The following is a 144,179-nucleotide window of genomic DNA, read 5'->3' as shown; positions in this document are numbered from 1 at the left end:
TTCAGAATGGAATCCTATATTCTCTTTCTTTGAAGCATGCCATCATTAACCTACATTCATCTTGCACAGTTTGTTCCAAGCTGCAATTCCTGTGGGCTCACATATACTCCCCATAGGGAATACTACTGATTACAATTTTCTGGTGACTTATTTCAGCATGTAGTTGGGTGTTACCTGCTGTTTGATATAGTATGGATGTGAGTTTGTTATTGACCACAGATATTTGGGTATCCTAAAATTCTACCTTGGTATCACTGATATGACCTTAACATTTCATATTGCATGTGTTGTAGTTTTGATCAGAAATGAATTTAACTGCTTGGTTGTGGTTACCTTTCCAGATAGTTAATGAATCATCAATGTAGCAAGACCACAGTACCACATGTGCATTGTAGTCTTTACAGCTCCAGGACACTAGTTGCTCCCACCACCCTATCATGAGATGGCATTACTGGGAGCAAAACAGGTGCCCATCGTGGTGCCCTGTGTCTGTCTGTAGGAGCAGTCATTGAACAGGAAGAAGTTATTGTGCAGGCAAAATCTGATCATAGAGATCAGCATCTCGGTGTGACATAGATATATCATTGGACGCAACTTCAAAAAGTGTCTACAAGCCTATACTTCATCATCATGCCTAATGTTGGTGTACAGGCTGCTAACATCCAGTGTGATTAAGACGAAATATGGCTACCAACTGCTATTTTGCATTTTAAGTTAGAAATCCGCGCTGTCATATATATATATGACGGGGAGGGCCAACACTGATGGACATAAAAAGAAATCAATATTTCTAGATAAATGCTCTAATAAGTAGGCCTGAGTGGTAAATTCCGTTCCGCTCGCGGAATTTGCAGAATATGGGTAATTTCACGTTCCGCGGAGACCGCGAAATTGCCCAAAGTTCTGTGTTCCACGACTTCGTGAAATATTTTGCTTGTTCGCGTTCTCAAATGCGTGTTCGCAAGATATTTCCCCCCGAGCACGCAAACAGCGATTGCCAACAGTAAAAATGCATCGCGAACAAGCAATTCCGCGTGTTCGTGGAATTTCTGCATTTTCGCAGAGATTTTTTACCGTTTCGCGGAGATTTGCGTAACGCGATTACCCAAATTCCGCCCACCTTTACTAATAAGGAACCAATAGAAGAAACAATGGTTCTACCAGGTTTTTTGTCTTGACTCCTATTTAATTTTGGTAGTGAATAGAGGATTGCCAGCTTAGGGAATCGGTTGAGTAGGAAGGTGTATTCCTCCCACTCAATAAGTCCCTGATTTTGTCATGTATTCAACACTTTATAATATGTTATGTTATGTTATGTTAAGGGGAGCTTTTAAAGCGCTCTGTCACCGTGGGTTTCCTGGCGCTGGTCTGACACTGAGAGAAGGAGAGGGAGTTAAGCGGAATGTGGAAAAAGCCACGTTTTTAAAGATTTACGGAATTGGATGAGTGAGTTAGAAAACTTGAGTGAGGAAGGAAGAGAATTCCAGAATGTGGGGGCAAGGAGAGCAAATCTCCGGCCACCCATTCTGCAGAGTTTAAAAGAAGGAACGACCAGAAGACGAAGGGTAGAGGATCTGAGATTACGTGAGGGGTAATAGGGACTGATGAGGGATTTTAGAAAGGCAGGACAAGCACCGGTAAGAGATTTGAAGGTGAGGCAGCCGATCTTGAAGGCTGCCCTCGAAGAGATAGGCAGCCAGTGAAGTTTGATGAGGAGAGGTTTGGCAGATTGCCATTTCGGAATCCCGCAGGCCAGTCTCGCCGCTTGGTTCTGGACGATCTGAAGTCTAGAAAGAAGGGCCTTAGGCAGGCCATGGTAGAGTGAATTCGAGAAATCCAATAATAACAATCATTAGACTTTTCAATTGTTTTTCTGGACACCATTTCATAGCATTCTTTGCAATTCTATTGTCTCATGCCTTCATTAAGGTAATCTTGCACATCCTGGATTACTACATTCCCACCTTTGTCAGACTGTCTGATGACAATGTTATGGTCATCCAGAAGTTTTTTTAGGACAGGTCTCTCATTTTTTGACAGATTATCCTGTCTCCATTTGGTTTCCTTAGCCAGATGTTTCAAATCCTGAGTGCCTAGAGTTTCCAAAATGGCAATGGCACAAGGGGGAAGGGTAGGGTTACATGTAGATTTGGGTTTAAAACCATTAGCAGAGCTACCCCCTAAATCAAAACCTAATGATTCCAAATCCACTGTATCCTCAGTGAACTCATCTATTTCCATATTGAGTTCAGTGAGAGTGATCAATGTCTCAATATCACCCACTGTTGGTGCTGGGTTTGTTTTTGACAGAAGGCGGGCAGCACTTTTAATTTACAACTTGTGCCATTTGTGTAGTTTTAATTTTTTGATAAACTGAAAAAGATCTATCCTACTCTGTACATAGTTGAAAGGATTGACCGGGCAGACAGACAACCCAAATTGCAGGACTTTAGTTTCATCGGAAGTGAGAGAGTTGGTAGAGAGATTTGCCACATTATTTGAAATATCCATTGTTTCTTCTTTTGTCCCATTGTTTCAATTCCCATGGGGGTTCCTTTTGCTCTTGCTCCATCCTGGTTTCCTTGTTGATGTTGTTGTTCTTTCTTCATTTGCTATCCCTTTGCCCTTGCCTCTTTCTCCTCGGCCTCTTCCTCTTTCCCGGCCTCGATCCTCCTGCCAATTTTGTTGATATGTTCATTGATTGAGTAATCAAAGATCCTCCCCAAAACTTCCCATTCCTGTTATGTCTTTATCAGGTTAACCTCCTCTGCCATCTTCAAGTATATTGCTTTCACTTATATCATTTCTGGAGTCCCCTCCTTCACTGGGTTGCAAGGATACTAAGCTCTGGTGTGTTTTCATCTTCCTTTTAAGATTATCAGCCGGTGAGCCGCAGAACATGGTGCTCCAAAGATGCAGCGGTCCTGTTGGGAAACTATTCGGAGGAAGAATGGCAGCATGATATATATATAGGTAAAATTCCAAAATATATTTAAAGCTGATTTTTGAAAGATAAATCAATCATGTAGGGAGACTTATTAACTTATTACAAAAATTATTACTTTTCTGCTGGGTCACTTCAGCTGTAGATTGCATATATTACCCATGCAGAGGCATTCGAAATTGACAAAGTATTTTTTTACTTTACTGCTAGCAACACTGTCTGATGCACTGAGGTGATCACTGCAGGTAATCTTAGGTATAGTGGCCACTACACTAATGTAATCCTGTCTGATGTGGTCAATATTACAACCACAAGTAGCTCGCCATGATTATAGTTGAACATAAGTAGCTATTATTCCACAAAGGCTTGGTGATTCCAGGTTGATTATTTTCTTTTCTTTCCATTACAGCAATTTAGTGTTCATGGTATTTTGAGCCTGCAGTCAAATACATACACTGCCCACGACTGATAGGAGTAAAGTCAAAAAAGTATGTGAAACCTTTTTGTATGACACATTTTTTTGGGACAGAATGTCGGGAATCGAAATAGCACAAAAGACTGTAAAGCAGCTAAAATCAAAACATGTCTTGAGGCAATGCATTTCTTTTTCATCTATTCATGTATCCTCTAAGTGCCCAACCTTAGTCAGTTATGGCATTTTATTAAACGGAGTTTTGATGCTTTGGGAATGGGTACTTCTTCATTTTCTATTTTAGCAATACGCTTAAATCCACAGCTTGCAAAATGTTGCTGGCCAAATTGTCCTGCAATTGAAAAATGTATTACACATGCCATGGAGCACAACGATGCATCCTATCTCTTTTAAACCACTATGGGCCTCATTTTGAGTTTCCCGTTTTTTTTAGGTTTTTTTTAGAGTTTTATATAAGTGCGAACTAGACCCGAACCAAATCGGGTATCAGAGCTCTTTACATAGCACCAGTTACGGTACATGATGACACACATTCATTTTAGGCATGGGGAGATTAAGTGATTAGGAAAGGGGGGGCGCTCGGCCCCCACGCACACATGGCTGGGTACGCCCCCCCCCCCTCCACCAGTCCTGGTTGGACCGCGCGTCCCGCCAGTTGACCCGGAGGCAGTTTTGCGCTTCCGGGTCAAGGGGGCGGGATCGTGGCGTTAGGGGGGGTTTAAGAGCCTGGGGAGCGCGGGAAGCGGCCTCTTTGTGCCCGCGCTCCCCAGGCTCGCTCCTCGCCCCGCTGTGGGGCCTTTAATTTTCTTTTGTTTTTTCTCTTACTTCAGGTGTCTCCTTTTCCTGGCAGGATCAGCTCCGGAAGGAGAATCGTCTTCTAGGGGCCGACGCCGTCAACAGGAGTAGTTGAAGAGGATTTCCCGTGGAGAATCTGTTGTCTCTCCTCTACAGGGCATTTGGCAGCGGGAGCCGTCTTTCAACAGGAGGACCGGAGGAGTCTTTGCGCGCCGGGCGGCGGATTCCGGGTCGCTGGCAGAAACGGTGGTTCATTGGCTCGGATGTAGAAGGGCATACGCGGGGAGTTAAGGTGAGCCATGGGCTGCGGTTACCGTGTTATCTCCAGCGCGGGTGTCTGCGCATGCTGGGCAGCTTGTTGTGGGCTCATTTGAATCTGAAGCGGAATGGCGCAACTCGCAGTGATGCACATTAATATTAGTACGTTCTTCCAACAGACTACGTTGTTTTAAAAAATTTACAGAAAAGGTTGCACCGTCATGTATTGTTAAGCTAAAACGCGTGTGGTTTGTGAAACTGCCTTTTTACGAACGAGGTCAAGGCATCATTAGGCAACTTTTACTTTTACGTGGTCAGCAAGGTGCACACGTGACATCAAGAGAGAGGAAGGGACACCATACGCCTCGAGGGACTTGGGTATTTCACGGCAGGAGAGCAGGTTTTGCTCAAAACACGAACGCTGTCCTGTGCAAATTGCTATTCAGAGGAGACCTAGATGGGGTCACGAGCCCCGCGGGTGTAGACCCCAGCACATATCAGAAGGGGAATTGCTTATGTAAAGTTTGTTTTTCTTTTACCAGATGCATTGCACTCTAGGGGACTGCAACGCACACAGAGCTGTTGGCAGTGGGAAATAATTTATATAAAGGGGGCCCAAGACATAGGCAAAGGTTTACACCTAACTATCGCTTATCAGACAATTTAGAATAACATGCACATTCTGGTGCTTACTGCTAAATGCTGGCCATTTTTCACCTGTAAGATTCTGGCAGTTTGCACGTGACAACAATTAAGAGAGGGTGTGAACTCTCCCGCACCCAGTAATGGAAAAATGTGATCAACTATACACCACTTTTGTAAAGTTCGTTTTTTCTTTTACCAGATGCATTGCACGCTAGGGGACTGCAACGCACACAGAGCTGTTGTCAATGTGAAATAATTTATATATAAAGGGGGCCCAAGACATAGGCAAAGGTTTACACCTAATTATCGCGTATCAGATAATTTGTGGAATAACAGGCACATTTTGATGCTTACTGCTAAATGCTGGCCTTTTTCACCTGTAAGATGCTGGCAGATTTCACCTGACAACAAATAAGAGAGGGTGTGAACTCTCACGCACACGGTAATTGACAAATGTGATAAACTATGTGTGGTGTCTACCACATGAAATGAAGAAACAGGAGACATCAACTGTAGGTAGGTGGGTTTTAATAACCTCATCCACGAAGCACCAACGATCAACTGACCTCAAGAGAAGTCTACATTCTATCAGAGAACCTCAGGTAGGATTCTACAACTTAAAGGTACAGAGAACAAATGGTAGAATAAAAAGGGCACATTATCACACATCTCCCTTTCTAACAAAATAAAAGAGAGAAAGAGAGAGAAAAAAAGAAAAACTATACATAATCTTTTAAGTAGGAAGGTGGCCTACGCATTCTAAGGCCTTTTCTTGAAGAAAATAACAAACTGGGAGACACAGAAGAAAAATAACGTAAATTACCAGAACCACCACCAGCACAGGGAAAATCATTGCCCCCATCAACAACAGGCATCCTTCCATCAACCATAACAACCCGACTGTTATTCCATATTCTTCCATCATCTGTCTTGATGGCATTTTTGAAAGCTTTTACTACCGAACGAACTTCAGAGAACTTAGACCAAGGCCTACACCCCACAGGGGCCCTGATGCGTACAACATCACCAAGTTTGAACTTATGAAAAAACACACTCTTCCTACTATCAAAATACTCCTTCCTGGCAACCTGTTTATCCAATTCCTTACACCTACATTCTCCAATACCATTATCGACCAAACCTTTGTTCAACTTCATCCAACCTGGACACCACAAAGTATTGGGAACCCTGCCCTTGAACAATTCAAAAGGAGATCTACCCGTAGTAGAATGAGGAGCCATACAATAACTATTAATTCTATCCTTAAGAGACTCCTTCCAGTCTAAACCAGAAGACCTTGCCAACTGAATAGCCTCTTTGAGAATCTTGTTGACTCTCTCGACAGCACCATTAGACTCGGGATGATACAAAGAACACTTCTTATGAACGACCCCACACTTCTTTAGGTAATCTTCAAACAGTTTCGAACAAAATTGTGGCCCATTATCTGAAAGTAAACTATTAGGAAAGCTTTCTTTTGAAAAGACTCCATCCAAAAATCTAATGATAGCATCTGAGGTTATATCTCTTACAGCACTAACCTCTATCCATCTCGAATATAAGTCTATTAAGACAATCATGTATGGAGTATCAGAAACCCCAGACAAAGGACCAACAATGTCCATTGCAACCTCATCCCAGGGATGATTGGGTAAATGTAATGTAATGTAATGTAAAGGGCATTTCTATAGCGCTACTTTCACTCCAAGGAGTATCTTGGCGCTCTATCCAGCCTAGATGAAGGGGCTGGAGGAAAAGAAATGACCTAGATACTGTACTACACACCACTTTACACTAGTTCCCCACACGTCGCATCAGACAGGGTGAAAATCCACGTCTTCAGTGCTTTCCTAAAGTGTGACTCTTGAGAGAGTGAACGTAGATAAGGTGGAAGTTTATTCCAGGCCTTGGAGCCCAAAACAAAGAGTGATTTACCACCTTTTGTGGCCAGCCTAAATCGAGGGATTGTAAGCAGATTTTGGCTGGCAGATCTTAAACAGCGGGTGGGGTGGTACCTCTTAAAGCCATTACATAGGTATTTTGGGCCCTGTTGATGAAAGGCTCTGAACGTAATTATTAAGATTTTAAACAGAATTCTTTTCCCTATGGGCAGCCAATGAAGCAGCTTAAGCGCTGCTGAGGCTGAGGATCTGCGAGGCCAACGCAACACAAGCCGAGCGGCTGCATGTTGGACCATTTGCAATTTATGGAGGACAGTTTTGTTAACTCCAGCATATAACCCGTTGCAGTAGTCCAACCTGGAGTTTATTAACGCCACTGCTACTGTCTTCCTGGCCGACAGTGGGAGGAAATCAAAAAATTTCCTCAAAGCTTTTATTATCTGGAAACAAGTTCCGGCCACTGTCACTGCTTGGTTTTTGAAAGACAGTTGGTCATCAAATTTAATGCCCAAATTACGGGCAGATGTAATGGTCTTGGGAGGTGTTTCCGCATCCACTGGCCAGCATACTCCAGGGGAGAATAGGTTGTTTTTTCCGAACGGTAGGATTTCAGTCTTACCAGCATTACATTTCAAATGATTTTCAGTCATCCATTTGAATGTTGCTGCCAGACAATCCTTGAGATTTTCTTCAGCATTTGGTCGCTCCCCATCCAACACCAAAATGAGCTGGGTGTCGTCAGCGTATGAAATTGAACTGATCTGGAATGACGCAATCAGTTCTACTAGGGGCGCCATGTACAGATTGAACAGTACTGGGCTTAAGCTCGAGCCCTGAGGGACCCCTGAGCTGACGACCTTTGCTTTAGATTGGTGTTGGCCTAATACTGTGATTTGACGTCTATTACTCAAAAAGTTCGTCAACCACGCTAGGACTTTCCCTCCTACGCCTGCGGCAGCCAGACGATCTCCTAGGATGTTATGTGAGACCGTATCGAAGGCTGCCGACAGGTCGAGTAGAATTAAAACAGCTTTCATTCCTGGTCCATAGCTGCACGAAGGGTCTCTGCTGTATAAAGCAGGGCTGTTTCTGTAGAGTGTTGTGAACGAAACCCTGACTGGTTGGGATGGAAGATATTATTCGTCTCCAAAAAGTTTGTCAATTGTATATTGACAAACTTTTCAGTCAGTTTAAACAGCATAGGCAACAGGGAAATGGGCCGTAGATTGGAAAGGGTGGTGGGGTCGGCCAATGCTTTTTTTTGGAGGGGCTTAACAGCCGCACACTTCCACTCGTTCGGAATATCAGCCGTGATTAGAGACGAGTTTATGATCCCATTTATGATGGGATTAACCGTCTCTACTAGGGTATGTAAGACCAGGGGAGGACAGGGGTCCAGAGGTGATCCGGATTTAATGGCTAAAATAGCCTTAAAGGTCTCCTCCAAAGAGACCAGTTTGAAATCTTCCAGATATGCGGTAGGCCTTGTCGCCTCTCTCTGTGAAGGGACAGTTGACGTGGTTGGAACCAAGGGAAAGGTTTTTACAATGGCCAGAATCTTATCTTCGAAGTAGTCAGATATCGCATCACAGAGATCCTGGGATGGCGGAATCTCCTGCGATAGAGCTGCTGGACTCATAAACTCCTTTACAATTTTAAAGATATCTTTTTGTTCCTGACCTGCCTCAGTAATAGCCTGTAAATAGTGGGCCTTTTTAGCAGATTTTAAATCAGCATGATATCTTCGTCTGGCTGATTTATAGATGTTAAGGGTAGTGTCGTCATATTTTCTGCGCCACCTTCTTTCCAGGGTTTTTACCTCTCCCAATTCTAGTTTCAAGGCCGGTGTAAACCAGGGGGCACTCTTTTTGGTTTTAGTAGGTCTTAAAATAATCTTATTAGTTGGTTTTAGCATTGCCCCTGCACTGGCAATCCAGTTACAAAAGATTTGGTTGTCTGTAGAAGTTTAACCGGATAAATTCGGTATACACATTTCCAATTTGGCTACAACATCCGGTCTATTTGCCAATTCTTTCCAATTGGGAGTGTGTCTGGCTTGGGGTTTTATTTTATTAGTTTCAAGAGGAGCAGTAGATGGGGAGTTTAGAAAAATGTGGAACGGAATAAAAAAATGATCAGTCCAGATCTGGGGAATGGGTTCTCCCACCCTCAATCTAGTAAAATTGGAGCAGACGCAATCCAATAAATGGCCTGCCTGATGTGTGGGTTCCCTATTGAGAAGCGTGAGTCCTAAAACTTCAATAGTATCCATGAAGCTACTTACTCCAGATTCTTTGGGGGAGTCTAGGTGCAAATTTAGGTCACCCAATATTGTAAATTGGGAGAATCTAAGAGTTAAGTCACTCAAGACTTCACCCAACGTATCCAAAAATGTTAAGGAAGAGCCCGGAGGGCGATATATAAGAGCCCCCGAGAATGTAAGTGAGTCATGGATCCCTAAGGTGAAGGCGAGTGCTTCGGCTCCTTTTAAGTCCACAAGTTCTTGAGTGGAGCATTTAAGAGACTTATGATATATTATAGCGATGCCTCCTCCTTTTACTTGTGGCCTGTCCAGCCATTGTATGAGGAAGTCCTGTGGGATGGCTAGGGCTAAGTCAGGGTTGCACCAGGATTTTAGCCATGTTTCAGTGACCAAAAGTAAGTCAAGATTGTTCTCTACTATAAGGTCGTTGATATTTTGAGAATTTTTGACTAGGGATCGTGCATTAATTAAGCCACCCCGTAATACGGGTGCCTCTGACGGTTTATCCGAGAAAAATTCCTTTTTACCATGGGCATCTGTCTAGTCTTTAAGATTTTGTCACTCGCACAACACTCAGGACAATCTCTCACCATTCTCTCAATTTCTAGATCCATGCCAGGCCACCAAAACAGTAAGCGGAGAATTTCCTTTGTCTTGACAATCCCTAGATGACCACAATGAGCATGTGTCAACAATTTTTTTCTAATGCCAGTGGGTGGAATTAACTTCGTCCCACGAGTAAGAAGACCATCTTCAGTAACCGAAAGTTCCTCAGAAACCAATAACCAAGGTTTTTCTAAGCGGCAGTGATTATCCAAGGAAGAAATAACCCTAGAAATCTCTTCATCTTTCGCCAATTCACTCCTCCATTCACATTCATCAACAGCTCCTTCAGTAACTTCACATACACTGATATTTCCATCTGTTTCATAAGAATCTTCTTCTAGAATATTTTCAACACCAACCAGCCTTGACAAACAATCTGCTGACTTGTTAACCACACCAGGTATGTAATCTACTTCAAAATCAAACTCTTGCAACGAGATCACCCATCTTCTGATTCTTGAAGAAATAGCATCCAATCCCTTCTTTGAAAAGACCTCCCTTAAGGGTTTGTGATCTGATAAAACACTCACTTTTGAACCCCAGATTAAATTTCTGAATTTTCTCAACGCCCAGAAAATTGCAAGGGACTCCTTCTCTATCACAGAGTAATTCAATTCCGCCCCTCTAAGGCATCTCGAAGAACAACAAATCAATAAATCTTTCCCATCACTCCTTTGCAACAAAACAGCACCGAGACCTTTATCACTGGCATCAGTGAACATAAAAGTCGGAAGCCCAGGAACAAACGCATGTAAAGAGGGAGCTTTGTTCAACTCCATTTTTATACCTTCAAATTCCCTTCTACAGTCATCTGACCAATCAAAAACAACATTCTTTGCAGTCAATCTCCTCAAACTATGAGTCTTTTCCGCAAAGTTAGTGATAAACTTCCCATAGAATTCAACCATGCCCAAAAAAGAGAGTAACTCATCTTTATTAACAGGTTCCTTCAACTTTGAAATTGTCTCTATCAGTTCCTTCTTAGGAAAAACACCCTCACCAGTAATCCTATGACCAAGATAATTTACTTCTTGCACACCAAACTTGCATTTACTCTTATTTAGTGACATACCGGCCTCACCTAAACGTCTAAGAACAACACACACACACGTTCATTATGTTCACGCAGATTATTCCCAAATATCAACAAATCATCCTGATAACACTTCATCCCACTCAAACCTTTCAAAATTCTAGACATAATTCTTTGAAATACAGAAGCTGCCGAGACAAGACCAAAAGGCATCCTCTTGTATTTAAAGGTTCCCATAGGTGTGATAAAATCCGTCAGATCCTGAGAGGACTCATCCAGTTCCACCTGGTGGTAAGCAGATGCCAAATCAAGAGTGGTGAAATATTTTGCCCCACCCAATGTGCCAACCAACTCATCAATGTTTGGTAAAGGAAACTTATCCACGACCACCTCCTTATTTAGCGACCTCAAATCTACGCAAAGTCGAATTTCACCTGTCGGTTTCTTTGCGACAACTATGGGAGCCAACCACTCAGTGGCCTCCACAGGCTCAATTATCCCATTACTAATTAACTTTTCAATTTCTTCCTGAACTTTAGTTCGTTCCATTAATGGAATCCTCCTCACTTTAGCCAGTATAGGAATAGCATTCTCTTTCAGCTTAATATGATGTTTATAGCCGCGTAAGCATCCCAAGTTTGGAAATTTTTCCGAACATTTTTTTAACAAATCATCACTCACACAACTATGGTCAAACTCATGTACCTCCTGGATTTGAACTTGAGGAGAGGCATTGGGATCTAGTTTCACACCAAGTTCCCTTTGATGTAACCATCCCAACAAAGCATCACCTTTCTTTGCTACATATATTTTACCAACAATAATTCTTTTCCCCAATTCTATTTCACCCCAAAAGAAACCCAACATTTTAATAGGATTATCACTATAACCTAAAGGTGCTATATCAGATTTCAACAACTTAACATTCCTTGAAAAAATTTCTATATACAATTTTTCATCAATTATAGTAATGCGAGAACATGAATCAAATTTAAAATTTATCATCTTATTCTCCACTTTGACCAAATGTGAGGGATGATCATTGTTAGCAGATGTTATCTCAAAGGTCACAGTCCTGACCTGAGGTTGTGACCACCTTTTTTTAGACACATCACCCTTAGACATCTTCGTTCTACAGAATTTTGCATAATTCCCTCTCTTACCACACAGGTTACACAATATTTTCAATGCAGGGCAGGTGGAGGAATTTGCCAAATGTGAAAACTGACCACATCTAAAACAAGAAAACTTGTTAGTTTGACCGGCATACGAAGAACTAGGCATATAAGGATTGACAACATTAGCCATGGCACCTTGTTTTTCTTGCCCAAGACCACCCTCCTGTTTTTTTACTTGACATACAACATCTTCCAGCTTTGCTTCTTCTTTTGTTTCAGGCTTATCTTTTTCTTTCTTTAATTCACCTACACATTTAGTCATGTGCTCTACTTGTTTTGCAATAACCAAAACTTCCTCTAAAGGAGGTTCATCTTTCAACCATAACTCTTTTCTGATATCATCATGTGCACAACAAATTGGTCACGTATTCTTTCGTCAAGAGTTTGTCCAAAGTTGCATGAAGAAGCTAATTTTCTAAGTGATGATACATACTCTTCAACAGTCTCATCTTTTTTCTGTTCTCTCAAACCAAAATGATACCTCTCCATTATTGTGCTTAACCTTGGGAGGTAATGACGGTCCAATTGAACTATGGCAATCTCATATTCATTTAAATTTCTCTGCTCTGCCGCAGTTAAATCTGGCAGGTGTTTTAAAACGTCCTGTCCTTCACCACCGAGACAATGCAGCAGAAGGGCAAGTTTTCTTTCCACACTCAAGTTTGTGCCACAAACCCTGGCATAATTCGCAAAAATGTTCTTCCATTGTTTCCACTTTACATTTGGTTCTCCAGGGCTAACTAGGAAAAAAGCTGGTTGTGTGACGTTCTGCATTTTTCTTTTTTTTTTTTTTTACTTATGCCTTCTTTTTATTTCAACGTCTTTTTTTATCTTTTTTTTTTGTGAATGCTCCTATTATTGCTTCTTTTTCAGTGTTTCTTTTTCTTTCCTTTGCAGTAAAATATTCAGAATATCCCAAAAACAAAATAACTTCCGTATTTGAGAACACAACCACTTGTTCTTTCAACAAATAAAATAATTTCCTGTTCAAAACAATGCGCTATCCTACGCGCAGTCAGGCCGAGCAATAGTCTTTTATGTTGCTAAGAGATTTCCAGCAACAATGCGCTGCCGTTTTCAGAGTTAGAACGCGCTGCTTGGAATACACATGTACTGTGACATCAAGACGTAGCTCTACAACAAACTGGAACGCACACGTGAAACGCAAATGAGGATGTGCATAGTGACGTTACTGTTCCGTTTCCGTATCAAGCTGGAACGCACAAGTGAAACACAAGTGACGTTGCGTAAAGCGCCACGCGCAGCTAATATCATACAGTTGAGCTTGGGCTGACTCCGAACCGCGCTCGTTTAATTAATCCTTACTTGCGAAAGTTAAATATAAATTTATAACAAAGTCAAGTTCAGACTTTCCCACCACACTCCTCACCACTTTGAAGACACGCATAAGCAGATGTGTTTTCTGTCTTTTCAGCCGCAGGGAAGTCACCGCTTCGCTTCTTCAAATTCTGCCGCTGGAGGAGGGGTGTCCTTTTACTTCTTCTTCGTGTTGAGGTGTTCCCGATCGTCGCCAAATTAATGTGGTGTCTACCACATGAAATGAAGAAACAGGAGACATCAACTGTAGGTAGGTGGGTTTTAATAACCTCATCCACGAAGCACCAACGATCAACTGACCTCAAGAGAAGAGAAGAGAAGAGAAGCGCACACTGTACAGACAGGTGTTATGCAAGGACTGCAATAGAATTTGGCAACTGCAAGCAGTCCCAGAATGAAGCCACTATAGCGGGCGAATTGCGGACCTGGTCAGTTACCTTGCAGTCAATAGGGTCATTATTTGAATGGTGAAGCAAGCGCAATGGCGCCGGGTCCAAAAGTTGTCAGAATGCCTCTGAACACTAGGTATTGCTATATTTAACGACTAAATAGGCAATCTAAAATGCAGTTTCTTTCCAGCATTAGGGCCATGTTTTCAATGGTGCAACAGGTGCAGTGACTCAGCGGCCCAACGTTCTAGGAACCCCTCTAAACACCTAATATTGCTATACTTGGCTACTGAACAGGCAGTTACAAGTGCTGGTATCTTGCAGACTACAGGGGCATGATTTGAATGGTGCAGTAGGTGCAGTGGCGCCAAGTCAAAAAGTTGTCAGAATCCCTCTAAATATATAATGTTGCCTATGCGTCCGTATAAGTTAAAAGCAGTATTCTGTACTAACTACGCAATTTAGAATAATCCGACAAGGGGGTTCATTCTGCTCTTTTAAAGACCCAAGCGTAGCTATTCCTTTTGGATCAATTCCACTGAACGGGCTGCACAAAGTTTCAGGATGAGGCGCGTATTACGAAATAATGTATCCAACGAACATATAATGTAGTCTGCTGCTGGGTTATATAAAGTAAAACAATGATGTTAGGTGTAGCCTTTAGAGTGAGTCATCCTGTAGGCCGATGATAAACATCTTGCATCCACGTAATGTTCAAAGAGTGTGAGGCAAGAGCACTGCCCATAGCCCTGATGAGAGATGCCCACTGTAACCATCCAGGCAGTACAATATCTGATTGCTTAATGGGAGTCCAGTTGTATGATTTGCCAAGAAACGCTGTATGGCGTTCATCCTTTACATCACTAATGTTTTAAGACGTCAGGGCTTGGCGTATGTGACTATTTGGAACTTGCATGGTGGACTAGGTTAGTCTTCTTCTGTGACCAGCTGGTGCCAGCTCTCTAGTCATAGAAAACCTGCTTAAATGCTATGGAGTTATTAATTGTATCAGTATCCTTACATTGCCAGGATTCTTTCCTCTTAACAATTGAGATCCGGTAGCAAGTTATGTGATATCACCGAGGTTATAATAGATTGAGATTAGGAGGACCATTGAAATGTTAAGTTCCTCGCCTTCCTCATGCGGTTGAAAGAAGGAGGTAGCTCAGATATATACTGTGATGTTGATCTATGGGTAAGGACTGTCATTTAGGCCCCCCTTATCAGCAGTTTGGAATAGTATTCTTCTGTGGAGTATTAGTTTAATCAATTTTAGAGACAACAAGAGCAGCAAGTCCCTGGGTTTGTTTTCATTGCTTCGTATACTAGCTGGGTCAGGCCCAGAGTGCAGAAGACTCTTATATGGATATTTCAATTTTTGCGTCCCGCCCAACTTTTCTCTTCTCTTCTGAATTTTATGCATTACTAAACGCAACGAATCTTGGGTGGCAGGGACTTCCAGGGCTTGGCCACTTGGACCAAAAAAGCGAGTCCGCTAGTGGATTTCTTATTGTAACCTGAATTGAGGGTCTGAGGTGCTACCTCTGAGCGAGGAGCCCTGTTTTTATCTGCATTGCTTACATTTCGTTCGTAGTGGTACACCTTTTCCTTGCGATGCTCTGTAGATGGTGCAGAATGTATAAACATTTACCTAGCCAGATCAGGTAGCCATTGAGGTGCTTGTGGAAGTGGTGTCATTTGTTCTTGGGGGAAATTATGTGAGCATATTGAGAAGGGTTGCCTACCATATGCTGTCCGCTATTCTAGTGGGCACATCGCACAAGTTCAAGCGACCCTCATTGATGGTAGGTTGAAGACAGCCTTATAAGAGAGCTATCCTAGTGGTAGCTGTGGAGAGCAGCCTTCAGGCTAAGTCTTGGAGAAATGTAAAGCAGCTTGTTTTACCAGTCTATAATCTCATGAAGGAGTAAATGAAAGGGGAACCACACCAGGTGTATATAAAATGTATGTATTTGTTCTAACACATCCCTCTAGTCCCTTTACGAGGCTAGAGGCAAGGAAAAATTACAGTCAGTAAACTTAGTTAATACACAGTAAATTATCACAATATACGTTGAGCCCTTAAGGGCTTACCGAACCATATATCAAGAAAGTGGCATACAGAGGAGGCCTAGAGCACAAACTGAGGCTATGCTGACCATTAAGGCGCTGCGTTCAGGTCGCAGTCTCCTCTTGAGGCGTGGGTTGGATCCCACTTCTGACAGAACTTTAAAAAAAAAAAAAAAAAAGGGGGTGAAACACATGTCAGGGGATGCTTGTGATCATGTCAGGTTGGCTGGGGTGGTATTTACCAGAAGCCAAAGTGGGGATCTAAAAAAGGCTTGGATGCCATTTTACAGCCTGGCATGGTTGGGGCTGTGCTAATCCTTTGCGTAAACACTTTGATGCTGCACTGGCAAACAGACCGTCCCTTGCAAACTTTTATCCTATGCATGAAGACGTGGGTGGAAAGCCAGGAATAGGAGATGATGTCCTGATCTGCAGCAGAATTTTAATAACAACGAATGTGCTGTGGCACTGCACTTCACACCGTGTATCGTCCTTAAGGAGTCATGAAGCCGCTAGTGTATTCACTGTGGACCCCATGCACTGTGTCACTGCACTTCACACTGGGTATTATTCTTTAATGAAGGTCATTCTACAGGGCACCCTCTCCGTAACACTAATGCAAACACGGGACACAAACTGAGGTTATGCTAAACACTTACAGTTGGAAGTTTTACTGAGAATGCATCTGGCGGTAATCTTATCTAGAACTTAGCATGTGAGGGCAATGTAAGACAAACACGTGTACTGCAGTTATCGCCGGGAAGCCAGACACACTAACCGTTTGTGTTTGTCTTTTCCATTTATGTATGGCCGGGTCCATGGTGGATATCTGTGAAGCGCTCCACACCGCAACAACTGCAACAGGTGGACAGCCAAAGGGATGCGTACGTCAGGGAGAGTATGGCAAGCAACGACATCAGATCTGATGGGCGATCGATCAAGGACGCCGGAGGTGCCAACACTGGGTTGACGGTTTTTGGTGCGTTACCCTAGATTGGGCTGGCCGCAGTAATGTAGCGGGATGTTGCTTCACATAAAATGGCAGTAGTTATCAGGAAATTGTATTTCTACAGTAACGGCGCCTGTGCTCGCAGGACCACCAGGGTCATCATGGCTTATTCATAGGCTACCAATTGGTAGGGCCAAGGATAGGGATGTGGCAGTGCACAAGGGTGCGCATTGCTAGCCTGGGCAAACCCAGGAGTAATAGGCCAATGCAACACCTCAGCACCACTTGTCGGGAAGTGGGGACTTCCATAGTAAAGAAGTAGACATACACTTAACATTTCCGAGAGTGGAGTGGGCAGGTGTGGGGGGTTAGCAGACTTCACGATACGCCAGTGGGAGCCTTTTGGGGGCCTGTGGTTACCCGGGTAGCATTTTCAGTTGCTCTGACAATGGGTGTCAGCGTCAAGAGCACCGCATCTTATCGAGCGCAGCAGCGTAGGCGCGTGGGTCGGGTGATAATGTCTAGTGCCAGGATACCCCCGGTCACAGCAATTACAGGGACCCCAAAGATGGGGTCTGTCCGTCCAGAGTGGGGAAGGAGAGGTACTCGATAGGCACGCCCCACCACCCTCAGTCATTATCTGACTTGCGGGTAGTAACGATGGTGTTTAATTGGGCAAAGGGGGCCCTGGTGAAAGGGATAATCGCAGTAGCAAGCAGGCTAGCAAAATATAAAACCCAGACTGCACCATAGGGGTCTCAGTTGTTTCCCAGGCGGCAGGAAAAAGGGGGGGTGGACTCTGTTAGTGCGCAGAATCACTCGGTGAAGAATCACTCGGTAAAGAGGATCAACACTTGGATTGAGAAATTATTTCAGATACCTCATTGCAGTATATTCCACAGGGGTGCATCCGAGAGGGACAATTTAGATTAGCAGGGGGGGTTCACTTGGAGGGGACAATAACTGGTTGGAGGGGTTGTCTCTACTTGCAGGTTAGGGGTCCATTTGACAGAGTCAGGGAATGCCCTATTGATAGGGAACAAACTAGCAGGGGTAGAGGGTTTTGATTAGGAAGATATGACCTTTCAGTGTAGGCGGTTGGGGGGGGGCAGATAGTCGGTCAACTATGCTGGCCTGTGGCGGTAAGGTCATATTCGGTGAGCAGCAATTTAAGGTCCTTAGGTGGGGGCGGCCCCATTCACGAAAGGGATCGCCCAGGGGGAGGGGCCATTGGTCTCTCCCAGAACTTCAGGAGCAGGATATCCGCTTGCTTGGGTGCGGGGGAGGGGAGTCACGCTTTCTTCAGGCTGGTACCCACCCCGCACATACACTATGATGTCATCAACGGGCGCGAGTGTAAGGGCCCTCCTGTTATGGTTAAATGGAGTTCACGGAGCGCACAAGGGTAAACGGGCCCTTGTTGCGCATGCGCATCTCGGACGTGAGAGCGTAGCTCGGTAAAAGGTTCCGACACCGGTTAGCGACCTTGCCGTAGGACCAGAAATTATTAAAATGCAAATTCATATCAGGATGTTAGATTCGGTTAGGAACCACGCTGTATTAGACATTTGTTAAGGTTAGCCCACCATACCTGTCTAAACTTGATGTAAATCTAATGTCTGAATTTTGCATTTAATAATTATGTAAATAATGTTATTTTATTAAAATTAAAATTTTGTTTCATATTTTAATAAATACAGCCGGGGGGGTCTCAAGCTTGAGACCCCCTGCCTTCCAAAGAATTCTGTTGTTGGCCTGATAAGTGTGTAACTGTAGTATGCATGTTAAGGAGGGGGGTGGCCGGCAGTCACAGACCATGAGGAAAGGGGGGCCCCCCCCTCCACCAGTCCTGGTTGGACCGCGCGTCCCGCCAGTTGACCCGGAGGCAGTTTTGCGCTTCTGGGTCGAGGGGGCGGGATCGCGGCGTTAGGGGGGGTTTAAGAGCCTGGGGAGCGCGGGAAGCAGCCTCTTTGTTCCCGCGCTCCCCAGGCTCGCTCCTCGCCCCGCTGTGGGGCCTTTAATTTTCCCCACCCTCCATCCCCTTGTAGCAGAATTCTGGTGAGGACACTGGTAGGTATACAGTGTAACGCTATGCAATGTCGTAAGAATAAATGTTTTTCTTCCTTAGGCCTTTTTTCCCCGTTTACAGGCAATATTAATATGTATATATCTTCTGGGTGTATTTTGCTGTTGCATTAACTCTTTTTCCTTAGGCCTTTTTTCCCTCTTAGAATAGTAATGGTGTATTTATTATGTGGGTCTGGCGGTAAGGTCATAATCGGTGAGCAGCAATTTAAGGTCCTTAGGTGGGGGCGGCCCCATTCACGAAAGGGGTCGCCCAGGGGGAGGGGCCATTGGTCTCTCCCAGAACTTCAGGGGCAGGATATCCGCTTGCTTGGGTGCGGGGGAGGGGAGTCACGCTTTCTTCAGGCTGGTAGCCACCCAGCACATACACTATGACGTCATCAAAGGGCGCGAGTGTAAGGGCCCTCCTGTTATGGTTAAATGGAGTTCACGGAGCGCACAAGGGTAAACGGGCCCTTGTTGCGCATGCGCATCTCGGACGTGAGAGCGTAGCTCGGTAAAAGGTTCCGACACCGGTTAGCGACCTTGCCGTAGGACCAGAAATTATTACAATGCAAATTCATATCAGGATGTTAGATTCGGTTAGGAACCACGCTGTATTAGACATTTGTTAAGGTTAGCCCACCATACCTGTCTAAACTTGATGTAAATCTAATGTCTGAATTTTGCATTTAATAATTATGTAAATAATGTTATTTTATTAAAATTTTAATTTTGTTTCATATTTTAATAAATACGGCCGGGGGGTCTCAAGCTCGAGACCCCCTGCCTTCCAAAGAATTCTGTTGTTGGCCTGATAAGTGTGTAACTGTAGTATGCATGTCAAGGGGGGGGGTGGCCGGCAGTCACAGACCATGTGCCCAGAATCACAGGAGGTTTTTGGCGTCGTTACCGAGACTCGAGCCCAGATCCCCAGGTCCGAGGTCGAGCGCCCTAGGTGCTGGCATATCAGGGGGAATCTCCAGTTCCAGACAGTGTCCTAGCATCAAATAACGAGCAACATAAGTTATTCCACCCAGAGTGGGGAATAAAATGAGGCCCAGGAATACAATAGCTGCAGCCCAGGTGGGGGGATTTCGATAGAACGAGCGAAAATTAATAATTTATTTAACTTTCCCTCGTGCTCGTCTGTTGAATCCCCCCTCCAACCTGGCCCCACCTCTCTTACCTGCACGGGTTGTGCTGGAATACGAGGGCAAGAGGGTGGCTGCTGGAGCCAGGCTATGCCTCTGTCCACTGCTCCTCCCCACAATTTCACCAGGTGTGGATCTACAGCAACTGAAATTGGGCTGGGTGTTTGTGGATCCAGGATTTACAGGAACACCAAATCACTTTTAATCATCATGAGTAGTAACTCCTAGGCATACTGTTCTGACCAATTTGGAACCTCAATCTTGCATAGCTCTGTTCCTTATGGTGCAATCTGTGTTGTGTCGAGGAACAGTACATAACCAAGGACTTGGCAGACCAACAATACCTAGGTTTCTCTTTATTGCCAAATCAAGGGCTTCCCAAATGGTTAGAACCCAGTACCACTGTGATGGCACAACACCAAGTGCTCTGTCAGAGATAAATCAGAAGTGATTCACAGGTGGACAATACACTCTGATTCCCTCATGCTCACTATGTTGTGACATCCTAATCCTCATTATCACGTGCCCCATAGTTGCACATGACCATGTGCTCTGTTGATGCACATCACCTTATGCTACCTGTTAGGCAGTATTATGTATAACAGTTGATCTGTGGCTAAAATTGACCTTTGATAGCGGTGGGACCTAACAGCCCGCCTGAATTGTAAGTTGTGAGCACGCTCAACTTCCTTAAGGAGTTTCGTGGGGGTTTGAGGGTTCTCCACAGACAGAGACAATTTTGGAAAATAGGATCAAGTAGAGCATTTTTCTGTACGTTTCATATAAATTTGCTATAAAGCATAGTTCTGAAAGGCCACTTAATAAATGTTCGAGTACTTTCATTGTGTGTCAACTAAACCTGAATCTCCACAGAAGTGTTGTGGGTTCACATAGCCTCATATCATTCAAGAAAATGGTAGCACGATTTCTTTACAAGTTGTCTAAATGAAACAGGTATGAGTTACATGGCCTATCAAGTTAGAGTTCATTGATGTGAATGTTAACTCAGAGTACTCTGACTACTGCAACATTTTCAGTATCTCCAAACTAAACACTTTCAGCCCCAAAAAAATATGATTGCAGCAACTAAGTATTTTGATTTTTTTAGACAAAATATTCTAAAATGTGAGGTACTTACACTCACTGACTCCAAGATGGTCGCCATCATTTCAAGTCTTCATAGAGCTGTGTGGTGCCCTGAGACTTGTAGTCTGTACATGACATCAACCGAGTTCTTCACATAGTGTACATTGCAAATTCAAAACCTCATTCCAGGGGCGTGGCTAGCTACGAGCCAAGATGGCAGCAGCATAGCGGAGCTCTGTGACTGACGAGCCCTCTCCACTAAAATCCGCTCACTAATCCGTCTCATCGCAGCAGCCAAATCACGCCATCGGACACTCCTAAACCTCCGATACGCAAGGAGCTCTCCAGTTTTTCTGTGCGACTGACCTACACCGAGAAACACCGTGTTGAAAGCCGGGGCCTGCTTTGGCGCCACAGACCGGGGACTCAAGTAGGAGGTTGCACCGCCGAGACCAGCGGAGGCCGGGGCGGGTGCCAGACTACGGGAAGGTACGTCGGATGGCTTCGGGTCTTAAGCCGCAGCCGGAGCAGTACGAGCACAACACACCCGCATCGGCACACAGCTGTGTAGCAGACTCCGGAGTGATTATATCGCGGAACGGACTTGGGAAATGGGAGGCACCCGGCGACTCCAAACTCAGGGCGGGGAGACACACGGCCGGCCGCCGGCCTCACTGCAAGCTGTGGGGGGCGGACGGCGGACAACCCTACATCCTGGGGCATGAAACGTGCTGCTCACCGGCGCAATCGGCAATAACTGCACCGCAGCGGACCAGACGACATCACCAGTTCTGGGGCTAAAAGAATACTACACCACTGTGGAGACCACAGCGGCATAGGGCCAAGGGCAGCTCTGATCTCCACAACCGCTGTCAGCCGCCATTACAGACAGGGAGCGCAGAGCACTGGCAGACAGGCAGCACATACCTGGCACCGCACCCACTTCGGAGCCCATAGACTCGGCAAGGACACAGCATAGTCACTGCACGTCCCTACCTCCTGCTCAGCTAACTATACCCAGCGCTATCCGCAATGAGTGGCAGAGGAACCAGAGGCCAGCAGGCCCCCAAACTGGACAAATTTGCGTATCACAAGGACCCGCCGGACAACGCAAGAGGAGACCCACAGCGCACACCGCCCCAGAACATGGGAACGCAAAATGACACTGAAAAGGTCACCCTGCAGGATGTAATGGCGACGCTAAAGGTGATGCAATCATCGATGGGCACTATATCAACAGATGTCTCCTTAATACGGGCGGACTTCGCGAAAATGTCGGAACGGCTAGTAACAGTGGAAAAGACAACCTCCGGGCTAGTGAAAGACACGTCGGAGCTTCAACGGAAAGTTCAGCGCCTGGAAGAAGACAACGCCGCACTGAAATCCAAACTGGACGACCAGGAAGGCCGCTCCAGGCGCAACAACGTGCGTCTGGTTGGTTTACCAGAGACGGAAGGCGGCCCTGCCCTGGACCTCTACATTGAGGATCTAATCCAAAATCAGCTCCAACCCAAAGGTTTGTCGAACTTTTTCTCGGTCGAACGAGCCCACCGTGTGCCCGGAGGGAAGGCCAAACCAGGGGCACCACCCCGTCCCGTCCTGATAAGGATCCTCAACTTCAGAGACCGGGACGCCATTTTACAAGCCGCACGCACACGCCCGCCGATAAGAATCGACAACTCGGAAATCAACTTCTACCCGGACTACACGGCAGCGGTGGCTCAACAACGAAGGGGCTTCACAGACGTAAAAAAGTAATTGAGAGCTCGTGAACTCAAATATTCTATGCTTTTCCCGGCAAAACTGCGCGTCGAATCAGAGGGAAAGACGTGGTTCTTCGAGTCGCCACAGGATGCCCAAGACTGGTTGGAGGGATGGAGGCCCGCCAAAGGACCCAGAAATCGAGGCCCACAACGCGGAAACGACAATGGAAGCCCACGGATATCCGAAGAGGCGGAATAGCCAGGAAGCAGCGCAGGACAGATTTGTCGGACTCCTCCCGACACTGGCCAGGCGGCACCTAACCCTTTTGACCTGGAACTCCTGAGTTCACTCCCAGCCCGGGTGAAAGGGAGGCTAACAGGGCGACTAGTGGAGTGAACATTTATCCACAGCAGCAGGTTGCCAGCCATGGTAAGAGACTGATCGCGAGAACGTGGGCCCATGCAGGTAAGACATTCTAAAATGGACAGACACTGCATGGTATCATTGGAGAAGGGGCTCGGCGACGGACACAGAAGTCTCACCCCCACGAACATTCCTATAAGTTGGGACTTTAAGCACTCTGCTCAGTTGGGGAGGTGGAGGGTTCTTTATCCACCGGGCAGGGAGGCAGGGAGGGGGGAAGAGGGTTTACGCATTTCAAAGTTAACTAGTTTTTTGTTCTTAGTTACTGGCTTTGACACTCACTCATGTACACATACAACATGCATTCAGGCTCTTCTTTATACACCTCGACACGTCGCCTCGACCGTGACACGCTCTAGGGAACCGCAAGCTGCTTCAACATTATACCGCACCCACCTCATGGAACGACCTTTAAAGGGCCAACAGTCCGCAACGGATAGGGCCAGGCTTACAGCCCCACCACGACCACAGCAGTCAGCCCCACAATTACACTTGTACGGAACACACCATGACGGAACGAACAACACTGGGACTTGATCCCCCAAGGAGTAAACTGGTATCCTCACCACTGACAATACTTTCCTGGAATGTGAATGGGCTAGGTCATAAAATTAAAAGAGGACTAGTTCTACAGTACTTGAAATGTAAGGCACCGACAATAGCCCTACTACAGGAAACACACCTGACAGGCATGGCGACTAAGGCACTAAACCGATGGGGGTTTAAAATGATCACACATTCAGATTTCTCCTCCGGCTCCCGAGGGGTTGGCATTCTAGTCAACAAGAGTGCCCCGCTGGTAATTAAAAAGACATGGGCGGATGACCATGGGCGCTTTACAGCAGTCACATGTCAGTGGGAGGGACAAAACTTTAATATAATATCAGTATATATTCCCCCAACACTTCACCAGGGTGCTTTCCACGACTTGGGGAAATTCCTGCTCGAGCTCCCGGAAGGGGACCTAATCATGGGAGGGGACTTTAATGCAGTGCTCAACACGTCGATAGACCGTCAACCACCACGACCCCCGGCGAGACCCAATCAACTTTTCAGAGACTTTCAGGATGCGATGGGGCTGGTGGCCATGTGGAGACTGAAACACCCCAATGACCGCCACTACACATTTCACTCGGAAGCCCATAATAGCCTCTCCCGAATAGACTGCATACTAACACTAGCGACACCGCCAGAACGGGTGACGGCGATAGAACATTTACCGAGAGGTATATCTGACCACTCGCCAGTGCTGCTCACCTACACTACACACCCTAGGAGGTGGCAGAGAATATACCCAATTTACCCAGGTTACTTAAAAAAACCCAACATTTTCAAGACTTTAGACACTGCAACCACACACTACTTTGAGGAAAACCTGTCGTCAGTTGACTCTCCCTCGATCCTCTGGGAGGCCTTCAAGACGGTCATTAGGGGGCAGGCCATCTCCACCATCACTAGACACAAGAAAGACCAAAGGGAGACAATAGAAGCACTAGAATCGGCAGTCTTGACAGCAGAAATAACCCATGCAGCGAACCCCACAGACGATACGGCGCACACGGTCACTATGGCATCGAGCGAATACAGAACCTATGCAGAAGAAATGGCCAAAATTAGACACACAGACACGTTACACAGGATCTATGAACTGGGTGACAAAACAGGGAAAATGCTGGCGTGGCTGGAAAGGAAGGAAAGGGCGGACAGGTGGATAGCCCAACTAGCCCTACCAGATGGCACACATACTTCCTCCCCCCGACATATAGTGGAGGAACTGGCCTCTTACTACGAAAACATATACACTGCACGGGGTATTGTGACAGAAGAAGATTGCACTGACTTCCTACACAACATACCACTCACCACTATTTTACAGGAGGATGCACAGGAGTTAGAACGGGACCTAACAGCGGATGAATTGGGAAAGGCACTGGCAGCATTACACACAGGCAGATCAATGGGGCCGAACGGTCTCCCGGTGGAGTTATATAAAGCACTGGCACGACAGCTCCTCCCTAATATGCTTGCCATGTACACTGACTGCCTATCACAGGATACATTAGCGGTTGATCAAAGGTTGGCCACCATTGTCGCAATTCGTAAACCTGGCAAACCGCCCGACCAGACGTCCTCATATCGTCCGATCTCACTAATAAATGCGGACGCGAAAGTATTGGCGAAACTGCTGGCACTACGACTGCAACCATACCTCACAACATTAATCCACCCGGACCAGTCGGGCTTTATGCCCGGGCGAAACACTTCGCTTAATCTGATACGTCTGAATGGGGTACTTCACCGCATTCCCGGCCTCCGAGAGGAGGCAGCCATTCTTTCTCTAGATGCCACCATGGCGTTCGACCTCGTGGAATGGCCATTCCTTTTTGCAGTACTCAGGAAGATGGGCTTTGGCCCCAAATTCTGTGGCTGGATCAAACTGCTTTACGCGGCACCCCTTGCACAAGTGGTGGCCAATGGCCATACGTCCCATACGATTTCCTTAGGCCGCGGTACAAGACAGGGGTGCCCCCTGTCCCCTCTTTTGTTCGCCCTTATTTTGGAGCCGCTAGCGGTGATAATAAGAACAGACCCTGTGGTCCGCGGGATCGCCTGGGAAACGGGAGGGGAAGATCGTATATCCCTTTACGCCGATGACGTATTAATATACCTTACGTCCCCGGCAACATCAATAGCAGCCCTATTAGACATCCTCGAGAAATATGGAGCAGTTTCGGGATATACAATAAACTGGACGAAATCTCTCTTATATATACTACACGGTCCACTGCCCATGCTCCCCCCAGACTGTCCACTACAAATAGTACCCAGAGGTTTCAAATATCTTGGAATTTATGTAACTCCGCAAGCTTCCGTCTTCATGGAAGAGAACCTGCAGAAACCCTTGCAGAGGCTCAGATCAGATGTAGCTCACTGGCGCTCCCTCCCGTTGACACTGTTAAGGAGAGCAGCACTCTTCAAGATGCTCTCGCTTCCACGCTTCCTCTACGCACTACAAAACACCTCATTCCAGGTCCCAATTACTTACTTCAAGGCAATAGATGCAGAAATATCGGCCTTGCTGTGGGATGGAAAACCGGCTCGAATAGCAAACTCTAAATTAATCCGCAGCTGGTATGATGGGGGGATTGGGCTACCGAGCGTCAAATTTTACTACTGGGCTTCACAGCTAACGGTAGTCAACCAATGGCTCCACGCCCCACACAATGACCCAGCTTACAGTTTAGACAGGACGCTACTCCCCACAGACCGACTGATGAAGGCCCTGTGCACTAATAAACGGCGTCATACGCTTACAGGCCCTACTGCTCACACAGTGAAAATTTGGCACACAGCTCAGAGAGCCTTAGGCTGGGAGGGAGTGCTCACACTGGCCACCCCACTGTGGGACACGCGCCGCCTTGGTACCCTAGCTAACACTAAAGGATTCAGGCAGTGGGACCTCATAGGTATTTCAAAGATAGGAGACTTGTGGAATAGGGGCGACATCATCACTTTCGAAGCCCTGCAAGAAAAATACGGAATGGCAAACACCGAGCGATACAGATACACACAAATCAGGCACGCCTTGAAAGGAGCCATCCCACCGGGAACGACCCTGGTTGACTCCTCCCCACTAGAGGATAGACTCCTCACAGACCATCTTGAGAAAAAAGCAATCTCACTAACATATCGCAAGTTGGTAAACAATCTGCCAGACCCCACAGTGGTCCTCCGTAGTAAGTGGGAAGTGGAATTAGGAGACATAGGAGACGAAGATTGGCTATACGCACTTGCTTCGGCAAGAGATGCTTCCATTCCGTCTCGACTAAAACTCATACAATTGAAGATATTGCACCAAATCTATTACTCTCGCACCCTACTACATAAACTAGGTCACATCCCGGAGCCTGGGTGCCTGAGGGGCTGTGGACTCCCATGAACGTACTTCCATATACTCTGGGACTGCCCCAGGATACAAACATACTGGACTGGGGTGCTGTCGGAACTATCAAACGCAAGCGGGGTGGAATTACAACTTGATCCACGATGCTGTATATTAAACATATGGCCACCCACAGACCTAAACCAGGGGCAACAGACTTGTGCAACACTGGGCATGACACTAGCAAAGCGAAACATTGCTAGAAAATGGGGGTCCGGGACTGTTCCCTCAAAGACACACTGGGGAGATGACATGGATACGGCGATGGTGGCAGAAAAGGCAGTATTTATACACAGGGGATGCCCCAAAAAATGGTCCACTATATGGGGCAATTGGAATGAATACAGAGGAGACATATGTGAAGCACCACAGGAGGTACCTGAACCGACAATAAGTCCATAAGAAGGGAGCGAGGATATAACACACGGGTAACAGACACAGGTGCCCTGCTGGGGTGGGCAAGGCCACCAGACTGCTCACCACCATACATCGTTTTGGAAGTAAGGGCGGGTCTTACGAGGTCTTCCACACACGCAACACATGAGCTCTACCCAGGGGGGGACGTATCAAGAGGCCACGTCTATACTATGGACATATAAACGATGTTATCATTGCCAACGTTCACTGATTACCAAATGTAATACAATTTGTAAACACTGAAGATGCCAAAGTATGTTGTCAGTATGTAAGAAAGCGAATTTTACGTGTACTGTTACACTAAAAAGCCAATAAAACTGTTTAAAAAAAAAAAAAAAAAAAGAACCTCATTCCAAGAGGCTTCCATACTCTGCATGTAATTATTAACTTATATGCCATGAAAGAACAGTGCACCCATGTAGGTTGGAGAGGCAACTCTCCTTCCCTGCCTTCCATTTACAGAGTGTGGTCTGTGAAACATGACACAGTGCTTTTAGTGCTTGGTGATTCCAGTCCTAAATAAATAACACCAACATTTCTGGGTACCAAAACGTTGATGTTAAATTGTTTATTATCTGTCAGGGCTGGCAAATGTGAAGCTCCAAGCCCGTTTCTTGGTTAAGGACATTTTGATTCTAGGGTAAGGCTGATCTCATGTATTTGCCACAACTCCAAGTCATAATGTAAACCTGACCTGAAAGTGTGTCCACAGAAAGAAATCGCTATCTTAGGAGGAAAAAGCAATAGGCTTGAAAAGCCTGCAGGCTGAAGAAGAATTTTGAAACTGAGGTATGATTGATCCCTTTCATTTACCACAACTAATAATATAAAGACCCTCTGAAAGCTTGTCCCCAAAAATGAATTGCTGTCTTGGGAGGAACAAGCACTAGACACGAAAACCTGCTGGCTGAAGAAGAATGATGAAACTTCAGGCTTGAGAACATGGCAGAAGTTGTCCAAGAGGACACTCATGGCTAGTGGTACAGCCCTTGGGGCAATATAAGAACCTCAGAAAGAAGAAAACAGTGTCCACCCAACTAAGAATAACAAGCAACTTAGGAGCGAAGAACCCACAGGGGAGGAAAACACACCAAGTGTTTTTTCAACTCACCTTGGCTGGATTCTGAATGACTTTAATACTGTTCCTAAAAAAGGAAGTTGGTCAGTGAACTCGAGAGAAATCTGCCATCTTGGGTGCAGAAATTTAATAAAAGAACCTAATGCCAATGCCTGTTTTCATCGATGCCACTTTGGGAAAAAAGAATAGGTAATGAAATAACTCTGTCCCCCTTTTCATCTCCTAACAGAGTTGACTCCAAGGGCAAAGCTCACCTCCATGCTGTGCGATGCTCCTCGACCGCAATTTCCAGGTTTACCGAATAGCATGCCAACCTCATGTGGGGAAGAATTCCGGGCAGCAAGAGAGCGATTCTATAGACCAACCACTATGCAGTTATGAGACTGTACTGCCGTGAGAAAGAGGCCCTGCCTACTCCACCGAGGTGCCTATGAAGTGGTGATAAAATTATAACTTACCTCAAACCCCTCCAAGTGGGTTGGTAAACCTAGCCCACAGATTTTGTGCACGGACCTTGGAATCCATAATTTGTATTTGTATTTGTAAGCATACTTATAGAGCGCGGCTGTCACCCAAAGGGTATCCTGGCGCTTTGACCACAAACATTCCTACAGATGTCCACTACACTGCCCTCGGGAAAAGATAGGTTTTGAGATCCTTTTTAAAAGACGGGAGATCCTGCTTGCACCTTAGGGGCAGAGGTAGGGAGTTCCAAAGCTTGGCGGCCGTAAAGCTGAATGAGCGGCCGCCCATCCTCTCCCTTTTTATCTTGGGAACTGTCACCAAGAAAGCCGAAGAGGATCTCAAAAGTCTGGCAGCAGAGTACCAGGAAAAAAGATCTTTCAGCATCACTGGGCCCAGCCCATGCAAGGCTCTAAAAACCAAGCAAGCAGATTTGAAACAAATCCGTTTATGAACCGGTAGATAGTGTAAATCCGAAAGTGCAAGAGAAGATGAAGCAGACCATGGCCGCGAGAAAGACAATTTAGCTGCCATGTTCTGCACCCGCTGTAACTTCATGACCAAGGTTTTAGGGGCCCCCAGAAGCAGTGCGTTACAGTAGTCTAATCTACTGAGGATGATACTACGCACTGCTTCCGTCCTCGCTGAGTGGGGAAGTAGCGGAAGGATCTTCCGCAACATACGTAACAGCAGCATGCAGGTCGCCGTGGTTTTATTAACGAAGGCATCCAGCTGGAGACTAGGCCCGAGCAGGACACCTAGGTTGCGGACAGAATCTGCCGCTGCTACAGTGCCTGAGGTAGAAGAAGGCCAAAGCCCCTCTGGCAGAGGACGGGGCATTCGGTCTACCGAACAATAGAGAACTTCAGTTTTTGCTCCATTGAACTGTAGCGAGTTCTGACGCAGCCAATCCGCTGCTGCAGTCATGCATTGGTGAAAAGATTCCATGGAGACCCCATCCCTGCCCTCGATGGAGAAAATAAGTTGAGTGTCATCGGCATAATTGATGACAGACATGCCGAATAACTTAATCAAACTTATTAGAGGGCGAAGATATAAATTATAGAGGATCGGGCTAATTGCAGAGCCCTGCGGAGCCCTGCGGCACTCCCTGTTTTACATCTCTTACCGCTGATCGAAAAGGCAGCATGGCCACAGATTGCTGCCTGTTACAAAGGTACGATGCCAACCAGTCCAAGGCTAAGCCGGTCACCCCGGACTCCCGGAGCCTGCCGAGTAGAACCGCATGGTCAACCGTGTCGAACGCGGCCGACATGTCGAGCAGCACCAAAAACGCTGCTCCCCCCATGTCGACACGCGAACGCAGGTCGTCCAAAACGGTCACCAAGGCAGACTCCGTGCCGTGGGCCGGCCTAAAGCCAAATTGGGCCACGTCCAAAAGGTCGCTAGATTCAAGGAAGCTGTACAGGACCCTAGTGACCAATTTCTCTAAGATTTTTACTGAGAAAGGCAGAAGTGAAATAGGCATATAGTTGGTCGGACATAAAGGGTCCAAGGTGGCCTTTTTTAGCAGTGGGGTGATCACTGCCAGTTTCCAGCTATCCGGGACCATGGCCGTGGACAATGACTGGCAGCAGATGGAATGGAGCGGTGGAAAGAGCTCTCCCTGGAACAACTTCCAGAACTTATGTGGCAAGGGGTCTAACGGGGAGCCAGATGACACACCATTTGCCAACAGACAAAATTCCTCCATGGAAGGAGTGGGAAAGCAGGTCAGCCGAGGTTGTACTGCTTCCTCCACATGCACCTCCCGAATTGCTCCATTGGCCAGTTCTGAGGAGCAAGAAGCAGGGCGGCTAATTAGATTGGGGGCAGAGAGTCCATTCAAGATGGTATTGGTTTTTTCCTCAAAAGCCGAGGCTAATGAGTCGCATAGTTCCTGAGAGGCCGGAATGGTAGATGTAGCGCAGGCTGGGTTTGAGAGATTTGCGACTTGTTACCTGCTTTAGCCAATGTGGCCTCAAGAAACTTAGCTTTGGCCAACCTAATCTGAATTTTATACTCCTGGAGGTTTTTTTTATAAAGCAGTTTATCTGTTTCTGAATAGTGCCTTCTCCAGACCCTCTCCGCCTGTTTACAACGAAGTCTCTGCTGGAGGAGGTCACTAGAGAACCAGGGAGTGACTTTTTGCGGCTTATCTTTCACCTTACGCATTGGAATCACCTTGTCAAGTGACTCAAGGAGCTGATGACAGAGAGTTGAATAGCTCTCCTCCACATTCTGACCCAAGGCAAAAGCCCTAGGCAGAAGTGTGGGTACGCTGGAGCCCGTAAGTAGCCGAGCCCATTGCCTCCTAAGTTTAGGCCTTACCGGAACGTTATTACTCAACGAGCCAGCTGGTAAAAGAATAGAAAAATGGATCAGTGCATGATCTGTCCAGCATTGGGCCGCAACCTCCTTAATCGAGACTAGTGGCTCAGCTGCGAAGATCATATCCAAGACATGGCCTTTAACATGGGTCGGGGCGGACACAAGCTGTGTAAGGTGCAGATTATTGCAAGCTTGGTACAGATCTCGATATGCGAGATCATGAGGGCCACTAGGCCAGAGATTAAAATCGCCCAGGATTAAGAGTCTGGCAAGGGTATTAGATAGATCATAAATTAGATCTATCAGGTCTTGTAAAGACGATGTCGCACTGGTGGGAGGGCGATAGCAAAGTAGCCCCGCAACCAGTGTTCCACTCTGATCTTTTAGAGAGAAGCCCATGAGCTCGAAGCCCTTGACTGATTTGACTTCGAGGTGAGAAAACGAGAGAGAGTTCTTAAAAATAAAGCCAACTCCGCTGCCTCTCCCATTAGTTCGCGGGATGTGCCTGATAGAATACCCTGGCGGGCATGCCCATCCAAGCTCTACACTACTCTCCGTCCTGGTCCAAGTTTCAGTAAAAACATAATATCAAGCTGCAATGAGTCGATAAGAAGAGCCGTCTCTGCATGATGTTTGCAGAGGGAGCGGACGTTCAATAGTCCGCAATTTATACTCACCAAAGGGGCCAGCAGAGGGGCCGAATGTTCACCCGTACTGGGGAATTGGTTCACCAGGCAAAGTTCTTCCCTGGAGTATGTCAGGCGAGTTGGGGCAGCGTGTCTAGCGCTAAGCGCGTCCGAAGCACGAACGGGCGCAAGCGGGCTTACCTCTGGCGCACCTCCGGCGCCCCGCCGGCGAGCCCGCTGCGCGCCCACGCTGCGCGCTTGCCTAAACATCTCCTCTTATAGTGCCCCGCGCGGGAGTCCTGAGAGTAAAGCCACTGGACCCACTGAAAGATGGCGCCTAAAGTCGGCCCGAAACGAAAACACCCCCACCGAAGATGGCGGCCAAACACCACAAGCAGCGCCCAAAGGAAGCCCTAAGCACTGACTAAACCCCGCAAATGCGGGTGAAACAACAATTATAGTGCAAGTAAGTACCTAATTAGAAACCCCCAGGATACCCCCTAAATTCAGCCACAAGCGTCCCCAAGTAAATAGCGCTGAACGCAAATGACGAATAAAAAATGGATTAAAATAGGCAGTTACAGCGCTGAGGAGCGCGCGCGTAGTAAATGCAGGCAGGTCATTTCAAAAATATCAAGTTTCTGAATTTAATAACAAAATGACCAAAGTATCTACTACCAAAATATGCCAGGTAAAAAATTATAGGAAGTAAAGTGGATCACTGACATGATATTGATGCACACAATATTGAAATAAAAAAATATCGGAAAATAAATACCGTTAACAAAAATATCACCTTCCTATATGTAAGTAATAAAACCACAAATCTCAAGAACTCAAATATCACTGTAAAAAATATGGAAACAAAAATATTTTTACCTTAACTCGTATGATGTGCAAAAAAATATTCCCTCACACAATATCAGCTGCAATAATATAACCAAAAAACTAGATTATCATTAATATTAAACATAAAACAAACTACTTTTTACATTAAACAAATAATTACAAACATTAAATATATACACATGTTGTTTGACTGAAGAAAAATATATTATATCATCGATGCTAAGCTTGTCACTTAGAAGACAGAAATGCCGGATAAAAAGCAACAAAGAGTCGACCCAAAAGTGCTGGTGCAAGGGTGGTTTAATTCGATAAAGCCAGCGCTGCCGCCATGACGCGTTTCGCCTTCGAGAAGGCTTGATCACATGAGGATATATATATATATGCACATATATATGCACATACACACATATAGATACAATTAAAATGTCCTGTGCATTCACAAAGAAAGGAGTCACAGACCACTTTGAAAGCTGTGAAATGTATTATTAATTCACCCAACGCGTTTCGGCCAAAGGCCTTTCTCACAGGCATTTAGTTAATGCAGTTCAAACTATACTGGTATATTGTGCACAAAACAGAAACAATGGACAATACTTTCACTATACTCGTCAATAGGGGATAAAATATCAGCCATTTTGGAGTGGAGTTTAACAATTTCAAATATAACCCCTCTTCATTGCAGCGGTTCAGTGGCGGTCCAACCGCCACACTTATAATATTGCGGGCGGGCCCATAGTGTGGCGGTGTGGAACGCCAAACGTAATACATCTCCTACTGTTCCGTAGCTGCCGTTCATCTGCATCCACGTAGTTAAAAAGTATAGTCCAGGTAAATACAAATGCCCATATGACACATTCATAGAGAAAAACCTGCAAAGTAAAACAGAAAACCTACCTGCAAAAATCGTTGCATTCCCAAAAGTACATATACATTGCACTTAATCATCATAAAGCAAATAACATATCCCAGTATTACAAAACATATTGATACATTACTAAAACAGTATATTAAAACCCTAACCAACACCCAAGTCGAAAAACTACAACAAATACAACTAAATATACATAAAACCCACAAACAACACTATCACTAACCTCTAGACTTGCTTTCTTATCCCTCCACCCTCAAAATCCTAAAAAACTTAGAAAGGACTTACCTGTGCCAATGAACAGCAGCACCTTACAGCGACCTTTATTCCTGAAGGTAGACTAAAAAAACACTAATAAACTACAAAATAGAAGGTAGCAGTAGACTTTCTCCCCATATAAATGAATAAAAAAAAAAAAGCAATGTTGAATTATATTAAAAATGGTTTTATTCAATAATATATAAATGTATTTTTAACTACCCTTTGTCAAGTTCCTTCAACTTGACGAAGACCGACAGGATGAAATGCGTCGTTCTCTTCTTTGCACATTAAACCCTTCTGATTATGACATTGGCGTGCTGCCTTCTTTTCTGATTGAAAGGATTGTTCTGGTTATATATATAAATATACCCCTTCGATACGCTCCACAAGGACCTACAAATAAGGCCACATATTTAAATGAAAATGCTTTTGTCTATGGTAAAGTTAAGTCCTATTGCGGACAGTTTTTAATTGTATTGATTACCTGTATGTGTTTCGCAGTCAACAACTGTCACACAAATAGTGTAGAGGTACAGCATCTACAACAATAGATAAATAAAGAGGGTGCCGAAATTCAAGTGATAATCACACTAATACTTTCATTATATCTATACTGTGGAAAGTGCACATTACATCATTTACCTTCCAATTTGTTAAAAGATCGACTCCACCAAATAAATACTCGATGGAGGAACCTTCTCTACCGTCAATTTAAAAAAGCGTTGATACACTCCGATCATTCAATCTGACCACTGTTGCCTGTAGAGAATATATACGAAATAGAGATTTCAACAATAGTCCATATCTGCTGCCCTCCCACTTTATATCATCATCATTGTATCCCTCACGGGTCTTTATAACTTAACCGCAAGCAAAACACTTGCCCAAAGTGAGGGGACCAAACATGTTTCCCTCCTCTTGATTTCAAATACAACAAAGAACTCCTCAAATCAATCAAGACTTTTAAAGTCTTTGCAAAGTCAACTGAGCAGAGCACTCGCCACCCCATATCTATTACAAATGAGGAGGACCAACTGCCTCTTCCCCTCGGTGGCCGGCTCCCTGAGAATACAGAACACTGAACCCATATGCCCTCCTTACCTAAATTAGACATCAATTCAACGGGGTAGTGACCTCCGTGTTGTGGCGAAACAGTCGACTAGCTTAACTGCACAGTTTAAATGCTGCAGTTCCTGGTCACGTGACTTAAAATGACGCACTCTCATGATGTGTGTGTCATGGTCGCCATCTTAGAGAGATGTTTCTCTGTACTAGATCTAACTACCTCATTGCAAGGGCAATGGTCACCCAAATTCAATTGTCTGTTGCCAAAGTTTCTTAATGATCAGTCATCAAGCTCAGCCCGAGGGTGCTGATCAACCTGGCACAGAAATCCATAGCTGGTATAGTACTGGTCCAAATTTAGTATCAGTACTAATACATATACAACCATGTTGTCTCTATCTATGGGACGCAAAGCATAAATCCAATTCTCCTTCTTATCAACATTCTTATCCTAAGGATACACTTCGGATATCTTCAATCAATGAAGGACACAAAACCTACCCAAAAGAGTGTGCAATGTGGCCTCCATCTTGGAATGGGTCATGTTAAAAAACAAATATTGAACAAATACTCACAGTAATCCTCTTTTACCTATGACCACATAAGTTTACCTTGCTCTTTACCAGACTCACATGCCTCAGTGGGTTATATAATGTCAATACATTGTCTATGGTTTAACTCACTAGACAGTACTATTCCTCCCTGGAATTTAAACCATTCCGAACTGTGTTCAGTTTAGATATATACCATTTTTCTCTGGCTTTTTGCTTGTCATTACTGTTACTCCCTCTTCTACCAATGACAATCCTTTCTAAAATAAATTATTGGATATCTTGGCCCAGATGTAGGTAATTTTATTTTACCACTTCTTAAATACCGAATTTTACCGATTCGGTATTTAAGAAGTGGTAAAATAGAGGGGGGGGGGGATGTAGGTGACATAGACTCGGTAAATACCGAATCGTTAAGATTCGGTATTTACCGATTCTGTAAATACCCATTCGGTAATGCCCATTGATTCCTATGAGCATTGAAGCCCATAGGAATCAATGGGCATTACCGAATCGGTATTTACAGATTCGGTAAATACCGATTCCAGCAAGGGTGCAGGGGGTGTCACTTTGACACCCTCTAGCACCCCAAAGACGGGCATGTGTGCCATGTGGCACACAGCCATGCCCTATGGGCATGTCTGTCTGTCACATGGCTAGGTGTGCATGCCCACATGTGCATGCACACCTGGAATCGGTATTTTACCAACCAATTGGATTGGGTGGTAAAATACCGAATCTGTAAGGCCTTTGGGACTCAGAAGAGTCCCACCTACATCTGGAATTTACCGAATCGGTTAAAATACTGATTCAGTATTTTACAGAATCGGTAAATGTACCGATTCGGTAAATTTACTGAATCTGTAAAATGATGCCCCTACATCCCAAATACCCATTTACTGGTCGGTAACGGCCGAAATCGGCCGTTACCAGTCGGTAAATGGCCTCCTACATCTGGCCCCTTGTTCCTTATGTCCTTGTTCTTCGAAATGTGTCATGAGAGGGGCATTGGGCTTTTTTCCTGATAGCAGATTTATGTTCATGTATTCTAGTACGTAGCGCTCTACTTGCCTCTCCCACATATTCCAATCCACAGGGGCAGCCCAGTGGGTACACCACATTCTAGCTACAGCAGTTATTTAGGGTTTTGGATGGTAAAAGTACACCATTGTGGCTGATTTCCTTCGCTTGTTAACATTGGACACATACATTACAAGTCCCACATCTCATGTTACTTTTTGCTACAGTGCTGTCCAGAGTCCTTTCCATATTTTTGCTATATGTATGTACTAGTTCGTTTTTTAAATTATTTTTCCTCTTAAAGGTAAAAAGGGGTTTATCCAATCTTACCTCCTTGTCATCATTAAGAATTTACTAGCTCCTATTTGACTAGAGGGGTGAAATTTACTATATACACTCCAATCTAAACCAATGTGGGAAAGGTGTTGGGCACTAAAGGGTGACATTACCTATTCCCACTCCAATCTATACTAATTTGGGAAAGGTTCTGGGCAATAAAAAGGTGACATTCACTACTACCACTCCAATCTGTGCCAATTTGGTAAAGGTGTTGGACATTAAAGAGATCATGTTTACTATTCCCACTCTAATCTATACCAATAGGGGAAGGTGTTGAACACTAAAGGGGTGACATTTACTATTCTCACTCCAATCGAAACCAATATGGCAAAGGTGTTGGACACTCAATGGGTGACAATTACTATTCCTACTCCAATGTAAACCAATATGGGGAAGGTTTTGGACACCTAAGGGGTTATATCTACTATGCACACTACAATCTAAACCAACTTTGAGAAAGGTGTTGGACACTAAAGGAATGACATTAACTATTCCCATTCCAATCTATACAAATTTGGGAAAGGTTCTAGACAGAAAAGGGGTGACATTTACTATTACCACTCCAATAAAGACTAATTTGGGGAAGGCGTTGGACACTAAAGGGGTGCCATTTATTATTCCCACTGCAAATCTAAACCATTTGGGGAGAAGGTGTTTAACACCAAAGGTGTAACATTTACTATTCCCATTCTAATCTTCTAAACCAATTTTTGGAAGGTGCTGGACACTAACGGGGGGTTGACATCTACTGTTCCCTCTCAAATATAAACCAATTTGGGAAAGGTGTTGGACATAAAAATGGAAGACGTTTGCTATCCCCATTCTAATCTATATCCATTTGGGAAAGGTGTTGGACACTAACGGGGTGACATTTACTATTACCATGTCAATACTATGCAATTTGGGGAAGTTGTTGATAGCAAAGGGTTGACATTTACTATCTCCATTCTAATCCAATCAGTTTGAGGAAGGTGTTGGACACTAAAGGAGTGACATGTACTACTACCATTCCAATCTAAATTTGGGAAGGTGTTAGACCCAAAGGGGGTGATAATTACTATTTCCACTCCAATCCAAACCATTTTGGGAAAGGTGTTAGACATGACAGGGAAGACATTTACTATTCCAATCTTTGACCATTTCAGGAAGGTATTGGATACTAAAGGGGTCACGTATACTATTACCACTTCAATCTAAACCAATTTTGGGAAGGTGCTGGACACTAAGGGGGTGATAATTACTATGACCACTTCAATCTCAAACAATTTGGGGATGATGTTGAACACTAAGGGGTGGCAATCACTATTACCACTCTAATCTGAACCATTTGAGGAAGATGTTGGACACTAAGGACCTGATTATGAATCTGGTTGTCTGAGGACAGCCAGACTCAAGGTGGCGCGGCGGTGGCGCTCTTGCGACGGCCACATGGTGACCCTAGTGGTCCTGCCACTCTGGGACCGCTGAGTCCGCCCGGGATCTGTCGTTCCCTGGTGGGGCGCGCGGTCCAGAGGCATCTGTATGCTTGGCGGGACTGCCTCGGTCCAGCCAAGCATATTACGACTTTCATCACCACCACTGGGATCATGGAGGCCTTTCCTCCATGAAAGCAGTGGCAGTGCCTTACGCCTTGTTGATGCAGAACAGGGAGGAACAACATGTGCCCACCTGCGTGCATGCACAGAAGTTGCAGCACAACATGGACTATACAATCCATGCTTTGCTGGAACTTCCTTTGATGTTCCTATTGTGGTGCCTATTTTATAGGCACGTCGGTACAAAAGGGGGTGGTGATGGACAGCCCCGCAAAGGAAATGTTCACCAATTACTTAAAAAGTCATTATAGGGTGGACTGTCCTCACGCTGGTTTGGCAGTGCGGTGGGAGCGTGGTCCCACAACCCGCCCGTCAAAGTCATAATTGGGCCCTAAGGGTGAGACATTTACTGTTCACACTCCAATCTAAGGGCTATATTATGACTTTGGTGATGTGAGAGCGGGCCACATCGCTGCTGCCTTGCTCCCACAGACCGCTCACCAGATTACGACCTTTTGAGTTGCTGGCTGGCAGTTCTCTCTCGTTCCCACATTGGTGCCTTTGAATTAGGCACTGAACTGGAACGTCAAAGCATTTTCCTCCATGGACTTAAATGCACAATGTTGTGCATTTTGTTCTGTGCAGGAACAGGCACAGAGGCACCCTTGGTTTCCTTACTACCACGTTTTTCTTGGCAGTCACACCATCATGAAAGTGCAGCAGTGAGGAAACTCGTAATATGCTTGCTGGTGCTGCAGTGGCACTGCCAGCATATTAGGGGCCTCAGACCTCTACGCCACCCCCAGGGATTCATGGATCTTTTGTGGCAGAAGTGTACCAGTGATGGTCCAACACCACAGTCCTAATGCAGCGGACAGACCGCTAGTCTGACAGTCCGCGGACTGCCACCATGGGTTTGGCGAACCACGGGATCACAAAACTCGCAGTACGGCCCATAAACATTTGGTGAAGGTGTTAGACACTAAAGGGATGATAGTTACCTTTTTCCCACACACAGCTAAACACATTTGGGGAAGATGTTGGACACTTAAATAATGATGTTTACTTTTCTCACTCCAATCTAAACAAATTTTGGGAAGGTGTTGGACACCAAAGGGGTCTCCTGATGGGGAGTGATTCAGTTACACACTGGAGAGGCTGGAATCAAAATTAAGTTGCTGCAAAATAGTGCCTCCCTAGACCAGAAATTGTATTTATTTCATTGGTCGAGAGCTTAGACAGTATCCCTATAATTTTTCAACAAATGAACGATCCTTACTTAAAATTGCTTTTGTTGAAAAAACTGGTCTTTCCCATATCTTACTTATGATATGAAACCCAATTGGTTTAGTCAAAACATACCTTGTGTGCCAGGTGCTTGACTTTGTTAGATATTTTACTTTTTTTCATCTCATGACTCTTTTTGCCTGCATATAACAGTAACATGTGATCCAGCGCTCCTATAGAAAATATGCCATAAGCAACGCTACCCAACTCCACAATACTCACCATTAATCATAAATCATCCACAAGGCCCATAAACTAACATTACATATTTTGAGCAACTGAATCATGTGACCTAATTAATAAACCTATTCACAAAATATACATGTATATACATCTGCAGAAAAACAACTTCATCATACTTTTTAAAGCCCTACAGTTAATTAAGCCACTGAGGCAAATAGATCTGCTAATGGTAACCTAAACACATGAAATAACAAGTCCAGCTTGTTTTTCAAAAATCTTATTTATTAGCTATTTATTCATAGAAAGTTCATTAGAATCTTTTTATTCAGGCATTATTATTTGAGATTTTACCAAGAGGTATTGACAGTTTTAAGCAAAATCAAAAGCATAATTCAAATGGAAATAACAGTTTGACATCATCTAAACCCTAAATCCCTAGCTACACTTACTCCAATAAAAATAAAAGAAAAGTCAAAAGGCCCTAAAGAATCTTACGTGCTCCAAGAAAGTCCGACAGCACGATACGCCTAAATGGTGTCAGCAAACAGCGGCCCCCTCCCTCCCAAAGGGACAGTTTTTATACCTTTCTGACTAACTAATCTAAATAAAATTGAATACTTTTCTGCTATTCAGAACTTCTGATTGGCTGTCAAATGACAGACCATAATGTCATCACATTCTTTGGAGCCCAGTTCCGACTCTTTCTTAGAGTCTATTGTCCTTTATTTTCAAGTCACGTAGCTTCCTCCAGTTTGCAACATCTAAATACAAGCGTCCGCGACTTCCTTAGCTTGACAATCTCTCTGCCGGTTCCTGGCCTTGGCCATGCTGACCAAAAGTACAGTCAGTTCACTATACAACCACGTTTGTATTTTTCTCCTTTTAAAACTTGGCAGGAACTTTACACACTAGGCGCTTGCTTTCTCTGAGCAGAACTTTGCCAACTGCACATTAAAACGAACTAGGCCTCGAGCCTCTTTTTCAGAACTAGTGCATAAACAAACACAAAATAATAATTAACGCAAGAAATAAAGTTCGTTCTGTTACCCACCCACCTTTGCTAATTATTAACCCATTAATCTATGTTACCTAGCAGAAGCAAATAAAGCAACAAACAGATGTGTGCAACATTTGAGACAAAAAAAATAAAACATGAGCACACAAAATAAGCACGTTCCATTAATAAACAGCCGCATTTAGTTCTGACATGACAATAGACAGAATTAATTCATTATTTTCACACACATGCAAATGCAACAAAATGCACATTTATGAGCACACATATTAGTTTCCCACGTGTTCATGATAATGCAACTTTTACTCTAGGTTGGTTAGTATTCTCACCACACACATTATTAATATTATTTTATTATGGAAATTTAAACTTCGCGAGCTGAAATAAATGTATTTCTAAATCTCGCTCCATCAACTCCCTCATCTGGTGATTTCTAAATCACCAAACCACACCCAAAAATTTTGCAAATTTTTATCTAAAGATGAACATGATTTGTTTCACTTTGTTAGTATTTCTAAAGACTTGTCTCAGCTGTCTGTCTGCAACTTTCATATTGAGCTTTACGAAACTCTTCTAGTTCTATCTCTTTCTCCTGTTCCTCTCTGATTTTGTAAATTCTCTTCTTTTTCCTCAGATATTTCTTTCTCTTGTGTAACATGCAACTGATCTTCAACAAAAGTATCAAAAAAACTATTACAAATAAAGGTGTTAGAATCTTGCCAAGAATTGAACCACCAATCTCTTGAAACCAGGTTTTGATTGCCTGAAATCTTTTGGATAGACGTTCTGAAAAATCATCCTCTTCTAAAGGAACAATTTCTGAATGCACATCTGTAATATTTTTGATGTACATCTCAATGTTTCTACTCTCATCAGGGATATATGTACAACAGTGTTGGACATGTAAAATGCCACAGACTCCTCCCTCTTTTGCTAGGAGTATATCCAGGGCAAGACGGTTTTGCATTACCATAGATCTAATTGCGATAACCTCGGTATCCACTAATTGGAAACCGCTAGCTGTGTCAGTTGACAATCTGTCAACAATTGTGGACAATTTTCTGATCCTTCCTGCATTCAGGGTTATACCCACCAAAGGTATCACTGCTTCAAAAATGTCTCCTAAAATTTCTGAGAAACTTTCTCTTTTGAACCTATTTACATGATTACTAATTTCAAATGAACCTTCTGCATTTCTGTCAACATGAAATATTTTTGGAAAACAAGTCCAACAAAACACGTCCCATACCAATGGTCTGGGAGGTTATAATAAGCTTTGTCTCCACAGACAAAATAAATTCCAGGAAAAATTGGGTCTCTACCACCTTTGAATCCCCAACCCCCCATGATTTGGTAACTGTCCTCACAATTGCTAGCCCCAACAAAATAATTGTCAAAAAGCGTGTTATCTCTTCTAATACAATGTTTACCACTAATTGGTTTGTCTATGTGTATTGCAACATTGTCAAATGATTTGCCATTAAGTTTTTCGTCCTCTTTCTGCCAGAATTTCGATTTGGTCTGTTTAATCATCTCATTTCTCTTATAGATTGCCCTTCTCTCCTCAACAAGGTTCAGGAAAGATTTTTCCTCAGCTCTCAATTTGCATGTCAAATTATTTCTAAAAGCATACTCGTAGGTGAGTTCATTAGTGACAATAAAGAATTCCCTCATATGTTTCGCTTGCTTGTGTTTATTCAAACCTTTCTCAATTTTCAGATTTGCAAATATTTCATCATAATTGGAGTAGTAATACTCCAAACGACCAGTCTGATAAAATAAGCTAGCTATTACACTACAGGTTATGCCGTAAGTAAGAGGAAGCATATTATATGTCACTCTCTCTGAAACAGAAGCAGGCAATTTCACACAAATGTAGCAGTCTTTAACTTCCATAACCTTAACATATTCAGCCCGAAGTCTTGAAAATTTATTGCTAGAAAAATCACCAACAGACCTATCTTGATGAGTCTCTGGTCTGTGATCAATACTGTTGTTAGCTTTGCCTGTTACACTATGTTTGTCTTGTTCAACTGAAGCTTTACTTGTCATATTAACCTTGTACATCTCCTTATCGATCCCGAAAGGAAAGATGACAGCTAAAACTAACCAGAGCAGAATCATTAAGAGCACACATATCAGAGACATCTTACAACATCTTTTAAAGATGGAGCATCTTGAGCTGTTATTTACAAAAACATAAGGCATTTTCACTAAGCTTGTAAAGACAAAAAAAACAAAAATTTAAAAATGTCTCAAAAATGTCTAAAAATTCTAGCACCCCCCCTTTTTCAATTTTTTTTTAAGACCCAAAACCTTCTAACAGCTTTTCTTCGACCTTGCGTCACAAGTTATTTTCCAGCTAACACAATTTCTTCGACCTTGTGTCACCTAGCACAATTTCATCAGCCTTATGCCCAAAATTTGAAACCTAAATTTTAACAGGTAAATACTTCAATCATTGTCACTATTGTCTTCAATCTCTTCCTGACTGCTGCTATTTATCTCAACTACAGGTGGTATCAAGATATAAGTCCACTCAGGCGACTTATATTTTTGGTTTGGCCTCAAAACTACAAATCACTTCTATATTATTTCCTGCTTCACTTTTCTCTTCAGGATCTTTTTGACTAGTTATCTCGTTAACTTGTTCCTTTGATTTCTTTATCAATTTAAATTTTATTCCCTCATTTTCACTTGGCCAGTTATCCCCTTTTCTCGGTAATTTCTTCTTTGGTTCAGTCACATTGCATTCTGTCCTCCAAGCTCTTTTTCTGAATTTTCTTATTTGAGAATCTTCATCACTTTCATCAGTTTCGCTGGTATGAATGCCTGTCTCATGACTCTGCCCATGAGAATATCATGTGGGCTTAAACCTGTCTTTTTATCTGGTGTACTTCTTAGAGTCATCAACACAAGTGGAAGAGCATCTGTCCACTTTATACCTGTAGCTAAACACATCTTTGCTACTATTCTTGATTGTTCCATTAATTTGCTCAACAACTCCAGAGGCCTCTGGTCTGTATGCACAATGCAACTTCTGCTCAATGTGCAATGCTTCACAAATTAATTTTAACAGTCTGTTTTCAAAATGCCTTCCTCGATCACTCTCCACAGTCACCGGAAAACCGTACCTTGGTATAATCTCCCTCAAAAGCAATTTTGCAACAGTAATTGCATCACTGTGACGTGTGGGAAATGCTTCAACCCATCTTGAAAACAAACAGACAAACACTAAAACATAGTGCAGTTTGTTATGTGGTGGCATCTCTATGAAATCCATTTGTAACCTGGTGAATGGACCACCCTCCCGTCCCATGGTTCCCATTCCCACCACAGTTTTCCTGATTGGGTTCATTTGCTGGCAAGTTAAACACCTCTGACAAAGAAATTCTGCAATTGTTCTGAATTTGGTATTAAACCAAGTTTCTCTGAAAAGCCTAATCATTGAATCTCTTCCAATATGTCCTAGGCCATGATACGTCCTGGCAATATCAGCAATCATGCAGTTTGGTAAAACTACTATGCCATCTTTGTATGTCCAAATTCCATCCTCATCTCTCTGCCTACATTCTGCTCTCAACCATGTGTTTTTCGCTTCATCATCAGCTTCATCTTGTATATCTTTGATTTCCTGCCATGTCTCAACTACTGATGTTAGCATTAGTGAATTCAAAACATGTTCATCATTTTTTTTACGATTAATTGCAAAATCATTTCCTGCACAAAACTTTGCGATTTCCGTAAGCATTTCCTTTGGTAATGTAATCCTCTCCTTTCTTATGTGCTGTACATTTCACAACAGCAATTTTCTCTGGTAATTGAATGCCATCCATCAATCTCTTTATTAACTTTGCATTTCTAATTGGCGATCCTGCAGATGTCAAATAGCCTCTCTGAGACCAGAGCTGTCCATAATCATGCACAACACCCATACTGGCTATCAGTTATTATGGTGATTTTCAAATATATTGCTCTTTCACATGCACGAATTAAAGCAATCAATTCTGCTACTTGAGCTGAACGAATTCCTTCAAGACATGATGCTTCCACAATATCAGCAACTGTGCACACTGAGTAAGCTGCTCTTAAAAACCCCTCCTCTGTTCTCAAACAAGAACCATCAACAAAGTAAACATGATCTGAAACAGGCAACGGTACATCTTTAATGTCCTGCCTTGGCTTGGTACAATATTCCAAAACGTCCAAGCATTCATGATCAACATAATTTTCAGTTCTGATTTCTGTTACAGTACCATCAGGCAATAATGTGGAAGGATTTAAATTCACACATCTTGCTATTGAGACATTATCTGATCCCGGAATTATTTTCTCATACTTGGTGAGTCTGCTACTTGTTAAATGTTGCGTTTTACTTCTTGTAAGAAGTATCTCAACTGAATGGGGAACATAGACTTTTACAGGAAACCCCATGATAATTCCTTCACTTTGCTCAAGACTCACACTGGTTGCAGCTACTGCTTTTAAGCAGCCTGGTAATGCTTTTGCAACTGGATCAAGCACTGCTGAAAAGTATGCAATTGGGTTTCTTAGTTTCCCGTGTCTCTGTATTAACACAGACAATGCATACCCTTCTCTTTCACTGCAATAGAGCTCAACATTCTTCTCATAATCTGGCATACCCAGAGCTGGAGCTTCACACAAACCCCTTTTTAGCTTTTCAAAAGCTTCCAACTCAATTTCTGTAAGTACAATTGGGTCTTTCATGTCTGATTTAGTCAGTCTCTGCAGTGGTTTCGCAATTACCGAAAATCCACTAATCCATTGCCGACAATACCCAACCATTCCAAGAAACATTCTGACTTGTCTCCGTGTTTTTGGCGGCTGCATTCCCTGAATCATTTTGATTCTCTCAATTGTCACCTGTCTTATTCCTTTTGCAATTCTGTGACCAAGATATTTTACTTCTTGTTTACAAAACTGTAATTTTGCTGGTGACACTTTATGTCCCTCATCTGCCAAATGATTCAAAAGAGTAATTGTATCTGTAACACAGTTATCTCGTGTTTTTGCTGCAACAAGCAAGTCATCAATATACTGGACCAATGTTGACCTTCCAGGTAAATTTAAATACTCCAATGATTTCTTTAACAATTCATTAAAGATAGAAGGACTCTCTGTATACCCTTGAGGAATACGGCACCATGCTAATGTGCGACCTTGGAATCTGAACGCAAAGATTTCCTGGCTCTCTGGATGCAATGGAACAGTAAAGAACGCATTGCAAAGATCAATGACAGTGTACCATTCTGCATCATGCGGAATTTGGTAAAGAATCACTGCTGGATTCGGAACAACTGGGCAACATGGAACAACTATCTGGTTAACCTTTCTCAGGTCTTGAACAATCCTGTACGTTCCGCTTGGCTTTTTGATCCCCATGATCGGTGAATTACAAGGGCTACTCTCAATTTCCTTTAAAACACCTTGCTTTATGAATTTTTCAATCACAGGAATGACACCTTCAATCGTTTCTGCCTTCATTTTGTACTGAGGAATGTTTGGAAAATCTATCCCCTGCTTCACTGTAATTTTGACCGGATCAACATGTTTCATCAAACCCATCTCACTTCCCGATAAATCCCAAATTTCAGACTTGACTGTCTTTTTTAATTCTTCAGGCAAATTTTCTTTGTCAAATACAGGAAATAATTTGATTTTCTCTGCTTCAACCATTAGCATTGTTAATTTATAAAGCCCATCTTCCTCCATTGTTTGTAGCTCAATACCCTCCGGTGAGCAATATATTTTGCAGTTCATCTTGCACAGTATGTCTCTTCCCAACAAGTTTACAGGACTGCTGTTGCAAACTACAAATCTGTGTTTGTCTTTGAATTTCCCAATTTCAATTTTCACAGGCTCTGTTAAATCTGTTTTAATTTGCTGATTAGCTACACCAACTACTTGGATGGTATCCCCAGAGAGAGGCAGGTTTTCAATTTCCACTGATCTAACAGTAGAATGGGTAGCACCAGTGTCCACAAGAAAAGTGATTTCTACATCATTCACTTTACCATTTACAAATGGACCAGACTGGTCAACCTCAAGACTGGCTCCAAGTACACACTCTTCCCCCTCTCTCATGCACCGTCATAAGCAGTCATCAGAATCACTTCCTTGATTTTCTGTCAACAAAAATTGTCCAGAAACATTTGGCACATTTGCTCTTTGTGTTCCTATTACCTGATCACCTCCGCTGAATCCTGTATCTGAATTAAAACTTTGACCACCTCCGCAGTTTGGGAGAGGAGGTTGTGGAATTTGACTCTGCTGATTCGCTAACTATCGCTGTAGCTGTTGCTGAAGACTCAACTCATGTAGCTGTCGCTGTAGCTGTTGCTGCAGATTTACATCATTCTGCATCTGTGGATTTAATGATGCATTTCTGAAATTTCCGGGCGGATTTTTACACTCGCGCTTCCAGTGTCCAATTTCGGCGCAATTAAAACAAGGCAATTTTTGTTTCAGCTCTTCAATATTAACATTAAATTTTGGTTTGTTAAAGTTGCCTTTAAACTTTCCCTGACCCTGATTCTGGTTAAAATTCACATTTTTATTTTCCAGGCTTGCTATTTGATGTTCTGCTACTTTCACCTGTGCCCACATTGCTTTTTCTTTTAATTTCTTTTGCTTTGCATCTAATTCATCGCTGCAGTATTTTGCCTTTCTCAAAATATCATCAACTGAGAGTGATGGCCATCCGACAATATTATTTCTAATCATTTCACCAATTTCAGGTCTAAGACCATAAAAAAATCGGTAAATGAAGTGGCTCATGTCCTTTTCATTTAACTTTTCATAGCGACTGTACTGTTTAAAGACCAACGCTAATCTTTCATAGAATGAATGAACTGACTCTTTCGGCTCTTCGTTTGTTCTGTCTATTTTTACCCAATCCACTTCTTTTGGGGGAATCTTTTCCTTTAACCAGTAAATCACTTTGTGATACAGTTCCATGCCCACTGATGATGGAGCACCTGTCTCTTTATCTCGAGTTGGTTCTACCTTGGGCCAACTCACAGCAATTTTGCATTCTGTCCAGAGATCTGATGGGACAACTATATCAAAGAATCCATCAAGATCAATCCACGGAACTTTCGAAACTTTGATGAATCTATCTACCTATCGATACCATTCCACAGACTTTTCCCTCAGCCGTGGAAAATCATTTGTAAATAATAAAATGTCTTGTCTTGACCAGGGAACATGAACATAACCACCACCAGCTATTTCCCTCATTGGAAACTGCTTGGCTAACCTTTCTTGCCATTCCTCTTCCTTCTTTTTGGTCCACTTCACTCTCCATTTACTCAAGTCACCCAATTTTTTGATGTACACAATCAAATCTTTTATATGCATAATTCTTCCCATTGCATTAAAATTCCCAATGTCCTTTTCAGTAAAATCTAATCTGTAATGTTTTCCCAAATTTTTCTGTTTGCTCAAGTCAATTTCTAACTCTGCAGCCAATTCTTCCAATTAATCATATTTATTCTTTGTTTTCCATTGAATGCTCTTGCAGACAAACAACAGTTCATCATCTTGATAATGTTTCAAACTGTCAGGACCAATTGTGCCAATTATTAATTCCTCTAAATCTGCTTTTAATTTTGCAACATCAAGTTTTGAAATGGAATCTGTTTTCTCTGGAGATTCAGCATCTGACTCTGCACCATTGGTGTTCTGCATAATGAACCTGGATTACAAGTTAAATCAGGCATCATCGTTTTTTCTCGATGTATTTCAGTAAATTCTGAGTAAAATTTTTCTGCTACTTTCTGGATTTCTGCATTTAATGGAATTGTCAAACCTGGTTGCCTAATTTCTCCTTGATCAAAAACAGGCTGAACAGGACCAATTGTTACTGGAACCGTCACTGCTTCCATGCCTTTAGTTAATTGTCTAATTAATTCCTCTTTTGATCGTAAATATTCTGAAGCATTCGCAACTTCCTCATATCTACCAGCTCCCATTGAATTTCTAGGAACTTCTCTTCCCATTGGGGTTTCAGGGAAATTTCGGCTTTCATTAAAAACACTAGAATTTGTTCTTGTTTCTAACCTTTCAGGAGTTTCAAAAGATTCAGAATTATTTGGGTATAATCTGGGTGATTTATCATTTAATGGAGGTGCACTTGGTGTGGTTCCTGTAGAAACCATCGGGGTAGACCATGTACAAGCTGGTTTTAAAGGAGTCTGTTTTTTATTAGTTATATACATTTCTTCTAAAACCTGATCTTCTGATTCACTGTCTACGACTACATTATTTTTCTTTTGGGTTTTCTTTTGACCTGGTATTTCTGTAATCATTTCTCTCACTGTATAGAGACCATCACACATATCTGCCTGTCTCCACCGACGCATTCTATCCTCATGGGTTTCCCGTTTAAAATTTGATGATTTAGGAGGTCTCATTAAACCACTTGCTTCCCGCTGAAGTTGAAACATCTCATCCTCCCATTCAACTAAAGCCTCAAATTGTGTTGGTCTAGGCTTAGGCACAAGAGCTGTAATTTTCTCTCTTAAATTTTTCAAAATCCTCATATTAAATGAACCATCTTCCGGCCAAGCTAGAACACCATCATTTTTGGTGTATTGCATCCATGTATCAAACCAAAGACAAGTATGATAACCATATTCACCTTCCATATAAGCTGCAGGTGTTTTGTATTTATGAAGTAACTTTCCACCTCACGTTTCAATTTTCTTATCGGGTGAAATAAAATGTTTAAATCTCTGAAGCAATGTAAGCTTTTTCTCCTCTTTTTTATAATAATATCATGTTTTAATCAAATGTATTCAATTAAAAACGATCGTAAATGTTTTCTGGATGTTCCGTTAAACCAGCCAATCCGTGCGCGAAACACACCAAGAAGCCAATCAGGTTAAGCCACGTCACCACCTTGCTCAACCAATAGAATTACTGCTTTCCCAAAGAACCAATCAACTATCAGCACGTCAGAGTCACGTGAACCAATCAGTGCGCTAACTGTGACGTATGTTAACCATTCACAGCGCGGACCTTGTGACGTACACAGCCGCTGCGGCTTCTCGCGTCTCACTCCCAGAGCTCACCCCTCCTTCACAAAAACTTTTCACAGTGCCATTTTTAAGAACGCTTTTTTTCAATGAAACTCAATTAATAATGACAAAAAGAACAAACCATTCGTCTGTTTCGCTAAAATAAAGGACAGTTTTTACAATTATGCAAGTATTCTTTGCGTGGAATAGACGACGCTACTCTCACAGAATATACATTCGCTGATAAAGTAAACCTTTACTCTAGCCTTCTAACAAGTAATAACGAACTCGTTTCCCTCTAAATGCACATAAAGTAGCAATTCAAAGTTTGACTCGAACGGAATTACAAAATCATTTACACACTTTCAAACGGAAACTTTCCCTAACCACACATACATGGAATCCTGGCAGGACTTTAACCAGCCATAGAAATTCACATTCGCCAGTAAAATAAACGACGTTACTTTACCCTTCACTCAAGTTTAGATATATTCTACTACTCTACTCGCAATGAGTTTTAAAACGGGCTCTTTGTCCCTATACTCAAAGCTACAATTTCATAGACAATCCTCACTATACATTCTACCTAGCACACCTGTATTCCTAACACGTGTTGTACGACCACAACACTTAGTGATATATAATAATACCACTATTTTGAAACAGATCAAATGCACTGTGTAACTTCACTCGTGTCACACCACTCTGTACCGGTACAACTAGGATTTTTCACACTGCAGGAAAAAACCTTTCGACTACATGTAACAAGTGACCAAACTCAACATATGTTAAACATCGATCCTATGCAAGTACCATGTAACATGTTGGTTACCATAGCAACTGAACTCTGCTACCAGAAGAATTGATCCAGTGCTCCTATAGAAAATATTCCATAAGCAACGCTACCCAACTCCACAATACTCACCAATAATCATAAATCATTCACAAGGCCCATAAACTAACATGACATATTTTTAGCAACTGGATCATGTGACCTAATTAATAAACCTATTCACAAAATATACATTTATATACATCTGCAGAAAAACAACTTCATCATACTTTTTAAAGCCCTACAATTAATTAAGCCACTGAGGCAAATAGATCTGCTAATGGTAACCTAAACACTTAAAAATAACAAGTCCAGCTTGTTTTTCAAAAATCTTATTTATTAGCTATTTATTCATAGAAAGTGCATTAGAATCTTTTTATTCAGGCATTATTATTTGAGATTTTACCAAGAGGTATTGACAGTTTTAAGCAAAATCAAAAGCATAATTCAAATGGAAATAACAGTTTGACATCATCTAAACCCTAAATCCCTAGCTACACTTACTCCATTAAAATTAAGAGAAAAGTCAAAAGGCCCTAAAGAATCTTACGTGCTCCAAGAAAGTCCGACAGCACAATACGCCTAAATGGTGTCAGCAAACAGCGGCCCCCTCCCTCCCAGAGGGACAGTTTTTATACCTTTCTGACTAACTAATCTAAATAAAATAGAATACTTTTCTGCTATTCAGAACTTCTGATTGGCTGTCAAATGACAGACCATAATGTCATCACATTCTTTGGAGCCCAGTTCCGACTCTTTCTTAGAGTCTATTGTCCTTTATTTTCAAGTCACGTAGCTTCCTCCAGTTTGCAACATCTAAATACAAGCGTCCGCGACTTCCTTAGCTTGACAATCTCTCTGCCGGTTCCTGGCCTTGGCCATGCTGACCAAAAGTACAGTCAGTTCACTGAACAACCACGTTTGTATTTTTCTCCTTTTAAAACTTGGCAGGAACTTTCCACGCTAGGCTCTTGCTTTCTCTGAGCAGAACTTTGCCAACTGCACATTAAAACGAACTAGGCCTCGAGCCTCTTTTTCAGAACTAGTGCATAAACAAACACAAAAGAATAATCAATGCAAGAAATAAAGTTCGTTCTGTTACCCACCCACCTTTGCTAATTATTAACCCATTAATCTATGTTACCTAGCAGAAGCAAATAAAGCAACAAACAGATTCGTGCAACATTTGAGACAGAAAAAGTAAAACATGAACACACAGAAATAAGCACATTCCATTAATAAACAGCCGCATTTAGTTCTGACATGACAGTAGACAGAATTAATTCATTATTTTCACACACATGCAAATGGAACAAAATGCACATTTATGAGCACACATATTAGTTTCCCACGTGTTCATGATAATGCAACTTTTACTCTAGGTTGGTTAGTATTCTCACCACACACATTATTAATAATATTATTTTATTATGGAAGTTTAAACTTCGCGAGCTGAAATAAATGTATTTCTAAATCTCGCTCCATCACATGCATATTTACACATAAACTTCAAAATAACAGATTACAAATACAAAAAATTAAAGAAACAATGATTAAAAAATAAAGCGACAATACTTACAAATTGTGAATGCAAAAATGAAAGAAACATTGGTTAAATCATAAATTGATAGTACATTTGATAGCTTCTTTATATTTATACATAGTGTCCAACTACAAATTGATATTGGGACCTGTTGCCCTATGTCCTCATTCACTTTTATGATAGTGTGTGGTCCTATGGAGGTCAGAGCATGAATCTGTGGACAGGGGCTGCTCTAGGCTCTTGGCGACCCTGGGCAGGGAGCATATGTATGGGGCCCCCGGAGGAACAGCTAGGGGGCCCCCGGAGGAACGCAGGTGCGGGGGCCAGTGAAGAGGGGGGCTCAGGGTGTTTGGAAGTGGAACAGAGCTGGAGGCCGCCAAATCCCTGCCAGGGGCCGCCATGCAAAATTGTATCCATCCTCAGAGGATTATTATGTTAAGGATATATATTTTGGCATGGTGGCGCCTGGGGTTTGGTGGCCCTGTGCAGGTGCACAGCTTGCACATGCCTAAGGCCACCCCTGCTGTGGACTCCTAACTAGGCAACCTTAATTACGCTTTAGTTAATGGGGCCTTTTGTGCTCCGATTATTAGTTCATGATGGCTCTTGGCCTCAGGTTGCATTTTGCCGACGAGTTTCTACCTTCTTGGTTGAACCTAGATACAGATTATGTTTAAGGTCTTCATCAGGGCAGTGTGTGTTCTTGGGGGATGGTGTTGATATATTAAGGGACAAATAATGCTTATTTCAAAGTGAGTACTGTTATTAGTTCATACTGAAGTTTTTCTATTAGGAAACCAACTGGTTTCTCAATTGAAATTTACGGCCCTACATAGAATTGTCTGTGGAGGGTGGCTTTAATTCCTGTGCCTGGGGATGACAGGGAAAGGAAGGGAACATAGATATTTTGTTCTTGTTTCAAACATAAACTATGTCCTCTGCATGCCTGGGCTGTGTGATTCATGTCATGCAAGGTAGTACTGTTCAGGTGTGGTGTGGTTGCCTTGGAGTTTTCTGAAAAAATGCAAGCGCGCTGTTCAGCCTGTTTTCAGAAAAGGACTTTGCTATTACATCGTGAAGTGTGTACTCTTAATATCGTAGTGAAAGTGATCTCCTTCTGGACTAGAACTGATTGGATGGTGAAAGACCTTTTGCTCCAATTGTACTTGAACATGCTGAATGATAGGTGGGCTCTTATTTGAGCTTGGTGGGCTAGCTTTTTTCTTGCATGGGGTTGAGCATGCTTTTGTGATGCCCAATCTGTCTGTCTTAGTGGTATTTTTCAGCCGTTAACGTGGTGGCAATTGTAACAACGCAATTGTCAGAATGCTTTTTGTGGCCCCATGCGTACTGTCCCATATTTGTGACTCCCCTCTGTTCGTGTGAGAAACACTTAACCTCTGTGCACTATTGCGGTTCAAACTTACGAACAACGCTGTCTGCTATTCACATTTATAAGAAAACCTGATCTGGGCTATGTTATGATTGTTCTCATTCCAGTGTTTGGCCAAATTGCTTTTGAAATTTTTGTTCCTTATCGTACTTTTATGTTCTGATATTCTGGTTTTGAGCTTTCTCTCTGTTTTTCCTGTGTAAATTTTCCCACAGGGACACTTTATGTAATAGATTAAGTTTCTTGAATTACAATCCCCATCATAGTGTAAAGTCATTTCCTTTCCTGTTCGTGGGTGATGCAACGTTTTGCCTTCTATTACATTGAAACAGTGAACACAATTGTGACATAATAGTGAGTTGTTCACATCTGTTTCTTTTCTGAATACTGTCGTTTTCATTTGCAAATTTTGAATGTTAATCATAACATCTAAAAATGAAAGTTCTTTGTCACTGATGGTTTACGTGAATTTGATGTGCTCTGTACAATGGTTTAATCTTCCAATTTCTGATTTTAAACTCAGATGTGAACAACTCACTATTATTTCAGAGCTTTCACCCTCAAAATCTAATGAATAATTTACCTGTGTCACAATATATGCGTATAAAAAGAATTTGTTCAAATGAAGAGGATTTGAAAATCAACTTAACATCACACCACCAAAGATATAAAGAAAGAGGATATCCAGATGACATTTTGATGAAAGCTAGAAATAGGATACAATAGGATACAGCAGAGATAATCTCTTGACTCAGAAACCCAAGAAAACATTGGAAAGACATGTTTTTGTCTCAAAATTCTCCACCTCATCACAGAAACTGAAAAACATCATTAATAGACACTGGGAGCTTCTGCAGAACGAAACAGATTTCAACGGGATCTTTACCAACAAACCCATTTTTGCCTATAGGAGATCGAAAAATCTCAAAGAATTATTGATGACCCCCATAAGACAAGCAGAAGTGACTCACAGAGGAATGAAGAAATGTCACAATTGTGTTCATTGTTCCAATGTAATAGAAGGCAAAACGTTGCATCACCCACGAACAGGAAAGGAAATGACTTTACACTATGATGGGGATTGTAATTCAAGAAACTTAATCTATTACATAAAGTGTCCCTGTGGGAAAATTTACACAGGAAAAACAGAGAGAAAGCTCAAAACCAGAATATCAGAACATAAAAGTACGATAAGGAACAAAAAATTCAAAAGCAATTTGGCCAAACACTGGAATGAGAACAATCATAACATAGCCCAGATCAGGTTTTCTATACTGGAAACAGTGAAAATATACGACGGGGTAGATCTAACCAGATCCCTCCTCCAGAGAGAAATACACTGGATTAGAAGCCTTGACACACAAGAACCGAGGGGATTGAATGAAAAAGTTGATTTATCGTGTTTTTTATGATATTTCACTCTGAATCTGCTAAAAAGTTGATGCCTGTATATTGTAACCCTGTATTATATCTGCCAGCATTTTATGTAAATATGTAGTAAGTTGGCAACATGAGAGTCTCTCTTTCATCTCTTCTATTTCTTTTCTTTAACACATCTTATGTTTTCATTCATTTTTCATTTATAAATATTTTCTTGAGCACCAAAGTAGTTAGAAACATCCACCACAACATACTCCAATATGGGGCCCGCGGTCATTGTTGAGTAGTCCTCTTTCAGTTTCGAGCCTTAGAAACTCTGTTTGCAAGGAGAGGAGGAGCGGACGGTCATCGTAGAAGGCATATTGCCGATTAGAGGTGCTTTGAACGAACGCATGTGCGAGTCATTCCGCAGAGGCCGTTTTGGAACGGAGGTGAGCTTTTAGTGAGCCGAAGTGTTTTTAAGCATGAGTTAGCAGTGGAATTAACGTGGGTTAAGTAAGTAAGACCCGAGTGAGACTTTGGTTTTCATATGTTTGCAGGAGAAGGTTTGAGTTGGTAGTCACTCGAGAAGTCGTTTTCAGCACAGAAAGTTTCTTACAAGGTAAGACGGCCGATGAGGTGTTTCTATGATGTGTTTAAGAAAAAAAAATGTGTACACTTGTAACGTTCGATTTTCATGATCTAGGTCTGATGAAAACCCATGATTTCAAGACCAGTGAGTCCGTTTTTTAATTTTGAGCACACAGTGGTGAGGGAACATGGTTTCTTTCAGTATTCATGTTGCTTGTTTCTTACATTTCCATCAGAATGTTGATGCCTTGTATCTTGTGAATTTTTTGATATCTTATACAAAAAACAGTTCATTAATTGAATATCATATTCAGTCCACAGGCCCCTGACGAAGAGCTCATAGAGCTTGAAATGCATTGGGCATAAAAGAAAAGTCGTCTATGTTGATGCTTTGAATTCAATTTTGGATTTTGTTAAACATGTTAAAAATGCATTGAAGGTCAAATTTATTGTGATTGAATACAATAATGTTTGGAATTATTCTTGGTTGAGTTCTATTCCTATAAAATATTTTTTGAAGCTCGTTAGAGCGAACACTAAAGTGATTTTGTGAATTGTTTATAAATGTAAATAGCAGACAGCGTTGTTCGTAAGTTTGAACCGCAGTAGCAACAGTGCACAGAGGTTAAGTGTTTCTCACACTTAAGATAAGGTTAAAAAGTTTAGGCATGGTCAGGACAAACGTGCCACCTCCGTAGCACGCTTGGAAATAAATACAAAAAACTATAGCAAGCATCCCAGGTCATTCAGTTAAAAAACACGAGTGCTCCTCTCATCCTACATACATTTTGAGATACCCCTCTGTTCATGCCTTACTTGTACTCTGGTTGTGGCTATCTGGAGGGGGAATCCATCTTTCTTCTTTATGTTCCTACGGTTGGCTCTTGATCGGGTCGTCCAGATCCTTCAAGTCTGCGGTGTCCGCCTCTTGTTCTGTGTCAGAACTCAAGTTAGACTTCGGCTTACCGGTTCTTGCACAGGAACAGAGATGCTTGTACCCAAATCCCTCTCAGCAATGCCAGTAGGTCTTTAATCAGAACCTCCTTACATTACCTCGGGGGAAGGGGGAAATTGGATAAAATAACAAAAGAGAAGAGAAGAGACTGTTCTGTAAGGGTCTTTCGATTTAGCTACCTTCTGTCGCTGTCTTGCGGTAAGGAACCTAGAAACAAATGCACATTATCACAATTCTAATCTTTTTAAAACTATTTCTGTTCTACTCCGTAATCTTCTCTCACCCACCCTTATGCTTCAGGACTTTAGCTCCTCTTCTGTATTATGATCGTGGTTCAATCCTCCTCTAGTTAGTTGTCACTAATATATAAGGAAAAATAAAAAAATGTATTTACTTCTCTAACATGGCCATTAACTATGTTAATTTTCTTTCTTAAGGGTAAGTGCACTTACTTCACTAATAGGGGAGTTCTTCTCTAATTGGGAGTTTGTTATTCTTTGTAATTCTGCTCTGTACTTGTTCACCTTTTTAACCTAGATACTTATGTTCTTGCAGGTTGACTGGATAACTACAATTCCTCAGCTTCTGGTGAGTATTTACAAAATTTACATTTCATTAGATTCTTTCACTTGGGCTAAGCATTCTGTCCATGTTAAATCTTTATCTTCTTTCTTTGCTTTCAGATACGTGAGAACTCAGGAATTATTTCTGATCAGGTAAGTGACTTTTTAACATTGCAATTCTGTAACAGTCTATTAATACGTCATTAGGTTTCACTTAGCTTATCCTTTTCCAGCTGGTTCCTGCCTCGTGAAATCCTCTCACGTTCACATGACACGGGCTTTTTCTCCAGACGCTTACTCGAACGACTTTACTCTAATCTCCTTCAAATGCCAGACTCGATAAACCTTTTCTCTGTAGCTTCACAGACGCGTCTGCACCTCTCAGGAAGTAATAAAGTTAACTTGACTCGGCAACTCGCGCTTGACTGAATGCGCCGAGCGCCTAATTGAACTCGTCCTCAACATGTTATTTGCGAACTAAATACTTTTCATAACAGGAATCTTTTCTCTGACTAAAACTATAGCGCAACTCCAAAACGAACTCCTCGGTCAGATTCTGTGGTGAAGTGCGCATTACTTAATGCGCTCGCGCTGCTCCTTGAGTTCACCGCAGCTGTGACCAGAGAGACTAGAGCGTCTACTCGCCATCTGCTGTGGCCACTGCAGCGGCCATCTTGTTTCTCCAAATCTGTACTCTTTTTGTCCAAGTGTATCTGGCAGAGTCATCTTGTCCTGATCGCCTCATATTAGGGTCACTAAGGATGGAACCCAGGGTTTGAGTCCTGACATTCTGGTCCTGTAGGTTCAGCTGCGAGCCTCTTTGCTGTCTCTTTCCTTCCGCGTTTGGAGCATCATGGTGATGTTGGGGCGTGGCTACTCGTTTGACGTGCGGTGCCTGATCCTTGCCTGTCTTCCTGTTCGAGTGATTGGCCATGGTTGCCTTGGTGATTCTGCATTTCTGTTTTGCAGGATAGGGGCTGTGAAAATCACAGGAGTGCGATCTGGAAAAATATTCTGTACAAGCGATAGCCTCATATGGTAAATATATTCCATCTGTTTTGGGACTGTTGTGTGTGTTATGGACTGAATGACAGATGCTCGATTGTGCCAGGAAGGCATTGGTTTCTCCATTCTTAATTGAATGTGCCCAGGTGACTTTTTTCGTTTTGGGCATCTTTGTGTATTTCGTGGGAATATTCGCAGTGATTGTGGGTGACACGCTCCTTTCACCGGGTAGTAGCAATGTGTTTGGATGCTCTGTCTGGGGGAGAGTTGGTTAGAGCACGGGCTGGATTGTGTGGGGCTTCTTCATGTTGTGAACAAAATAGGATCTTTGAAGCAAAATGTGAATGGTCTGTAAGTACTCAAGTACAGTGCATGATTTTGCTCATTTGGCTAAGGCCATTGTTTGCGGTCCCTAGGCGCAGAATGGTTTTAGCTTCAAACCTGGAAAGTAGGGCATCTGAGCATCTTCCTGTTATGTGTTTAAGGACGGTCCATTTTAAGTTGTTTGGCCCATGTTCTTTTTCCTTGCAATGTTGCACTATCAGGGCATTCTGAACTTTGCACTTAATTCTGGATCTGTGTAGGGTGATCCTCTTTTTCACTGCTTGAGTAGTTTTCCCAACATATGCCAGTTTGCATTGGCATACTACACAATAGATTACATTTGTCGTATTGCACTTTGTAAATTCTTCATGCCAGATGGTTTTGAATTGGTATTCAAATTTTTTACCTTTTATGGTACTCTGAAAGAAGTACAGTTTCCACATCGTCTGTGTCCTTTAATGGGGGGTAATGATGACATTGTTTATATTGTTGCTTTTGGTCGTTGTAACTTGGTGTTCGCACATACCAGTTTATCTTTGATGTTTTTGTTCCTTTGTAGTGCAAACACTGGTATTTCTTTCAACTACTCCAGGCCTCTCACGATATTCCAATTTCTCTTAACTATTTTCTTGACTTCATTGGAAATCCCTGAAAACATAGTTACACAGACTAGCGATTTGTCTTCCTGTTTGTCTTTGGGGGTCAGTAACATTTCCTTGGGTGTATACCATACCCATTTGAGCGATCTCTTGAGCAGTTCCCTTGGGTAATTTCATTCAAGTACTTTTTCTAGCAGGGTCTTAGCATGATAGAAGTAGTCCTCCTTCTTTGTACAATTTCTTCTGATTCTTAAAAATTGGCTGTACTGTAAGTTCTCTCTTAATTTCTTTGATGGAAACTTGAGAAGTGAAGGAACGTATTCCTGTCTGTTTGTTTGGTATATAGGGTGGTATATATTGTTCCTCCTTTGTGTTTCATGATGAGGTCTAGAAAGTTAATCTCTTCCTTACTTGAGTTGATCGAAAATTATATGTCTGGATTCCTCTGATTCAACCACACATGGAATTCTTCTAATGTTTCAGAGGATCCCCTGCAAAGCATGAACACGTCTTCGATATACGGATGCCATATCTTTATGTGTCCTTCGTGGGGGTTGTTGTTAAAAGCCCATCTCTCTTTGTACATGGCCATAAACATCACTGCCAGCTACGGTGCGAAAGGACAGCCCATGGCTGTCCCTTTGATTTGTAGAAAGTGTTCTTTATTAAATTGAAAGAAGTTGTATTTCAGGCAAACCTCTGCCATTTCCACAAAGTATTCTGTGGGTACAGTGTGGCGGCGAACGCGTTTGTCAAGAAAGTATTGTAGTGCTTCCAGTCCAGCCTCGTGTTGGATGTTCGTATATACACTGACTATGTCTAATTTCACTAGATATTCCCCTTCTTCGTTGAAAGGGTGACCTTCCAGGAAGGTCATTGTTTGCATGGTGTCTTTTAGGAAACTTGTAGTTTCTTGAACTACTGGTTTAAGGAATGTGTCGATATATTTTGCTGATCTTTCTAGAATGTAATTGACTTCCAAAATTATCAGTGTTCCAGGTGGGTTGGTTGGGTCCTTATGGATTTTGTGAAGGACATACATCAGGGGTGTTCTTAGATCTTCATTGTTTAGGTACTTGGCTCCCTTCTTTGTAAGCCATCCTTGTTCTTCTCCTCTCTGTATGAGTTGGGTGAGTTTATTTTGCACCACTTCAGTTACGTTTTCTTCCATTTTTCTGTAGTGATCTTGGTTGGACGTTTGGCGGATGATTTCTGCCTCATACTTGGTTCTCTCCATAATGATAATTGCCCCTCCTTTGTCTGCAGGCTTGATTATGATTTCTTGGTTGTTCATCAGTTGTTCTAAGGCAGCCTTCTCCTTCTTGGTCATATTCCACTTGGTGTATTTCCTCTTGCTCTCCAGAGCCTCTAGGTCTATCATGGCATTCTTTTAAAAAATTAAGAGTTTGGTTGGAGTACTTGATGTGGGTGGAAAGAATGTCGACTGTTCTTTTAAGCATGAATAATTTATTTCTGGTGTTTTCGGTCTTTCCCCAAAAAATGATTTCAGTCACATTTTCCTGATTAGTTGGATTCAAAGGGGTGACATTTACTATACCCACTCCAATCTTAATGAATTTTATATATGCCATCAATACACTGTATGCACTCATAGGCCTCATTTGGATGTCATTCCGAAAGCCTCAAACAGGTTGGAGGTTTTTCGATAGACATCCAAGGTTTGACTTCTGACTAACCGTGGGAGTAGGTCTATGCTACGCTTGCGTAATTTGCATAGTTCACGCAACTACGTGCTACTATGTAGCACAGTGCAAAAACGCGTAGCGTAGCAGGCATTTTTTGCTTGCTCGCGGCCCTCAACGTCAAGTTGGCGACCGCGAGCGAGCAAAATAACATCCCTGCGAGACTTTTTCCTCGTTCGCGATCAGCAACATCAAGTTGCTGATCGCGAGCTTGGAAAATAAACCTTCCGGCGAGATTCTCAACGCAGGGAGGTCAGGTTTCTCATTGCAAGTGGTGGCGTATGCTCGCGACCGCTTGCGATGAGAAACTTCCAGTCTACATTGAGAAAGCTGCACCTCAAGTACAAATCTACTCGAGCGGCAGAAAATGACCGATTGCACTGTGCAAGATGCGGTTTGCAATGATTGCACAGTGTGGAGAAGCATCCGGCACCATGCAATCAGTGCGAACAGCATTTGGCACAATGCACTACGCAGTTCACGTAGCTACACATAGCTCACGTAGTGAGAAGAGCATTTGCATAGCTACGCGTAGCACTACTACTCAAACTATGCCCAGGGTTACTTCTGACCGCCTTATAACAATGTAGGCGGTCGGAAGTCATACTGAACAGTCATTCTGGCTGGCTTCCAATGAGCTCAAGGAGCCCATCAGTGAGTCAGAACCAGCACATAATCCCTTAGGGACGGCGTTTTCGCACAGGTATTTCATGTCGGGCTTTCTGACATGAAAAGCCTGTTGGAAAGTGACTTTGTGGCCTATAGCAGTGCCCCCATGCCTCTGGGGCCCCCGGTTAGGGGCCTGTAAATCCCTCCAGTGAGTGGCAGGCACCGGATTTACAAAAACTCAGATTTTTCCATGGGAGCTTGTGCTGCAGCCAGAAACACCCCACAGCACAGCTCCCATAGAGAAATGGGAGTTTGCGACCACTCTCTGTGCGGCTGTATTGTAATTTGGGGGTCGGAACCGCTGACCTAGGGTCGGTCGGTTCCAGCGCCAAAACGGTCCACCCAACATCGCAATAAGGCCCATAAAATTTTATCTATAAAATAAAATAAAAATTGCATGAAAATACAATGCCCCAAACTAAAGACCCATATATTTAGAATTAAATATTAGCATATAAAATAATGACCAGTATTAATAATATGTATATTTTTATTTATGTTTACTAATATTCCTAAACTTTGAAATATAACATAAAAAACCTACTCCATCAATGAAAATTATTAAAGTAAAAAAATATTAAACTAATTTTTCGATTAAAATGAATACATTTTAGAATATGTTTTCCCCAACTACAGAAAAAACTCCAAAAATATACTTATTAAAAGTTTCTTTATAAACATTTGGTTTAATTTATTGTTCATACATATTCCTATGACCTTTAAAAATACAATAAAATATTAATTTATACACCATAAATAATTTATATTTTTTCTATTTTCCTAATTCAATCAGACATTTCAATTTGTTTAAAAAAATTAAATATAAATTTAAAATGTTTCCAACACTTTATTTACAATGACATACTTTTCAACATTTAAAAAAATTGTTAAATACATTATGAAATTTAATTTATCAATTGAGCTTAACAAATCATTAAATATTGGTTTATTAAATATACATTTACAAACATTGTACATCATTACATTTAATTTTTCTACAACTGAAATAAACGTAATATTTGCAATACAATAATTTTTTTAATTATTATAATTTATATATACTTTCAAAATAAAATTTTATTTAGAAAAATGTAATATTGTAACAAAATAAATGTTACTATATTCATTTTTATACCATCAAAATAATGAACAATGAAGTTAAATTAAAATATTCACTTTTTAAAAATGTCCCCACCCTTATCCCATAAAAACCCAACATCCTACTACTAAAACAATTATATATATATATATATATATATATATATATATATATATATATATATATATATATATATATATATATATATATATATATATATATCCACAGAGAAGGGTCATTCCGAGACCGAGCCCATAGTCAAGTAGTGCGTCAAGCCAGTACGCCCAAATCAACAATTATACGCACTCTCAAAGTCTTAAGTGTCCAGCAGGGAACTCTTTATATATATATATATATGAAAGCTCCAAATTGCCCACCTGGCAAAGACGCACTCTCACACCCCACGGCAGTAAATGCTTTTTAATCGGTAAATACAGGAGCCACTTGCCAATGTCAATAACAGCGTTCTGTCGTGTACGCCTGACGCGTTTCAATGCTTTCCGCATCTCTTCAGAGGCGCGACAGTCTCCTCCCACCTTAGATATTCACTCCCTCCAATGGGCGGCTTGCATGAGCACACACAGATTCTGGGTCATGTAGTGTGCTCGGCCAGTTTTGCAGCTGTGACAAAAAGTTCAAAGCCCGCAGATGAGCCTCAGCAAGCGGGTCCTGTTTAAGATCCGACGGGGATGTGTCCATCATGAAGCCATGTTGCATACAAAGCTCCTGGCCCCCTGTTATGTGGGGGTGCGTCTTTCGCGGCTGGGCCGCCGCGTCGATATGAAAGCTCCAAATTGCCCACCTGGCAAAGACGCACTCTCACACCCCACGGCAGTAAATGCTTTTTAATCGGTAAATACAGGAGCCACTTGCCAATGTCAATAACAGCGTTCTGTCGTGTACGCCTGACGCGTTTCAATGCTTTCCGCATCTCTTCAGAGGCGCAACAGTCTCCTCCCACCTTTGATATTCACTCCCTCCAATGGGTGGCTTGCATGAGCACACACAGATTCTGGGTCATGTAGTGTGCTCGGCCAGTTTTGCAGCTGTGACAAAAAGTTCAAAGCCCGCAGATGAGCCTCAGCAAGCGGGTCCTGTTTAAAAAGCATTTACTGCCGTGGGGTGTGAGAGTGCGTCTTTGCCAGGTGGGCAATTTGGAGCTTTTATATATATATATATATATATATATATATATATATATATATATATATATATATATATATATATATATATATTTCCTTTGGCAGCTCAAATTTCGTCAGGGCTCTGGCTCTTCTTTTCGCGGTGCGAACTCCACGGCAGAGCCACTCCGTAAAATATTCTTCCACCCTTCTTTCTCAAGAAGAAAATGGAGTCGCACTCACGGGTGCTTTCCAAGTGTTCTATTTATTTTAAAGATTCCAAGTTTCTTTCGCACAATCTCGCACAACCAACGCGTTTCAGTGTCCACTGACACCTTGATCGTATATATATTTATGGACATTATTTGCAGACATTAATGCAACTAAAAATACAAACATAAAAAATGTCATAATTAATACCATCTTATTAAACACACAATTCAAGAAATGGTTAAACATATAAAATCAAACACACTACACTAATATACGTACAAAATAACACCTACAAACAATATTATATACAACAATATTTTGTAAATCAATATTTTTACACTGATCATTTTTCTTAGATATTCCTGTCGATGATATTTTTGAAAACCCAATAGTCTTGATACAATATTTTTATCACGAAATTTTGTATTCAATATTTTCGATATATTCAAAATAAATCAGCTAACAAATTATCTAATACCATGCTATACATTAGAATCAACAAAAATATGTACTATAAAAGTATAGTGTTGCCTAATATTGTCACAAATATATCAAAAAGTTATATGTTGTAATCAATAGTAATTAATGATGTTGAAAATGTCAATTATTTGAAACATATATAAAATGTTTCAAAATACATGTGTAAGGAAACATAAATTAACTGTATTTGTAATTTTAAAAATGTTAAAATATGTTTCATACTTATTTTAAAAATGATAAATAAAATGTATATTTTGAAAGGAGTGTATTTTTATTTTACATGGGTTTCTCTGAACACATTATATGAATAACATTAAACATTTTTGAAAATATTGTGCATAAATGTTATTCAAAATTACACCAAATTGCAGTTTATAATTAAAAAGAATATAGAAATGTTAATAAACATAACATTTTAAATTAAACAAATATATCTCAAAACACACTCTGAATCCCTTCAACCATTGTAAATAATAGGAAGAACTTTTGATGAAATGTAAACAATCAAAAACATAAAAAGAAAACTAATCAAAATATACTTTTTCAATTGCAATCTTACACACATAGTAAAATATATATCATTTGATGTGGGAGTGAGATTTTTTATTCTTCATTCAATTATTCAGTGAGGGTTAGACTTACTATTCTAAATCCAATCCCTAAGACAAGGGGAGCTTTAATATATTTGAGGGGTTTGATTTACTATTCTGCCTCTGGATCCAGGAACATTTAAGAAAGGGCATATCAATGAGGCAGGGGGTAAATGTACTACTCTAAATCCAGTTCTGCAAAGGTTGAGGAAAGTACATACATTGGGGGAGGGGCAGATTTATTATTCTAACACCTGTCCCATTTACATTAGGTAGGATAAGTATTATTATAACCTCAGCACAACTAATATTAGGAAAAATGCATATAAATACAGGCTCAGGTTTAATATTTTATCTCCAGTCCAACTAACATTGCGAAAAGTGCATATATCTAGGAGGAGGAGGGGTAAGATTTCCTATCGTAGCTTCAGCTAAATATTAAAACAATATATCTCAAAACACACTCTGAATCCCTTCAACCATTGTAAATAATAGGAAGAACTTTTGATGAAATGTAAACAATCAAAAACATAAAAAGAAAACTAATCAAAATATACTTTTTCAATTGCAATCTTACACACATAGTAAAATATATATCATTTGATGTGGGAGTGAGATTTTTTATTCTTCATTCAATTATTCAGTGAGGGTTAGACTTACTATTCTAAATCCAATCCCTAAGACAAGGGGAGCTTTAATATATTTGAGGGGTTCAACTTCAACTGCCCCAGTTACTTACTGGTAATCTTTATTACATTATTAAACATTGAGAAAACTGTATGTTCATGGGAGGGGGCAGATTTACTATTCTAACTCTAGTTCCAGGATCAGTTGGGACAGGACATGGAGGGGGGGGGGGCAGTTTCACTATTGTAACACCAGGCCCACAAACACTGGGAAAAGTGCATATAATTGGGTGGTGGGGGTCATAATTACTACTATAACTCCATTACAATTGACATTGGCATGAGAGCACATAATTGGAGGGCCAGATTTAATATTCTAACTCTAGTCCCACATTGGGGAAAGTCCATATCTTTAGGTGGATTTGTCTTTACTATTCCATCTCTAGCTCCAGGAACATTGGGGAACATGCATATAATTAGGGTCAAGGTTAGATTTATTTTTGTAACTAAAGCACTAGAATCAACGGAAAAAGGGATGTTTTTCAAACATTCATGCACCATGTGCCAGGCAACATGTGGATGTGGATGTTTGGGGGTGGGGGGTACCACATGTGCTCCACAGGCCACACAACAGAGACCCATTTGGGCCCTGCTAAGGACCCCAAAGTCACTTTCTGACAGCCTTTCCATGGCGGAGGGACCACCATAGAAAGGATGTGGGATATAGGCATCATAATCTCTCTGGCTGTGCCTGGGCAGGCACCGCCCCCATTGTTGGGATTACAGTCCGACCGCCACCCCGACAGGCTCCTTGAGCTTGTCGGAGGTGACAGACTTTCCCCTTTCCCTTGCCCGCTGCGCTCTGACCACTAGTATCATGGTCGAACCACTGCCTTAGATATCAGGTGGACCGCCACGGATGGCTGCCGTGGACAGCCTGACATCGTAATGAGGGCCTATATGTTAAACTTAAACTATTGCATATCCATAATTGGGCTAAGTTAAAAATCGAGCTGTATAGCCATTTGACAGAATGCACATAATGCCCCAGTTACTTACTGGTAATCTTTATTACTCAAGTCTAAGTCTTCCTCGCTACAATAATCACATAGTAAGCTTCAACTCCCCCTACAGAACCCTTCAAGAACCCTCCAAGTAAAACCTCCCAAGCAAAAATTATCACTCTAGTCTTTCTCATCCCTCCCTAATGTAGCTGACTTCCTCCTCCTATGACCTGTATATTAAAAAGAAGCTTGACCCACCCCATTTCCTGTTCCTTCCCAAGCCCCTTAGTACATGAAGTAAAATAAAAATGGGAAGGAAGGAATGGGAAACCAGATTTGTCGAGGAAAACTTGGACTCTGTGTAATGAAGATTACCGGTAAGAACAAAATAGTGAGCTTATTCCAAGCAGCATTGAGCTTCATCACAAAAATAAATACACCAGAATCCATTCTGCCTGTAACACACAAACCTTTAATTACAAACCAGTATGACAAACAACAATATACACAGTCTGTCATAATCCCACCTTAACAGCCAGTGCTTGCCGTCAACAGCTGAGACAAAATTCATTGATGCAGCACCCCTCAAAACCAGTTTTAGGTGGGTGCGCGCCAGGTAATAAAGTTCAGGATATGAGTGTTGTACGTCGAAAGCCTTTATTTCAAATCAATAATATTCCACAAGATAACAGAACATTCAGCTCAGCCAACGTGTTTCGTTCTCACTCGGAGATCTTCATCAGGGTTATAGAGAAAGTGAGGCAAGCACTCCAATACGTCTAGTGGAATGTGTGCACAGTTGAAGCTCCAGTTTATTGCGCTGAATGCAAGACGCAAATTCTCAGGGCCAAATCCGGCCCAGCAGAAGAGATCCTTCTCTGGTCATACGACAAGTGGTCCAAGTAACAATGAAAAAAAAGGAAAAAAACATATGATAATGAAACTTACATTTGTGTGGGGAAGCCCATGTGGCTGCGATGCATATGTCTTTAATGGAAATCCCTATAAAAGATGCCCATGACACCAAAATATTCCGTGTAGACCTCCCTTGCACTAGGATTTCTACCTCTGTGCCTTGAGAGTCAGAAGCAAGAAGGACAGAAGGTTTAAGACCATTCATACAGAACCAGAGGTCACAAATAAGCGGTCTGCATTCTGAAAGCTTTCTGTCTTCTCCAGACACAATAATACTGCTTGCCCTCACATCCAAGAGATGTAAGCCTGATAGAAAGCTGGAAGCACCACCTGCCTGGACCTGTTTATCAAGGATGGGACCTTGTGTGAAAACTTGGGATCAGACCTTAAATTAATCTTATCAGGCAAAATATTCAAAAAAGGTAGGAGCCTGAGCACTGAACCCAAAACTCCTATTCTTCTTGCTGACACAATGGCCACCAGAAAAACCACGTTCAAGGTGAAGAACTTAAGAACAATATCTGCCAATAGCTCAAAAGGTGGTGCTTGAGGTGCTCACAAGACCAATGGGTGATCCGAAACTGGAGCCGGACATACCACTCTGGGCCTTTGCAGAACAACATTTTGCATCAATCTGGAAACTAAGCGATCCAAATTATCTAAATGTGGACTTCTGAAAGTGTTCAAAGCATCCCATTGTGCCCTTATTAAAGACGGATCCAACCCCAACGTGAAGCCATCTGTTAAAAAATCTAACACCTTCACTGGTTCAACTGTCCCAGAGTTCAGACCTCTTTCCATACACCATCGGGAAAAGGAACCCCAATGCCTAGAATAAGACTGCAGGGTCACCGGGAATTCTGAATCAATGACACCACTCTTGGGAACAACCCTTAGCCAACATATTCACCTTCTCAACAGGTAGGCTTGAAGGTGTCATTTCCGTAGCATTCCAGCCGGAAAAACGAGGACCCTTCAGTAGATAGGGATGGTCCGGAATTGGCCAATCTGTCTGCACTGCTAGAGTCACCAGAAGATATTATGGTTGTCTAATCCACCCAAAAACTACTAGAAGCACTCAGGCTTTGTCCTGTCTAATCTTGTTTAACACCTTGGAAATCATAGGAATCAGTGGGACTGGATAGAAAAATTCCCCTGGCCATCTGAATGACATTGAATCTGTCTTCCACATCTCTATCAAGGAATAATTGTGCAGAAGCGTGGAAGGAAAGCATTGTCCCTGTCCGCAAACAGATCCACAGTCAGACACCCAAACTTCCTCTGCAACAGTTGGACCACCTCCTTTGCCAACAAAATCACACTCATCTGGGGGAAACTCTGCTCAGGTTGCCGGCCGCCCAATTTTCCAACCCTGGGAGATACACCACCCTCAGGGACAACAGATTGCTGTTCATCTATGACATTATCTCCTGAGTCAGAAGCCACATAGACTGCACCCAGCAAACCCAGCAAACCCCCGGATGGTTCAAATACCCCATCACAATCTGGTTGTCCGTCCGGACCTGAGCATGATGACCCAAGAGGGATGAAACAAACTCCAGACAGGCCAACTGGACTGCCTTCAACTGCCTGTATTTTGAGGAGCAACCAGCCTGCAGATTGTCCCATTTCACCTGTATGGACCAAGAATCCAAGGTTCCCCCAACTCCAACTTGCTTGCATCCATAGTAACCACTCAAGAAGGAATGGAAGTCCCTTGGAAAGAATGTTGCTGTCTAACTACCAATCCAAGGAACCCTTCATCTGAGAAGCCACCTGCACTGGTAGGTCATAAATGTGGGAGTGCAGGGGACCAATGCACCCGCAGATGATTGATCAGGGGGTAAATCTGTAAACGTGCCTATGGTAGAACATTGAACGCTGGTGTCATGAACCCCTGTAACCTCAACCACAGGGATACTGGAGCCAATTCCTGACTGAACAGACTCCCCATCTCCTTCATGATAATCTCCCTTCTCTCCACTGGTCGAAAGACCTGCCCCTTGATCATGTCCATGGGGCCTCCAATGAATACCAGATCCTATGTAGGGATTAGACAATATTTCCTGTAGTTGATGAGGAAACAAGTAACCTCCAGGATCCTGCCTACCTCCTAGACATGGCTGGTCAAGTTAGAAAAATAAGAGGTAGAGATCAGCCAGTAATTCAGATACGGAAAAACCTGCATTCCCATCTTATGAATTACCCCCACCAAAGGTGCCAATACTTCAGTGTGGAGAAGCGTGGCTCAGTGGTTAGAGGCGGCAGACCCGGAAGCTGAGATCAGCTGTGGACCAGGGTTCGATTCCCCGCCTCGGCGGGTCTCGGGCTCAAAAATTCCACGAACTCGACAATTCTCGCTCCGGTGCCTACTCGACTCACGGGGTCACACTCTGCGACTCTGGGCAATAGCTTGCTTAATCTCCACTACGGCCCCTCGCGGCGGGATGCCTGGCTTTCACCTTGTGAATACCCTGCCGGGGTATCTCACAGGGGAATACCAGGACGGGTTCCCTAAGCAAGCGCCTTGACACCCCTGGGTGATTAGTGCGCTATATAAATCAAAATACATTTACATTTACATTTACATTCAGTAATAACCCAAAGAGAAGATGATAACCCAAATAGAAGTACCTGAAATTGCTAATGCTGTGTGCCCAGGCAGAACCTGAGAAACCTTTGGGAGGAGGGGTAGTTTGGCACATGGAGAAAGGAATCCAACAGATCCAATGATGCCACCACCTCCCCTTGATTCAGATCTGAAACTTCTTGATGCTTTTCTTACCATGAAAAGAACCAAAAGCACTCCATGACCCTTCTGTTGATGAGGAACTAGTTTGATTGCCTATGTTGAAAGCAGGTTTTGAATACAGTCATAAGGGTCATCCACTTCACTGGCTTGGATGGAAGGGAGTTGTGCACAAAAAACTCTGGGGCTGGGGAATCAAAAATTACTGTCTGTATGTTGGAGCCGCCCAGATAATCAGGATTTGGCTTGCTGGTGTGCCCCATCTTCTGACTGCTGAGACCGGGATTCATCTGCGAAAGGAATACCCTGCTGCATCTCCTTCCATGAAAGAGCTGGCTGACCCTTTAAGAAATTGACTGACTAAAAGCTCTCTTGTCTCGAGGGGGGCGCGGCTGATGGTCAAGGAAGATGGCAGCTACACCGTGAGCTCCGGTAAGCGGTGCGTGTCAGCGGCAGTTTCTTGCGAATCCCGGGACATTTTCTCATCGAAACATGCAATGTTTGATGTTGTGAACAACCCGGCGACCTACTGGTAGTGCTTAAAGCAAACCAGCATCACTGGTGAAGGTATCGTGACATTTTCGTTATCGCCTCAGATGCAGCCGTCATTTTAATATGCGGCCGCGTACATAGATACCATTTCGAAAGCGCTGAGGAAACACGCGCTTGAATATTTCCCTTGTCTTCCCCTTGATGGAAGTTTAGGTCATTAAGGCCTATCGTCATCATCTTCATGCCCTATTTGATGTACACATGTTTATATGTGTCATTCATCAGTAAATATGATTTGGACTGCCTATGAAATTTGATAATGCCCCTGCAGAACCTTCCGCTCTTTTTTTTATATATTCTTTTTTTTACTACTACTGCTAAAATCATTGTTTCTTCAGAACTGAGGTTGTGTATCTCAGCAACTTTACTATCTCAACTTCAATTGTCATTGTTGCCTCTTTAGTTTCAAATTGGGAATCTCATTTTATTAACCTTGCCTGTCATTTGAACCTCATCACTACTCTTGTGCTCATTAAATAACGTTTCATTATTGCAGTCTCTGTTTCACTGATAACTCTGCAAGTTTTCCTTGTTTTCTGCACTCCTGGACTGCTTAGTTGGGCAAGAGCGGATATGTTTAAATGGCAAAAGACTTGTCTCATATATTCTTTATTTTTGTTTTTGATTGAAAGACCACATTCTATATAATTTACACAATTTCTGTCGCCAGTCAGCACTTTGCTTTTGCTGATGTAGCTGAATCTTCAATACCAAGTGCTTTGAATTTCTGCAGTCTCTGCTGTTGCACTGCTTATGGGGAGGTTAAGGAGGCTTACTTCTACTACTTCATCTCCAGCATGTCGGGTCATTACAAATTCAACAATCTTCACAAAGTTTGCCACCATGGAATCTACTTTAACTTCTCAGACAAAAGTTGGTGCTTCTCCATCCATGACGTCAACAGCAACCACTTTGGTACATCCTGCCAAAACGACTCCCAAGCACCTCAAAAAAGACCCTCCTTCTCCCTCCAAATCTCTACCTCCTGTTTCATTGGATCTGCTATTGGAGGAGATACATGTATTAAAACGCTTTATGGAAGAAACAAGCAGATGGTCTCAAATGGATGAACTTCTCCTTGCGGTGGAACAGAGTGTCTCTTCACATAATGCCACTGAAAGCAAGGTTAACTGCTTACAATCACAAGTCTCTTCCCTGCGGAAGCATGTTGAAGATTTGGAGAACAGAAACAGGAGAAATAATCACGCATATATGGCTTACCAGAGAACACAGAAGGGTCTGATCCTCTCAACTTCTTCAAAAGCTTTCTACCTAAAGTGTTGGCCCTACCTGAGGATACTATTTTGAACATTCAGCGCACACACAGACTGGGCCATTTGCATGCAGATACCTCTGGACCTAGCCGCCCGAGAGGTGTCATTCTATATTTCTTGGAATATATAGATCTTCTCAAGGTCCTTTCAGCCTCTAAATAGTCAACACATATTTCTTGCTTGGGTCGTACGCTGTTCTTTTCACAGGGTTATCCTAAAAGCACTGCAGATAGACGCAGAGAATTTCTAAACATGAGATCGGATCTCCGCGCTCTTGGCGCTAGATATGGTCTTCCATCCCTGCCTTTTTAAGATCATGTATAGGAACAAGACAACCTCCTACAAAAACCCTGTTAAGCTCAAGAGTTTTCTCAATGCATGCAGAATTTAAACTATGGACACATCTGGTGCTTCAACTTCTCAATTTGGTTGAAAACATGCACGTAGTCTAACGATTTTGTTATTTTTCTATTATCTACTTATTTTAATCCCTTAGACATTTTACTCAAGTCATTTCTGTATTCTGTTGTTCTGGCAAAATTATGATAATTATTTTTCAGTCTTTTTTGTTCCTGCTGATACCCCACATAGTTTGCAATTTTTATGTAATAGTTTTGCAACCTAACTGTTTCCATTTCTCTTTATAGGCATTCCTGCTGTATGCTTATCCTGTTGGCTTGGACCATGTCATACCCAGTCGCCGTTGTGCCCCTTTCCGTAAGATCTGGATGCACCGCTCTTCACCCCCTTCACCCTCATTTTGGGATTTTTATAGGTCTGTGTTTTTCTTTTGTGTTAGTCTTCCTCTCTCACTCTCTGTCACTCCTTTTTAGGTCTTACCTAGTGTCGCAGTGCATGCGCTGCTCACTCTGAGAGATCTATTGTTGTCGGGTTGCTTTTGGAAGTGGGGTGGAAGCTCTGACTCTGCTTTTCATTGGCGCGTGTCACACTTTATGTTAAACGCATGCTTTTGATTTTAGTGAGGCTTTTTGGTCCACTTCCTGTCTCCTTTCCAGCTCGCCCACCCGGACTGGATATTTTTATCACACACGGCCGCTCATTTGCTTGCGTACTGCGTCTCTTCTGACATGTTTTTATTTTTACTTTAAAACTGAGCGCGCCGCGGCTTCACGGACACTGCGCTTGGTTTATTTATATATTTTTTAACTTTAACACTGAGCGCATTAGCTGATTCAAGGACACCACGCTCAGTGTTAAGGGAAAACTAAAAAAACGAGCTCGGTGGCCTTCAAGCGGCGCCGTGCTCAGTTTTAAACTTGAGCATTTGCAATGCAATCCTACCTATTGCATTGCAAATGCTTGTTGACAAAATGAAAGGATTCATCTGGCTAACAGACAGTTAAAGCTTTCACGTGGATGCACACAGATCAATGGATCGGGCACAGAGCCAAGGGAGCTAACTAGGCCTGCGCTACTTTGATTCCATGATGCAAATAAAACTTCCAATGAGGTATTAGGCGATTGTCATTAAAAGTCTGCAGAAACGAGGCAAGAAGCACTTTGGCGGTCTCGGGTGGGGGATGTGTGCTGCCTTTTCACTGCAACTGTGTTGAGCCACTGTCGAATTAAAAACAGGAAGAGTAGAAAAATCACACATACGTCACCTGTGCCCTCACAGGCACAGCTGTCCACGACACTCAGCTTTCCACCCAAGAGCTCAGCATGGGTTCGGTGACGGGAAATTTGGAGAGTCGGGGAGTGAGTTCACTGTCACTTTCTCCCTGCATGCGACTTGTAATAAAGAGGGCTGTATAAGAGCAGCAGGAAGTGCAGGTTCTGAGCTTGAATGTCAGCAGAGGATTAGAACTCTGCACAGCTGCTCCTCTTCACATTTCTTGTAGCGCTTTGTTGTGCTTTACTTCGTGCAAACCCGAGTCATATAAAGCGCTAGCTGATTAATCGAAATCCATTGAGGCGAATGTTGTAGCCAAAGAAGATTTCAGTTTCTGTATTACCCAAAGTGTTTACTGGAATAAATAAGCTCACAGGTAGAACAGGAGACTAGCAAATGTTTTCTAATGCTCCCGGTTACCAATGACCACCAACATTCTACTCATAGTACTATTATAACCTTACAAAGTTCTGAGCACGATTACATATATACAATGCTATTCTTACTGTGAATATACATCTTTTTTTTCACACAAAAAAGTATTACAAAAAAGTATTCATACAGAATACAATCAGAATGTTTCCTTGGTACAAATCATTAAGACATAATAAAATCAGAATATCTCCTTGATACACACACCTGCCTTATTCTATGTCATGACAGAGGCGAGGATTATGCATATCTTCCTTCACTTTATTTGCATAGCAGTTTTAAAAATAATTAAACAAACAAACATTGGCATGTCCAATAGGTCTTGCCTTTGGGACGTGTTATTAGTTTTGTAGAATTTGATGCTCCTATGAGTAATATTGTATTGTAAATAACAAAGAGTTTCATTATTGTAGGTTTTTTAAATACATAAATAAATGGCACTGTCATTTACAATGCCAATGGGTCAAAATCTCGCAATTGTGCAACCTACTTCATTGCAAATGCTTGTTTATTTTAGAACTCCTCTTTACCCTTTTTTGGTCTCTCTCTTGTTCACATGTTATTTCTTCACCTTTTCGCTTCTGACATTTTTCTCGTTTTTTCCTAAGATAATTCACATCACTTTTTTCCTCATTCACATTACCCTGTGGTCTTTTCTCTACAAATCTTGTCTGATATATTTTTCCTTTCTTTATGAGTTAATTCATACTTCCTTTCTCATATTCTATTTTCATTCTTTTTTATTATCTGGCTTTGTTTTATTTCTTTACTTCAAATGTTTATCTTCAACTTTTCATCTTTGTTATTCCTCTTCTCATTTACAATTTTTTTCTTTTTCTCCATTAACACAATGTTGTGGTTTATCATTTACCAAGTTTCTATAATATCTGGTCTAGTTCAAGCTGTTCTCTTAATGGTTATTAGATGTCATTAAATAATGTTACTTGGAATATTCGAGGTTTACATTCACTGATCAAGAGACAACGTTTGCTATCGCATTTATCTAAATTGACGCTGAGGACCGCGAGCAAGCAAAAAATGACCGCGGCACTACACTACACTACACTACGCGTGTTTGCACTGTGCTACGTGCAATTCGCGTAGTGCGAAGTAGCAGAAACTTCGCAAACTACGCGAGCGTAGCGTAGTGCTACGCCCAGGGTTAATCTCAAGAAAGAGATGATGTAGGTCGTTGGTTACTAACAAATGTATTGGTTGGGAAGGTTCCACTCTCTTTGTTTGATATTTATGCACCAACTGCAGGTGAGTGCCTTTTTTGGTCTCACCTTGTGGAAAAATTGATGGAACTCTCTCATGATAATCTGATTTTAGCTGGAGATTGCAATCAAATAATAAATCTCTTCATAAACCGTAATTCCTCCACTTCTTTTTCATCCTCCAAAGCTCATAAATCATTCCTATGTTTCTTTCAGCACAGACTTTTAATAGACGCATGGAGATTGCGTAATCCCACCCTGAGAGAATATACTTACTTTTCCCCAGTTCATCAAACACAGTCACGCATTGACCATGTTTTTATTTCTCATTACATTTCCCAAACCATAAAATCTGCTGATATTGGTTCTATCTTGATTCCTGATCATGCCCTGGTTTCCATTTCTCTCGACATCCTTCATAAGTCTTCTGTTCCTAGACGTTGGCGCTTTAATATTTTATTGTTGCTTGACTCTCTATTTACCTCCTCATTCACCTCTTTTTAAAAATAATTTTTCAGTTTTAATGAATCAGACACTCTTTCCTTTCATGTCATATGGGACGCTTTTAAAGCTGTGGCCTGTGATTTTATCATTAATTACGTTTCTAAGAAACGTCATAATGCCTGAAAAGTTGCCACAGACCTTTTTGCCAAGGTAAAGAAATTGGAACACTCCTATTATACTTCTAAATCAAAGGATTGTTTAGCAGACCTAATAGCCACCAAACTTCAATTCAATAGGGAATCTACTGAAAGTGCTTCTTTATTTTTGCTCAAATCTAGTGCAAAATGTTATGTCGGCCAAAATAAAGCAGGCAAATTATAGGCAAATTATCTCAAAAGTTAAAAAACACAAATTTAACATTAAACCAATCCTTGATGATCAGCAAATACCCAAATTTAATAACTCAGAGATTTTGCAAAAATTCCATACTTTTCACAATTCCCTATAAACCAGATACTACACCTAAGCTGCTTTTCCTGCAGCCACTGTTTTGCTGCCAATGTCTGTTGGGGACTCCAAGCCCCAGAACTCTTTGCGCTCCCAGGAGGGTGGAACCTGCACCTGGCCAGCGCTTTAAAGAGCACCAACGACACCGCAGCATGGGAAGATTGCGGGCCGCGTCCGTCAGCAACAGGAAGAGGCAGGGCAGGGCCACTCCCCTTGGCTTTGGCACACGCTACAACATGAGGAGCTGAAGCAATCCATGCTTATCACGCCCAGTAGTCAAGGTTTGTCCTGTTGTTCTATGTTGGGACATTTGCCTATTGACGTTGACATATTGACATTGGGGGATTTATTGTGGATTTGTGGTGGTTTTTTGCAGCCCAACAGCTGTTTCTTTTCCCAATTTGGTTCTGCTTTTATCTCTGGTCATGGGAAAAAGGAAACATCCAAGTGGGGCTGGTAAATAGCAGTAAAGTAAAGTCCACATTTGTAAAGCGCACAATCACCCGTAAGGGTCTCTAGGCGCTGGGGGCCGTCGGGAAGATTAAGCGAGCTATTGCCCAGAGTCACATGGTGCTGGGCTAACCTGCCGCCGGAGCCGGGGATCGAACCGTGGTCCCCAGATTCCAACGTCAGTCGCCCTGGCCGTGGCGCCACACCCTCCCTCCTCCATTCTGAATTATATCACAGGTACAATGGGGGTTCTGGAGAAACAAATCATGAGTGTGGAGGAGTCTTTAACAACTTGGACTAATAATATTACGGGTGTAACTCCTACTGCCACAGCTACAGCTATAATTCCTAATCACGGTACTGGTCCTAGTACTGATAGGACTATTTTATACCAGGACTATTTTATGCCGATGATGCAGTGTTAATGGCCCGCACTCCCATTGACGTGCAGCGTCTGGTGGATGAGTTTGCTCGGTCCATGCGAAACCTTGATCTAAAAATCAATATAGGCAAAACTTTCACTTTGAAGATGGGGAAGAAGGCCACTTGTTGCCCTGACATCGTTATTGAGGGTTCCACAATTCAGTTTTCAGAGTCCTTTTCGTATCTGGGCATTGTCTTCAATCAATCGGGGTATTGGCAAGGGGCGATTAAATCAAGGCGACTCCACTTCATGAAAACAACCATGGCCCTATTAAGTTTTGCCAGACAACTTGGCTTTAAACATCCGAAGGAAATGATGACAATTTATAGGGACAAATGTAGATCCGCTGCCATGTATGAGGCTGAGCTTACTACAGCTTGAAGAAAATGCTTTCTTTAGGTCTCTCCTTGCTCTCCCTAAAAGTACTCTAACCTACGTGTGTCACTCTGAACTAGGTGCTCCCTAAATGGCAGACTTGATCATGATCCAGCCAGTGCTAATATTGCATAAAATATGGTCATCCGAACACACCACTCTAAATTGAGTCATAGTTGCTGATTGCCAAAAATCCTCATATACCCATAACATCCTGTGGCTCAAATATGTGCACAACTTTCTGATAACCTCGGCCATCCCGAATATTTCAATCTCCCTAAGAGCTTGGTAAATGTACAACGGAAAGCCTTGAAACTGAAATGCATCTCATTATTGGAGGAAATCAGATTAGCGTCTGAAATCTGTAAACCAACTGTACTGAGGAATCAAATGATCTTGACTAGTTCTGATATGCAACCACCATATCTAGCCTATGTGTATAATCCACGTCACAGGTTTGTGTTAACCCATTTTTGGTTGGACACTTTCCACCGTTTAATTAGCTTTCCTATTACTAACAACTGGTCAACTGACCTGGGGAACTGCACGTGTGATGATACCTCACCACAGAACACCATGCATACTGTGCTGTTCTGTGTGAATTTCCTCGTGCCGGTGAGTAGTCTGGAGGCCGCATTGAGGCAGGCTTTTAGAGGTGCCAAAGAGACCTTGGGTAGACCCGAGAGGGTAGAACAGCCATACTCCAGTCTAGATATTACAAGTGCTTGGACTGCCATTTTTAGGTCGGGAGCGTCGAGGAGGGGTTTCAATTTCCTAACGTAGCTCAGGTGGAATCTGGCTGATTTGTCCATTGCGTTGATGTGTTCACGCATGTTCAGGTTGCTGTCAAGAGTGATTCCCATGGATTTTGCCGAGTCCACGATGGTCGGTGGTCAATTCAAGGCTCTGATAGCCTTATCCCATGATTTAATCTCAAGGTTGGTATTGGGCGGGGCGATCAGGAGAAAATCAGTTTTCTTTGATTTAAGTTTGAGTTGAATGGGTGCAAGCCATTGGACAGTGTGTTCCAAGGCATCGTTCAGGGAGAGGATTTCTTCGAGAGATGAGGTTTTGATGTGGATCTGAGTGTCATCAGCATACATATGATAGGAGATATTAGCAGTGCGTAGAACTTCCGGAAGCGGTTCCAGGTAAAGGTTGAAGAGGGTGGGGGACAGAGTTGAACCTTGCAGGACACCGACTGTGACCGGGGATGGTGCTGATAGGATGCCGTTGACCAGGAATCTCTGGGACCAGTTTTAAAGTAAGGATCTGAACCATTCTAGAACAGTGCCATCCAAGCCCATCCTGAGTTTGAGACATTCGAGAAGTTTTACATGGTTGACTGTGTCGAAGGCCGAGGATAGGTCCAGGAGGTTGAGGAGACAAGTTTTGCCTTGGTCGAGAGCTTGGAGAACGTCATCCACGATGTCGAGCATAGTGGTTTCAGTACTGTGCCCTGGTCTGAATCCGGATTGGAAGTCATCGAGTAGGTGGAAGTTGTTGATGTGTTGAGTTAGAGGCTGCTGTATACATTTCTCCAACACTTTGGCTAAGAGGGGGATGTTGGAGATGGGTCTGAATTTGTCAGGGGAGGCTGAATCCAACTATGGCTTTTTCAGAATGGGAAGGACTTGACCGGCTTTTAGAGGGTCTGCCAACGTTCCATGCCAGAGAGAGGCATTCATTATTGTAGTCCAGCTAGGAATAATGGATTGGGCGACGGCAGCTAGGCAGTTGGGAGGGAGCGGGTCATTAAAATGGTTATTGGGTTTTAGGGAAAATAGGATTTTGGACACTGAGTCGTAGTCATAGAGTTTGAAGTCAGTCCAGGGAGCATGGTTTTTGGGTGAAGCCTGTAGGGGCGGCGTGGCTGGAGGCGGCGGGTCAAGAGATGTTTGAGGGTATGTGATGGATTTGAGTTTGTTTCCAAGGGCTGAGATTTTATCAACGAAGAAGGAGGATAATTCCTCAGAGGATATAAGAGACCTAGGGGTTTCTTTTGCGGTTTTAGCTAATTTGATAGATTGGTGTTCGACCAGTTCAAAGAGCTTGTGCGGTCTGTTTTTGGCCTTCTCTAGTGCATTTCTGAAAAACTCTTTTTTTGACTTGAGTATGTTCCTGTTGTAGGTATTTCTGGCCTGGCGGAGGAGTTTTAGATGTGCGGTAGAGTTGCCTCCAGGATCTTTCAGCTTGTCGGAGTGTTCTCCTCTCGTTGTTAAGGGTTCCAGTGAACCTGGGGTTTCTGTCTTTGATGTGGATTCTTTTCAGCTTTAGTGGAGCAAGGTCGTCCAGGATGTTTAAAAGGGTTGCAGAGTAGTGCTCGTTGAGGCTCTTGTGATATGCGGGGTGGGGGGGGGTCTGATTTGCAGCGAGCCTCGAGTTCCCTGAGGTCCAGATTCAAAGTGTCTTTGATCCAGCATTTCGGAATCACTGGTTGCGGTGCCCAAGACGGGCGTCAGGTAGGAGGAAGGTGATGGCATGGTGGTCAGACCAGTCGCATGGGTCTATAGAGATCATCTTGACTGTTGATTCTTTGAGATAATCAAATCCAGAGTGACCCCTTTTGTGTGAATTGGTAGTGAGCAGGCTTGGGTCAGTGCAGGAGGTCCTTGATTGATTTGACATGTGAATCCTTTGGATCCTTCCAGTGCAGATTAAAGTCACCAAGGAAAATATCATTGGCATTATTGGAACACCTAGCTGTGATGATTTCCATGAGGTGGTCAGTGAAGGAGTCGTTCATGCCTGGGGGTGGTAAAAGATGTGTAGGTTGCACAGTGGGGTGGAGTTGCTGGCAAGGGGGAGGTATTCGCAGGGTTGGGTGGTGTCCGCCAGAAGTTCCATGACCAGAAGGTTAGAGCGGTAAATGCAGGTGATGCCTCCTCCTTTCTTGTTAGCTTGTCTGTCTAGCCTTTTGATGTTGTAGTTGGTAGAGAATAGGAGGTAAAGGTATGGAGATGAGGATTCGTTGAGCTATGATTCCATGAGTATCGCTAAATGGAACTTTTTGAGGAGGATAAGATCAGCAATATCCGCGGCATGCTTAGCTGCCGAACAGCAATTAATTAAAAGATCAGATAGAGGGGATTTGGAAGGAGGTTCAGGAGTCTGGGCGGACATGCGAACAGGTGCTAGATTACTCTTGACCATAGTTCTGTTGCTGAGGGGAGCTGGTCTGATGGGGTTGATAGTTACTGTGCAGATGGCGTGTTCGGCCTTTGCATCTAAAAGATGAAGTATAGCTGGGGTAGAGTTGTGGTCTCAGAGGATAGCAGGGGTTTCCCTTTCAGTGAGATCTAGTGGGTTTGGAGTGGCAGAGGAGGGGTTGTAGGAAAGGACAAGGGCACGTGTTTCTATCTCTGAGAGTTGGCATGGGTGCTTTTGAGGGAGACGATGTCTCAAGGATAGCGGAGGAGGTTGTTTAGTAAGTTCTGGCAAATGTGGGGGTCGCATTTGGCTGGGGCATATGGTTGGCGAGGGAGGGTTTGGCGAGGTGGAGGAGGTTCATTAGCTCTAGGATGGAGATATGTATGCTCTGGGTTAGTTTGGCAGCTCTGGCGTGAAGAGAATCGACGTCCCTGTGAGACATGGGTGTTAGAGGACAGGGGGGCAGTGGTTCGGGAGCAGTTCTGGGAGCGAGAGTAAGGGAGAGGACTAGTAAGGCCTGTGTTATAGGCTATAGGAACCGTATGAGAGTCCCTTTGCGGGTTGGATTGGGGGCAGGAAGGGCAAGCTGGACTTGTATTGTAAGTCATTGGAGGCATGCCAGTGACATAGTCTACTTGGGGAGCTAGTAGAGGGGGGACCCAAGGTCTAGGAGTGATTCTGTTGGCGAGGCCGGGAGACGTTCTGGAGTGGTTCGGGCGGACAGTGAGGGGGGACCTAAGGGAGGTTTGAGAGTGGCAGGCCATGCAGGATGTCATGGATGTACTTCTGTAGCTCTTATGAATCACTATGTGTCTTCGAATAAAGCTTATTTTGATTTGATTTGATTACTACACCTACAGATGAACCTATTTTGGGCTATCTTTTTTTTATTGATAATCCTACCGATATTCATTTAGATTTAGATTATTTGGAACGTGATGTTTCATTGACAGAACTACGCACTGCTTTGCTCACTCTTAAGAAAGATAAAGCTCCAGGTCCAGATGGTTTTACTGTCGAATTCTTTTCTCATTTTTCCCACCTTCTCCTTCCCAAATTGCATACACTTCTAAATTCTTTTTTGCAAACAAAAACTGCTTCAGTTTCCTTTTTGGAGGCCCTGATATGCCTTATACCCAAAGAAAATAAAGACCCACGTTTCTGTAAAAATGATAGACCGATTTCATTAGTGAATATAGATTATAAAATTTTCTCAAAATCCTTGGCCTTACGATTAGAATCCCTTTGCCCTGATCTCTTAGGTAAAGAGCAGTCAGGTTTTGTGAAGGGTCATTTTCTCACGGATAAAACACGTCTATTTCTGATATACTCTCCAAATCTTCTCACTCTTCTGAATCTCTAGCGGCTATTGCTTGAGATGTGGAAAAAGCTTTTGATAGAGTATATTGGCCTTTTATTTTTTCAACATTTCAACACTTATATGGTATGGCTTTGGTCCTAAAATTATTATTTTAATTTCTCTCTTATATTCAAATCCTAAAGCAGCTATATTTCCTAATGGCCTTACCTCTTCATATTTTAATCTAGAAAGAGGCATTAGGCAAGGATGTCCCCTATCCCCCTCTTTTTTTTCTCTTTAATTTAGGTTTAGAACCCTTCCTATCTAGACTTCGTCAAAATCCTCAGTTCCAAGGTTTTAATTATAAAAACACACATATTAAACTTCCAGCATATGCAGATGATATTTTGTTATTCCTCTCGAATCCTCACTCTTCTTTACCTGCTTTTCTTTCTGAGACGGAGGCTTATTCTTCTGTCACTGGTTATAAACTTAATAGTGAAAAATGCAAAATGTTACCCTTAACTAAACGTACTTTTAAAGATGATTTTAAAATAACTAACTTCAATTGGAACACTAACCATATAAAATACTTAGAAGTATATGTCTCTACCTCAATTAACTCTTCAATTTCCATTAGCTTAGACAAATGTTCCTTAAAGATTTCTTCCCTAATTGACAAATGGCATCCTTTATATTTGTCCTGGTGGGAAAGGTTAGATACAATAAAAATGATGTCATCTCCGATTGTTCTTTTTACTGTTTCTAACATTCCTGTTGCTATACCCCAAAAGTTCTCAAAACAATTAATTCCTTACTATCTACCTTTCCTTGGAATAAAAGAAGAGCATGTATGTCAATCACAAAACGTATTCGTCCTAAATCAGAAGGTGGTGTCAACTTTCCTGATTTTACTACTTATCATAAAGCCTTTAAATTACGCCAATCATCTCACTGGTCCCCCAACAGACTCTCCTCTTTGAGTTATCCTAGAACACTCATATCTAACCCCCTTCTCCTTTCAAGAATATTTATCATTTACTCTAAAACCTCAGACGTTATCATCTCTTATTGTTAAACATACGAACAAACTATTAGATACCTGCTTATTAGTTACTTCCACCGACATGAAATCACTCTTACAATCCTCCATATGGCACAATAATCGGATAACGATTAAAGGGAAACCCATTTATTGGAAGTCATGGAGACAGAAGGGTCTTCTCTGGGTCCACCAGTTAATTCAAAAGGGTGTCATTATATCCTTTCACCAAGATAAGACTATTTTTGGCTTTCCTGTCCCATTTTCTAATAAGTATCAGTTGTTGCAATATGCTTTGAATTTGGCTGTTAACCAATCTGTTCTATTTTCAGATTCTTCCAATACTACCTACAACATTACCCATGGTTTTTCTGATTACCGGTCCCAATGCGTCAAAAGTTGACACCTATTTATGCAAATTGACCCCCTCCAGAGATAAAACTAAAGTGGAAATGGATTGGGAACGAGATTTATATGCCAATTGGTCCATTCAAATATGGAATAAAATTTGGCTTAAAATTAGAAAAACATCTAGAGCAGCTAACACCACACAGACACTTTTCTTTATTTACAATAGGTTACTTCTTTCCCCCTCTTTTCTCCATAGAATAAACATTGAACTACCTGATATTTGCTGGTCATGCTCTTCTACGGATGCAGACTTAAAACACTTACTTTTTACTTGCCCATTTGTTCACGACTTTTGGAAAAGTGTTTGGAAACAAATTACCCTAATTGTTCATCATTTGGTACCCTTCTCTTTTGCCAATGTTTTTCGGGCTCTCTTTCTGATGATTGGTCTCAATGTCCTTTAAACATGCAGGATTTGGATTTACTTTAGAGAGCAGCATTTCGACAAATTAACAAACATTGGAAGAATCTGTCTGATCTCTCTTTTCAGGCCTGGTATGCTGTATGTCATAATCATGGATTCGACACTGTTCATTTATATCCATTGTCTCTGGTTGTAAAACTCTTAAGTATATGGTCCCGGGTTATGACGTTTATTGATTGTCATGCTAAGCTTTCACATGCAAGAGCAAGAAGTTTTGAAACTTCCTTGACATTCCATGTTCTCTCTATTTTTAACATTGTTTGCATAGATCAAATAGAACTTTGCTGTAACGGGTTCAGATAAATGACCAGAATTGTTTTATATTTCCATATATGTTTTCCTATTGTTAAAGCAACCACTCAATCATGTATAATTATGTTTCTGTATTATAATACATATGTATCTTTATTGTATTTCCTTTTCTCTTACCCCTCCCCTTTTATTTCAAAATACTTTTCTCTTAAAAAAAAAAAGCTCTCTTATCTCCAATGAACTGATCTCTCGATGGCCATATTAGAGCTAACAGTTTCCTGTCCTCATCCGACTACTTCACCATTTCATCCAATGGTGTTCCAAACAATTTAACCCCTGTAAAAGGCAACCTTTCTGTGCAGCATTCGCTTATAAATGCAGCACATGCTGATGCTGCTGATGCCCCCAATGTATCATATGATATGTCAGACAACACCCTGGTCTGTTGAACCATGATCGCTAAAGTTGGCGTGATATCTTGCTCTATCAGTTCCACTAGATTATAATATTCTTTTAAAAGGGACTGAATTGTATGTGACAAGTAGGCAGAAGCTCTAAAGAAAAAAATATGAGCCAGCATAAGAAGCTTCACTACTGTGTCCACCCTTTTGTCCACAAGATACTCCGGGTAGGGATCCACTGAGATAATAGTCCCTTGGACGATAAAGCAGCCATCAACTAATCAACCATAACTGAAAGCGGAAAGTGTTTGGCAAATTCATGTGTGGTAAATACCTGGAAATGTGGCCTTATCAATGTCCTGCCACTCATTCTCTACCACCTTCTTTAATGAAGTGTGCATTGGCAGAGACTCAGGCTCCCGCCATTGATATTGCATGAAGAAATCCTCCAATTTCTCTGTCACCTGAATTGGAATTGTAAAAGGCATGTTGTCCTTGGCATTTTGCAAGTCCTCTTTTCACTCCTGGACTTGCACACATCTGCCTCTCAAATTATAAAAGTATAACTGTATCATTAAGGTATCACCTCAGGAAAGCTTTTCAAATCTCAACCAACCTTTAGTTTGTTTGTTGTTTTATTTTCATTTAGATTATCCGTAGAGGCTCTTTTATCAAAATGTTCAAAACTGTAGTGAGTATGTTTTCAGCATCAAACTGAGAAGCAAATTTTGATGGGTTTAGTCTCACCCAAGTCCTCTCTGGCAGAGTCCTGCCAACAGTATGTACAAGTTAAACAAAAACACTAGTGACCTTTGCAGCACGATGTTGCGACTGACCTCAGTTGTAGTAAAATCAAGTCTGCTAATGCGCCTCTCCTTTTCTTTCAGACCTTTTTGTCATCCAGGTGAGAGACTAATGCGGGACGTTCTTTGCGATGAGGTCAAAGCAGGAGGATCAAGGGAGCTGGCAAGACAGAATCCTGGAAGCCGAGAAACAGGTAAATGGCAGGTGAAGAATGTAAGCGAAGGGGAAAAGTGTGGATGTTTTTTAAATAAAACTGCTTTAAAACTTTCATGAAGGTCACATTCTAATTGTTTGTAACAAGGAACAGGTGCAGATAACTAACTTGATAAGGCTGCCTTCTAGAAGCTGCTTAAGAATGTTCACAAAGGCCGCCTTCTAATTGCTAATAGCAAGGAACAAGTGCAGGGGATTAATTTGATGAGGCTATCTTCTAGAAGGTGTTTTAGAATGTTCACAAAGGTCGTATTCTAATTGCTTATAGCAAGGAACAGGTGCAGGGGATTAATTTGATTGTCGTCCGGACGTTTCATGTTCATGTTCATGTTGCTTGATGCTTATTCTGGTGGTTTTTTTTGTATGTTTGTGTGGCACCTGAAACTTGACCTTGCATATGCATGGTCAAACATTTGTAAAAGCTATTAAACATTTTCAAACAAACTGGGGAACACCAGTTGCAGCTAGCTTTTACCAACAGCCTGTAATACGGTCAAACATCAGGTTACAAGATGTTTGTTCATTCATAAGTATTGGGAGGAATGATGAGTCGTGCCAGTATACTGTGATAGTCAAGAGAGGTGTGCTGTGGCAGGAATCCTGAGTGAGGGCTTTTGAAAGGCAATAATAAAAGTCCCCATATGCTAGACCTCCAATGGGGTTTCAGGGTCTACTATAGCGCGACCTCACCCTACTTGCCTGTTTCAACATGCTTGAAGATTCTGTGTAGCAAAACTAAAAAACAGGAAGTGGGGTGGGTCAAACTTCCTTTTCAGATATAGGTTATAGGAGGAGGAAGTCAGCCATATTAGGGAGGGATGGGAAAAGCCAGAGAGCTGATTTTTAGTTGGAGGGTTCCATAGGGGGAGTTAAAGCTCAATAAGTGATTCTTGTGGCGAGGAAGACTGGTGAGGAGGTAATGGTCTTAAACAGAGCTGCGTTTTGACAAAATGTGGTGGTTGGAAGGGACCAACATGGAGTATGTGTCCCAGTATAAATATCTAAACTCAGTATTCCCTTTAATCCTTCAATAGATTTTATAATATATGGGAGACAAGTAAGCAAGTAAGTGTCTAGTAAGTAAGACCTGAATTGAGCCAGCAGCATTCACAGTAGTTAAGGGGTAGTCCCACCCTATGCAACACCACCTTTTGATTTTTTCTTTTGCTCTCAGTTCCGCTACTCTTTTTAGTCAAACCGCTGGATGGGCAAGAAGATAGACGAATTCCATCAGGCAGCTGTAAAGGTTGCTCTAAGGAGAAGCAAAGGGAAGATTTTAAGTCCACTCTTGTATCAAACGTCATTTTCATTTCCTATCCGGCGATCATAGACCCAGCCATCTGTCCATCCAGGGCCGGACTGGCTACCGGGCAGTTTGGAATGCTGCTTAGCTGCTGGCTGATTTTACTGCAGGGGGGCTGATTTCGTTCATGGAGACCTGCGTGTGCTTCGAAATAATGAAAGCAAAATGAATTTCGTTTAGTACACTCAGGTCCCCATCAACATAATCAGCCCCCAGCTCAGCAGCATTCCGAACTGCCCGGTAGCCAGTCCGGCCCTGTGTCCGTCCTTCACCCTGTCTATCTATGCAAGTTTGCTTATTTGTTACCTTACTATTTCTTATCGTATGCATGCTGTGTGGCATTTTACGTAGCTGTGTATGTGCGTTCACTATGCATGCGAGCTGTGTGAATTATTTAATGTGTATGGGCTACAAGTTGCCTGTTGGTTTGTATGTACAAATGCCTGCAGTTTAGTGGCCTCTGTAAATAGACACCTGAACAGCAGTATGACTGTAAAACGGGTGAAGTGTGTTGTTCCGGTATGTGTTGCAGGATTATCTGCATGGATGTCAGTAGGTGCTTGCTTGCAGTTTGTATCTCAGTGTATGCCCTATACACAAGGGGTAATTGGTGCCTTTGTCAATTCGTGTTTCCAGTGCGCTGAACATATTCGCATGAGGTCCCTTTTTAACCCGACCTAGTCACATAACGTTGCTAAAAGCTTCCCCCTGCTTTCAAGCGCATATACAAGTAATGAATCGTCCCATAAGTGAACAGAGGTTGGCCCGGCACTCCTTGTAGACAATACCCTTTCTCCCTTATGAGCACCCTGATTTTACTGTAACATTGATGTGGTGACCGGCTGGTGTTCTAGTGTTTGTTGTGCCAGCCACTCGCCGAGGAATGGCTTACACTCCACCCCACACCCATCCAACACAGGTGTCACAGGACATGTGACCCTGCTAATAAAAGGACCGGGAGCACGTGCCCTATGCCAGTTCTAGTAACCATATTCCGGTGTGTGTCATTATTCTTACTGCATGGCGGCCTAGGACCCCAAACCTTTACAATTGGCAGTGACTATGGCCATGTGAGTTCAAACAAGGGTGTGTGTGGCCAGTGTTTAGTCCACATAATGGTGTGGTACCCTTAAATTAATGTGTGGGTCTTAAATTAATTTGTGGACCTTAAATTAATGTGTGGGTCTGAATTTACATGTGAGCAGATGCCCGAAGTAAGAAGGCTGGTGCTGCTACTTTCACTCATCCCCACGAACGCCCTTATTACGAATGGCCAGTGAAAATCACCGCTATTTTCAGCCCATGAATTTACTGTTCAGAAACTGGAGGTGCTGGTTAGTACAAGAGGGATTATTAATCTGGGGGAAATAACATGCGGAATTCGGACTTACTGTGTGCCAATTGCTGCAATGTTTTTTTCCCCAGTATTCCACTCGGCGACTTCTCCACAGAACAGTAACATTTATGTTGAACTGATCATTTCCATGGCTCGTTAACTGTCAATACTGCGCCCATCAGAATTAAGAGACCACTCACGGAGAGGGGAGCCGAGGTCGGCGTATCAACCTATTTATATATCAACTCTATCTTTTGCCTCGGGAGCCAGACACGCTGAAAATGTCTGAGGAAATGTTCATTTCTCTCGCCTAATGCATAAGACATTAGCCAGACGTTCCACTTTCGCAGTCTAGCTTTGATTTATTTCAATTCATTATTTCTGTGCGACTTCTGCAGTTGACGTTTCTTTCCTTCACTACTTATTTAAACATTGCATACCGGCCTTTCAAAAGGCACATTAAAATGCATTCTGCGTGATCTACGTTTGGCAACTTTAGGAGCGCTTAGGTCCAGGGTGTGAAAATTGGTTTCCATATCTGAGAGTGCATTCATGTGATAAATCACCCTGTCGCCGTCATTAAAAATCAGATAACCGCTGCAAAAAATAAAGGGTATTTTGGAATGGCTAGAGATAAGAGCCTCAAAAGTTTTTTGTCTCATTATACCTTCAGCCTTCAAACAATTTTCGGAATTAGTTGTTATTTAAGGTCTGCATCCAGTGTGGCATAAGCAGGGGTGTGGCTTCAGGTGAGGGGTGGGTAGGGGTCGTGTTTGGGGTGTTACACCCTCCTCATAAATGTATTTTCTGATAAATAGTGGGTACAGGTGGTTTCAGTCGGGTATTGTGAGATGTCACCCTGTATTCAGAAGGAATTTTACATACACACAGACAAAGACGCACACATGCTCTTTAACTCTGTTTTAAAAGCTCTTAAAATATGACTTATTTTACAAAATGTTGTGTTTTTTGTCTTAGTACTGCCATCAATCCTCATTCCTCTCCCTTTCCACTGCCCCTTAGGGCCCTCTCCTCTCAAGCACCCTGCGTGTCCTATAAAGTACATTATATGCCAGCATGATTGTCATAAAATCTGAAGCCCCCCCCTCAATTTTACTGACAAAGCCAAGGCTCCTGGATTTAAGCCTGTGATGGAGACAGGCTTCTCAGGTGCCGTCCATCTACTGCATCGCTCCCTATTTCAATATACAACCTGGGCAAAATAAGCCTAAACATCCACAGAATGGTTGCAGGTTCAGCTATTCTAGTATCATTTAAGAAAATGGTTGCACAATTGTTTTTTAAAGTTGTCTAAAAAGCCAGAAGTGAACATGTATGATTTAAATGGCCTATCAAGTTAGAAGGAAGACTCAGTGAACAATGAGTAAATATCAAAGTCTAAATCCTTAATCGTGAATGTCATGTCGGAGTGCTTCTCTGAGCATTGGAAAGTCTTCAGCATTTCCTTTAGAAGTTCTTTGGATCCAGCGGAAATCTGATTGCAGCAACTAAGGGCCCCATTAGTTTTGTCAGCCCGCCATACCCTCGGGAAACAGGACCGCCCGCTAAGGGTGCGGCGGTCCTGCACTCCCAATTAGGATGCACCCGCCACACTGGCGGGCGTATGGCGCATCTGCAATGTGCGTTTCAATGCACAAAGTGACAGGCACTGCACTGTGCCTGCCACGTTGTTCATTAAAAGGCATGGAGGTACCATAGGTACCCCCCATTTGCACTCCCCACCCCCTCGGAGTCCCTGGGGGCCCGCAACAGGCCCCCGCAAGCAGACTCCGCATGCATTTCCGTGGCGGCAATGCCGCCAAGGAAAGACAAGTTAACGGCCACATTGTAATATGGCTGGCGGTGTCTGTCAGACACCGCCACCATATTGAACCCTTTTCCACCCAGTCGACTTGTTGACCGGGAGGAAAAGCGGCGGATGGTCTTTCCGTTCGCCACAGACACCCTAGCCATTGTAATATGGCAGGGGGTCTTTGCTGCTAGGATAGCGGGCGAATCGCTCCCGCCGGGCCGGCGGTGACTACCGCTGGCCTGGCGGGGGCGATCCGCTTGCTATCCTAATGGGGCCCTAAGTATTTTAATTTTCTACCACGGAATGTTCTAGAGCATGAGGAACATACAATCCCTGATTCCAAGATGGCTGCCAATATTCAAGTCTTAACAGAGTCCTGTGATGCCCTGAGACTTGTAGTGTGTGCCTGACACTAAGGGCCTGATTACGAGTTTGGCGGAGGAGAGACTCCGTCACAAATGTGATAGGTATCCTGTCCACCCTATTACAAGTTCCAATATGTTCCACTGGATATAATGAAGCTCGTAATACAGCGGATGGGATATACGTTGCGTTTGTGATGGAGTATCCCATCCACCAAACACGTAATCAGACCCTAACTGAGTTCTTCATGTAGAGTGTGCACTGCAAATTTAAAGCCTCACACCAAGAGACTTCCACACTCTCTGACCAATTATTAACTCTTATGCCATGAAAGAACAGTGCACTGATGGGGCGTGTCTCTTCACCTTTTTTTCAAATACAAAGGAGTGTGGTCTGTGAATCATGACAAAGTGTTTTCAGTGCTTATATTGGTTGCAGTCAAATATAATACAAAAATGGGGATGGTAGGTGGCGCGTGACCAAGATGGCCGCACACAGTGAGGCTCTCGCCAGCTGGGTGAATCACCATCATATAATACCATCCTGGGCCGCATATCCTCTACCAAAACTGGTGGAATTACACACCCTTCGTCTTGAGGTCCCATAGCAGCTTTTTACAGAGCCGAAACACTGCCGGTGAGATGAAACTTGCCAGGCGAGATCCCGACTGGCACTTTCTGCTGTGGAGTCTGGAACGAGCACCCGGAGAACATCCCTACTTGAGCTCGCGGCTCCCCAACACGGCGCGGGCTGCGCAGCCGCCATTTTCTGCCTCCTCGGGGGCGGGTCACGTAGAGAACTGGAGGAGGAGCCAACATATTTCTGGCAAGTGGCAGAACGGCTGACTTTGAGTGGCCGGAAGGCGAGGCACAGGTCTCATCCCATGTGGCTGCCCCACCACGAGGACGGACACCTTAAGGTCGGGGGCGGCCCAACTCACACTACCACCTAGACGCTGCAGCGGCTGGACTTTGCAAGGAGACCAGGCCGGCTGTATTCGCGACTCGCATACAGTGAGGTGAGGAGCCGGGGGTTGCGAGCGGGAGTGCGTAAATCCCTCAACTGACCCTCCCAATGCTGTGTGACCCTCTCTGAGGTACTAGCAGTGACCCCCACTTAACTGGACAGTTGCACCCTCATAGAGGCTCCCCAACACCGCCATTTTCCGCCTTCTTGGCGCATGGGTCGCTTTGAGCCCGGGTGCGCTGCATTGGCAGTATCGGGAGGTGATTAGAGGGGCAACCAACATAATCCTGGCAAGAAGCAGAACCGCAGACTTTGAGTTGCCAGATGGCGAGGCCAAGGTCTCCTCCCATGCGGTGTCCCCACCACAATCTCGGGCATCCCAAGACTGGTGGCAGCCCAACTCACACTGCTGCCTAGATGCTGCAGCGGCTGAACCTTGCAAGGCGACCGGACCAGCTACATCCGCGACTTGCATACAGAGAGGTGAGGAGCTGGGGGGGTTGTGAGCGGGAACGCGTAAATCTCCCAACCGACCCTGTGCACCCCCCGAGGTACTTGCAATGACCCCCCCCCTAACTGGGGGTGGCACCCCCCTCCGGGCCCAGTATACAGCTCTTGTTTTGGGGGATTTTGCGGGGGAAGACCCCAGCGCGGACCGGCGAGGCTTTGGACACCCCGTTCACCCTGCATGGATTAGACATTAGATCACAAACCCAGTATCAGACTGCGGTGAGAATTCCAGAATAGATCACTGCCTTTGCGGACCCTGTGTCATTACTGCCCGATCGGAGGGAGAGGCGAATTGAGGACAACCCAGCAGCTTCCGCGTGCCAACTCTTTTCCAGGCATGAAGCCTCATAGGCCCATAACACTATCACCTACAACGCGTAGCGCTGCAACTGCTCTCCTGCTCTCCACTATAGCTCCAGTGCTGTGGAAGCCCACACCTGCAGACCCCCCTACCTCCAATAAGTTCAACCTGGGACGCTGGCCCCTACCCTGGCCTCCATGATGGGTAGAACTGAAGGAAAACAAACAAAAATTCCCTTTGAGTCCCGCAAAACTCTGCAGTCGCAAACTGAAGAACAACCCATAACTGAGCCGCCAGACTGCCCGGAAGACGATGTGAAGGCACTATTGATGACCATGAAACACGGTCTCACATCCATAGATGCAAAAATCGATGCTAAGAACATGCGCATGGATTCTGTGGTGCACAAACTCGAACAAAACGACCATCGCCTTGAGGTAGCGAAAAGTAGAATCTCTGTACTAGAAGACGGTGCCTAGAGTGGTAAGAAGCAGCTGTCACAAATGGACAGACTGCTCAAAGTCATAGCAGAGAAGAATGAAGATTTGGAGGCCTGCTTGAGGAGGACTAATGTTCGTATCATGGGCCTAGCTGAATCTGCCAACAGTGGATGTATGGAGGATTTTATAGAGACATTGCTCACTGACCTGTTTGGCGCCAAAGCTTTCTCCAAGCACCGTGTGGTGGAAAGGGCCCACAGATCCCTGGGCACTTGCCCCCCGCCGGGAGCACCTCCAAGACCTGTGATTGTCCGATTCCTTAGCTATAGGGATAGGGACACAGTGCTACGCCTGGCAAGGGAGAAGAAGAAGGTTGAAAATGGAAACACAATCCTGTCATTCTACCCAGATTTCACACAAAATGTGCAGGAGGCAAGGGGCAAATTTACTAATATCAAAAAGAAACTGCTCGCCCTGAACATACCATACGCCATACTCTACCCAGCGTGACTATGTATCACACATTTGGGGAAACAACATGTGTTCCTAAACCCAAGCAGGCCGAAGATTACCTCAAAACTTGCTGAGCATCCTTCCCAGCTACGACCTCCCATGGGTATCGCTCCAGATCTGTGTCCCCACTATCGACTCAATCCTGATTCCACTCCCTTGAAGGAGACATACTACATGGTACCTCAGACGCCAAATGTTACAACCTTAATTGAATCCAATCACCTAAGCTCTCTTCTCAGATACTGTACACAATGGCTAATTGAACTGAATCGCCTGGCCCCTGTCCTCTCCCCCGTTACAGGAACCAGCCCGGCTATGCGTGGTGGCAGACAGGTGTGATCGTGGGAGGACGTAGGCATGTCCCGGGCCCCTAGCAGCACCCACACGCGAATACCACTTTATCTTTGTAGTGCTTTAAATTCCCCTTTGTTCCTTTTTTCTTTTTTGTTGTGACTGGGTGGGAACACATGCCCGACAAATTGGGGAAGTCGGAGTGGTTGGTGGGAAGGCTAGTAATTTTTTCAGTTCCGAACACACTAGGCCATATGTCACAGCACTTCGAGTTACGCCTGAACGTAGAGCCCTACATTAGAACCCAGGCCAAATATGATCCAGATGCAGACTAATATAAATTGAATGACCTGGAATATCCGAGGGTGAATGACCCACGTAAAAAACGTCATGTTTTAGGATATCTGGAGTGACACCACGTCCAGATAGCTCTCCTTCAGGAGCCCCACCTCGGCCCGTCCGCGGCACCCAATTTTGCTACTAGATGGGCATCTTATTGATGTTTCTCATCCTATTCCACTTACTCACGGAGGGTCGCGATCCTGATCAAATGCACTGCCCCCTTTACACTGAGTGGCACTTCTACAGACCCCCAAGGCCGCTATTGTCTGTTGTGGGGACGCTTAGCTTCCCGAGATATCACAATCATAAACAGTTATGGGCCTAATATAGATGGCCCTACCTTTTTTTCAACTCTCTGGGGCAAAATTCTTTCCATAGGATACACTTATCTCCTCTGGGGAGGGGATTTTAATACAGCCATAATCCCACCGATGGACAGATCTAGCCCTACTGCACTACACTACATAACCATGCAAAGGCTATTGGCAGACATAGTGGCAGAAAACAACCTCCTAGATGTGTTGCGACACATGCACCCGACACTCAGGGGAAGGCACACACCATTCAGCCGTCTATTCCTTCTGATCCCGCTTGGACTGTTGGTTTGTTTTCTTGGGTATGTCCGGCTGGATAGATACGGCCACGCATATTGCCAGAACGTTTTCTGATCACACCCCTGTGGCAATGGTACTGAAGCTCCCTATAGACCCATCCCCCTACATCAACTGGAGGATTAACCCCCTGCACCTTTTAGACACATTATTCCGGACTTAAATAGAACAAGAAATCCAGGACTACTTTGAACGCAATGTAGACTCAGTGCCAAGGCTGACTACAGTCTGGGAGGCCTTTAAGGTGACGGTCCGAGGGTCTTGCATAGCCAAAGGAGGAGGCATCCTTAAAGATATTCGAACTGAACTTCCCCGGTTAGAGAAGTTATTAAAGTAGTGGAACGCCTAATAAGTGATGGACCAGGGGAGGACATAGTCGAGTCTCAACTACGGGATAAACTTACAGAGGAAACTGACGCTGCCGAAGAGGAATGTAAATTCCGGGGCAAATACCATGTAGCCCGCGCATACGGGGAGGGCGCCCGCCTGGGAAAGGTTCTATCGAATCTGGTCAGGCCACCGAGATTCTCCACTCATGTCGCAGAAATCTACGACACCGAGGGAGAAGTACACCAACGCACTCCGAACCAACTCCGCACCTTTATGACATACTACAAATCCCTTTACACTTCACATAAGGGAACGCCACTTGACCTCCCTTCATACTTGGAAGATATGGCTCTAGCATGGTGGGGTGATACACAGTGCGAGTTCCTCAGTGCCGAATTAGAATTTGAATTAGAAGAAATTACCACGGCAATTATGCAAATGAAATCTGGACGCGCGCCGGGTTCGAACGGGATCCCCATTGAATTTTACAAGACTTTTCAGTCTCAACTTGCACCCATACTTAAGGCGGTCTTCTATGAAGCCCCCGAGGAAGGCCGACTTCCTCCTACCATGTTAGAAGCCCTGATCACGTCACTACTGAAGCCCGATAAACCCCTTTCCCAGTGCGATTCCTACCGTCCCCTTTCCCTTATAAATTGTGACACTAAAATTCTAGCGAAAGTTTTATCCAATAGGCTGGCCTTACTGATGGAATGACTAGTCTTGTCTGATCAGTCCAGATGTGTCCCTTTTTCTATGTGTGCCTTGTGCAGCACACATGGAAAAAGCAAAAACGAGGAGAAATAATGCATTTCTCCTCGTTTTGCCAAGTTGAGAACAGGTTTTCCCTGGTCTTAATTTTGGCGCTTCCTTCTTTGTATGCTGCCCTTTTACATAGGTGGCAGCGTCAAAATTAAGTGGTGTTGCGGTGGAACGCCCACCTCAACACCCACTGCCCACTCCTTTCACGCTAACCATAGAGTGAAAGGGCACCTTATTTACAAGGTAGCGTTAAGCCACGTAAAGTGGCTTATGCTGCCTTGTAAATAAGGCTAAGCCCCTATTACCACCACAACATCTGAAATAGTGACATTGTGGTGGTGATAGGGTCTTGTACATATGCCCCAGAGTCTATCCAACTGGAAGAAAAAAAGAAACCTAGGAACGAAGAACCCACAGAAGTGGAAAACACCCCAAGGCATTCGCAAGTGACATTGGCCAAGTTCTGAATGACTTTTATAGTGTTATTGGAAATGGAAGATGGGTGGTGCCCTGCAAGGAAATCTGCCATAGGGTGAAGAAATTCCATAAAGCAATAGTAGTTTATAACTATGGCCTTTTGGGGGGAGGTGGAAGAATAGGTATAGAAATAGTCCTCTCCTTCACATTCTAAGAGAGTTCCTGACTCCTTGGACACAGTGCTTGGCGGATCACCCTCATGTTGTACGACGCTTCCAGAACGTAATCTACAAGCTGGCAGGAGAGTGCAGAACCACACACCCAAGACAGCAAGGGAGAAACTCCAGAGACCGACCACAATGCGGTCGTGAGACTGCTGTGCAACAAGAGGGAGGCTCTGCCCACTCTGCAGAAGTGTCCAGGAAGCAGTGATAGAAACATGACCCCCGAACACATTCCAGTGGATAAGTGATCCTAGCTCACAGATTCTGTGCCAGACTGAAAAATTCAAAACCTTTGCAAAATTTCTAGTTTCTATCCTTCAAATTAAAATGACTAAAATATCTACTATAAAAATATCCCCTATATATAATATGGGAAGTGGAATAACATTGACTAACAAATTAGCTTATACAATGTTGTAGTTATTTTAAAACAGCGTTAGAATCAATAAACGTATTATTAGTAGAGTTGGGAGGCAAGATGGCGGACGCGCGGACGGCTGAATGAGCTGCCCCTCACTCTCCACCGCTGACCTGCCTATCCTGCAATGAAGAACTTCGCTACCTGAACTACCTGAACTAAAAGAACCGGGTACTTACCAACGTTGTCTTGGCTGGTCCTCCTGAATGATTTCGCGTTCTCAGCTCTGGACGTGGAACGTCCCGCTCCCCTGCTATTTGACGTCTCGGAGCCGGAGCCAGTGGTCTTGCATCTGCCGCGTTCTCGCCAGCTGTACGGTCTGCGGTACGGACGCCGTTGCCTACTACCATGCCACCAAAGGTATCCAGCAAAAGTGGCAGGGGCCGATTCTTATTGTCCGCCCCAAGGAATCAGAAGAAAACTCCTGCAGCCGATATTAGCGCCATTTTTTGTTTTTTTTACTGTATCTTAAAAAGATTATAAAAGCACAAGCTAAAATAATACGATAAGATAGATACATACGATCAATGACACAATATACTGGTCAAAACAGTAGATAAGAATATTAAAACCATAACAATTCATCAACAGATAGTATAAAGCATAATTAAAACAGAATTGTTTCTCTACTGTGAATGGCCAACTTAGGAAAACAACAAACATTAAAACAAATATCTGGAATAGCCAACATTTGAAGCTAAGTTAGTCAATCAATCAGAGCATTTATATAGCGCACTACTCACCCGGAGGGTCTCAAGGCGCTGTTAGTGGAAGTTAGTGGAACCCTACATTTCCGTAAGGCTAATTTGTTCAGTACTGGTTTAAGACATGACTGAAAAACACATAAGTAAAAGCCACATCAAAACATAAAATGTAGCAAAGACTGTTTCGCCTTGCCGTTACAGGGGCATGGGGGGACTTCCTTACTTCAAGCACCTTCCAATTCATAAATGCATACTAGACTCCTAACCGACCAAACCTAAATCTAAATAGGGTGATCTCTCCCATTAGGTTAAGTTTAAGGTAAGATACAAGGCAATTTCACCTATAGCAAACATAGATTAATAATGGCAGAATGCTTACTAGAAATCTCTTGTAACTGCAGAGAGGAAATGTGCTGTACAAAACTCTGCTTAATCACTTTTTTTGGTGGCTTTAATTGTCCAGCCTGGGGCACTGAACAGATTTGGAAATCCAATATCAACTAATGATTTATGCATGTAACTCAACCAAGATATAGAGAGTCTACCATCCATATACAAGCAGTCATCAATTACTGACCTATTAGTAGATGTGTGCTTGTAGTTCATATCTCAGTGTATACCCTGTTCAACAGGAAAGATTATTGACTTGTCAAAGCGTGTTTCCAGTGGGCCTCATAAGCTCCTTACTATCGGGAAGTGCCTTTCTAATTCAACTTAGTCACATAACATCGTTGCTAAAGACTTCCTTCCACATTAAAGAACATATACAAGAAATTCAAAAACAGAGATATCTATTTTGAATCTAGAGGCACTTGGTGTTGTGAGGGAAGGGGAGTGGATGGAGCTGACATCCTTGTAATTCCATTAGCATGCCATGTGCACTGATGTTACCAACATATAAATGTGGCTTCTTATAAAAGAAGTGTTGATGCTACTGAAGCAGTGTAATTTTGACTCCACCCTACATGTTTCATCTGTAAACATATATACACTTAAATACAACATTTATACCCGAAGTGTAGTTTAACTTCATTAACATGTGTTATACATTTAAATGAATTAACAGTATGTGATCATTACAATCACTTTGGGCCTGATTACGACTTTTGGCGCAGTCGGAGGAGGCAGTACACCACTGCAATGCTCCCGCTGCACCAAAGTTGTGGTTGGGCCGACTGCCAAATTAGGAGTTCCCTCCTCTCTGACGGGTTAGTTTTTGGCATTTCCACGGCGGTGCCTCTAAAAATGGGCACCGCAATGGGAACATCAAAAACAGTTCCGGCACGGCATGGACTGTAAAGTCCATGCTGTGCAGGGACTGGTGTGCCAGCACACAGAGAAGGGCATATTGTGCCCCGCTGTGTGCTTCCACATGGTGCGAGGCACCAGGGGGCCCTATAGGGCCACCTTTGCTTCCTCCCCACCACGGTTTTCATGGAGTTGGAACCGCCATGAAAACCATGGCGGGGAGGAATCTTTCAAAATGCTTGGCAAGACCGCGGCGGTCCCGCCAAACATATTGCAGCTTCAGGACTGGTGCACCACTGCCAGGGAATGGCAGTTCCCTGACAAGCGTCGGCAGTCCTATTGCAGTCCAACAGCCAAAGTCTTAATGGTCCTCGAACTGCCAGCCTCATAATCTGGCCCTAAGAGTTTATTCATAGGTGTATTAGGTTGATCAATAACTAATGTAACCATATTAATTACATATTTACGTTTTAATAATGATTTTTGACTTTCCACTGATTTATAATTCAGCAACATGCATCTATTTTGATTATTGAGTTAACTTAGCTTGACATTTTGTCTTAGCTGAGATGTTTGCTTTGGCGCTACCAGTATGCTCTTTTTTCCGTCTGCAGGTGTGATACAGTGCTTAAGAAAAGCTAAAAGAGGGTGAGATTTGTTAAAGGTGTATGGCGCTCAAAGATCTAGGGCCGGATGTAGGTAGCCAAATACCGGTCGGGAACGGCCGAATTCGGCCGTTACCGACCGGTATTTGGAGATCGGCATGTAGGTGACAGAAAATAGGCCGAATCTGTAAATTTCCCGATTCGGTAAAGTTACCGATCGGTAAAGTTACCGATCGGTAAAGTTACCAATCGGTAAAGTTACCGATCGGCAAAGTTACCGATCGGTAACGTTACCGATCGGTAAAATACCGATTCGGTAATTAAGAATAGGTAAAATTGAAGTTTGAGATGTAGGGAGGCTCTGAAATACCGATTTTGGGCCAAAATCGGTATTTAAGAGTCGGTATTTACCATGGATTCAAATCAGGTGTTAACCAGGTACAGCCTATAAAAAAGGACCCAAAATGCAATTCCGTTTGCAAAATGGCGGCATTCTATGTAATTGCAAGACGGCTACGGCTACAGGAGGAAGGAGAGAGGGAATGGCTGAGACAGGAGCAGGTCTACAGGCAGAGGGTGACCCTGTTCATGCTCACAGAGGAAGTGATTGTGCAAAGGTACAGGTTGGCTCCAGACACCATCATGGAGCTCATCAGGGACCTCAAACCCCTGTTGGAGCACCCCACCCCAAGGGCACATGCAATACCAGCACATGTACAGGTGCTGTGCAGCATCCACCTGCTGGCGTCAGGGAGCTACCAGAGCGTGGTTGCTGCGGTGGGAGGGGTGACCCAGAGCAGCCTCTCAAGGTTTTTTCACAGATTCCTTGACGCCATGTTGCACAGGATGGACCATTACATTTCTTTTCCATCCACCCATGCAGAACTGGTTCAAACCAAATCGGACTTCTACCAGATGGCAGGATTTCCCCATATCATCGGATGCATTGATGGCACACACATCCCCATTTGTCCCCCTGCTGCCACAGAATACATTTACCGCAATAGGAAATCAACCCACACCATCAACGTGCAGGTGATTTGCAATGCTAAGCACTACATCACAGACCTTGTAGCAAAATTCCCGGGAAGTACCCATGATTCATATATATTTCAGAACAGTGGCATCTATGAACGGCTGACTGCAGGGGAATTTGGTGAAGGCTACCTCCTAGGTAAGACACAGTGTGCAACACCTATTAGACCTATTGCAATTAGCAGTACATGTATGCATGTGAGTAAATTATTCCCTTTTCTTTCCAGGAGACAGTGCATATGCCCTTCGCTCATTCATACTAACCCCCTACCTCAACCCCTCAACACCCAGCCAAAGGAGGTACAACCGGGCACACAAGCGCACACGCAATGTTGTTGAGAGAACATTTGGAATATGGAAGAGCAGGTTTAGATGCCTGCACAAGAGTGGAGGTGCAAGGCAGTATACCCCCATCACATGCTGTAAGATCATTGCTGCCTGTGCCATGTTGCACAATCTGGCTGTTAAGAAGGGGACTGAGGTGGAGTTAAGTGACTATGAGGATCACGACGACGACAATGCTGTGCCTGAAAGACATCCTGCAGGAGTGTCAACACCAAGTGATGGCAGATTCAGACGTGAGGAGATTACACGCAACTATTTCTGAGTAAGTGAAGACACTGAGCTATAGTCAAAGCACAAGCTTCTGTTTATTTAGGTTTCATAAACAGATGGTAAAGAAAAAAAGAGCAACAGTAAGCATTTGACATCAATGCTCACAGTGAGCAAACACACTCAGACAGGTCTTGAACCCACCCACCATAGTTGCATATTGTCACTAGGCTTGTTTAAATGGCACAAATGTGCAAATGTAACTTTAACAACTAAAGAAACAAATGTCCACAGGCAGTAGGCCATAGTAAAAAAAATTCATTTTCGGCCACGCTTTGCACTGCCAGGTGTTTGTGGCTCAGCCTGTACACTGGGCGTTTGGCCTGTAGCCTCACCCTGTCGCCTGCTGCTCCTCCTTGGCTCAACACCATGTGGGCTAGCTGTGCTGCTCCTACTGGTGCTAGGTTCACTGTCCGGCACGTCAAGAGCAGAACTTCGTGCACTTTGTGCATTGAGTAGGGCCTCCAGCGCACCAGTCATTCCAGCTATGCCCCTTGTTAACTGGTTGGTATTATTAGTCAGGACTTCCTGGCTATTGATGCTACGCCTGCATAGCAGGGATGTGGCTGTTGCCAGGCGGTGTAAGGATTTCTCTGCTCTCTGTGCTCGCTGCTTGTCCCTGCGCCTTGCAGCAATTTCAGAGTCAAGTTTAGTGCACAGTTGCTGTATGCCTGTTGCCATGCACTTGTTCACCTCCACAAGCTCTTGTATGCCCTTGCCAATGTCCTGAATGTTAATGTTCATGTTTCTCATTTGTCTCTGACAGGCCATGATGCCCTTGCCCTGCATCCTCTGTATCCTGACCATCGATCCCTCCAGGCCTTGGAAGACACTGGACCCCTCCCCACGTGCACCTGCACCCCTTCCTTGGACTGTGCGCCTTCTAGTGGTAGGTGGTACAGGCTCTGTGCCGGGCTGCAGTGTGGCAGTGATGTCAGCCTCAGACAAGTCATGTGACTCTACACCCACCATTTCCTCAGCACCTATCTCCCTTTGCAGCAGTGGGGAAACAACATGCCTCCTGCTAGGGTGTGCAACAGGTGTTACCAATTCAAGGGATGCAGGCATTTCTGGTGATGACACCAATAGTGGTGACTGTGAGGGAATTGGGGATCCATGCATTTCCTCACTGATGTCTGTTGCTTGGGAGGGTGGCTGCCCACTCAGAACCCCTGTGTCCTGGGATGCACTGGGCCCTGGATCCTGACTGTCATCCCTCTGGGGTGCCGTGCCTTCTGCCTCCTCGGACTGCCTTCTGGATGTGTGACCTGTGGACATATGGGCACATATCAGCTAGGTGCTAATGTGTCACAGCCACTACAATTAAACATATCAATTTGCACTTTGAACATGCTGCCTGCCCTTCATTTTGTCTGCAAACATTTAAATTACTTGTTGGTTACAGTGCTATGTCACATGTTCTGTCAAAGACTGACTACATGTACCATGATGCATTGCTACAGTTTTGCACACACACCATGGGACTGGGGTAACTGAGCTGCAAGGGGTGAGGGATGGATGGGGGTGGGAGGGGGATTGCTGTGCATGCATCTTACCTTTTGTTTTTGCAGATTTAGCCGAGCTGTCCACTTCTCCCAGTCCATGGACACTTTCAGACTCCAGGGTTGTGGCTACCAGCTCCTCAAGCTCGGTGAGTGGGGGTGCTGTGTTCTTTCCTCCACCTTTTTTCTGTGACTGTTTGTGGCGATCAGCCAATTTTTTCTTTGTGAGGCTCCTTAGGTCATAGAACCTCTTCTTTAAGTCTTCTGTCACTCTGGTGGTCACTCCCACAGCATTCACTTTATCTAGGATGTCCAGCCATATTTTCCTTTTTGTGGATTCTGCCACAGTGAGGGACAGTTTTCCAAAAAGTCTGTGGTGTACCTTGACCACCTCCTCAACAAGCACCTGTAATTCAGTGCTACTGAACTTAAGTTTCCTTTTCCTTTCTGCCTGCTCACTTTCCCTGCTGCTTTCCATTTTAAAGTGTTCTCAATTCACAAGCTCTGCCTGCTGCTGCTGCTGCTCCCAGTCTCTCTGCTCCAACTGCCTTTCCAGAACCTTCTAATTAGTTGCAGCTGCCTGTGTGCACACTTCCTGCCAGGAAGGGGGAGGGTGGTTGCACCTGATTGGCTGTTGTGTTGAGTTTCACTTTTGGTTGCTGGCCGGTATTTACCGATCGGTAAATTTCCAATGCTTTCCTATGGGACTTTTGCCCCATAGGAATGCATTGGCCATACCGATCGGTAAATACCGATTCAATATTTACCGATTCTTATTTACCGATTCTTACCGAATCGGTAATTGGAACATCTGGATGTTCCTACATACCCCCCCCTTCTTATTTACCGATTCTTATTTACCGAATCGGTAAAATTCGGTAATTAAGGATCGGTAAATATTTTTTACCTACATCTGGCCCCTAGACACATAAATATTGTTTTCCCCTGCTCCTGTGCGGTGCTCTGAGGTAGTGAGATCACCAACTCCCCAATTCAGTGACTGAAATCAACAATAATGTAAATTATTTGGTCCTCCAGCACTTGCTAATATTACCATGCAGAATCGTATTCATGTCTTTTAAATAAATAACATAATATCAATAATTATTGTTATTCTTGTGTTCTTTAATTTGTTCTTAGGATTCTGATCTTTTGCCAACACGTGTTTCTTCACCAAAAGGTATGAGCCTGCGACTTCCTCAGGACTAAAAGACAACATACATCGCTATAGTACCTATTTACATTCTTATGTCACTTTAAACCCAAATAAAGTGACTTTCGTGGCTGTGTGAACAGTATTAAGTAGTTCCAGTGATATCATAGTGGTAACCCATGCACAATTTTTGGGTAGTGTAACCAAATTTGTTTGTAGTACCAGAATTGAAAGGTAAGAGTTCAACAATATCTTTTTGTTTGTATCTTCTCTAAACATCCTTGCTTATATTTCATTTTTCATACAATGCAATCCTATATGTTATGAACAACACTCTAATTAAAAGTAGAAGATTAGCTATGTTCTTATTATATTCAATGACCTCATATGGCAAACATGCATAACAATACTGTGTCATTATATGTATTTTGCTTTTGTGTATAACAAACTTAATGTGTAACGATGCTATATATTAGCTTATTGTGATTTTTCAAAGTATAATTGTACCTGCTTCATTCTTTGAGTATAATTTTTCTGAAATTATAACAGGAATAGAAAAATTCAGTCAGTTGTGACGTCCATTATACTTTTCATAGTCTTTTTTTATACTATTCATAATTTTCATGTACTGAAGGCCCAAACACTGTACCTTTATGCCACTTCTAATTCTGTCCCGGTTTCCCAAGATATTAAATGTCGGGTGTAGATCCCCAGTGAATAAGAAACACTTTTGTTTCCGTTTCATTTCAGTCCGTATTTGTGATTCTAGAAACCAAAATTGAAAATTTCAAAGTCTAGTCCGCAGTCTACAAATCTCAGTTGTACTTCAACTCTAGTGCGAAATGGGTTTAAAAACTATTGCATTTCTTACTGGTAAGTTTTGTTTTGTGTCCTCATATGATTCATGTGAGTACGCTCTGTTAATTTCCACAAGATGCCCGCGTGGTGTCAAGAAAGGCAGCCGACAATATACATAGAAAGCAAACTCTTGTTTCTTCGTGGCTGACCGGTGAGCGGTCGCCATATTGAAATGGCATTCACTAGTAAATATATTACAAGTTTAAATATAACCCTCTTTGATGGACATGGTATATATAAACGTTCTGGTTGAAGCCTATTTTGGAAAGTGATTATTGATCGGTGACCCTGTTTATACTGGAAACCTACTGGTCTCGCGGGTGTTCCATTTATGTTGCCTCAATCAAGACACCCTACAATAAGTACAGAGAGCGACTGTCATTTCGTAGTGTTTGACCAGTGAACGGCCATCACATTAAAATGGTATTAGTCTAGTTTTTATTTTCCAAGCTTCAATATAACCCTCTTTGTTGAACATGGTGTATATAACAAGTTCTAATTAATGTCTCTATTGGTAGGTGAATAAACCGTGCATATTGTGTAAAATTCCCGATTAGTCATCGGTGACATCGTTTATAACGTGAACCTACTGGTCTCACGGATATTCCATTTGTGTTGCCTACTCATAGTTGATGCTGACAAGTGTGAGATTCCCAATTAATTTCAAATCAAGTTCAAATTACCCATTGTCCTTTGCCAATAATTGTTGATTAGAATATTTAGACAGTACAAATGTGCTGGTAACTCCTTACAGATTGCATGCATCTTCAAAACAAACCATATATAATGAGTGGTACAGTCATCATATTTCACACTGAAGACATCTTTAGTCATCACTAATATTCATATATTAGTCTCTTGTCAATAGCATATATGTCCTTTCATTCACCAAGGAAGTATTGGAGCTCATGAACTGTGTTGAGACCCACTTCAACACAGCTCAGGCGTAAAATCCACATAGCTTCCTTCCTTCTTAGCATAAGTTCCCTGTTACCAACATGCGGGTCCCTAGGAATTTGCTCCATACCATCAAAGTTAAAAGACCTATGTGTTCCTTGTTTGTCACATGTTACAATATGTGCGGCAATAGGATATCTCAAATCATTATGTATGACAGCTCTCATAAGTTTGCTGATCCTTTCCCGGAGGTTTCTGATGGTACTACCCACATATCTCTGTTTGCATTTGCACTCTATGATATATATCATGAATTTAGTGTTGCAAGTAATTTTTGGACCAATCTCAAACGGCTGGTTACGAATACCCTCAAAATATTTATTTCTGTCTTGTGCCCATTTGCAAACTAAACAGTTGCCACATTTGTACAAATTAGTTGTATGTTCCTGCATTCAATGTCTCTGTGGAGTTAAAACACGGTAGCTAGGGCTCAAAATATTTCTAAGGGTTGTTCCCTTGTGAAAGGTATTATCGGGCTTCTGAGAGGTGAATTCCTCAATGCTTTTATCCGCCTTTAAAATATGCCAATGTTTTCTCATGCTTCGTATTACTAATCTAGAGCTGATAGAAAAGTCAGCGGCCATGCGTACCTTATTCCGGTTGTCATATTTTTTAGGCGTTTGTTTTAATGTAACTGCTCCCTGCATTTTGTGGATTCTCCTGTTTGATTTCATTAGAGTAATATTGTCATTCCTCTGTTAGTTAATCTGGTATTCATGTCTCTCACACAGTTTTGAAGTTCCAAATCATAACTGCAGTTGCGTCTTGCACACAGCATCTCTCCATAGGAAATGGCTTTGATTTGGTGTTTTGGATGTGAGCTTGTGGCATGTAATATTGCATACACAAGGAGATGATGCACAGAGTGCTGAAATTTTTCAGACACTCACCCACAGTCACAGATCTGGGTTGAATCCATCATCTTTCTTTATCTCATTTCGCCACCCCAGTTCAGACACAGCTATAAGCAAATCAGACTTGACCCTGTGCCTCATTGGAACAGTCCAGCCTGAACTGCCAAGCCATGTCTTCACTGGACTGGAAACAAGCATCCTGGTACCTGTTTGGGCTAACAGCCCTCGTCAGCCAGGCTAGCTTAAATACAGTGGCAAAGTGAGCAAGAAACCCACGTCTGAGCATAACCTGCCAACTTATGGCGAACAAAGCAAACACAAGGAGATGATGGACGGAGTGCTGAAACTTTTCAGACTCTCACCCCCAGTCACAGATCTTGGTTGAATCCATCATCGTTCTTTAGCTCACTTCGCCACCCCATTGCATCACGATATAATTTACTGGGGATCCTGTCCTGATCTATGTATAGCTCTATGTACAAAAATGGCAATCTCTGTATGCTGTGTTGATAGGTGAAGTTAATATTATTTTCATTACTATTTAGATGGTGACAAAATTCAAGTAACTTTTCTGTTGTGCCTGCTGCTTATTTACAGCCTATGGTTCAAATGGCTCATGGACCGGCACATGTTGGAGCTCTAGCGATAATAAAATTGCTTACGCAAGTTTGGGAGCATCCAGAGATTGCCGGTACAGCTAAAAGGATAGTGCAGTCCTGTTTGATCTATTGGCAGTACAATCCTGGAAAAGGGACACGGACTCCTACAGGAGGGTTTGCTACACCAACTGCACCTTTTGAAGTTTTGCAAATGGATTACATCCAACTTGAACGCTGTAACAACTTAAATTATGTTCTAGTGGCGGTATGTGCCTTCAGTAAATGAATAGAGGCGTACCCTACAAAGGATAATACAGCTCTCATCACAGCAAAAGTGCTTTTAAAGGAGTTTTTCCCTAGATATGGTGTTTGTAAACTTTTGTGGAGTGACAACGGACCTCCTTTTATTGGGCAAGTTGTTGAGCATGTCCTGAAAGGATTAGGGATCAAACAGAAATTCCATGCAGTCTTCCACCCACAATCAGCAGGATTAGTGGAGAGGTATAATGGTACTTTGAAGTTTAAATTATCAAATATACTGGCTTCCACGTCTTTGAAATGGCCTGATGCACTACCTTTGGCATTGTTGTCCATAAGATCAGTGCCACATTCACGATCTGGGCTTACACCCTATGAAGTGGTATTTGGGAGACCGATGAACATTTGGGGAGTTCCTAAACCACCCCCCATACATGATGTACCTTGTGTTCTGATGAATGATTACTTGGCACAGTTAACTGACAGTTTGATCTCTATCCATCAACAGGTTTGAGAAGCCCTTCCTGACAGATCTGTTGGTGAGGCCCACGATCTCCGTCCTGGCGACCACGTGATGATCAAGGTTTTCGAGAGGTCGAACAGCTTGGAGCCGAGGTAGCGAGGACCGGAGCAAGTGCTCCTAGCAACGAGGACAGCGGTTCAAGTGACGAACAGGAAGAACTGTGTCCATAGCACTCACTGTAAGCGAGTGTTGCCTACCTTGGTGGAATCTGCTGTGCTGACCGACCATCGAGAGATTCTGGAAATGGAGAAAGGCCACGCTATCTCACCTGACGAATCTGAGGAAGTCTTCCCGGATCACACGATCCCTGGAGTATCCCAATACCAACTGAGACCAAGGAAAGAATCTGCAGTGTTGAAAAAGACTGGTTGAGCTACCGTCCTGCGTTGATGAAACGGAGTGCCGATGTGGCAACGGGGGGAGAATCAGTCCTGCGTAGTGACTCCCGTCTTGACCCTCGGTGAAGATATCAACGGCTGCCCAGGGCAAAGAGCTCCAACGATTGTTTCAACGACGAAGTGATCATGTCTACAAGGAGATCAACTGTTCTAACATCTGTAATAAAAAGACCCTTTGTGCTGTAGGATTTGTTGTTGCTATGGTGGCTATAGCAGTGATAACCTGGTTTGTTGAGAAAGTGGCTCCTGTTCGACAGCTTTTGATGGGCACTACTCCAGTACCAGTTGAGCATCATTACTTTATGCTTCCCTACCATGAGCAGAAGCATCGACAATCCTACCTAAATAACACATTTATTCAGATGTTACATCATACGCATAAGGCCACAAATACCACTGACTGTTGGGTGTGTGGGATGATACCTGCTCACCAGAAGAAAGGGGGAACACCTTTTATTCCTCTTCCTTTCTCTCATAATGGTTCTTGCCAAGCTTGGTTTGCGCTTTTAATTGCTTCTGGAAAGGCGGCAGTTGGAAGGATTAATTATCATCTCAATAAAGTGTGTTTTCCAGATGAAGATGGTAATCCGCAAGCTGAAGGAACTAAATGGGAATGGGAGGAGTATCGACCTGAGAATATTTCTACGCCATATGTTTTCCCAAATATGAGAACTATTAAGAACAATGGACCTTTTGTGATTTCTGTGACCAGAGCTAAAGCAGACTTATGTATAGGAAGTGTTGGGAGAATTCCAGTGGGGAGAAGTGAGTGTACTGTGGTTTTGACTATTGAAGGTGCCAATAACAGCAGCTACATATCCTCACATAATACATACTTTGTCTGCGGTAACAAGGGATATTACTAACTACCTGTTGGATGGTCAGGAGTATGCTATTTGTGCTTTTTGTTGCCCCCTGTGTTTCTTGCACATGCATCGTATCACAGAGACGTTAAGCTATATAATGATATCTCTAAGAACAGATACAAAAGAACAATAAGTACAGATGAGGTTGATCAGACTGACACCACTCTGCAACAATATGTCGACTTTAATTTGGGCTTGTTTTTCTTTGTGGGTGCTGCATTGAAGAGTAGAAAGATAAGGCGGTTGACTTGTGTTGTGGAAGCTGTTACTAATCAAACAGCTATAGCACTTGGGAACATTACAGAAGAGCTGCAAATTGCAAGGATTGTAGCACTCCAAAATCGTATGGTTCTTGACGTGATTCTAGCTGATCGAGATGGTGCATGTCGCATCATCTGCAGCAGTTGTTGTGTTTACATTCCGGATCACTTATCTTCAGTATATGATGCAATATCAAAACTGCATAAAATTGCTGCAGAGATTCACCCAGAGACTGGTAACTGGACTTTTTCGAGCTGGTTTTGGACTCTATTTGTCACTTGGGGCTGGAAGCTACTGGCCATTATATGTATACTGCTGGTGATATTATTTACATGCTTTGTATGTATACAATGTGGTCCCATGCTTTGCTCTATGTGAATTACTGCTTGTACACCTGCTAAGAGAAATGTTGCAGAGATAAAAGCCCAACAAATGCTGAATAAAGAAATTACTGATATTATGCAAATTAATATACAGGATGCATATTTAGATTACCCCAAATGAACGAATGTCTGTAGCAAATGCTAAAAGGGTTGTCTGTTGTAATTTGGCAGCGATCGGGGTTAACATTTAGCTGAAGCTATCTTGTATTCGGCAGACATCTTGTCTGCCATGTGCTCACCATGTGCTCTGCCCTACCTTACTGTTGTTTACTCTTGCACTCTTCTTACAGACAGACTGTATTTAGCCTCTGCTACTCTCCACATGTGCAGAGGAGAATGTGACTGTCCATACACCTGTTCTAGTCTGTAAATGTCAGGTTATTCTTACCGGAGTCAGCAAGCTGCTAGCTTCACCCTACTGTTGACTGTGCATTTCTGTATGACCTTTTTTGTATGTAACCCTTCTCTTCTGTACTTGTACCGCCTTCTTTTGAGCCCCTGTGTGGGTATAAAAGGGCCATGCTCCTTCTGTTTAGTGTGCTGCTTCATACACTACCGAAGGGTGTTGTGTGAATGTAGTTCCACCTCATGAGGTTAATAAAACTTTGTTTTATATTCCAGTTTCCATGCCAACTTCTATCCTATTGGTCTGAGGACTTGTGCAGATAAGGGCGAACCCCTAGCACTGGTAGGCCTTGCTGAGGCCCACCACCAGACTCCCAAGTGGGCGTTAACACAGCAATGTCATCCAGGTAAGCAGCGCTGAATTCCTCCAGCCGGGACAGTATCCAATTGACCAGTCTCTGGAAGGTGGCAGGGGTGTTTTTCAATCCGAAGCGCATAACACAGAACTGGTAGTTCCCCTCTGGTGTTTCAAACGCTGACCTTTCTTTGGCCCCCTCAGTTAAGGCAATCTGCCAGTACCCAGATGTTAAATCAAACATACTGAGGTACCGGGAAGCTCCTAACCGATCCACAAGCTCATCAGCTCTGGGTATGGAGTGTGTGCATTGAGCCCACGGTAGTCCATGCAGAATCAAAGATCTGGGATGGCACCGGGCGCAGCAGCTTTTGGCACTAAGATCACTGGGCTAGCCCAGGGGCTGCTGGAGGGCTCAATTACCCCTAGCGCCAATATCTTGGAAACATCTTCCTTGATGCTGGCCCTGACCTTGTCAGCTACTCTGTAACATTTTTGCTTCACAGGCAGACTGTCCCCAGTGTTCACATCATGGACGCACCAATTGGTGACTCCTGGTGTCAGGGAGAACACGGAGGCAAACTGACCCAACACATGGCGCCAGTCCCTCCGCTGTTCTGGGGTCAGGGTAGGCGAAAGGTTCACCCCATCCACTGATGCATCCTGCTCCTTTGCTGACAGGAGGTCAGGAAGAGGTTCACTCTCCTCCTCCATCCCATCATCTGTAGCAAGGAGCATTGTCACATCAGACCTCTCTGGCTTGAGGCGGTTCACATGTAGGACCCTCAAAGGGTTTCTGGGAGTCTGCAAGTCAACCAGGTAGGTTACTTCACTCTTGCGCTCCACTACTTCATAAGGACCAGTCCACTTGTCTTGGAGTGCACAAGGCTCCACTGGTGCCATCACCCACACTTTCTGCCCAGGGTGAAATTCTACCAGAGAGGCATTCTGGTTGTACCATCTTTTCATTTCTTCCTGGCTAGCTTCCAGGTTCTAGGTTGACCTGAGCGAGTTTCCTGAAGCGTTGAGTCTGGTTCCTGAAGACCAGCACATAGCTGAATACATCTTGGGGAGTCTTACCAGTGGACTTTTCCCAACCCTCCTTAAACAGACTCAGAGGTCCACTCACAGGGTGACCGTACAAGAGTTCAAAGGGACTGAACCCTAAAGACTTCTGGGGTGCATGGCAGAAAGACGTCCAACTTCCATCTCATGGGCTCTGCAAGGCCCATACCCATGCTTTTCAGGGTTCTGTTGAATCTCTCAACCAACCCATTCCCTTGAGGATGGTAAGGAGTGGTGAACTTGTAAGTTACCCACACTCCTCCCACAAGGACTTCATGTACTTTGAGATGAAGTTGGTACCCCGGTTTCAGGCACCTCATTCTTTAGGGTTATGCCAGTAGTTGCCACTGTGCCATGCATGCTCCAGCGCTTAAATCCAGCCAGTATGGGGCAGACCTGCCACCTGGTCGGGGAGCTGCAAACGGCTGTTCAAACGGCCGCAATCTTTTTTCCTCTGGTCAAGGATTTGCACTCCAATGCATCTCTGGAAATGTACTTTTAATTGGTGTTGCATAGTTAGCTAGGGGAACGTCACCTTGACTTTGAGAGGGAACAAATCTTTCTCTGCTGGGTTTTCCTGAGTGTAAGGCTACATGAAGAAAACTTTCATTGTCTTTGAACTTCTACTGAAGATCGAAACCATGCTGACACCTTCTATGCTTTCCCTTTAAAAATTCCTTTAAGAAGTTCTCTGTCCTAGCTTACTTTTGGACTAGAAATGGAAAGTGTCAATATGGAACACCTGATTGTGTCAATCTGTTTCCTCTGCATCAAGGCTGTTACTATTTGTTTCTCATTTTATTACGGTTTAACTTACTGGAGCATTTCAGTCTCTCAACTGTATTGTTATATCTTTTAAATCTGCTTTTGCTTTGCACATATACTGGTTGGATAAATGTTTTAAAATGAGTCTCCATGGTTGATATGACTGATATTTGGTCTTCATTGTGGAGCCGCATTGGTTTCACAGAGCTAGGAATTTATTTTTGATGTTAGTTCCTTCAAAATGCTTAAAGTCGACTATCAAAGGTTTATACGCCAATGGGGGAATTTGTTTGATGATTTCACTAAGAGATTGAGGTTCAGATACCCACACTTCATCACTACCCAGCTTTTGGTGGTGGAGCTGTGTTTAGAAATAACTTGTGATTGGAGAGATGAGGGGCACTTTTGCCTGCTGATTGTGAGGGAATCCAAGGAGGCGGTCATGGGGTGTGGGGACTGCAAAAATAATCATAAAACTAGGTGCCACCAGCGCTATAGCTGGCCCTGCCATCAGAATTAAGAGACCACTCATGAAGAGGGCCACAATGAGCTCACCAGGCTAGTGTGACTGTTTCTACTAAACTTCCGAAGCACTTGAAGGAGAGCCTGAGGAGCTGAGGTCGGCTTGTCCTAACCTATTTATATACAACTCCATCTTTTTCCTCAAGAGGCAGACAAGCTAAAATGCCTTACGCGCTGCGTCAGTAAGTAAAAACCCCATTCAGCCTGAAGAAATATTAATTTCTCACGCCTAATGCATAAGGCATCAGTCAGCCATTCCATTCCACCTTCACAGTCTGGCTTTGATTTATTCCAATTAATAACTTCTGTGCTATTTCTGCAGTTGCCGTTCCCTTGCTTTGCTATGTATTTAAACATTGCATACAGCCTCTCAAAAGCTGATTTAATATGTATTCTTCGTGAAATAACTTTGGCAATTTCAGGCAGGCTCAGGCCCAGGGTGAGAAAAATTGGTTTGATATCTGAGAGAAATCTCATGTAATAAATCAGCCTGTCGCCGTCCTTAATAATCAGATAACTGCTGCATACATAAAGATTATTTTGGAAGGGCTAAAGATAAGAGCCTCAAAAGATTTTCCTCTCATTATTCCTTCAGCTTTGAAACTATTTTCGAAATGAACTGCTGTGTTAGTTTTGGATCCAATGTGGTTTAAACCTGTGATGAAGAGAGGCTTCTTACATGCATTCGGTCTATAGCATCTCTCTCTGTTTCAATGTGCAACCTCTGGTAAATATGTTTTATTTAGATACCTTGTACATCCACCAACTTGGTGTCTTCCAGGCTTGTTGCTCTACAGGAGATTGTGACCCCACACATGACCAATTTCCAGTCAGTGTTGGAGCAGAGTAACCAGGTTTCTGGAGGTAGGTACCCAATTATGTAGGCCCTGGTCTCTTCTTTTCAAGGGATGGATCCTGAAGAACAGTTGTCAAAGGTGTCATTTATTTGTTATGTCTTAGATTTTTCTTTAAGGCAAGACAAGATGTTCCTTACAAGAAACCCTGTAAACAACCCCTTCTGAACAGGTGAGAAACAACTGTGCCCCTGCACTCACACAATGCATATAACCATGCCAAAGTCACAGAGTTAAGTTGTATACATTTGATAATAAAGTATAACATAACAATCCAAATAGGTACTGGAGCTACGTAATTTAGTGCGCTTATGACCAACGGGGGCTTTGTCGGTATGACGGAGTTCTCCCTCTTCATCGAAACACGGCGCCGGGAAATTTCAAGAGGGAGAACTCCGTCATACCGACAAAGCCCCCGTTGGTCATAAGCGCACCCGCCTAGACCACGAAGACCCGTCTCCTCCCGGTTTCCCTCCTACACTAAGAATACCGAGATCCTATCTACAAAACCTCACGTACGAATAAATCTTACATTTCGGATTCCCGACGACGCCCCAAAAGTAGCCTAAACCTTGGCAAGAAAAATCAAAAGCACTATTTTTTGATTTTCCCGACACATAGAGTCGTCGCACTGACCGGTCTTCTCCTGCCCCTCTTTTCGTCTGCTTTTTTCTAATAAGCTTATCCTAGCTTGAGAGCCACTTCTTCCAGCCCTGAAGATTCGCAGTAGTTCCCTGCGATGAAACACGTGTTGGCTCATGAAAAGGAACAATAAACAGAAAATGGATACTCTATGAACTGACTACCAACTTACTTACATTTCGCTTACTTTGTTCTTGGACACTAAATTACGTAGCTCCAGTACCTATTTGGATTGTTATGTTATACTTTATTATCAAATGTATACAACTTAACTCTGTGACTTTGGCATGGTTATATGCATTGTGTGAGTGCAGGGGCACAGTTGTTTCTTATCTATTGTAGACCAGCCTTCTGGTCGCTCTGAGTGGTTGTGAGGGATTACCACTCGCCCCATTGCCTACACCATCTACTTTTGACTATCAATATCTAGCGGTCACTCAGGTGTGCGCTCATTCCATCTGGTTCTCCTAAAAGACCTCATTAGTTGTCTAACCTTCTGAACAGGTGGTAAGAGGACCTATAAATAGAGCCTTAGATGTTAATAAGCGGGCTGTTTGACTCTGTCACTGCCCTTTCATCCTTAGCTCAACGCAGAAGTATCTGTCAGAGCAGTAATGTTGGTACACTGATGGTGCTTTTGAACTCCAGTGGACAACAGTGTGAACATCAGCTGGCAATAGTGGTACAGCCAATGGCAATGAACAAGTTTAAGCGTGGCAGCTAAAATCTTTTCGGGAATTTACAGACCCTATTTTCTTTCTGGCTTTATCCATGCCTCATGAAACTCTGGCCATCATTATGATGGTGGGCGGACTGCCACCGACAGGCCTTCGGTGGCAGGTTGCCCGCCATCTACGGTATAGGTCTGACTGCTGCATTACAATGTAGCCGGTCAGACCATAGAGGTCGGGAGTAGGGCCGCTGCCTCCGAAAGCATCAAATATCTCATCGGGAAGGCGGTCGGATTCCTAATGCCTTCAATGGGGGCAATGCCTTGTATTTAGCACTAATAGTTGTGGTACATAGACAATAATAATAATAATAATAAGGGAAATTTGTAAAGCACCTGGTTACGCGCAACGGCGTGTCCCCGCGCTGTAGTGAGTGGAAACAGCAGAGTCACAACCGCAAGGTCAGCCCGGCTTACTGCATGTAAAGGTAGGTCTTTAACTTCTTCCTGAAGCCGAGTTCAGAGTGTGCATGTGTTTTCCATTTTTGTATGTTGTCTTCCTTCAGGACATTCAGCCTCAAAACATTTGAGTGTTAGCATTTAAGTGGTCAAAGGAGCAGAGGACAGTTAGCGAAAGAGCAACTCTGCCGCTAGGGCTGTTAACTTTGAAGTCTAAAAATAAACGCTTGTTGCCTCATAGCATTTGGATTTGGATTTGTTGTTACGCTGCTTCATATCTAAAACCAGGTTTAGGTTTTCTTCCCATTGCCTGTCTCTCTCGGACCATAAACTGGCTTTACATCTCAGAGAGCTGCCCTTGAGCAAGTAAGTCCTTACTAGATACCTAGTTATATCTCTGTCTTGAGGGATGCCAAGCACGTTAGAGGGTGAATCTAGAGGTTGGTGAAGGTCTCCCTCTATGGACCCACTGACCTACCACAATCCTTATAGATAATACATAATCAATATGTTTCCAGACAGATTCTCAGCACTATTTAGGACATGATGGACTGTAAGCTCCACTCAATGGGGTGTTATATGTCAATAAGCCTGGGATGCTTGCCTTGCTACTTCCACTATTGAATGGTTGCTATTAGACCACAGAGAGGGTTGTCATGTAGGAAGCAACTCTATTTTTTCTTTTCACTGTCAACCCTTTTGTCTCTGATATCTAAATACTTCCAAGCGTCTGTTTTTCAAGCACTGGGCCTCATTATGATAGCAGTCGGACCGGCTTCTGTAGTCCTGTCAGAAGAGGTTGGACCATTGTGGTATAGTGAGAAGCAGTCACTCGACCATTGGATTAAAATGCATGCAAATACGCAGAAATCCGACCACTGTGGTGCCTCCAACTCCACCAGGAGAATTCGACCATGGTTGCGTTAGAAACAACCAATGGAGAAAGTCTTAGCCTGGACCACCCTACTAACTGCCTGCCCAATTAAAATGTGCCTTTCAGACGAGTCGTCCATGGTGGTTCAACCACCTCATCTGAGCTAACGGAAAGGGGGGTATAGAAGGCTTTAACTCAGCAGTGCACATGTGCAGTGCCACCATGGAGCTGATCGCACATGTCATGCTCCTACAGTACCTGCTCGATGACGCTCATATAGACCATCGTGGATGCAGCTGCCGGTGAGAGGAACACCTACTCGTGGACATAGAGTCCTCAGCAAATTGATGATCCACCATGGAAAAGCAGGGGCATAGCATGCTCAACATGAGGGGAGGTGTGATCAACCTGTGCAAAAATATTCACACTTGGATAGCTTAACAATCAATGCACATATCTTGAGAAGCAGGACATGAGGGGACAGGAAGGGCCAGTGGAAAGAACAAGTAGTGACAGATGTATAGCAGGTAATGATGTGGTCCAGGGCCTGCCAGGGCATAACATCAGCAGGTCAAAAATGCAGGCACTCAGGCGGGTCCCATCAGACTTTCCATTTAGGCCCACACCCTCAGGGTGAGACATAAATTATACTCTGCAGCAGTATCACCTTCCACTGCCGCAGATGTAACAGCAAAGATACTGGTATTACTCCATTTACAATCTTGTTGTGTCAGAACTGAAGCATCAACAAACACTAATGCAACTAACAACCATTGGCAAATTGAATGGTGCTGGCATATTTAGGTGCAATATAAAACAAGATGTATCACAAAACTGGATGCCGTTCAATGACAGAAGTAGTGACATACCATATGTGTGGGACACTACGCTAATCACAGATGTGTGGCTAATGTGGTTGTAAGCCTCGCTCTCATGTACATCAGCCACGCCCCTGTGAGAGACCCCTCCAATAAACTTATCCTACTCAAAATCCTGCTGTGGAGAACTTGAAAAACATTATTAAACACAAATGTCACAAACTTTCCATGTCCACCACGACACAGAAGACAGAAGGCATGTGTATGTGTCAATGTGGGCTGGTAAAACCTCCCAGGTGAACATCAACACACACTCCACATCACCTGACTGAAAACACTCCTAGGCAACGTTACATCCATCATGGGGTTGTGACACTACATACATCCTATATCAACAAAGAGAGAGGGACGGAGGGCGCTTAAAGGTCCAGCATAGGTGCTTCCTGAGAGACAAGTAAATTAGACAAAGTATGCAGTTCCTGGTGGGGAAGTCAGCTAGGCGGAGGCTAGGAAGGTCTATTCCTTGATCATGTGGTGGAGATTGGATGTCTCCCAATTTGGGAAGTAGGGCCCTCAAACACCCAGCTGGGTGTCATGCTTCATCATAAGACCTGCTCCTCATCAGGCGGGCGCTACAATGCCTGATGGGAACCCTATGAGGGGCTCTTTATAGGAGATCTTTTTGTCTCAAGCCGTTAGGTGCAGTGCGGGTAGCATGACACCGAGCTGGGTGTGTAAGGGCCCTACTTCCCAAATTGGGAAACACCCAGTCTCCACCACAGGATCAGGGAACAGACCTTCCTAGCCTCTGCCTAGTTGTTGTTGTTGTTGTTGTTGAACTGTTGGGGACCTCCTACAGCTAACTTTCACCAATACATGACTACCAGGAATACATTAACATGTGCCCATTCCACACTGTACAAATATCCTAAGTGGCACTTTCATATCTGTCCACTGCCAGTTGACACAGTTGAAAGCTGCACATGAGTAGCTTAGCTAGGTGTCACATGTTTTACAGAAGTGTAGAATGGAGACAATTTGGCTCCAACTGGTATGAGATTCTAGCACAAAGAACCATTGCACATGAGTCCACCTAGGAACATCCCTAGTGAAAAGTGGTGCATGTGAGCACACCTTTTTCACATTGTATATGTCAATGCCATTAAAACACTAAAGTTCATGAGGCCTAGGAGATATCCAGTCCATAAAGAGGTCTTGATTGTGTCCACAAAGGAAGGGGATTCACTGTACCTTCCATGTTTTGCTAACACAAATACCAATGTAATACTGAGTGCTCAATTTTGGATTGTCAGATGTATCCCCTCCAACCATGTTGTTGAGATCTGCAAATTAAATTTGTGGTCTCTGACACACATCATTTCAGTGATGTATAATTTTTCTCTGTTTTCGACATTTTACCAGCCTAAGGTTAGAACCATGCAATAAATATATCATGAGACTGTACACTTGTATGTCTGTGTTGGGGTGACATGGTTGTAATACTCAGTTGCACGTTGTTGACATGCCACATGTCCATGTTTACACAAGTAGCTTCTACGTACATTTGGTGGGAGCCAAGAGGATTACTTCATTATTTGCTAGATGTGAATGATACTACATGAGCTAATCATTTTGTGAAAAGTGAATTCATTGCAGTGTGCATTGTGAAACGGTTACACGAAATATACTGTGAAATGGTGACTACACAGGAGTGTAGTTGTCAGTGTTCTTGGATGAAACCATTGTCATAGGAGCCACATTGTATAAAGTCCAAAGTCAAACAAACTCCTCCCATCAGAAATGAAATGTGTACAGGAATAGTCAACAAAGTGAACGTGGAATCAGGGGCAGCGTTTCTTACTGATGGAGGAGGGTACCTTGCCAACCAAATCTCCAGTTGTTTTTCTTGGATGTCCCTACTATGACGGCTGGATGGATCTGCTGCTGCAGGCTCAGGGGTGTCTGAGAAGTCTTCATCTATCAGGGCCTCCCTTTCTGTGTCTGCTGCTGATGTAGAAGGGCCAGATGTAGTTGGACCACAAGAAGGGGTAGGTAGTGAGGAAAAGCCCTGCAGAGTATGGTGTGATGGCCCTCAGCATTCCAATGAGTTGGCCCATGTTGTCGTTGTGAGTGCCCAGCCTCTGGTCTACGGACCTCTGCAGCTGCTTCATCTTCCGGAGTTCCACAAGTACCTGGACCATCACTCCTTGTTAGTCATCATAAGCTCCTAGGACTCAAGAGATGTTAACCTAGGCGTCAGTAGCACCAGTAGCCTCCCTAGGCCCACAGTTACCCTTCCACCACCCCAGCCCCAACAGGCCTGTGGCCTTGGTCCATCCCAGTGAGAGTGCTGTCAGTCCTCACCTCTGGAAGTGGGACTGGTGTGCAGGAGATGATGCTGCCAGTGCTAGGTCCATCTGTTGTTGGGGCAGAAGTCAGCTGATAAGCTGCAGTTAGGGTGGGGGTGTGGTTGTGGGAACAGTGAAATTCACAGTTTCTGTTTGCCCAGGCTTTCCAGATGAGCCAGGCTGTTCCTTCACGTCTGGGTGTCCAGAAGATTCTGCATCACTCTAGGCTTCATTCTGGGGGAGGTGGAGTATGGTCGGTGTCCTGTGCCTTGCCATATTTAGTGCGGGATTGACCGGTTCAGATATAGAGTAGATTGTTATTCTTGTAAGTTTATTTACAATCTATATCATTTGATACACAGTGAGTTCAGGCCTGGAAGGGACAAAAGTGTTGGAGGTTGACATAGTGAACTACCTCTGGTGTGTATGACTCTATTGCAAGACCTTGGGAGACATCCATTACAAGAAGTCTTATTGGCCTGCTCATTGGCTGTACTGATATGCTTCATGTTGACATAAGGGATCAATCAATCAGTAATCTTATAACGCATGACTACTTACCCATGAAGGTCTCAAGGTGCTGGCGGGGGGGGGGAGGGGGGGGAGAGGCTGTGGTTGAGTCAAAGAGCCAGATCTTGAAGTCCTATCTGAATTGCGAAAGTGGTATAGTGGGCAATTGGGTGGAGCAGAGATGTCTGGTGGGAGTGTAGAAGGAGAGGTGGTGGTTGAGGCATGCAAGCTCTGTAGGCATGCATGAGAAGCTTGAAGGTGATTCTTTTGTTGGCAGGTAGACAGTGAAGGTCTCTCAGATGGCCGGTGTTGTGGCTGTGGCATGGGATGTGCAGGATGAGTCTGGCAGAGGAATTCTGGACAGTCTGCAGTTCTTTTTGGGATTTCTGGGTGATGCCGGCATAAAGTGTGTGGCTGTAATTGAGTCTTCTACTGGCGAGGGAATGGGTGACCGCTTTCCTGGACTTGGTTGGGATCCACTCAAAGATCTTACTAAGCAAGCAGAAATTGTGGAAACAGGAGGGCAAACAGGCATTGATTTGGCAGTTCATTGAGAGTGAGGAGTCCAAGGATGATGCAGAGGTTTCATGCCTGGTCCGTGGGTGTAGGGGGATTCTGAGCACTGTGGGCCACCAAGAGTTATCCCAGGCAGAAGCGGAGGTGCCCAGGATGAGGACTTCAGTCTTGTCTGAGTTAAGCTTAAGGCAGCTGTCCATCCTGGTGGCGACTTCCTTCAGTCCATTGTGGATGTTGCTGTTGGCGGCTGTAGGTTCATCTGTGAAACATAGACAAGGCATCTCCCAATAACTTGAAGCCAAGGCAGAGTAGAAGTTACATGTGCATTAGTAAATTCCAAGTCCTAGGTGGGTACAATACATTTCATTCTCTCCTACACCACACTTGACCAATCGCTACCTGTGAGGTGAATCTCAAAGGTCACATGGCTTAAAAGTGAGTGTGGGCAAAGGGCACTAGTACATCTTGTTAAGTGTTGCAGCAACATGGCCTCATGTTAGCCGTAGTCATTTCATTCTCTTCGACCCCACTCTTGATCAATGGCTACCTACCTGTGAGGTGATCCTTAGTAGTCATTTGGCTGACAAGTGTCTATAGACAAATGGCACTAGTACATCTTGTTAAGTGTTGCAGGAACAGGGCCTCATGGTAGTTCTAGTCATTTCCTTCTCTCCTACCCCATACTTGAACAATGGCTACCTACCTGTGAGGTGAACCACAGTAGTCACATGGCTGACAAGTGAGTATGGACAAAAGGCACTAGTACATCTTGTTAAGTGCTGCAGAAACAGGACCTCATGGTAGGTGTAGTCATTTCAATTTTGACTTGACAACACTAGCAAAACTGCTTTGTGTTACACACCGGTTAGAAAAATGCTGTTGTGGTGGGCCATACGGTTAGACATTTGCACATATAATGGATTCAGGGATGATGATGTGATGGAAATGGAGAGAGCATTCCCATTTGTGAGATGTAATGGAGAAAATGGATCAGATAGACATTAGCAAGAGCTGAGATGTGTGCAAACCGTACATTGATATATTGTGAGAGTTGGTGTGGTGTTACTTACCAGTCTCCATTCCCCAAGCTATTCCTGTCATTCCCTCGGAATGCAGGATGGCATGCTCTTTCTCCTCCCATGGTGGGAGTTCTAATGATGGGCCTGAAGGACCACAGTCAGTCTTCTAAACCACCAGGTGGTCCCTGGATGTGAGGTTCTCCTCCCTCGTCTCCAGGTCGTGCCACCTCATCCTGATGTCCTTTGTGTGCAGGATGGTACCTACAGCATTGACTTTGTTGACTACCCTGCCCCACATTTCATTCTCCCTAGCGAGGGAAGTTTGGTGGACTTGGGCTCCAAACAAATTTGGCTCTAGTCTAATGATTTCATCCATTATCACTGACACCTTGGTTTCAAAAAATGGTGGATTTTTAGCAGGTGACATGTTAAATGAAATCACTGAGTGCCAGTGAAGATAACGCAAAATGAAATTCAAAGCAAGGAATGACAAAGACAATGGTGCAATAAACATGTGTGGAGTGTGTGTGACAAGATTGTTTGTTCAGGACTGCCTTCTCTCAAAAAAATGGGGTGCCTCTCGCTGTGCTGCAGGGTAGGAGCAAAGGATCATGGTCTGTGACGGGGTGTGTTTTGTACTTTGAACCGTAGGTGTGTCCCCTTAATCAATGGCAATCAGCTGGGTAGTTTTTTTCAGTATCCAATAGACAATGTTGTGGTGTTTCGCAGTAGCAGTAGAGAGGCGGACTATTGCTATGGTGAAACCAAGGACTAGGGGCCATCAGTTCAATGGTTTCAGCATAACCTGCTCAGCGGTGGTGCCACAGATCTGGTACGTCAGAATCCCTATCGGCAAGCATTCCGAACGTCGCGGTCCATGCAGAGAGCTTTCCGACTGCCACGGTCCATACTGAGAATATTCCGACCACCGCAGTCGGTGGTTCAACCTGAATGCGTCTTAATAGAGCGGGGATAACTTCGCAACCTCGGCGGTCAGAATCTGAACGCGGCCATGGTGGCCGGATGGTCGATCACGGCACCATGCTAATCTTCCCACTATCTCCATCTCTGATCCTTATATGTCTGTGCTCAGGTTGAAAGAATGTCCCCATATCAAAGGAGCGCAATCATATGTGATCTCCTTTTAAATCCCAATCAGGATCACTATGCTCTGCCACCACTCCATCTTCCCTTTTCTTCTGTTTTGAGCATTTCTTTATATGTGAGCTATGTTGTTGGTTGTATGACAAATATCGGAAAAAATGTATAGCGATACATAAATATTGCGAAAAAAATTTGGGAAGCAAAATATCATGTACTACAAAAATGTACAAACAATATCGCGGACCAGAATTTTGGCAAAAAACAGGCAAGCAAATTGAATTTTCAATATATGTAGCACTACATCTATTTGAATTTAGATATTTAGGGCTTAATTATGAGTACGGTGGTCCTCACGACTGCCGTACTTACGGTGGCTGTCCGAACACCCCCACCATTGCTGATTCACCAGCAGTATTTTGAGTGTAGTGGTCAGACTGCCACAGGACCGCTGCCTCTACTGGGATCTATGATCCGTAAGTGGTGGTGTAGCGGATAGGGGCAGGAATATGTTGTTGGTCGTGCCGAGGCACCTCCAGGTATACTCCGGGTTGCTATTCCATCTCCCTTTTCATGGCGGTGAGCCTGCCATGAAAAGGGTAATGGAAGTGCAACTAAGGTGACCCTAACAAGGCCCCCTGCCCCTTCTGGGCCTGGGGATGCATGTGGGGGGGGGGGGGTCTCTGTTCCTGCACAGTGTGGCAGGCATGGCATGGTGCATGCCACACAGTGCAGGAATATTCTACAGGCGCTATCACGGCGGCGGTCTGTTGTTAAGGCTCTCCTATGAGCCTAATGCAGCCACTGCAGTGAGATAGCTGCAGCATAGCCCGCCCGCCCTGGATTCAAGTCAGAATCCGTCAGGAGGGTGCGCCATTAGCTTGGCAGTCATCCTGCGGGTGCAGCGGTGGTAGTGCTGCCGAAGGGCCACTAAACTCATAATCAGGCCCTAAATTTCAAAATTGTAATATATTTAAAGATAAATAAAAATAATATTGCAAATGTAAAATTAAATAAACAAATAAATGTATATACTATTTCAAAATTATTTAAACAATGAATCAAGATAAGAAATAATGATGTATCAACAACATATAGCTAATTATATAAAAACAAATACAACCAAAAAGTATATTTCAATTATTTAAAAAAAATATTAAATAAAAATACAATGTATCTAATTGTAATATTATTGTAAAAAGGCTGGAAAAACAATACACATTGAAAAAAAATAATAACAATGCTAACTAAGCAATAGTATTGAAAGAACTTCACTTGAGAGGAATCAGATGTACTATTCTCACTCCAATCTTTGGGGCAGTAAGGAAAGTATTGGGCTGTGACAGGCTCTGATTTACTATTACCACTCCCACATAAGAGAAAGTAGGGTTAGCTTTGGACTTTGGAAAGGTCAGAATTACTATTCCCACTCTAATCAAAGCACCAATAGGGAAAGTGTTGGTCTTTAGGGGTCACGTTTACTGTTCACACTCTAATGTAAGTTAATGTAGGTCAAGTATGGGGGGGTTAGATCTACTTCTGACACTCCAATCTAAGCAACAGTAGAGAAAATGTTGTACTTTAGAAGGGTAAGATGACACCTCCAAGATCAAATACATAATGGCTTTGAAATCATGCCTCCGTAGAAGAACTCAAGACATGTTTTACTCTAATCAGATCACTTCTGCCCAAAATTGCCCTAAAATGCTGTTCAGAATAATCAAGGAGCTTTCTGACCTTGCAGGATTATTCCCACACCTATTTTGTCCAAGGCTCAATGTGAAGAATTAGCACTGTTTTTGTTAACAAAGTGCAGGATATTCAATGATCTCTGTCTGGGGCTGGAGGAGAACCCTCTCCGTTCAACATCCACCTGTCACTATCTGCACACCAGAAATTGAAAGTGTAGTATGTTCTGGATTTTCCTCTAATTTGCCTCTAATTTTGTCCCTTGTACAAACCATAGGATATGTCTCTCAAAAAGATCTTCTTCCCCACTAAGCTCTGCCTCTTGGATCCTGACGTCATGTTGCCCCTGGTAAGACTCCTCAATTGTTCTTTACAGGAAGGACTTATTCCTCAGCCTTGGAAGCCTACCAAGGTCCTACCCCGTGTTAAGAAAACCAATTTGGATCGTTCCAATTGATGCAATTACAGACCAATTTTTTCTGCTCTGCGTCTCTCAAGGATCAGCCCCAAGACCAGAACTTTTTAACATCTATGTTCGCCCCCTGGCTTACCTAGTTGAACACTGCGGTCTTACTTTATTCTCGTATGTGGCTGATTAGCAAATCATCTTCTCTCTATCATCCTCCCAGGACCACCATTCTGTGTCCTTGAACTCCAACCTGGCTCATGGATGAACAATAACTCGCTGAAACTGAACAGAGTTAAGAATGAGGTGCTGGTGCTTGGGAAGAACCATCCCTTTGGGGACCCCAGCACTTTCCAGACTCTCTGGGTGATATCCCTGTCCTGGCCCCTAAAGTCAAGAATCGTTGGCTTTTTAGTGGACACTAAGCTTTCCATGAAGCCTCAGGTGGCAAAGGTAGCTGTGACCTGTTTAACAAACCTAAAATGGCTATGCAAATTCATCTAGATACTCCCCTTTTCTACTGTCATCCATGCAACTATTTTGTGCAGATTGGATTACGGCAATATTGTTTATTTGGGCGCTGATAAAGCCTCCATGAGACATATGCAGATGGACCAGAACACAGCCACCCATCTGATTTTCAGACTGCCAAAACATGCATTAACTGCATATTTCATCCATGAGCTTCACTGGCTGACGGTGGAGCTGCACATCCAATGTAAGGCCTTGTGCTATGTCTACAAAGAAAGGACAGGGGATGCCCCCACCATATTATTGGCCTGATAAGACCTCATCAGACTGCTTGCTATCTGCGCTTCATCTACCTCTCCCTGTGCATTGTTCTTAGGATCGAATAGATTCGCATGAGAGGTTGTTCCTTTGCGTACCTTGGCCCCAAGCTCTGGAACGCTTTACCGGAGCACATAAGATTCTGTACTTTGCTGACCACCTTCCACAGACAACTAAAGTCTTGGATGTTCTGACCTAGCTCATCCTGGTGAAACCATATCTATTGCTAAAAGCACTGGGAATTCCCGACTTGATAGCTGTCATGCTATAAAAGCATCTAAACATATTATAACATAAGATTTACTATTCCCACTTCAATCTAAGCAACAGTAGGGAAAGTGTTGGACTTTGGAGAGTTTGGAATTATTATTCCTACTTGTAAACGTTTTAAATGAAATATTTAAATATACGCCAAACAAATGCCGAAACATGTTTAAAGTAATACATTTATTCATTAAATATATAGCAATTAACATTAAATTAAAAATACAATTTTAATACACAAATTCAAAAATAAAAGATAATTGTAAAAATATTTTACATTAAAACACATTTTCCTCACTACCTAAACAAATGGGGAAGAAAAATATAAAAACAAAAACAGAATAAAATAAAAACAATGAATACATATACAATTAATTAACACGGTTTAATAATTAGATAAACTGATGAACCAATAATAAATTACAAATAAACAAATACTTATAATGACAGTAACTCAAATAATGAATCTACTTATAAACAATTAAACAATTAAATTCCATAAAAAAACTATTATTTAATTTTTTCAAACTTCCCACATTAATTCACTACAAAACCCAACAAACTGCTGCTAAATTAACAATATGTAATTGAATTAAAAAATGTATTTAATAAAAAAAACTACAAACTATAATAAAACAATTAAAAACACAAATATTGTTATAATACTAATATCTTACAATGTTAAAATAACTAGAATTTACATAACTAATTAAAAAACATTATTTTATACAACTACATTAAATAAAATATTATAAACAAACATATTTAAAAAAATCACTTCAAATACCTTTAAAGATGATATTCTTGCCTCCAATATTAAGTACTGCAATATTTTCAACATCACATAATTTTGCCTATGAAATGTGTGACCCACAATATTTTTCAATAGATATTCTGGTAAATTATCATGCTACCTATAAATGCGGTAAGATTTAAATGTTATTCATTATGGGTAAGTGGGGTAGTTCTGTCAAATTATCTGGTATGAGTAATCCAACTGACTGCAAAGTGGATAATGGTGTTGAGAGGAGTTAGACGGTACTTAGACAATCTGATCAATACTTGAGGTGTGCTATGACCTCTGCCTGTATGGCAGATTTGAAATCATATTTGTGAATGAGGGGTCTAATGTTGCTGTTCAACTTTAGTTAAAATATGGCACTTTTAGGGTCTTTTAGGGTCCGATGGACCGCTGGGGGTACCGCCTCACCAGTCGTCCAACCACCCTATTACTACAAGTCGGGCTGTCGGACCTCCATGGAACTACTTCTGTCGCCAGGGATCGTTGATTCCTGGCAGCCTTGCAGCGGTCTGAGGCCCATAATATGCCGGAGATGCTGCTGCGACACCACCAAGCATATTAGGAGCTTTCTCACCGCCACTGTTTTTATGGCGATAAGCCTCACATGAAAGTGTGGCGGTGAGGAAAATTAGGGCCCCCTTTTGACTTTGCACCAGGGGATGCATGCAGGGAGCACATGGTGTGCCCCCGGTATGCATCATCCTCAGGTCCTGCTGGGATATATGAGCATTAGCATTGCCGCTGGCCAGCTGCTGCAGGACCGCCCAACGTGGATTCCAGTCGGAATCCGGGGGCGGTCTTACTATGCCTTTTGGCAGTGTGGCAGCGGGGCACTGGTGTGGCGGCCTGCTGCCACACTGCCGAAGTCATAATAAGGCCCTTAAGGGCTGATTCCGATCTCGATGGGAGAAGGCTCTGTCCAACTCGGATCCGGAGGGCTTTCTGACCGACTCATGGTCCGGGGCTCCGAGCGCCCGAGACGATTCAAACAAGTGCTGACGGACGTGAGTTGCTCGGAGCCCCATTGAAGTCAATGGGAGCCTGTTGTACAGTGCGTACATAAGCTCCCATTGTTCGAAAAAGGTACGTAGCGCACAAGGGTGCCCCCTGTAGTGGGGACGCAGCTGTGCCACCCACAACGTACATGCATGTGTAGGGGGGGCCCTTGGCTTCCCCCCGTGATTGGCTCTTATGACTACGGGTGTTGGGGGTCTGGCCAGACCCCCAAAGTCAGCTTCCCGGAGCTTTTACATGTCGGAGGCTCCGACTTGATCCGGCGGTCCGACTCGTGCATCGTACTGGCTCGGTCAGAATTGCCTCCATTGCACGGCACGGTTTGCTTATGGACGAGACGTACCGAGCGGTTCGGACCTGGAAACGATTCTGTCAGCTTATTTCGCTTTTCTCGCATCATACTTGCTCGCTCTTACAGCTGTACGGATCAGTCAGAAAATACATGTCCGGCTCGTACTTTTTCCGGCCGGATCGCCTTCGGAACCCTTCCAAGAGAGATCGGAATTGGCCCCTTAGTGTTTAATCTAATATGAAGTCCAGATTGAGAAGTGACATTTACATTTTTTGCTGAGTTCACAAACTTAGGGAAAATGTTTAGAGACTCAAGTTTAGCAGTCCAGTCTGAGTATAGCACCTTTGAGTTACTTGGAGACTGTGGGAGAAACTCACTCTTTTAACCCCCCAAGTGCACCCTCACCTCCCCCAACTCAAGGGGGTTCCGCCAAGGGCCCCCAAACCCAATCCCCCCAACCTTTCCATGGGGGTTCCCCTGCCATGGAAAGGCTGTCTACAGGCAACATCGTAATTTGGCGGACAGTGACTGCTAGGCACCGCCAACATATTACTGATGAAGACCGCTCTTCCGGGCAATCCTAAAGATTGTTTGTGGCGGTTTAGTGGCGGACGGTCTTCACGACCGCCACTGTCACAGTGAGATTCCCCCGCGATCCTAATTTGGCAGGGGGAAATTCGTGGTTGGAGGACAGAAAGACTGCCACCACAGGGCTGGTGGTGGCGGTCCTTACACTATCCTAATGACCCTCATAGTAGGGCTTTGGTATGTCCTCTATTATGAGGCTTGGGATGAGGACAGAAAGAAGTAATGATTATTGATTAACTGTGATACTTGTGCTATAATTCGCTTTTCCTTGTGACTGTTGTTACTTGGCAGAGCTTTGGTGCTCCACTCAACAGGGATCTTCGGTACGGCTGCCGTATACACAGCATGTGGGGAAGAGTAGAAATCAGGGATGTGGTGCCTGTATGGGGATTTGCAGAACCCCTTTTTATAAAGAAGAGAGAATGGGATACTGGGGTTGCTGGTAGGTGATTGTAGCATTACCTCAACTCCTTTAGTGGTTTGGATTTCTAGTCACTTGATGTGTTCCTCTCCTAAATTGTGATAAAATGAGCAATCCCAGACCTTTCTAATTCTATTTTAAGGCTGAAGGGTTAACCAGACACTGATAATTTTATCACTATGTTGACAAGTCAATGAATTGTTCACACTGATCACGTACTACTTATAACATTAATTTACAGGGTTGTGTTCCTGAGTATCGACCCCTATAATATTGAGGGACAAAATATTGAAAGGGAGGTATAGATTAATAATTCCAGTCGTGACCTGTGCAGTTAAGAGCATGGGGCGGTGGGGCAACGTCAGAGTGGGGGTGGTGAGTGGACAGATGACGACGAACGAAAATACCATTTAAAAAAAAAGAAAACCACTGACCTTGTGTTCGCCGCATCATTGAGTCAGCGATGTGGCGAGCACAGACTAAGTGGTTTTCTTCATTTTAATTTTATTTTCCCTCGCCGTCGTCTGACGACTCACTCACCCCCCTCCCCCTCCCCCCACCCCCACACCCTCCCACCGCCCCACGCTCTACCAGCCACGACTGAATAATTCCTACCTGTACATCTATGTACCTTGGAAATACATGTACCATGTGGTTACATATAGATGGAGTTAGGTATAGAAAATCTGGATTTACTTATTTGTCGATATTTTTTCTATATTATATCACATCGATGGACTGGAATCGATATATTCAGGGTGGACACCATGTGCAGCTTGCGGGGTACACATAATCCATAATCAGCCTGGCAATTAAAGAAGATCATGTTTCATCGATCAGCCAAGTTTTGCCTTCCCATCCTTAGGTAAGTCCGAATATTGTAACACAAGGTGAAACAGATTAATCCTCACTCTCAGGATACGTTAGGAAGCCACAGCATTAATTTACCAGGATGTCGGTATCTGATGGATATATTACTGCACAATGGAATCTAAATAAGGGCGTTGATGCAGAAAGGGTGCGTGCTATCCTGGATGCGTTTCCTTTAAACAGCGTTTAGCTTTGTTTTTCAAACCTTTTGTCATGGAGGTTTTTTTTATATACAGCTATTATAGAGAGAAGGAGCTTAGCGCTGACAGGCTGAAGTCAGCAGGGAAGATCTACTTTTCTTTAACTCTCAAAGGTCAGTGAGAGATCAGTGAGTGGAGCATCGCTCACTGTTAGGGGTTTCAGGGGCGTACGTGCGCAGAATGCGTGGTCTCAGACCTTGCTGTGCGCAGTGTTCAGTCCAAGGAAACTCGCATCCTCCACATGGGTAAGAATGTGCAAGGGCCCAGGACAGCGCTTTTGATATGACGTGGATTCACCACTTGTAGCTGCATTTCCTCTGCAAGGATTACTTTGCAATGCAGAGGCCAGCTAGAGACAAGACGAGGACAGAATGATGCCTGCAGTGTTTAGATCAGAGGCTGCAATTATATTTTAGTATTTCGCGATTTCAGGAACAGAAATGACTTAAAAAAGCCACACAGCCCAAAGATTGTCATGCCTGGGCCATTTTTTTTATTTACAGTGGTAGAGCCAAATTCAGCACTGAGAATTCAAGCTTTTTCTTGTGTTTTTGGGATGGCAGCAATAAAAAACAGCACTTCTGTAGTGCGCGCTGCTGTATAGTAGGACATGTTTATAGTGCGCACCACCCATCCGGTGGGACGTGTTTATAGTGCGCACTTCCCACATGGTAGGACACGCTTACAGTGTGCACTACGCATCTGGCAGGACACACCTGTAGTGTGCACTACCCATCTAGACGGGTAGGTTTATAGCGCACAGGAGCCATGTGATAGGACATGCTTATAGTGTGCCCCACCCGTCTAGTAGGACACGATTGTAGTGCACACCACCTATCTGGTAGAACACTTTTATAGTGCGTACCACCCAGCTGGTAGGACATTATTTATGGTGCGCAGTACCCAGCTGGTAGGAGACGCTCATGTGTGCGCCACCCTTCTGGTAGAGCACGTTTACACTACTCAGAAGTGACTAGGTCTCAGTAACCTTGTGTTCCAGGGTAAATCAGGTCAATCTTTCCATCTAAGATAGTGGTGCATCTGCTAGGCAGACTGATCACGCACATGCATACACTTTTATTGGTTTCTCAGGTCCTAAACAGGCGAGCCTCCACCCTCTGCATGGCGCAGAATCTGTACTGATTGCTACCCAAGATAATCTGTGCACGACCCTAGATATTGGGGGTCTAGTTATTTCAATCCTTTTAGATTTCTCTGCCACTTTTGATATTGTGTCCCACCTCATCCTTCTCCCACAGTGGTGGACGTTTGGCAAGCAGGGCAGAGCCCTAGAATAGCTCAATTTGTTGTTTACTAGCAGAGAACGGGCTATGGCTGTTTAGCCTTTTTGGTTTGGTTTTTGGCCTTTAATGTGTGTAGTCCACCAGAGATTCCTACCAAGTCTTACACTTTTCAATCAATATGTTTTCCTGCTGGCCCATTTTCCCAGATCAGACAGGTTTTGGATTTCTACTGCTGTGCCGATGACACACTCATATTTGGATCACTCATCATTATATTCCACATTTTATTCTTTCTTTTCAGAAGGCTGTCTTTTGTATACCAAAGCAATGACCTTCAACGAGCTCACAGAAGACAGAAATCATCACTTGTGGCGGGCATGAGCTTCTATGGGCCAACTGCTGGTGGCCTTCCTGTTTCGGCACTCCTCTACCAATTAAACAAGTCTGAAACGTCTGTGTCATTCTAGATTTTTTTTTCACTACTTTTTTTGTTTGTTTACATGGCAGTCGTGAACACTGGTCAGAGGTTTTTGCAAAAGCAATTTTCAAGGTATTTTTATACTTGCGCTCTCCAGTTAGCGACTGTCAATCTTCTCTTCTACCTTCTGAATAACATAATAGAGCAGGCCAGATCTATTTCTTACCTTACAGTCAAAACCGGGAATACTGGTCCGGTATACCTGATGTACTCTTAATCATCTACTATTTAGAAAAATACAAAACAAACAGTTGCTCACCATGTTTCACCTGAATATCTCTCTTTAAAAAACTTTAAGTAAAGCGTGAGATGACAAACGCATGGGAAAAAAAACAATTGCAATATTTTTTATCAACAATACATACACAAGTCCAGATAAGAAATACATTCTCAATATTACCAAGAAGGTGTGATTTCCTTCCGGAGGCTGTACTCAGAGTGTAAAGGAAGCACTGCAGCCAACATCATATCCCTCATTAAAAACAATCTGTCTATTTCTTTTTGTTCAGGCCAACTCCCCCAACAGTTCATGTGCTCACATCCTCCAGGGAGGATGTGAGCACATGATCGAGGTTCGAATTTTGACATACATACAGAACGGAGTCCACAGTATCTCATAACAGACCAGGTGATTTCTGATAGTTGTGGTTATTTCTACATGACATATAAATGCCATACTTTTGTCCACCAGAGCTCTGTAGTCGGACAGCAGGGACTTTCCACTGTTTGACTATTGACAATAAGATTACGAATAACAAATGGAAGATCAAATTACTGACTTGGGAATTCAGCGGATGTAAGCCTTTCTCATACACATCTCTAAGTAGAACTCCAAGTGGACATGTGTCAATTGTATATTAGTGATATCCTTGATCATGGACATCATTCATATCATACATCATACCTAGGGCACCCGATTTTATGGTATTTATTTGTTTGCCATTTCGATCTGTATTTATCCATATTTATTTTTGGAGCATTTTTTCTGTATTTATCCACATTTATTTTTGCCACATGTAGGGTTGCAGGAGGCTGGAGAATGCACAGCTTCTGGGGCAGCTCTCGGGATAGCCCAGGACAGAGAGGGTATATCTTCTGGGTGCTGAACGAAATTGGGGCAGGGTGCCAGCAAGAACGGAAGCTGCAACTCCTTCTTTAGAATGCAGAAAATGTAATCAATGTGCGATCTGGTAATGGAAGATGTTTGAGCAGTGGCGTAACAAAACTTCAAGGTCCCCCTGCAAGGTGCAAGAAGGGCCCCCCGCTCTGGATACAAGCCAAAACTCCCAGGCTAGAGTACAGTGCTGAGGGGGCCCTTGCAGCTTTGGGGCCCCCGCCTGTGTTACGCCACTGAACACTATCAGCTAGATTCATCAAAGACCCGTTTTGCGAGTCTTTAATAGCGATTCATAAGGAATCGCTATTACAGACTCGCAAAACAGGATTCATGTAAAAATCGCTTTATTTATTGCGATTCCTACAGCTTCCTTATTTGCGATTAGCTAATTGCTAATCGCAAATAAGGAATAACTCCCCATTCATTGCTATGGGCCTGAAGGCCCCTAGGAATGAATGGGTAGACATATCAATGTGCAAATCGCTATTAGCGATTCGCATATTGAGTTTGCGATTTCAAGGGTGCAGGGGTGTCCAAAGGACACCCTGTTGCACCCCTGAAATGACATTGGATGCTGGTGTTACGCACACACATGTCCCAAGGACATGTGTGTGTGTAACATACAACTTAGAAAAATGCACTTAAGTGCATTTTTCTAAGTTTCCGCTATTTACCACGAGGTTTGAATTCGCGGTAAATAGCGGCCAAATTTTGCGAATTCGCAATTTTTAAATGTTTCATGAATTGCATTTAAGGAATCTCTAATTGAGATTCCTTAAATGCAATAGCAATTTGAGAGATTGCAATTATTTGCGATTTTTCAAATTGCGAGTTCATGAACCATTGGTGAATTCCAAATGCCATTTTTGCGGGCACAAACGGCCGAATTTTGCGATTCGCACCGTTTGCGCACGCAAAAATGCTTGATGAATCTACCTGTATGTCCTCAATCAGGAGTAAATCGTGTTTTTTCTTCATTATGTGGGTGGGGCCTTTAATGGTGCTGCTTGTCACTTCAGGTGCTTGCTATAGACTTCTATTCTGAAACCTAACAAAGGAACACGTTTGTTGGTAAATTGTAATGGAGATTTACTTTTATCTAGTGGCTTTGACTTTCATATTGTGAGAATAAGATTAGATTCAAAAAGTGAATGTTTATATGTGTATTGATCATGCTAGAATCTTTAAGCATTTTTACGTGTTTGTAATAACTCTAAGTTCTCAAAAAATACAACACATCCCTGAAACATGTAGTGATCCGTAAGTCAGGAGTTCAGGCCTTCATACTTCCAAGTTCTTTCAGATAAGCTCCATAACAGAGGGTAATACATCAGATATGTATCAAGAATGTTTAACATAATGATGACTGATCTGTCAAAACCTATCTCTGACTAAAGATTGTCAAATTAAATATAAAAAGGGGAGAAGGAAAAGGGTTACTGAACAAGACACGGGCATAATGAGTTTAGGTTAGACACCAGCTAATCTATTAACTATCGGACACGGTAACCATGAGAAGAAACTGGCATCTGACCTAGGCTTCACACCTACTTGGTGAGATAAGAAGCCATTGCTGCGAGAAGCGCCTTGTGATAAAGCTGCTGCCTGCATGTGAATGAATACATGAATTAATGAAGAATTCATGAAGATTGGATGTGTGAATGGGTATGGTAGTCGAGCTCAGCTTTATATGTGTGCCCGGAGATCAGAGTGAAACATGATGGTTAAAAGTTTCTATTTCGACACGGACGATACAGACTTTCATCCTTCCCCGACTCTTCTAGAGCAGGAACCAGAGAGCACATCCAGTGACCCAATGCCCGCCACTGTACATCTGAGCTTATTTACAACATCTTCAGTGACCAATGCTCAACACTCAGTCTCCATCTGAGCTTATCTAGAGCCAGGCAGGCGGAACAATTTCAGTGTCGTAGGCACAACACTCTCAGTGTCTATCAAAGCTTGTCCAGAGCAGTCAGCAGAGAGCACATTCAGTGTCTAAGACAGCTTCCCGGGCACACACACAGCCGCACCCAAGTACTTCACAGGTCTTTAAAAGCCCATTTGCTTGTTAATGGGCTTGTTTTTTTCACCCCTTCTTAGCGCTCCTGTTCCCCACTCTGCCTACTGCTGGAAAATTAGCCCCTCTGAAATGTTTTCTTAGCCCACCCCCCCCCCCGAAATTTGACTTTAGTTGCGCCTCTGTGTTGTTATTGTCCTATATATATACCGAACATTCATGGCATGTAAATAATCTAATTTAATATGCGCCCTTGGTCGATGAACAATTATGCACTGCAACTACACACAACACCTCGTGCACCATCCCTGGCTTGTGCACACAAGCTCAGTAAGGACACCCTCCCAACGTTCGCCACACAAACACGCCACAAAAACACATGTGCAACCGCACAAACTCCGCCAGTGTTTCTACACGGACCTGTAAAGTTGCATCGAGGGACCTGTAAAGAGCTGAGGGAATGACTAAACTGGAAATTTAAAAACACCCATCCCAATTTGAAAAGATTCGAGCACGGCAGCACTGCATAATTTGCTGGTAATTTGCAGTTTTTACATATAAATACAGACAAAGGAAAAATTGATTTCTGTCTGTATTTATATGTAAAAATCCGTTTAAACGGAAAACTGGGAGCCCTAATCATACCTTACACACCCACTCACACCCCAATATAACCTTTTAAACACCCACTGGCACTCCCACACAACAGTTCACAAATCCATTGACAGAGCCATACCAGTACTTACAGAGCCAATAAATAATTCATTAATCGACACACATATCCACTTGCTCACCCTTACTGCCACTCATACACCCGTCAGTCACCAATACAGCCATTGACATATCCACTCATATACCCATACAGGCACTCACACACTGAGTGAGTCACCCATAGAACTACTCACAAACACAGTCAATCATATAAGTGTGTTCTAACTCAAACAGTTACATACACATTCACTTACTTCCTCATGCAAATAGTAACACATACTCATTCAGCTATACAGTCACTGACAGAAGCATGTACTCAACCATGTAGCCACTCTCACATTCACTCACTCACTCACGCATACAGTCACTCATACACCCAACACTCACCTATATTGCCTTTCACGTACACAGCTACTGACCTATACTGACACAAGCACTTAATCACAGACACAGCCATACAGACACTCACCCATACAGCTTCTCACACATGCCCTCACTACTCCATATAGGCACTGACTCACTCATCCATTCAGTTAGTCACACACCTCCTCACCCACACACACAGACACCCAGACAACCATAGAGATAGTTAACCAATCAACTATATAACCATTCACGTACCCACTAACACGCTCATACACCCACTTAGACATCAACTAACAGACAGATACATTCCCACAAGCAGTCACTCATCCATACATTCACTGAGACACCTAATCACTCACTTATACAGTTAGTAATGCACCAACTCAGTCATCCAAACAGTCACTCATACACCAACTGAATCACCAATACACCTAGGTATATATATTTAACACTCATAAACGTTTTAAAAAACAGTCACTGGATGATGTCATCACTGATGTCATTTGAGATGTCATCAGCAATGTCACTGACCAATTCATGAGTGATGTAACATGTGAGGTCATTAGCAGTGCCTTGCGGGGGCCCAAGTTATAGTTAAGTCATCTAACTATAATGGCTGAATTTCTCTGGTTTTGTATGAGCGAAATGTCAGCCTAACTATAACGTTCCCGTAACCATTCTTTTCTATATCCCCTATATATTTATATATTACCTACTGGCGGTCGCCAGTAGGTATATATAGTTAGGATTTTTTTGAATAGGGATTTCTGAAAATTCTATGTTGAATAACTTTGGCGTTGATGGACGGAATTGGCTGAAATTTTCAGGAAAATGGCACATATTGTTTCTGAGCGTCCCCTGAAAGTTTGGGGGGGTTTCGTCAAGCGGGGGCCGAGAAAGAAGGGGGTCCCAAAACGTGTTTTTAACATTGAGTTTTCCATAGGGCGGTTGGACTCACTTTTAACTCGAACGGCTGAATGGATTTCCACAAAACTTGGCAAAATTGTAGGGACTGGTAGCCCGATGTGCCTTTGCTATGTCTCAAGATATATGCTCCAGTGGTTTTTACGAAAATTAACTTTGAAAAATATGTATTGGGCTATATTGGGCTATATATATGTTAGAGCCCAAATGTAGCCCAATGTAGCCCAATGTAGCCCAATGTAGCCCAAAGATGGCCACCAGAGACAAAAAAAAACAAATGTAGCCCAATTCTATGTCAGGAAGCGGAGGCGAGGATTTTGCTAGTCCTTTCTCCATTTATTGGACAGCAAGTTAGAAGTAAAAAAAAAAAAAAAGAAAAACATCAAACCATAGACTACCCTAACCAACATGGCAGCGGTAGTCATGGTAACACATGGTAACACATCAACCAATAAGAGTCCATGGAGCAGTATATAGGGATTCCCAGTCGGTAGTCCTTCCTCTTTCTCTATTGCTGATCTTTGTCGTGGCAGTTTTATATTTGATGTTGACAGCTTTATTATTGATATTTATGAGTTGCCTTTGACTTCGCCTTTGTTGTAGGCTCTTTGAATGTGTATTTGACGCGGTAGGCTTGTGCTCGAGCGTCTTTTCTGAGCGCGTGCGCAGTCCTGGTACCGGCTTTTGACAGCCGACCGGCTGTTCTCCTCAGCGCTCTTCGCGCTGGTGTTTTAACGCGCAGAGGCTCTGCGCTTCGACTATTTTTGGCCTCTCTCCTCACACAGACGCCGTTTTTGACGGCAAGAATTAATTTCTGACTGAAATTTTGAATTTATTATTAATTATATTCAGTCAGTATATTTGTGTTTTGGGCTTTATTTAAAGTTAGCCTGTGGTACCTGTGTGAGGGGATTCCCCTTATATATAGTTGGGGTGTTTGTTATATGGGTACCAGTTTTTCTGCTAAAATGCAGTCCAGTCCTACTAATGTTGTGATGGCAAATTCTAATGATCAGCCACAGTTGCCCCTTCCACGCCCTCCTGCAGAGGTGGACAGACTTCTTTCTTCTGCGATAACACAGGCTCTGGCACCTCTGCAGGACAGTGTAAATAAGCTGTCTGCCCATGTATTTAAGACTGATTCAGGTGTTTTTGGTGACAGCGGGGCAGGGCCCAGTGGTGTCCCTTGTGCTCTACCACGTACGGCCAGGAAGCGTGACGCGGGGCACCTGGAAGGCTTCAACAAATTATCTGAAGTCTTTCGTAAGAGTGCGCGCACGCTAAGAAGCGCACCCTACCGGGGGGAAGACTCACCCGGTGAGACTGGTGGTTTTGCCACCCAGGACCTTGACCCGGAAGAAGGGTTTCCCATTGAGGGAGATGAGGATGAGGACGATTATGTAGATGAGGATGAGGATGCTTCCTCAGAGGATTTTTCTGATGCGAGCAGGTCTTGGCGCCCAAAACCTAGTGCTCCTAGTTTTTCAGAGGGTGATCTTGTTCCTCCTGATATGTTTGACCCATCTACTATTTTTAGACCCAGGTCATCTGAATGGTTTCCTGAACAGTCTACTGCTGACTATGTCGCTGCTAAGCTTCGACAACCTTTACCTCAGGATGTACGTTTACGCCTGCGTTCTGAATGCCCACGCCCTTCTCTTCCCTTCAGGGTGGCATGCACTCCTGAAATTGATCCGAAATTGTGTACTTTCTTTGCCAAATATATCAAGGACCCTAAGAAGGGTATAGATAGGTCTTGGAAAGCCTGTCAAGATAAACTTTTGGATGTAGTTGGTCCTCTGACGAAAATAATTGAATTAGCTCAACGCTCTAAAGAGTCAGGCGTGCCTCTTTCGGTTGATGATATTGCTGGTTGGTCGCAAAGGGCTATGTGCCTTCTTGGCAATGCTAATTGTGCTCTCTCAGCGGAGCGTCGTCGATCCTTGTTATTTAAAATTGATCCGAAATTGGGAGAATTGTCGTCTTCAGAGGCGGGTCCGATTGTGCAAGGCGCCTTGTTTGGGGACCCTTTTGTTAAGGAGTTAGGAAAATTCGTTGCTACTTTTTCTGCTCTAGACAAAGCGCAAGCTTCCATGAAGAAGTTTTTTCCCAAGAAGGTTTTTGGCGTGGCCGGCAGAGGCAGGGGTCGCTCTTCCGGCCGCCAATTCCAACAAGGCCCCAATAGAGGTCAAGCCAGAAGAAACAACGGCTGGAATGACGGACGCCAGGGATCCTTTTACCCTTCCAGAGGAGGCAGAGGCCAAGGCAGAGGACGTGGTGGCAACCAGTCCAATTCCAGAGGATTTAATGGTAAGATTTCGCATCATTTCTCTGGTTCAAATGGGGGGAAGATTAGCGTTGTTTCCCCAGGCCTGGTCGTCGATAACTTCAGATTCTTGGGTTCTGGAAACCGTTCAGGGTTTTCACATCGAGTTTTACGGTTCCCCTGTTCAACTCTCTCGCCCTCGACCTCTAATTTTTTCAAGCGCAGAACAGGAACTTATAGATTTGGAAGTTCAGGCCTTGTTGCAAAAAGGCGCAATCATTCCCTCTTTTCTTCATCCAAAAGGTTTCCTCAGCAATATCTTTTTAGTGGAGAAGAAAGACAAAGGTTTCAGACCGGTAATAAATCTCCGCTCCTTCAACGAGTGGCTGATTTACAGGCATTTCAAGATGGAGGGCATCCATCTTTTAAGAGACCTTCTGTTGCAAAACGATTGGTTGGTTCGCTTGGATCTGAAGGATGCTTACCTTTCGGTTCCAATCTTGCCCCCTCATTGTCGGTTCCTCCAGTTTCTGTGGAGGAATCAGGTTTACGAATTTCGTACGCTCCCCTTTGGTCTTTCCTCAGCGCCTTGGTGTTTTACCAAACTACTGCGCCCTGTGGTGGAACATCTCCGTACTATGGGGATTCGCCTGATAATTTATCTGGACGACATTCTTTTAATGAACCAGTCCAAAGATCTCCTTCTTCATCACCTTCAGGTTACAATTTCCCTTCTTCAATCGCTGGGTTTCATCATCAATGCTCAGAAGTCGGATTTAATTCCTCGCCAGGAAATGACTTTCCTTGGATTTCTGATCATAACTACGGATGCAACGCTTCATCTTCCTTCCCAAAAGATCTCCAAGATCAAAAAGGAGATTCGCAAGGTTCTCTGTCGGGATCGGATATCTCTCCGTCAGTTAGCCAGGATTGTGGGCTTACCGTCCTCATCGATCCAGGCCATTTTTCCAGGCCCCCTTCATTACAGGGCTCTCCAGAGACTAAAGGCATTTCATCTTCGCAAAGGTCTCACTTATTCGGAACTGATTTCCTTAAATTTGGAAGCCAGATCGGAACTTGTTTGGTGGTTGGATCACATGGATGCTTGGAACGGGAAGGCGATTTTCGGTTCCCGTCCGGATCTTGTGATCGAGTCAGATGCCAGTCGCCAGGGTTGGGGCGCCTGGTGCGGATCCCTCTCGGTGGGCGGCAGGTGGACGGAGGAAGAACTTCACCTCCACATCAATTGCTTGGAGCTCCTGGCGGGTTCGTTCGCAATTCGCTCTTTCACCGGATGGACAACACGACTGCGGTCAGATATATCAATCGTCTGGGCGGCACTCATTCCAAAGTCCTAGCGGATCTGGCAAAGGACTTCTGGAATTACTGCCTTCTTCGTCAGATTTCAGTCACGGCGGAATATCTCCCAGGCGATCTGAATATTGTGGCGGATTGGCAATCCAGAAACTTTCGGGATGCCAGCGATTGGAGGCTGGATCCTTCGATATTTCAGAGAATTTCGGACCTTTGGGGTCTGCCACTGATGGACTTGTTTGCGTCCAGATGGAACGCCCAACTTCCCCGCTTCTACAGCTGGAAACCGGATCCGGGTGCGGAAGCAGTGGATGCCTTCCTACAAGACTGGTCCCAGTTTCCAGCTTATGCGTTCCCTCCTTTCCTTTTCATTCAGAGGGTAGCAGCTCAGGTCCGCAGACAGAGAGCATCTCTGATTTTGATCACTCCAATTTGGAAAGCTCAATGCTGGTTTCCTTCTCTTCTGGAGCTGTCTTGGGACAGACCTCTTCAGTTACCGTCGTTCGATCACATTCTGACGGATCCTTTGGGTCACCCGCATCCTCTAGTTCTCCAAGGCCATCTACATCTCATGGCCTGGAGGATTTCAGGGGACGTTGGTCTTGCGACTCACTTTCGAAAGACGCTGAGCTCCTCATTAGAGGAGCCTGGGCCCCCAACACCACTAAGCGTTATAGATCAGCATGGAACAGATGGGTTCGTTGGTGTGTGGCAAAACACCTGGATCCCATGGGCTCCTCTGTCACTGATGTGATTAACATTCTCGCTGATCTTTTCCAAAAGAAATTGGCATACAGCACCATTAATTCCTTCAGGTCGGCAATTTCTGCTGGTCATGCTCTTGTTGATGGCTCTCCGGTGGGTGAGCATCCTTGGGTTTGTAAACTTCTCAAGGGTATTCGCCTTTCACGTCCCCCGGAACCCCGTTATTCTGGGTTATGGGATGTTAATGTGGTTTTGAATTTTCTTAAGTCTTGGCAAGATAATCAGTACTTTTCGCGTATGGAACTGTCTGCTAAACTGGCGATTCTTCTCTGCTTGATTTCTTGTAAGCGAGCTTCGGATGTTCGTGCTCTTGATATCTCGGCCAGGGTTTTTACCCCGGAGGGTGTTACGTTTACAGTTTCAAGAAGAACCAAATGTAATACCAGGTCAGTATCTTATCCAGCATTCCCGGATTCACCTAAACTATGTGTTGTTCGTTGCTTAAAAACTTATGAAGATGTTACTCTTGAACTTCGTCCTCCAGGCGAGAGGCAATTACTTATTGCGGTTAAAAAAACGTTTAAAGCAGTTTCCTCCCCCACCATTGCCAGATGGAACAGGTGGATTATGTCCGAAGCTGGCATTAATATCACTGACTTTGGGGCTCATTCCACTAGAGGTGCAATGGCTTCCAAGGCTGTGCAGGTAGGGGGACGATTGGAGGATATTATGAATGCTGCGGATTGGTCTTCGGATTCAACTTTCAAAAAGTTTTATTTTAAACCAATCCATGAGGCAGCTTCACTGGTGGTGAGTAAGCTTTGAACTAGCAAAATCCTCGCCTCCGCTTCCTGACATAGAATGAGAAATTTCCTAGTTATCACAAAGGAAAGTTTCAATTCTATTAAGGACGCGGAGGCGAGGATTTTCCCACCCAGGCTTTATCGAGCCTTCCCTCCCAAGACTAGATTTTGATGACTTTTTCTTCGTCTGAGGGAAGTATCCTTATTCTTATGTCTTAATGTACATTTTGGATTACTGTTCAATGATGCTTTTCTTATTACTGCAAATTGTTTTCATTTATTCCATTGCAATGTTCTTGACTTTGTTCAACATTGTTCTGGACAAGATATTATTATTGTTTCTCTTCCCTAGGTTCCGATCAAAAGGCGAACTAGTGGTTGATGACTTCTTTCCTACGGCAGCACACAAGAAAGAGGAAGGACTACCGACTGGGAATCCCTATATGCTGCTCCATGGACTCTTATTGGTTGATGTGTTACCATGACTACCGCTGCCATGTTGGTTAGGGTAGTCTATGGTTTGATGTTTTTCTTTTTTTTTTTTTTACTTCTAACTTGCTGTCCAATAAATGGAGAAAGGACTAGCAAAATCCTCGCCTCCGCGTCCTTAATAGAATTGAAACTTTCCTTTATGATAACTAGGAAATTTATCAATATCAGCCACATGTAGCCCAACTATAGCCCAGTGACAGAATGTCCCAGAGTGTTCTAAAGAACAACTAGAGCGCTAACAGTCTTACTTATGACAAAAGTATGGCACACCTGAAGTCATCTTGATTGGAATAAAGTGTTAACACCTAAAACATTTAATTTGCAAAGGAACAAAATGAGGGGGTTCATTTTGCCATAGAAATTATGATTAGTGCTGAAGAAAGAAAAATTAGGGCACATTTTGAGTGACTTCTCAAATCCTCTTATATTTCATTAAAAAAATTCTGATATGCAGTCTCCCAAGATGGCCACCAGAGACAAAAGAGCCCAAATGTAGCCCAAATATCAGACAGATGTAGCCCAACTATAGCCCAATCACAGAATGTCCCAGAGTGTTCTAAAGAACAACTAGAACGCTAACAGTTTTACTTATGACAAAAGTATGGCACACCTGAAGTCATCTTGATTGGAATAAAGTGGTAACACTTAATACATTTAATTTGAAAAGGAACAAAATGAGGGGTTTCATTTTGCCATAGAAATGTTATATATATATATATATATATATATATTACCTACTGGCGGTCGCCAGTAGGTATATATAGTTAGGATTTTTTTGAATAGGGATTTCTGAAAATTCTATGTTGAATAACTTTGGCGTTGATGGACGGAATTGGCTGAAATTTTCAGGAAAATGGCATATTTTGTTTCTGAGCGTCCCCTGAAAGTTTGGGGGGGTTTCGTCAAGCGGGGGCCGAGAAAAAAGGGGGGTCCCAAAACGTGTTTTTAACATTGAGTTTTCCATAGGGCGGTTGGACTCACTTTTAGCTCGAACGGCTGAATGGATTTCTATGAAACTTGGCAAAATTGTAGAGACTGTTTGCCAGATGTGCCTTTGCTAGGTCTCAAGATATGTGCTCCAGTGGATTTTGAGAAATTAACGTTAAAAAAAATATATATATCTGTGACAGCGTCCCGGTTAGCGCCCCGGTTCGCGTACCAGACGCGTAACGGAACTTCGCGAGCAGAAGCGGATTGGCTCTCCGGTGACTGTCAACATTCTAAACAGTCCGGAGCGGCCGCCATCTTGTCTCTCGGTAGGATCGAGAGACAAGAGGTGGAAATAAACGAAGGAGGAAATGAATGAAAGGGGGCAAGGTAGACCCCTCCTGACCCCCTAGGATTGATGTGGTGGCTATTAAAGGGCCCCACGGGGCAAAAAAATAAGATACATTTTTTTTATCGATTTTTCGCGGTGGAAGCGCTACCCGGTACGCAAACCGGGTAGCTCACCGGTAGCGTAATGGGAGTCCGCCATCTTGTGTTTCGGATGAATTTAGTCACAAGATGGAGGATAAACAATGTTGGGAATGGGTATAAGGGGGCACGGGAGACATATCCTGACCCCCTAGGTTTTCTGAGGGTGGCTGAGGAGGCCCATATATGTAAAAAAAAATTCGGACGGTTAGCGCCCGGTCCGCGCACCGGGTAGTGTTCCGGAGAGCGTAACAAGGGGAAAACCAAGGGAAATAGTAAAATAATATTTTAGAGTGCTTTGAGGTAGGGTAGCTCTGAATAGAGCTGTTGTGTTGTGTGGGTGATGTAAGTACCAACATGTAGGTACTAATGAAGAGTCTAAAATTCAATGTACACCGTCTCCTCTGTAGATATTTTGTATGTTCTAATATGGGTTATTTAAATGTAAATGTGTGGAAAAGTACTTCATGCTTTAAAGCAATTGTATTTTTGAACTGATTGTTCTTTCCTCTTAGTCCTCCTCTTTGTTTTTTTTTCCCCACACTCTTCTTCAGCATGATAGTTGATAAATTCGTTCCCTCAAAAAATGTATATACATAAAAAAATTACATTAAATACATATAAAAT

This window comes from Lissotriton helveticus, chromosome 2_1, assembly GCF_964261635.1.
Source record: "Lissotriton helveticus chromosome 2_1, aLisHel1.1, whole genome shotgun sequence".
Taxonomy (NCBI): Eukaryota; Metazoa; Chordata; class Amphibia; order Caudata; family Salamandridae; genus Lissotriton; species Lissotriton helveticus.
The sequence above is the reverse complement of the archived record's forward strand: the minus strand, read 5'-3'. Positions refer to the sequence as shown.